A 144,179-nucleotide genomic window follows, 5' to 3' on the forward strand; every position below is an offset into this window, starting at 1 on the left:
AAATGTAAAAAAATAAAATAAATTGCAATCTACACACAATACCCCATAACGACAAAGTGATAACAAGTTGAGAAATGTTTGCAAATTTATTACAAATTAAAAACTGAAATACCCTATTGACATTAGTATTCAGACCCTTTGCTTTGAGGCTCGAAATTTAGCTCAGGTGCATCCTGTTTCCATTGATTCTTCAGATGTTTCTACAACTTGATTGGAGTCCAGCGGTGGTAAATTCAATGAATTGGACATGATACGGAAAGGCACACACCTGCCTATATAAGGTCCCACAGTTGACCGTGCATGTCAGAGCAAAAACCAAGCCATGAAGTTGAAAGAATTGTCCGTAGAGCTCCGAGACAGGACTGAATCAAGGTACAGATCTGGGGAAGGGTACCAAAACATTTCTGCAGCATTGAAGGTCACCAAGAACACAGTGGCCTCCATTATTCTAACATGGAAGAAGTTTGGAACCAGCAATGCTCTTTCTAGAGCTGGGCCCGGCCAAACTGAGCAATCTGGGGAGAAGGGCATTGGTCAGTGGGGTGACCACGAACCCAGTGGTCACTCTTACAGAGCGCCAGAGTTCCTCTATGGAGATGGGAGAACCTTCCAGAAGGACAACCATCTCTGCAGCACTCCACCAATCAGGCCTTTATGGTAGAGTGGCCAGACGGAAGCCACTCCTTAGTAAAAGGCACATGTCAGACTGCTTGTAGTTTGCCAAAAGGCACCTAAAGACTCTCAGACCATGAGAAACAAGATTATCTGGTCTGATGAAACCAAGATTGGACTTTTTCGCCTGAATGCCAAGCGTCAAGTCTGGAGGAAACCTGGCACCATCCCTACCGTGAAGCATGGGGGTGGCAGTATTATGCTGTTAGGATATTTTTAAATCGGCAGGGACTGGGAGACTAGTCAGGATGAAGGCAAAGATGAACGGAGAAAAGTACAGAGAGATCCTTGATGAAAACCTTCTCCAGAGAGCTCAGGACCTCAAACTGGGGCGAAGGTTCACCTTCCAACAGGACAACGACCCTAAGCACACAGCCAAGACATTGCGGGATTGGCTTCAGGACAAGTCTCTGAATGTCCTTGAGGTGCCCCGCCAGAGCCTGGATTTAAACCTAATCAAACATCTCTGGAGAGACCTGAAAATAGCTGTTCAGCAACGCTCCTCATCCAACCTGACAGAGCTTGAGAGGATCTGCATAGAAGAATGGGAGAAACTTCACAAATACAGGTGTGCCAAGCTTGTTGCGTCATACCCAAGAAGCCTCAATGCTGTAATCGCTGTCAAAAGGGCTTCAACAAAGTACAGATTAAATGGTCTGAACACTTATATAAATGTGATTTTAAAAAAATATATTTTTATGCATTTTCAAAAATTTCTAAAAACCTGTTATTGTTTTGTCATTATGTGTATTGTGTGTAGACTGATTTAGATGTTTTTTTGTCCATTTTAGAATCGGGCTGTAACGTAACAAAATTCTGAAAAAGTCAATGTCCTGAATACTTTCTGAAGGCACTGTATAGGCCTAACGCCGAGACAATAAGAAGACTCAGTGGCAGAATAAATTCAACCTTCATTTCATCACAAAACCAGAGACCAACTTCTGTCCGGTGAAGTCACAAAGCATATTGAATTAAACAAACAGTTACATGACCTACAGAATGGTCAAGCAAGTTAATGTTTCTGACATTTTCGAACTAATAAAAAATGATTGATTTAGAACCATGAAGAGTTACTGGAAGTCGCTAAGAAAACAGAGGCCAGTATTCCAGCACCATTTCAACATCATCAAATCACCCATGCCTAGTCTAATACATAGACAACTAAAAGATACCAAAAACGATTTAGTCCAATCAATGTAGGCTAAATATGATGTGGCTGTCCATGGTTCGGATTTATCAGTGTTTGAGTGTTCGTGCACGTAGAAAAAACATATTGACTCACCCTACTTGTAGAGAAATCCCAATGCCACCCTCCTTTCTTTCATGTTAACGAAACAGACTATGACTCTGTCATACAGTACCCCCTTTACTTTTTTGTTGTCCTAGGCTACATGGCTAAAATGCTTGCTTGCTAGTCTAACTTCCTTTCATGGCAACGTTAGTTAGCCTTTTACATCAAGCTATATATTGAACTTCCATACTCTCAGGCCAGGGGCACAATTTATGAATTTATGGTTGGATCAAAATAGCTATAATTGGCCCGATTGGAGAATGAAGTAAAACCACAAGTCCAACTCCTTATCTCCATTCATAGCCAATTTAGGAAACGGTCAACTTTCGCAAGCGTTGACCTCAACGCTGATAGGCTATTATTTAAAAAAAAAAATTTTATCAAGGGAGGCCAAATGCTTGCTGGCTTCCCTTGCAGTCATTGCTATGGGCGGCAACAATGTCATACTCCTTTTGACCAGACAGCATCAGATAGATGGCCTACACATAGAGAGGGGCGCTGTTTCACTCACTCAGATTCTTTCTGCGGTGAGACACATTGAGGGTCTTGTGAATTGAAGGAAAATTATGAAACGCAGAGAAATAAAATACTAATTATTTTGGGGGAAACCTGGCTTCCCTTAGCCTCCATGAATATAGAGTTGAAGTCGGAGCTTTACATACACTTAGATTGGAGTAATTAAAACTTGTTTTTCAACCACTCTACAAATTTCTGGTTAACAAACTATAATTTTGCCAAGTCGGTTAGGACATCTACTTTATCCATGACACAAGTCATTTTTCCAACAATTGTTTACAGACAGATTATTTAACTTATAATTCACTGTATCACAATTCCAGTGGGTCAGAAATGTACATACACTAAGTTGAATATGCCTATAAAGAGCTCGAAAATTTTCAGAAAAGTATGTCATGGCATTAGAAGCTTCTGATAGGTTAATTGACATAATTTGAGTCAATTGGAGGTGTATCTGTGGATGTATTTCAAGGCCTACCTTTAAACTCAGTGCCTCTTTGCTTGACATCATTGGAAAATCAAAAGAAATCAGCCAAGACCGAAAGAAATCAGCCATCCTTGGGAGAAACGCCTGAAGGTACCACGTTCATCTTTACGAACAATAGTATGCAAGTATAAACACCATGGGACCACACAGTCGTCATACAGTTCAGGAAGAATACACGTTCTGTCTCCTAGAGATGAATGTTCTTTGGTGTGAAAAGTGCAAATCAATCCCAGAACAACAGCAAAGGGCCCTGGGAAGATGCTGGAGGAAACAAGTATCTATATTCACAGTAAAACGAGTCCTACAGTGGGGCAAAAAAGTATTTAGTCAGCTACCAATTGTGCAAGTTCCCCCACTTAAAAAGATGAGAGAGGCCTGTAATTTTCATCATTTGTACACTTCAACTATGACAGACAAAATGAGGGGAAAAAATCCAGAAAATCACATTGTAGGATTTTTAATTTATTTATTTGCAAATTATGGTGTCAGGAAGCTTGGTCACAAATGGGTCTTCCAAATGGACAATGACCCCATGCATACTTCCAAAGTTGTGGCAAAATGGCTTTAGGACAACAAAGTCAAGGTATTGGAGTGGCCATCACAAAGCCCTGACCTCAATCCTATAGAAAATTTGTGGGCAGAACTGAAAAAGCGTGTGCGAGCAAGGAGGCCTACAAACCTGACTCAGTTACACCAGCTCTGTCAGGAGGAATGGGTCAAAATTCATCCAACTTATTGTGGGAAGCTTGTGGAAGGCTACCCGACACGTTTGACCCAAGTTAAACATTTTAAAGGCAATGCTACCAAATACTAATTGAGTGTATGTAAACTTCTGACCCATGGGGAATGTGATGAAATAAATACAAGCTAAAATAAATAATTCTCTCTAATATTATTCTGACATTTCACATTATTAAAATAAGTTGGTGATCCTAACTGACCTAAGACAGGGAATTTTTACTAGGATTAAATGTCAGGAAATGTGAAAAACTGAGTTTAAATGTATTGGCTAAGGTGCATGTAAACTTCCGACTTCAACTGTATGCCACTGCGTGTTTCCTGTCTTCCCTTGATTAACCTAGCTAGCTAGCATGTAGATTGTAGCTATAGCCAACCTAGGCTAGGTTTACTGCTCTCCCATCTCTCAAAACAAAGTAATCCCCAACAGAAAGTATGAATAAGTGAAATAAATAAGCTCATGACTGCCAATTTTGATGTCAGCTTTAATAATACCACAGACTGTATCATAATAAAAAATAACTAGCTAGGAGTAGGAGCAGGACAAACATCAGGGCACTACATTGGATCTCCTATGCAGAGGCAATCAAGATAATTGAGAAATAATGTGATGCTATCGTTGAACATATGGTCAAGGATGCATCACAGCCATTAATGAACATTTGTCAATCAAGAGAACCGGACACACTGTGTGTGATAAAAGGGGATATTGTGGCATTCATTGCAACTGTTATAAATGGTAAGGCTCAAGTGTTAAAGAAATCAAAGAAATTGGACATCATTGTGGCTGCGGCAGAAAAGTTTCTAGGCCTGAAAGTATTCACAGTGGAAGACCTAAGGGGTAAGGACGATGAAAGAAGAAACACCCTCCCAGACTCGTGAGACTGGATTAGGGTCAGATTTTACTTTGTGATTTTAATAGAAGACGCAGCGTTATTTTGTATATATTTTTTTGTTAGTATGAATATTTTCATCCAAAACATCTTTCGCTTTTTGAGGATATTTTTGTTGTCATCCTGCACAGTCGGTGGCAGTAATACACCTTTTCTTGGTTGTAGTCTACCAATAAATCCCAAAGAAGAAGAAGAAGGATCAGTCTCTGGGGCCTTTTCTCCATTAGATTTGTTCAACTCCATCCTCTCTCTTCCTGTTCCCTCTCTGGCCTCCTTTTGAAAAAGGTCAAAGGTAATCGAGGAGAGCCGGCGAGGAGAGGGAAAGTGGACGATAATACGCTTCTATGACAAGAGACTCTCCTTCTCTAATCACGCGTCATCAGGCAAATTATGTTTACATGGTGAAATCCCCAAATAAATGTATAAAGTGATACAAGTAATAATAATTGAGCTAATTGAGAAAGACATTTATAGATACAAAAAATAAGTAGCATATTGTTTTTTAAATGTTAGCATGCTTTTCTCCTTTGAGAAAACAATAGCTGATTCAAAGGGGGTGTGGCAGAATTAAAACCTCTTCTGTAAAAGACTCAGCAAGGATACACTTGTGCTTCCTCACCCAAAGGAGGCTGTCGGGGAGGGGAGAACCATCTTCTGTTAACCTTTCTGACGAATTGACACACACCTCAACCTTTTTCTCACGGCGGAAAGAGGACAGAGGAGAGAGGATGGAGGACAGACTTTTGCCCATATGAGAAAAGGCCTGGGACAAGTTTTGGTCCTTAATATCCGTGATCCTTAAAACAACATAGAGGTCGTCAGGTTGTATTCCTAAAAAACTGAAAATAGTTACCTCTGTTTATTATTGGGGGGGGGGAATAGTGTTTTGGGATAAATGCTCAAAATCAGGTCTCAGGTTAACACAAGCTTAGGAGATGTTATACGTTTTGTTCTATGAGATATGAGCCAGTTAACATGACCTTTGAATTATGAAGCATTTGTGGGCTTTATGTGCTTATTTTGATTACATAAACACTTCAAAATTCACAAAAATCTGGACCCTTTCTTTCTAAAATGATCTGCCGAAATTTTTGCAACCCCTATTACTAGCCTGTTCAACCTCTCTTTCGTGTCATCTGAAATTCCCAAAGATTGGAAAGCAGCTGCGGTCATCCCCCTCTTCAAAGGGGGGAACACTCTTGACCCAAACTGCTACAGACCTATATCTATCCTACCCTGCCTTTCTAAAGTCTTCGAAAGCCAAGTCAACAAACAGGTTACCGACCATTTTGAATCCCACCGCACCTTCTCCGCTATGCAATCTAGATTCAGAGCTGGTCATGGGTGCACCTCAGCCACGCTCAAGGTCCTTAACCATATCTTAACCGCCATCGATAAGAAACAATACTGTGCAGCCGTATTCATTGACCTGGCCAAGGCTTGAGACTGTCAATCACCACATGCTCATCGGCAGACTCGACAGCCTTGGTTTCTCAAATGATTGCCTCGCCTGGTTCACCAACTACTTTTCTGATAGAGTTCAGTGTGTCAAATCGGAGGGCCTGTTGTCCGGGCCTCTGGCAGTCTCTATGGGGGTGCCACAGGGTTCAACTCTTGGTCCGACTCTCTGCTCTGTATACATGATGTTGCTCTTGCTGCTGGTGAGTCTCTGATCCACCTAAACGCAGACGACACCATTCTGTATACTTCTGGCCCTTCTTTGGAAACTGTGTTAACAACCCCCCAGACGAACTTCAATGCTATTACAACTCTCCTTCCGTGGCCTCCTTCCGTGCTTTTAAATACAAGTAAAACTAAATGCATGCTCTTCAACCGATCGCTGCCTGCACCTGCCCGCCCGTCCAGCATCACTACTCTGGAAGGTTCTGACTTAGAATATGTGGACAACTACAAATATCTAGGTGTTAGACTGTAAACTCTCCTTCCAGACTCACATCAAACATATCCAATCCAAAGTTAAATCTAGAATTAGCTTCCAATTTCGCAAACAAAGCATCCTTCACTCATGCTGCCAAACATACCCTCGTAAAACATCCTACCGATCCTCAACTTCAGCGATGTCATTTACAAAATAGCCTCCAATACCCTACTCAATAAATTGGATGCAGTCTATCACAGTGCCATCCGCTTTGTCACCAAAGCCCCATATACTACCCACCACTGCGACCTGTACGCTCTCGTTGGCTGGCCCTCGCTTCATACTCGTCGCCAAACCCACTGGCTCCAGGTCATCTACAAGACCCTGCTAGGTAAAGTCCCCCCTTATCTCAGCTCGCTGGTCACTATAGCAGCACCCACCTGTAACGTGACGCTACATGCAGTGCAGAAAGCAACTCCACACAAACAGAGTCAAGATCCCACAAATACAATGGGGAAATGGCTACCTAAAGATGATCCCCAATCAGAGACAACGATAAACATCTGCTCTGATTGGGAACCATATCAGGCCAACATAGATATACAATTCCCCTAGATAACCCACCCTTAATTACACCCTGACCCAACCAACATAGAGAATAAACAGCTCTCTATGGTCAGGGCGTGACAAGTCCATACATTTTCATACTTTTCCCCCGTGGGTATCGAACCCACAAATCTAGCATTGTAAGTGCCATGCTCTACCAACTGAGCCACATCATCACATCAAACCACTTGATGTCTCAATGTACTCAATTACTGTAGTGTGCATTGTTTTTCTTCATGATGATGGAAAGTCTTCAATTACAAACCTACATGACCAGCCGTACAATTCATTAATGCACATTTACATTGTGGTTTGTAAGGATGGTAAATTAAACTGCACAAAAAGTGGATGTTTCTATGTTTCCAGAAGGCCTTTGACACTGTAGGCCATACGTTTTTTTTATACCCTCCACAAAATTTGGAGATTTCTTTATTAACTCAATCAGAACCTATACAATGGAAGTAATAGCTCTCTAAAACTTGTCAATGGCACATCACCTAAATTTGAAGTCAACAAAAGAGTGAGGCAAGGTTGGCCAATAGTCCATTCCTCTACCTCTTGATAGCTCCATTTTTACAGTTGAAGTTTACATACACCTTAGCCAAATGCAATTAAACTCAGTTTTTCACAATTCCTGACATTTAATCCTAGTAAAAATTCCCTGTCTTAGGTCAGTTAGGATTACCACTTAATTTTAAGAATGTGAAATGTCAGAATAATATTAGAGAGAATGATTTATTTCAGCTTTTATTTCTTTCATCACGTTCCCCATGGGTCAGAAGTTTACATAAACTCAATTAGTATTTGGTAGCATTGCCTTTAAATTGTTTAACTTGGGTCAAACGTGTTGGGTAGCCTTCCACAAGCTTCCCACAATAAGTTGGAAGAATTTTGGCCCATTCCTCCTGACAGAGCTGGTGTAACTGAGTCAGGCGTGTAGGCCTCCTTGCTCGCACACGCTTTTTCAGTTCTGCCCACAAATTTTCTATGGGATTGATGTCAGAGCTTTGTGATGGCCTCTCCAATACCTTGACTTTGTTGTCCTTAAGCCATTTTCCTACAACTTTGGAAGTATGCTTGGGGTCATTGTCCATGTTGCTTCAATATACCCACATTATTTTCCATCCTCATGATGCCATCTATTTTGTGAAGTGCACCAGTCCCTCCTGCAGCAAAGCACCCCCACAACATGATGCTGCCACCCCCGTGCTCACCGTTGGGATAGTGTTCTTCGGCTTGCAAGCATCCCCATTTTTCCTCCAAACATAATGATGGTCATTATGGCCAAACAGTTCTATTTTTGTTTCATTAGACCAGAGGACATTTCTCCAAAAAGTACAATCTTTGTCCCCATGTGCAGTTGCAAACCGTAGTCTGGCTTTTTTATGCCGGTTTTGGAGCAGTGGCTTCTACCTTGCTGAGGGACCTTTCAGGCTATGTCGATATAGGACTTGTTTTACTGTGGATATAGATACTTTAGTACCCGTTTCATCCAGCATCTTCACAAGGTCCTTTGCTGTTGTTCTGGGATGGATTTGCACTTTTCACACCAAAGTATGTTAATCTCTAGGAGACAGAATGCGTCTCCTTCCTGAGCGGTATGATGGCTGCGTGGTCCCATGGTGTTTATACTTGCGTTCTATTGTTTGTATAGATGAACGTGGTACTTTCAGGCGTTTGGAAATTGCTCCCAAGGATGAACCAGACTTGTGGAGGTCTACAAAAAAAAATCTGAGGTCTTGGTGGATTTCTTTTGATTTTCCCATGATGTCAAGCAAAGAGGCATTGAGTTTGAAAGTAGACCTTGAAATTCATCCACAGGTACACCTCCAATTGACTCAAAATATGTCAATTAGCCTATCAGAAGCTTCTAAAGCCATGACATCATTTTCTGGAATTTTCCAAGCTGTTTAAAGGCACAGTCAACTTAGTGTATGTGCACTTCTGACCCACTGGAATTGTGATACAGTGAATTATAAGTGAAATAATCTGTCTGTAAACAATTGTTGGAAAAATGACTTGTTTCATGCACAAAGTAGATGTCCTAACTGACTTGCCAAAACTATAGTTTGTTAACAAGAAATTTGTGGCGTGGTTGAGAAACTAGTTTTAATGACTCCAACCTAAGTGGATGTAAACTTTCGACTTCAACTGTACATCTACTGGTATCCCAGAATTAATTTACAGGTATTAAGATAGATAGATAGATAGATAGATAGATAGATAGATAGATAGATAGATAGATAGATAGATAGATAGATAGATAGATAGATAGATAGATAGATAGATAGATAGATAGATAGATAGATAGATAGATAGATAGATAGATAGATAGATAGATAGATAGATAGATAGATAGATAGATAGATAGATAGATAGATAGATAGATAGATAGATAGATAGATAGATAGATAGATAGATAGATGAAAGAGAAATTATGACATTCCAATTGGCAGATGATAACACAATTTTTTTTTAACCATTTGGAAGTTCCTCTAGTCCTTGATGTAATTATGACTTTTTCAAAGATCTCAGGTTTAAATCTGAATTTGAAAAAGTGTGACATTTTAGCATTGAAAGGTACTGATATCACTGAAGCTTGCAGTATTCCAATCAAAGACACAAACTCATTTAGGGATAAAAAAAATGACAAAAGAAAAGGAGAGAAGAACCTTCATCTTTGCCCAGTTGTCTCAGCTATAACAAATATGTTTAACTCATGGTTAGGCAGAGATTTGTCCATTCGAGGAAGAGTTTTGCTGACTAAGGCTTGTCTAGAGCCTCTTATGCATTCTCTTGTCCTGATAGTCCCAAATCTATTTGCTCCCAATTAGATGGAAAAAATAAACCTCACAAAGGGAGAAATATGTTCTTACAAACAGTGTGTGAGGGCGTAACATGTTGGATTTCACTACTTTTAACCAAGTCTTAAAAATGTATTGGATAAAGCATTACTTTAACGACCCAAACATATTTTGGTTTACAATACCAAATCTTATTTTCAATACATTTGGTGGTTTAAGTTTCCTTTTGCAGTGTCCTTATGCAGTTGAAAAACATCCTGTTAAACTGGCTGATTTCCACAAACAAATGCTTAATTGTTGGTCCCTTCTATACAAACATAATTTCCCCCCTCATAAGTATGTTATATGGAATAGTCTTGTCATAAAATATAAAAACAAGTCACTGTTTTTGGAACATTTGTTAAGGAAGGACATTTTACTTGTGGGCCAGCTGCTCAACTTTGATGGACATCTGTATATGTACAATCACTTTTTGAGAATGTATCAGCTCCCTGTCTCACCAAAGGAATATGAAATGGTGTGAAAAGCAATACCAGATGGTGATCTAACACTTGAAACAAACTAGGGTCAATACAGATACATCACTTGTAAATTCAACCATAGTAATTAACTGTTTCTCAATTATTGATAAAAATGTTGATAATTCATCATTGTTGAAGCTTTTTACGACAGTGATGTTCCAAAAGCAAAATGTTGGTGGAACTTGCAATGTGTTGTAAATTGGTCAAAATATCTCATATATATTACCCCTCCAATGAAATAATTTGTAAATATATTATAAATGTTGATGAGAAATGTCAATCTGGGACAGAATCACTTGGGCGTTTGTATTCCAATGTGTGTATGTGACTATGTTCTGGATGGATCTTCAGCTGGACTTGGTAGGGATGTCCATCTGCAAGTGATTGTCTTTTTTATTTTGATAGTCCAAGATTCTCCACTAGAAGTATGTGATGAATTTGATTATAATTCTTGCTAAATATTACATCCATAAAATGCATTTTTTAAAGAACAAAACATCCTAGATTAAATAATGACTTTGCCACATTGAATACTATGCTCTGTAAGAATAAGAAGGTAATGAAATAAATTGATACTCGTTTAAACTTTTCAAATTGATTTGTCTGTAAAAACCCTCTATTTGTTTCTGTTTTTGTGTTTATCTGTTTGTTTGTGATGTTTTCTGTTACCATTTTTAAGAAGGATGTATGGATTTTTGTAACACATTTGAATTTGTATCCTTGAAAATGTATGGAATTTCAAAAAAATTATAATAAAAAATACTGAGGTACTGTAAATCACTTGAAAAGAGTCTTTCCACAGAGTGCCATGAAAAGAGACTTTCCACAGAGTTTCTAAACCCAGAAGCGCAACATCGCGAGAGACTTCCGGGAACGCTTGCGAAACAGACCAGTCCAAGGTTTGGGGTTTGAGAAGTCATTGAGAGAAGTGCATTTTTTAAAATGTTCTCGAAATCTAAAGGCACAACTTACATTCGAGGCAATGTCCTAAGTAGTTGAACTTATTACTCCAAACTCATGAGAGTGACAAACTGATACGTTTTCATTTTGGTCAAAAACAACTTTATATACAAGGTAATATAAAAAAAGGTTGCTAGATCGAATTCCCGAGCTGAAAAGGTAAAAATCTGTCGTTCTGCCCCTGAACAAGCTAGTTGACCCACTGTTCATAGGCCGTCATTGTAAATAAGAATGTTCTTAACTGACTTGCCTAGTTAAATAAAGGTTAAATAAAAAATAAAAAATGATTACATGCCATTGATTTGACGGCTTGGACATGCGTAGTAGTATGGCGCGAGACGACCGTTAGACCCGATGACGTGTTTCTACGCATGAGCTTAGCTAACCAACTTCGCCATGACATCGCCTACAGGTGTGACCGGGAATTTCAGTGTTAGCCTATCTTCATACTGTACTATCTTTGGTGTTCGTCATAATAAGAACGTGACATCTTTGACCGGGTTCTGAAGCATCCGGTATGTATCATATGACCAGAGAGGAAGCTTAGAGGCAAATCTGTCTCCCTCCAGTAGGTGGCGTTTTTTTTTGCCCACCAATGAGTGTCGAATTTGGCCAACCTAAAAATGAATGGCTTAGTGGATCCATAAGGTTTATTTGACCGAATAGAAGTTTCGTAATGCTTAAGTTGTTACGAGTGTACTGATATAAGTAACATGACATCGCGGCAACTTTGAAAAATCACTTTATATAGGCGTTGTCTCGAAATAGCAATGTATATTCATAGCATGGCGAATCTAGTTTATGCCGCATTCAAACAACTGGGAACTCGGAAAATACGAGGTCAAATCATGACGTCAGTGATCTTCAGGTCGGAGCTCAAGAAAGCGGCCCGAGTTCAAATTCAGAGTTGGATGACCGTTTCCCAGTCGTAATTCGTTTTTAAAAATAAATTGCAAGTTATTTTGGACGCACGGAAGTCAGAGATTTACGAGTTCCCAGCTGTTTTGAAGGCGGCAGTTGCATATCTCTCCATTTAATACAGGCTTTTGACGTCAACTACAGTCATCGAATATTAAAAATATGATTACAATAATCACATGTATCTACCAATGCAAAGAAAATAGGCCGCTAAGACAGCCCACAGTGCCGCTTTATGGACATCGACTCAATCGTTAGGGCGGAGAGACCTGTATCTTCGTAGGTATATTTAGAATCTTTGATATGACTCACGGTGACGTTCCGAATTTTGTCGTCTCGTGACCTAGTAAATACTAGATAAAGTCATAAACCCCTAAAATTGTTATTTTAAAAATGTTACTTGAACCTTAACCACAATGCTAACCATGTAACTTTAAATTAAGACCAAAAACACATTTTTGTTTTCCTACATTTTTACGATATATTCATTACGACAATTCTGTTGCAAAATATTTCTTTAACGGAAGCAAACGGAACGAAACGGGGGAGGGACCTACCTTGATTTGTCCAATAGAAACTCTCGTTTTGCAACTGTTTGGCTAATGATTACACCCCTGTTGTGCACACAGTCATTGAATGTGCATGAGATAGAAGAATGCACATATAAAGTTTATTGGCGGAGGATGTTTATTTTCTGCCCGAGTTATGTATTATTGCCATTCGTTGTCTTGTTGGCTTGAAATGTAGCTTTCTGGTTTAATTACCCTGAAAAAGATTAACTGAACGCAGGTGCGTGTTGTTTACATCTTACTTTGACTTTGCAAGTGCTTGAAAACAATGTCTAGAGATGGTAAACGTAACTAGATAACCAGTTCAACGTTCATACTAAATCTAGTTACAGTGCACATTATGGTACTAGCTACAGTAACGTTAGACAGGAGAATGTGTCTAGACAGTGCTAGCTACTTACTGGTGTAGCTCAGTTAGGGCATGTTGTTTAGCTAGCTATCGTTAGGTAACTAACGTTAGCTAGCGTAGTTAACGTTATCTATTGAGTGCAATACATTTATGCCACATAGCAGCAGATATAAGGGCCTTAGCCAACTACTCAAGACTGCATCACTAGTGTGATGGCATGGAATAGTTATCAGTGCTAGCTAGCTAGCTATCTGCTTTCTCACAAGGTGTTCTGCATTTTTCCTGACGGCTGTCAGGAAGCTACAGTCAACTAGATTTGTATAAAAGCGGTATCTATGAAAGTGAAACATTATGTGATTGGTAGGACACAGTTTTGTGAATAATTTGATTTAGGATTTGCCATTACTGTATCTCCCAGGTTGTGATCTCCAGTATTGGTGCCCATCATGGCAGGAGGCATCACAGAGACCGGGGAGCTCTACTCCCCGTATGTGAGTATCACTATTAGACCCTGCAGTGTTATGCTCATTCTCCTAACTGTTTCATGTCAGGTATTTGGTGTGCATTACTTTTTATTTTACAACATTTTTGTAAAATGTCACTCCAAAAAAATGTCACTCCATATACGAACTTATACATACGAACAACAACTTCCAGACACACGCTAAAAACGACTACATCTCATCTGCCCAGACCCGCATGCTCACACCCCCATCCTTAGTGCCTGTGTTATTGTTTGCCATAGTGCCTGTATTATTGTTTGCCACTTGGCCTGAAATTGTATCAATTTGTTTTTCTCTGTTGCCCATACCTTTTCAACATTGACATAAATAATTAGATTTAAAAAAAAACATGTTAATGATTGGTGTATTGATTTGATTTCCAAGTCTTCAGAGAAAGTTTTTTGAAGCTGAATGATGAGAAGAGAATTGTCCAGCCCATTGGGTGTCTCACTACATCCCCCTATGTCATGTCTTGAAATATGCAGACAGAAGGATTAAAATAAAGTTTACATTGTAATACTTATGACAATCAACTTTCTAGCTCTGCCCACAACTTCCAGACTTTATATAATTCCCAGAAAGCATGGATTATTGAGTCATTATTAGTTTTACACTTAAGACATGACTCTGCCATTGTGCTGTAGAATTTGTGAATTTAGTATTGTGTGTATATAATACACTGCTCAAAAAAATAAAGGGAACACTTAAACAACACAATGTAACTCCAAGTCAATCACACTTCTCTGAAATCAAACTGTCCACTTAGGAACCAACACTGATTGACAAATTTCACATGCTGTTGTGCAAATGGAATAGACAACAGGTGGAAATTATAGGCAATTAGCAAGACACCCCCAATAAAGGAGTGGTTCTGAAGGTGATAACCACAGACCACTTCTCGGTTCCTATGCTTCCTGGCTGATGTTTTGGTCACTTTTGAATGCTGGCGGTGCTTTCACTCTAGTAGTAGCATGAGACAGAGTCTACAACCCATACAAGTGGCTAAGGTAGTGCAGCCCATCCAGGATGGCACATCAATGTGAGCTGTGGCAAGAAGGTTTGCTGTGTGTCAGCGTAGTGTCCAGAGCATGGAGGCGCTACCAGGAGACAGGCCAGTACATCAGGAGACGTGGAGGAGGCCGTAGGAGGGCAACAACCCAGCAGCAGGACCGCTACCTCTGCCTTTGTGCAAGGAGGAGCAGGAGGAGCACTGCCAGAGCCCTGCAAAATGACCTCCAGCAGGCCACAAAGGTGCATGTGTCTGCTCAAACGGTCAGAAACAGACTCCATGAGGGTGGTGTGAGGGCCCGACGTCCACTGGTGGGGGTTGTGCTTACAGCCCAACACCGTGCAGGACGTTTGGCATTTGCCAGAGAACACCAAGATTGGCAAATTCGCCACTGGCGCCCTGTGCTCTTCACAGATGAAAGCAGGTTCACACTGAGCACATGTGACAGAGTCTGGAGATGCCGTGGAGAACGTTCTGCTGCCTGAAACATCCTCCAGCATGACCGGTTTGGCGGTGGGTCATTCATGGTGTGGGGTGGCATTTCTTTGGGGGGCAGCCCTCCATGTGCTCGCCAGAGGTAGCCTGACTGCCATTAGGTACCGAGATGAGATCCTCAGACCCCTTGTGAGACCATATGCTGGTGCGGTTGGCCCTGGGTTCCTCCTAATGCAAGACAATGCTAGACCTCATGTGGCTGGAGTGTGTCAGCAGTTCCTGCAAGAGGAAGGCGTTGATGCTGTGGACTGGCCCGCCCGTTCCCCAGACCAGATCTGGGACATCATGTCTCGCTCCATCCACCAACGCCACGTTGCACCACAGACTGTCCAGGAGTTGGCGGATGCTTTAGTCCAGTTCTGGGAGGAGATCCCTCAGGAGACCATCCGCCACCTCATCAGGAGCATGCCCAGGCGTTGTAGGGAGGTCATACAGGCACGTGGAGGCCACACACACTACTGAGCCTCATTTGGACTTGTTTTAAGGACATTACATCAAAGTTGGATCAGCCTGTAGTGTTGTTTTCCACTTTCATTTTGAGTGTGACTCCAAATCCAGACCTCCATGGGTTGATAAATTTGATTTCCATTGATAATTTTTGTGTGATTTTGTTGTCAGCACATTCAACTATGTAAAGAAAAAGTATTTAATAAGAATATTTAATTCATTCAGATCTAGGATGTGTTATTTTAGTGTTCCCTTTATTTTTTTGAGCAGTGTATATTCTATATATTAGTTTAGACAGGATTAACTGTAAATGTTAGTTAATTGTAATGTCGTTAGTTATACTCCAACTTTCCCTCCATCTTGTTCCAACATCAGTTATTTTTTACATCTTTGTTCCAATTGTTTTTTTCCCGAAGAGATTGTCAGTTGGATGTGGTCTATGCCAGGTTTTTATATCTTCCCTATCATATGAACATCATTTTCTTATTCAAATAAGATTCCCTCAAGGTTGCTCTGATGTCAAATATTTCAAATCAAAATTTTGTGATGTCTAACTTTTAAGTGTGCTGTAAATTCTGAAGAGAGGTTGACAAATGTATAATGGATAGCAAATGCTGAAAAATGATCTAGGCTAAATTAGTTCAACTTACCTGCATGAATTCAAAGTCCACACAATATGTGACAAAATTATTTAAAATAGTGATGTGCACCTACTCTCGAATAGATTACATTTTGATCCCTAAAATGTTAATGAATTCTGCCGCTTGTACAATCGGACCCATAGCACTTTCAGATTACGCCTTTGTCCGCCTGCGCTTTGACCTCTATAAAAACATCCTGAGATCAAAAAGCTGGAAATTCAACACCTCCATGTTATCAAATGAAGCATTCCATACATTGGTCACTACATGGATAGACAACTACACACAAGACAAAGACTCTCCTGTTTCTCCGGCCAAATGTGAGACGCTGCCGAAGCCACCCTAAGAGGTCATCTGATTGTATATGGTTCCTCAGAGAAAAAAGCAGTGGAAGTACACAGGTTAGAGCTTGAGACTGAACTGGAAGTACATAAACAATCTCCAGACAGCGCCTCCTGGATTCAACTTAAAGCAGCTAAAGCAAAACCTAACTTGGACTATACTCTGAGAGATATTGCATACTAGAGGTCGACCGATTAATTGGCATGGCCGATTAATCAGAATGACCGATTAATTAGGGCCGATTTCAAGTTTTCGTAATAATCAGAAATCGGTATTTTTGGACACCGATTTTTCAGATAAAAAAAATAAATAATAATAGATTTATTTTTTACACCTTTTATTTAATCTTTATTTAACTAGGCAAGTCAGTTAAGAACACATTCTTATTTTCAATGACGTCCTAGGAACGGTGGGTTAACTGCCTCATTCAGGGGCAGAATGACAGAGTTTCACATTGTCAGCTCGGGGGATCCAATCTTACAACCGTACAGTTAACTAGTCTAACGCTATAACCACCTGCCTCTTGTTGCACTCCACAAGGAGACTGCCTGTTATGCGAATGCAGTAAGCCAAGGTAAGTTGCTAGCTAACATTAAACTTATCTCATAAAAAACAATCAATCAATCATAATCACTAGTTAACTACACATGGTTGACATTACTAGTTTATCCAGCGTGTCCTGTGTTGCATATAATCTGACTAAGTATACAAGTATCTGACTGAGCGGTGGTAGGCAGCAGCAGGCTCGTAAGCATTCATTCAAACAGCACTTTTGTGCGTTTTGCCAGCAGTTCTTCGTTGTGCGTCAAGCATTGCGCTGTTTATGACTTCAAGCCTATCAACTCCCGAGATGAGGCTGGTATAACCGATGTGAAATGGCTAGCTAGTTAGCGGGGTGTGCGCTAAAAGCGTTTCAAATGTCACTCGCTCTGAGACTTGGGAGTGGTTGTTCCCCTTGCTCTGCGTGGGTAATGCTGCTTCGAGGGTGGCTGTTGTCATTGTGTTCCTGGTTCGAGCCCAGGGAGGAGCGAGGAGAGGGATGGCAGCTATACTGTTACACTGGCAATACTAAAGTGCCTATAAGAACATCCAATAGTCAAAGGTTAATGAAATACAAATGGTATAGAGGGAAATAGTCCTATAATTCCTATAATAACTACAACCTAAAACTTCTTACCTGGGAATATTGAAGACTCATGTTAAAAGGAACCACCAGCTTTCATATGTTCTCATGTTCTGAGCAAGGAACTTAAACTTTAGCTTTCTTACATGGCACATATTGCACTTTTACTTTCTTCTCCAACACTTTGTTTTTGCATCATTTAAACCAAATTGAACATGTTTCAATATTTATTTGAGGCTAAATTGATTTTATTGATGTATTATATTAAGTTAGAATAAGTGTTCATTCAGTATTGTTGTAATTGTCATTATTACAAATGAATTTAAAAAAATCATCAGCCAATTAATTGGTATCAGCTTTTTTTATTATAGGTCCTCCAATAATCGGTATCGGCGTTGAAAAATCATAATCGGTCGGCCTCTATTGCATACCAATTAAAAAAGATCATACAATCATGGCCATCCAAACAGAAGATGACGGAGGTCACATATGATCCAAATAAGATACATTTAACTTTTCATAATTTTTACTGCAAATTTATATGCTTCTGAAAGAGCACATACAGATGCAGATCTCCATTCCTTCCTAGAGGGAATCTCGCTACCAAAACTATCAGAGACCAACCAAGAAGATCTCAACTCCCCTTTCACTCCCGAGGAGGTCTTAGCAGCAATTATCTCCATGCCACCTAACAAATCCCCAGGCCCAAACAGATTTCCCAGAGTTCCACAAAGTTTTTTGGCCACTACAAAATAATTACCATACTGCTCGACGAGACTAAACACTCTTCTTCCCAAAATAATAAAAGTGTACCAAAATGGACTTATTAGAGACAGGTACTCTTCTGATAACATTCGCCATTTTTTAAATATTATAGATCAAGTAAACGCACGGAAGATCCTTGTTCTGCTGGATTCACTGGATGCTGAGAAAGCATCCAGTGGGTGCTCGAGTGGCACAGTGGTCTAAGGCACTGCATCTAAGTGCTAGAAGCACCACTACAGACCCTGGTTAGATTCCAGGCTGTATCACAACCGGCCGTGATTGGGAGTCCCATAAGGCTGTGCACAATTGGTCCAGCATTGTCTGGGTTAGGGTTTGGCCGGGATAGGCCGCCATTGTAAATTAGAATTTGTTCTTAACTGACTTGCCTATTGAAAGAAAATGTAAAATAAAAATAAAAAACGTTTTACAGGATGGAGTGAAGCTTTCTGTTCTCAGTCTTAGAAAAGTTCAATATCGGCCCAAACTTTATCAAATGGATTAAGTCCCTATATTCTCATCCAAATGCCATGGTGTCTACTAATGGTCTAAACTCTGAGAGATTCTCTTTGGGATATGGCACAAGACAAGGATGCTCACTGTGTCCCCTCTCTCTAAGCGGATGATGTCTTACGCTACATATCCAACCCTGAGAAATTCCTCCCTTCCATTTCAGACAATTTCTCAGTACGGCAAGTTTTCAGGATATAAGATCAATTTGAATAAATCCAATTTTTGCCCTCTCAATCTTACCAGCTCTATGAAGACACTCAGCCCGTTACAATGGAAGACACGGGCTTTCAATACCTTGGAATCTTTGTAACACCAGATCTGAATTGCCTTTTCAACTACCACTCCTGGATCGAATCAAGAATGACCTCCGAACCTTGATCTCCCTCCCAATTAGCTTAGTTAGAAGAATCCATGTTATCCATATCAACATACTCCCTAGATTGAACTCTTTATTTCAGATGCTTCCATGCTATCTCCTAGTTTCATTTTCTGAAACAACCAACCAACGCATCACTATTGTTCAAAAGTTTGAAAGACAATCACTTTTTTGTCCATTAAAATAACATGAAATTGATCAGAAATACCGTGTAGACATTGTTAATGTTGTAAATGACTACTGTAGCTGGAAATTGCAGATTTTTAGTGGAATATCTACATAGGCGTACAGAGGCCTATTTATCAGCAACCATCACTCCTGTGTTCCAATGGCACGTTGTTAGCTAATCCAAGTTTATCATTTCAAAAGGCTAGTTAATCATTAGAAAACCATTTTACAATTATGTTAGCACAGCTGAAAACCGTTGTCCTGATTTAAAAAAGAAATAAAACTGGTCTTCTTTTGACTAGTTGAGTATCTGGAGCATCAGCATTTGTGGGTTTGATTCAATCTCAAAATGGCTCTAACCAGAATATAAAGAGGAGGGTGAGGCCCCGGTGCACAACTGAGCAAGCGGACAAGTACATTAGTGTGTCTAGTTTGAAAAACAGACGCCTCAACTGGCAGCTTCATTAAATGGTACCAACAAAACACCAGTCTCAACGTCAACAGTGAAGAGGCAACTCCGGGATGCTGGCCTTCTAGGCAGAAAAAAACAGATGCAGAGTAGATGTGCAGGAGTCTTATGGCTTCGGGGTAGAAGCTGTTTAGAAGCCTCTTGGACCTAGACTTGGCACTCCGGTACCACTTGCTGTGCGGTAGCAGAGAAAACAGTCTATGACTGGGGTGGCTGGAGTCTTTGACAATTTTTAGGGCCTTCCTCTGACACCACCTGGTATAGAGGTCCTAGATAGCAGGAAGCTTGGCCCCAGTGATGTACTGGGCCGTGAGCACTACCATCTGTAGTGCCTTGCAGTCGGAGGCCGAGCAGTTGCCATACCAGGCAGTGATGCAACCAGTCAGGATCCTCTCAATGGTGCAGCTGTAAAACTTTTTGAGGATCTGAGGACTCGTGCCAAATCTTTTCAGTCTCCTGAGGGTAGTGGTTTTGTCATGCCCTCTTCACGACTGTCTTGGTGTGCTTGGACCATGTTAGTTTGTTGGTGATGTGGATGCAAGGAACTTGAAGCTGTCAACCTGCTCCAATACAGCCCCGTTGATGAGAAGGTTGGTGTGCTCGGTCCTCCTTTTCCTGTAGTCCACAATCATCTCCTTTGTCTTGATTGAGGGAAGGTTGTTGTGTGCTCAGGTCTCTGACCTCCTTTTGTCTCATCTTTGCTGTCAGTCAATTAAGTCGTGCCTGGCTGTAGTCATTCTCACATAAGTGTTCCTTTTGTCCAGGTCCAGTTGAAAGGGCAGTGTGATGAGCTTTGAGGGCACTATGGTGTTGAACGCTGAGCTGTAGTCAATGAATGCATCATCTGTGCAATAGAGATTGCATCATCTGTCGGGGAGGTATGCAAATTGGAATGGGTCTAGGGTTTCTGGGATAATGGTGTTGATGTGAGCCATGACCAGCCTTTCAAAGCACTTCATGGCTGCAGACCTGAGGTGCTACGGGTTGGTAGTCATTTAGGCAGGTTACCTTGGTGTTCTTGGGCACAGGGACTATGGTAGTCTGCTTGAAACATGTTGGTATTACAGACTCAGACAGGGAGAGGTTGAAAATGTCAGTGAAGACACTTGCCAGCTGGTCAGCGCATGCTCGGAGTACACATCCTGGTAATCCGTATGGCCCTGCGGCCTTGTGAATGTTGACCTGTTTAAAGGTCTTTCTCGCATCGGCTGTGAAGAGCGTGATCACACAGTCATCCGGAACAGCTGATGCTCTCATGCACATTTCAGTGTTCCTTGCCTCGAAGTGAGCATAGAAGTAATTTAGCTCGTCTGGTAGGTTCATGTCACTGGGCAGCTCGGCTGTGCTTCCCATTTTAGTCTGTAATAGTTTGCAAGCCCTGCCACATCTGATAAGCGTCGGAGCCGGTGTAGTACGATTTGATCTTAGTCCTGTATTGATGCTTTGCCTGTTTGATGGTTCGTCGGGGGGCATAGTGGGATTTCTTATAAGCTTCCAGGTTAGAGTCCCGCTCCTTGAAAGCAGAAGCTCTACCCGTAGCTCAGTGCGGATGTTGCCTGTAATCCATGGCTTCTGATTGGGGTATGTACGTACAGTCACTGTGGGGACGATGTCATCGATGCACTTATTGATAAAGCCAGTGACTGATGTGGTGTACTCCTCAATCTCATCGGAAGAATCCCAGAACATATTCCAGTCTGTGCTAGCAAAACAGTCCTGTAGTTTAGCATGTACTTCATCTGACCACTTTTTTATAGACTGAGTCACTGGTGCTTCCTGCTTTTATTTTTGCTTGTAAGCAGGAATCAGGAGGATAGAATTATGGTCAGATTTGCCAAATGAAGGGCAAGGGAGAGCTTTGTACGTGTATCTGTGTGTGGATTAAAGGTGGTCTAGAGTTTTTCTTCTCTCTGGTTTCACATTTAACATGCTGGTAGAAATGAGGTAAAGCTGATTTAAGTTTATCTGCATTAATTTCCCCGGCTACTAGGAATGCCACCTCTGGGTGAGCATTTTCCTGTTTGCTTATTGCGGTATACAGCTCATTGAGTGCTGTCTTAGTGCCAGCATCGGTCTGTGGTGGTATGTAGACAGCTGCAAAAAAATATAGATAGTGTGGTCTACAGCTTATCATGAGATACTCTACCTCAGGCAATCAAAACCTAGAGACTTCCTTAGATATCCTGCACCAGCTTTTGTTTACAAATATACATAGACCGCCACCCCTTGTCTTACCAGAGGCTTCTGTTCTATCCTGCCGATACAGTGTATAACCCACCAGCTGAATGTTATTCATGTCGTCGTTCGTCCATGACTAGGTGAAACATAAGATATTCGTTTTTAATGTCCCGTTAGTAGGATATACGTGCTTTTAGTTCATCCAATTAATTATCCAGCAATTGTATGATGGCCAATAGGAGGCAGATTAGCCACTATTCGGCAGATCCTCACAAGGCACCCCGATCTCCTTCCGTGATACCTTTTCCGTCTCTTTCTCCTGCAAATGACGGGGATGAGGGCCTGTTCGGGTGTCTGTAGTAAATCCCTCTCGTCCGGCTCATTAAAGAAAAATTTGTCATCCAATTCAAGGTGAGTAATCACTGTTCTGATGTCCAGAAGCTCTTTTTTGATCATACGAGACAGTAGCAGCAACATGATGTACAATTGTACTACTGGTCTGCCCAAATCAGCAACATGTTAACATGATCACAAACCGACAAGACTCAATGTGGATTCAGATAGAGGCCCGATCCTGTGGTTAATTTCCGCTAAGCTCAATTATATTCATTAATGACTTTAGTGATGTGGGGAACATACCCAAAACCTTTGATTTACAGTACCTTGGCATTTCCTCTCAGATATGCTCTCACTTGCCTATAGTAAACAACCCAGACTCGCCAAAAGCCCAGAGTGATGCCAGCTTTCATCTTTGGCATACTCTCAGGATCAGGACCTATTCAGACCTGTTTCATCAGAACGCAACTACACTGAAATCCTTTCAAGAGCTCTGCAGGGAATTCGATGTGCACATTTTTTGTTGTTGATATCTTCAAATTAGACACGTCATTTCCTCATTCACTTCCAAGGGGAGGTTTAGAGCTCTTCTCAATTAAGTTGAGACCCTTCTTGCTACAGCACAATCCATCAAAGGCAAAATCTCCAATATCTATAAATTCCTATACGAGAGCGTGGGTTCCTCCTTACTCTTAAAACAATCTGGGAAAAGGACCTTTGTCTGATTATCAGTGATGAGTTGTGAGCGGAGGTTTGCGACAGGATATGCTGCTCCTCTACTAATACAAAAATGAAAGTATATAATTACACATTTTTGTTCAAATTGTATTACACCCCAGTGAGACTCCATAGAATGAATACAGACAGTTTTCCTTATTGTAAAATATGTACCTCTGAAAGTAGAACTTATATGCATGTATTTTGGAGTTGTAGAGAGATCTGGTCATCTATACATGTACAGTTTGATATGACCTCGTGTCTCTATCTTCTTAATGTTCAGCAGGACTTTGTTCTTGATCCAGACAGAGAGAATTTGTTTAAGACTCACATACTTTGCTATAAAATGTGTTCTCCTGCTGGGGGATTCTAATTCCTCCACCTGCATTTTAAAATGTGGCCTGACCAGATTGTTGACTTTCTTCCTCTTGAAAAGCTCACTTACGACCTCCGCAATTGATATTCCAGGTATGATAAACTCTGGTCTCCACTACTCAACTACATTTCAAACTGGACAGAGTGAATGGGGTGATTTAAGGAAATGTGTGTAAATACAGGAAGTGTAAGTTGCTCTAAAGCTAATTCTTTACTTGTTGTCTCCGCGAAAGGTGGAAATGTCTAACACGATTACTGATGGTGCTGCTGCAAATTTGTTTGTTATTTTATTTTATTCTATCATTTGTCTGCCACATCTGTGAATATGGAATGTGTTTTGTTTGTTGATTTGAAAAACAAGAACTTAAAACATCTTTAAATTATACAATTGTGATGTAGAGCAGAAATGTTGCGGGGAGCACGTGCGGTGGTTACTCATCTAGTCAGGACACTGAAAAGAGGAAGAAGGAATGCTTAGGCACTGAAAAAGGCTACCACTGATGAACTTTGATGACCCAAACCATAAATTCTGTTTAGAAAGCATTATTGTGAGGCCTGTCTAGGTATGGCACAAGTTTCTGCAGGGACTAATATCAGCATGGCTGTGTCTGCTTCAGCTGTTTTAAGGCTAGTTGTCTTGTGGTTAAAGTGCCCTTTCTAGATGAAATATTAACGGGCTGAAGGAAATGGATAGTGATCTGACCTTCTGTTCACTGGTCTACCTATAGGTCACGGTGTCAGCCCTACGTCTTTACTGCTAGATGGGACTGTAATAGTCCACAGCTGAGGACAGTGTTTGAATAAGATCAAGATAATGTCTTCAGTTGACCAGTGCGTTGCAACTTGTCAATGTGAGGTCCACATATTTTTCTTTACACCCGTGCTAAACTGTCGCATGATTTCCAGGGTTCAAACTTCACTCTTTTGACCAGAGTGTGGTCTTACGTTAAGTGAAGGGAGGATAATGTCCAGTAAACAGGAGCGTCCAGACGTACTGGCCTCTTGTGGACCCCCAGGACAACGACACCCTCTAATATTCTGTGTCTTTGCAGGTGGGCTTGGTGTACATGTTTAATCTGATCGTGGGCACGGGGGCACTGACGATGCCCAAGGCCTTTGCCCAAGCAGGTTGGGCGGTCAGCCTGGCGCTCATCTCCTTCCTGGCGTTTATGAGGCGAGTTCCTCGTAGGCTCACTGCCTTTCCATTAATTTCCACAACTGTTGCCTTACATCCACTTCCCCAGCTCTCAGTTTAGTTTAAGCACACCATAGCACAAGAGGAATTTACCATATTTAATCCTTATCGTCCACACCTAAGGTCCTCCCAGCCACCTAAGTGGAGAGTTATTGCCCTCCCTATCAAATGGGATGCCACTGATGAGGCGTGTCAGTAATCTAGCAGGGAACAACCAGAGCAGGAGGAGTTGCAGATGAGTTGATGCAGCGTGTCAGTAATCTAGCAGGGAACAACCAGAGCAGGAGGAGTTGCAGATGAGTTGATGCAGCGTGTCAGTAATCTAGCAGGGAACAACCAGAGCAGGAGGAGTTGCAGATGAGTTGATGCAGCGTGTCAGTCAGCAGGAGGAAGTTGATGATGCAGGATGTGTTTCATTAGGGTAGTATATGAGGAAAAAGGGGAGACAGTGGACACACAGAGATGCAGATCAGAGGCCAGTACTTTAGCTTTGTGATGTGGATTTAAACATACACTCTGCCTTTTAACAGTTTCATCTTTTTATATTGCTTTGTTTTTAGATAGTTGAGATCTAGAGATCCTATTTTGTCACCAAGGATAGTGTGCAGTTAGGCAAGGTCACAGACTACAACAAATACAACACAATGATATTCTTTGACAGTTGTTGACAATGGGTCATAAAATTCTACGTTTGTATAAAATTGTTATGCTCGGTATATAATATGTGTAGACTCTTCAGGGCTAGTTTTTGTCATCTGAATATATTTTTCTGAACCCACTTTGTTTCATTTTCATCAGTTACATGACCACTACGTTTGTGATCGAGGCCATGGCAGCGGCCAACGCTCAGCTGTGCTGGAAGAGGAGGGAGCAGGAAGAGGTGAGTTAGCACATATAAATAACCAACAGGTGGAAGTAATGGAGGAAGAGTGATAGTCGACACTCATACATACTGTCTTTTCCAGTGATCCCTACTCATCCAGTGAAGGCCCAGATTCGCTAGTTCACTACCCCTTAAACCTCATCACCTTTACGGGAAGAATAACCTCAAGGCGGTCAACCATTAAAGAATAATATGGGGAATGGAGCACTTGCCACTCCCACAAATGTGTGATTAAACAAGCCTTGTAGTGTCCTCTACTGACTCACTGGGGGGGGCAGTTTAGTTTTTAATCATTGTTACTTTAGTCATTTTAAATACTAAGAGAAAGTAATCTCGTGCAGAGATTGATGGAGCTGGTGGAGTTCATTTTCTTTTTTTACAGAAAAGCAGCAAGTCATTTTGCCTAATGCCCAAGGTTTCCGCTGGAGGGAGTTATGAGCGTAAGGACAATGGGTCTGGCTTTGACAGAGCCCCAAACCCCATGGCCTTGATTCATGGATCACTTAGTCTTCCTCCAACATTTCCTCTCACATAATGGGAGAAGGGAGGCACAGAGTGGGAATGTTTACCCTTGAACATTCTTTATTTCTTTCTGCTCGAATGAAGCACATAAAAAAAATTAAGCCGTTCCTTTAAAGTGATATACTGGCTGACATTTTCTGAGAAAGTCCCATAAAAGTGTATTAGTTTGAATTTGGGGGACTGACTCTGCATCTCTCGGATGTGACAGAGAAATAGGATAGATCTGCTCTTTTGACTCAGCCAAGGACACATCTGACACTTTGACGTTAGATGCTTTGTTTCTGTTGCTGGCATATTCTCTTCCAGTCAGCCACCCACTTCTTAGTCTCTCCCACACTCTGCCCAACCAGCTGTAGCTGCTCTTGTTAATTCAACTGATAATGACATCCTCAATGTCGATTGTAATTGAGCATTAATTAATATGAATATGTAGTGAATTTGGTAGATGAAGAGTTATGGGAGGGCATCAGATAGGCGCTCATATCTATTGTATATGAGGGGGACAGCTCCCTCATCCTCCCCAGCATATCCCAGCTGTTCCAGACAATTTCCAGATGCTGCTCCCCTCCACGTTACATGTCCAGCAAATAAAACACAGTGTTAATAGGTTGTAAACTGACTGTTGTTGGCACTGAGCATTAGGACTTGTAGATTAGGAGTGAAGTCAGTGTTGGGTGGAGGCAGGCTGGTTATCCTCTTTCCATCACCCACATCTTCAGGTCCAAGACAACGACTCCACTTCTGATTATTCGGATGATGATGTCCGGGGACGATCAGAGCCAGAGACGAGGCCCATTTTGTCAGTCCGTGAGTATAGTGTTCCCCTCATCCCTCCTGAAGATTAGACACACTGCTAAGGTCGTGTTAAGAATGTGTTGAAAATAAGGTACACTACATGGCCAAAAGTATGTGGACATCTGCTCGAACATCTCATTCCAAAATCATGGGCATTAATATGGGTTTGGTCCCCCCTTTGCTGCTATAATACCCTCCACTCTTTTGGGAAGGATTTACACTAGATGTTGGAACATTGTTACAGGGACTTGCTTCCATTCAGCCATGAGCATTAGTGAGGTCAGGCACGGATGTTGGGAGATTAGGCCTGACTCAGTCATTTCAATTAATCTCAAAGTTGTTTGATGGGGTTGAGGTCAGGGCTCTGTGCAGACCAGTCAAGTTCTAACACACCGATCTCGACAAACCATTTCTGTATGGACCTTGCTTTGTGCATTTGGGGGCATTGTCCTGCTGAAACAGGATTGGGCCTTCCCCAAACTGTTGCCGCAAAGTTGGAAGCACAGAATCGTCTAGCATTTTATTGTATGCTGTAGCGTCAATATTTCCCTTCACTGGAACTAAGGGGCCTAGACTATTGAACCATGAAAAACATCCCCAGACCATTATTTCTCCTCCACCAAACTTTACAGTTGGCACTATGCATTCGGGCAGGTAGCGTTCTCCTGGCATCCGCCAAATCCAGATTCGTCTGTTGGACTGCCAGATGGTGATGTGTGATTGATTCATCACTCCAGAGAACGAGCTTCCACTGCTCCAGAGTCCAATGCCGGCAAGCTTTACACCACTCCAGCCGACGCTTGGCATTGCACATGGTGATGTTAGGCTTGTGTGCGGCTGCTCGACCATAGAAACCCATTTCATGAAGCTCCCAACGAACAGTTCTTGTGCTGACGTTGCTTCCAGAAGCAGTTTGGAACTCCAAAGTGAGTGTTGCCACCAAGGACAGACTATTTTTACGTGCTATGACTATTTTTACGAGCTTCGTGGCTGAGCCGTTGTTGCTCCTAGACGTTTCCACTTCACAATAACAGCACTTGCAGTTGACCGGTGCAGCTCTAGAAAGGCAGAAATTTGACAAACTGACATGTTGGAAAGGTGGCATCCTATGACGGCGCCACGTTAAAATGGACACCCTTCAAATTAGTGGATTTGACACAAAGCTTGATTTTTAGAAGAGCTCAGTACGAGCCATTCTAGTGCCAATGTTTGTCTATGGCGATTGCATGAATATGTGCTCAATTTTAGACACCTGTTAGCATGGCTGAAATAGCCAAATCCGCTAATTTGATGGGTGTCCACATACGTCTGGCCATGTAGTTTATATGTGAAAACATTGAGTCTTGTGGAGAATTTGGAATTCTCTTTTTTGTCATCCCTCCTTTTTGAAGGTCTCAATTCTTAAGCATATGTTGATTATGACATAATCAGATCAATCATAAATTGTATGTATCCTCCATGTCATTGGTTAATGTCAATGTTTTATAGAAGGAAGGAATGACTCAGATTGGAATGACTCACCACTGCGTTCTCATGTCTATGCATTATCACAGAGCGAACAGGAGGAGGACACGTTGATCACTTTGACATTGTGGAGAGGGTAGAGATGGGTCAAATGGCCTCCATGTTCTTCAACAAAGGTAAGAGCCTATTCTCATTCAGTACTTTGAGGGGATAGGATGAGCCCACATTCCGCTATTGAATGAAGTGCTGCTGACGCCGCTATGTGCAGGGCATTGTAAAACCTGTCCTCCTTGTCTAACAACTATCTGGAGTCTTGAAGGTTGTGGGATAATTTGGGGAAAGTTTCTTAACCTTTAAATGGGAATCATTGTTAGATTCCAAATGTGAGGCTGTTAGCTCTCTAATGGGGTGTAATTGTACACTTGAGTGTACAAAACATTAAGAACACCTTCCTAATAGTGAGTTGCACCCCCTTTTGCCCTACAAGGTGTGGAAAGCATTCCACAGGGATGCTGGCCCATGTTGACTCCAATGCTTCCCACAGTTGTGTCCAGTTGGCTGGTAGTAGATCTCTACTAGTAGCATCGTTCCATCTCATCCCACAGATGCTGAATTGGATTGAGATCTGGTGACTGCAGTAAGCTGAATTCACTGTCATGTTCGCGGAACCATTCCTGGACAATCCTAACCTTGTGCCATTGGGTATTATCCTGATAATAAAAAATAAAATTGCAGATGGATACACTGCTGCCATGAAGGGATGCACCTGACTGGCAATAATGTTCAGATATCCTGTGGCATTCAAATGTTCCTCCATTTTTATCAAGGGGCCCAATGTATGCCATGAAAACACACCCCACACCATTATACTACCACAACCACCACCAGCTTGCAATGTTGACACACAGCATGATGGATGCATGTACTCGTGGTTTTCTCCATTCCCTAGTCCTCCCATCACCAAGAACCGGGGTTCTTCAGATCAGGCAATGTTTTTCCAATTTTCCAGTTTCCATTGTTTTTGCTCCTTAACCCACTGCAATCGCAGTTTCTTGTTTTTTGCTGAAAGAAGTGGAACTCTGTAAGGTGGTTGGCTGCCATACCCCATTTGTGTAAAGGTACGACTAGTTGTGCATTATTTTATGGGTCTTTGGGCAACAATGTTGTACTGGACTATCAGTTGACTTGACTGTAGCCCGTCTGTTGCGCTGCACAATTTGTCAGCCTCCTTTGTCCTCTTTCATCAATGATCCGTTTTCGACCACTGGCCTGCTATTGGCTGGATGTCGTTTGGGTGGTGGATCATTCTTGATTCACACAGGAATCTGTTGAGCGTGAAAAACCCAGCAGGGTTGCAGTTCTTGATACATACCTGCTGCGCCTGGCCCCTACTACCAAACCCCATTCAAAGGCACTTCAATATTTTGTCTTGCCCATTCACCCTCTGAATGGCACACATACACAATCCATGTCTCAAATGTCTCAAGGCTTAAAAATCTTTCTTTAACCTGTCTTCTCCCCTTCATCTACACTGGTTGAAGTGGATTTACAGGTGACATCAATAAGGGATCACAGCTTTCACCTGGTCAGTCTATGTCATGGAAACAGCAGGTGTTCCTTAATGTTTGGTACCCTCAGTATATATGGCTAAATGGTTGTATTTCCCAGGCCATCACACTGCTGCTGTTTTAGTCTCCCCAGCTGTGTGTGGGGGCCTCCTGCAGGCTGCACCAGCGGCGGTGAACATGTTAAAGCCTCTGCAGCCTGAGTGATGAGCTAATTGAAAGCAGAATCATGTTCACCTTGAACCAGAAACAGAACAACCTTGCTGATTTACATTACTCACCTACGTCAGAGTAGACACTCCTCGGTGTGCTGGACCCGCTCACTACCCCCTCCCCACCCTCTCCTCCTCTGCTGGCAGGTCGGCCTGTTTCTCAAGTAGTATTAACCAGGTAGGTGACTCAACAGTCTGCAGCATACGCACCTGCAGCGCCAATACTTCAACAGCATTGCTTTTGTCATCTCTGATAAAAATGTCAAACCGTTCTGCTTCAATCTGACAATGTCATCTGTGTGCAGATCTCTTCCTGTGTTGTGATCCAGCTCTGGCCACTAGGTGGTGCACTTGGCACACTCGCACACAAAATGATTCAGTGACTCACACAAAGCCAGGCAGGCATGCAACACGCTGTTAGAAAAGCAGCGTGTTGTTCCCTTGTGGAACACTCCGGCTGCAGTCTTTTCTTTCTCTCAGCCCTATTAAAGTTGATGTGTTAAAACACTCTTTGGTGATGACCTCTCCCTGTGTGTGTCTGGCGTGGTGTTGTCCTCGGCTGCAGGTAAGGGTGAGGCACCACGGGGAAGTATTGATCGGTGGCAGAGATAAGAGTCCCCTCTATCTCTCTGTGTGATGTGGGAGTGCTGCCCAGTGACTCTAATCAGAAATGAATTAGATGGGTGCTGGGCCCAGCGCGCATGAGAGAGGAGTGAGAGATGTAGCTCTTTGTCTCAGCTCAATGGCGCTCCAGCATAATGGAAGTCTCGTTTGTCTCTCTACCCAGATCTCCGCTGATATGAACTCTTTGTTTTAATTAGTGCTGGGAGGTAATATAAGATTAGTGGTATGTCTGATCAGGGAGTTTTACTGGTGTGGTAAAGCTGTCAGGCATTAAAACAAAATCTCTTGTTTTTTGTTGAGGGATTGGATAGTGGAGTGTTTTTGAATATGTTGTTGGAGTTAATGGACTGGCTGAGGCCTGCGGTGGGGAATGGCAGCTCACAGCCAATCAGCTGGCCTCTTGAATCCTTACTACCTCGGCCCGGGTTCTGGTTATTGATGGGACTGTTCGAACACACTGGGCACCACTGGCAGCAGAGCAAGCTTGGAATAAGGCCATAGGTATCGGCCCTGCCGGTACTGACAGGAATTTTGATGGGGGCTGTTTTATCAGCGGAGCAGCGAGGAGAGTGCCTGTAGTGTTACTGTAACTTTCCTCATCCACAATTTGCAAGTTGATTAGAAGACGACTTTGGCTAATATCACAAAGGGGGTGAACAACAGAGGCTGGTCTGTGTGCTCCTGCTCCCATCTCAGCCCGCCGTCCCTTTAGGTAGAAAAGGCAGTAGAAGTGATGTATGGGGATATGGATGGTGTGCAAACAGGGAGAAAGTACAGGCTCTATAACATGGACCACCCTATACCCTTGACTTATAGAGACCATGGAGAGGAATACTAATCCAGTCTCCTTTATTACAGACCCCAGCTTTAATGAGTACCTAACACCGACGCATACATTTTCTATACTTGAATGACTTTTCTTAAATGTCATACTTGTACGCTATGAGGGGCACTGACAAAAGGAAAATGGGGAGCAGCGCTGCCACTAAGAAGATAAATGGACATGTTTATGTCAGCCACCCCCCTCCCACCACCCCAATTACATAAGCCTCAACTAAAATAGTTTTCAAGTCTCTATTGTATATGAACATAAAGGATGCGCTTTCCTTTTCAGAGGGCCTGCTGCTGTTACTGCTCAACTCTATGATTACCCCGAGATCCAGATCAATAGCCCAAGTTTTAGCACAGAGAATACATCTCACTCAATGAAAGCCCATTGGGGTTTCAAAATCAAACCTCGGGAAAGTAATTTCTGTTGCATCCAACAAACCGCCTTTAGTTGTCAGGCTCTCACATTCACATTCCTGCCTGATGAAGCTCCACGATAGCAGAGTGGAGACCAGTACAGCTGTGGCTTCCAGCGTGGTTGGCATTCAACAAAATGGCTGTGGATGTTGGAAGGAAGCTACTTCCTAACGTACCTCTTCTGGGAACCACTCCTTCCTCCTCCAGACCCAGCTAGAGAGGCTATCAGAGCCTCTGTCAGTCTGCAACAGTGGGGTGATGGATAGTGACGTGTGTCCGTGCCGCTAGGGGACTGAGTGGAGCTCCTAGGTGAAGAGTCATTTGCAGCAGCAGCGTGTGAGCCTCTGGCCGTGGGTAATGGGGAGGTATTAGTGACAGAGCCTGGCAGGGCAGCATCCTCTTGGTCATGCTGGGTCCTTACCTAGCTATCGCTCACTGACAGGGGCAGCCCTGATTCCCCCTATCTGAGGCAAAAGCTCTAACAGGCTTCCTTTCCATAGGGCCAGATGGAGACATGCAGGAATGGTAGAGAGTACTGTACAGTGCTAACCTCTGAAAGTGGGGTTGACGGAGAGGAGGTGAAATGGAATGTGTAGAATTGATGCAGAGAGAATCGAGTCCCCCCACCAACCTGTGAGATACTTTCATACTGTAATCAGTGTGCAGATCAATACTGATAGGTACAGTATAGTGTAATCACACACACTGGCGTCTTCTTGAGTTATCAGTGATTATTTTCCCCAGCCTGTGTTTTATGACCTCAGTGCACCACTGCACAATGTTGTGATCAGATGGTCCTGTAAGAGAACAAACACAACTTGGCTACCAAAGTGCCCTTTGGTTCCCTCTCCCACAGTACTTTAGCACCACATTGTTCTCAATGGCGGTAAGATGGGTGGTGGTGCTAGCTAGGTAAATGTTTGCGGTCATCGCCCTTTCCCACAGAATATACCTGCTGTTAGACTCTCCATCTAACTCAAACAGGGCTGCAGACACTTAGTGTAGCAACTGTAATATAGCTTCATATCATAATGCAGTCTACTGTAAGTGTCCATCAATTCCTGCCATAAGACAGGTGATGACTGTTTTACAACTACATGGGCTTATCTGGCTGTTGGACCAGCTAGTCCTCTTCCATATCCCTTTTCTTGTTTCCCTCAGCTCGGCTGTGTGATGGGCAGCAGAAGGTTGCCATTCGTCCCTTTACTCTCAGATCAGATGAATCAATTTAGCCCTGTAAAACTATAAACCCCTCACTTTTTATTGATTTTTAATGGACTCCACACTCTAATTTCCCTGTCAGTAATGAATTGGCTGCCAGGACCAGTAGGACACAGGAGCCTCCCACACGAGAACTCCAGTGTATGATGGATGCCTGGCACAACATGGCTATCGGTCTCCCGTTGTTGAAAGCTCTCAATCTCCGCTCGTTGCGCCAGCTTGGATGGGCCAGTAGCGTGTGGGGGATGTAATGAGGAGAATTTTCATCATGAAGTGATTACTTTCTTAATTAGTGTGATTAATATTCTTCCGGAGGAGCGGAGAAATGTGCTGCTGCAGTTGTGGCTGCCATCCCGGAGGGAGAAGCAGGGGATTGATGGAGGAGTGGAGGTGTAGAGACGGAGGAGATTGCCTCTGATGGAGACTGCACGTTTAGCGGTTGAAGTTTGACACAAGTTGCATTGACCATGTTTCATAATCAGGCATCTGACGGCTGTTAGGCAGATTGTCTCGGAGATATGATGAATTGATAACACAGTCATATACACTAGAAATATATAATGTATGACATTGTATGTATAGATCCAGGTATAATCTGCTCATGTCTTAACCCTTTGGTTTTGTCTTTCAGTTGGTGTCAACATGTTCTACATCTGCATGGTAGTCTACCTGTACGGAGACCTGGCCATCTATGCTGCTGCTGTGCCCATATCACTAATGGAAGTAGCCTGGTAAGACCAGCCAGCCAGCTTGCTGCTGATTCATTACATTCATGGGTTTCTTATTTGGGGGTGTTATTTCAAGCAACTGTATGACTAATGTGGGTGCAGCTGACTTTTCCAAGTACTTGCAGCATTTACGTTTGGCAGGACAAAGCAGATCCCTTTCTCTCAGTTCTGTTTTTATCTCTGCACTTTGGCTGTTCCCTGACCTTCTGCCTCAGTAAAACTTTCTGATGAGGGGGCCTTTAGCCTTCCTGACCTCCCACCAGTGCTCTTGGCATTTACTTTTTGTTGACTGGCTCCCAGACAGGTTTTTATTGCAAGTTTCCTCCACTGGCCCGGTGGGCTGGGTGACATCACATATTCCATATGGTTCCAGTCTCAGACAGTATGACTTAGCCTGCAGATCTAAGGGAGGCTCTTCTCTAGAGCAACTATTGTTCTGGTGAGACCACCTTAACTGTCAGGATCACAATTCAATTTGGTGTAGCTTTATGACAGAAAGATGATTGACTTTCTCATGGTGTACCAAAAAGTACAATTTCAAAAAAGGACCCCCGCTCCAAAAACTAAAGCGCTCTCCCATTTTGCCCAAATGACGTTAGATTATCAGTGACTTTTTAAGGGTTCAGTGAGCCCTGGGAGTGCCATATAGGGGTATCTTATGAACATAATGTGGTGAGGATGAGATCTTTAAAAAATGTATAGAGATACTTAGTTTTTAAAGGTGAAGGTGAGTGATTACATTTCAATTCAAGATTACAATTGAACCACTTACCACATCAGAGGAAGTTCTATTAACAAATCAATCTAGTAGCATAAAAAATATAAGTTTGTCCCTCTGACTCAGCGGGGTCGAAAAGCCCCGTGGTAACATTCTTGCCAAAATGTGAGGCGGAACAGACACTTAAAAAGGAATTACCCTATGGCACAGACCGGAGCTCCCCGCTCGACTGGCTCTGCCACTGAGGAGAGCCAGGCGATTGAGATCGTAGAGCGGTATCTCTTTGTAAAGCCTTGCCGCAGCAGACTTCTTGGTGGCAGAGGCAGATTCTAATGATTATGTCCCATAATTGATGCTCAGTCTGCCGCACCTTGTTGGCAGCACTGAAAGGGTTTTGTGATTGCCTCAGAATGACAATGTGTAATTTTCCACCAGGAAGACTGGATCATCACTTCAACTCAGTAAAGTCTTGTGCAGTGATATAACTTTTACTGATACTTTTTTAAAACTGATAATCTAACCGCTCAGAGGTAGTAGGAACTGGCCTCACTGATAATCTAACCGCTCAGAGGTAGTAGGAACTGGCCTCACTGATAATCTAACCGCTCCGAGATAGTAGGAACTGGCCTCACTTATAATCTAACCGCTCAGAGGTAGAAGGAACTGACCTCCCTGATAATCTAACCGCTCCGAGCTAGAAGGAACTGACCTCCCTGATAATCTAACCGCTCTGAGCTAAAAGGAACTGACCTCCCTGATAATCTAACCGCTCCGAGCTAGAAGAAACTGGCCTCACTGATAATCTAACCGCTCAGAGGTAGTAGGAACTGGCCTCACTGATAATCTAACCGCTCAGAGGTAGTAGGAACTGGCCTCACTGATAATCTAACCGCTCCAAGATAGTAGGAACTGGCCTCACTGATAATCTAACCGCTCCGAGATAGTAGGAACTGGCCTCACTGATAATCTAACCTCTCCGAGGTAGAAGGAACTGACCTCCCTGATAATGTAACCGCTCCGAGCTAAAAGGAACTGACCTCCCTGATAATCTAACCGCTCCGAGGTAGAAGGAACTGACCTCCCTGATAATCTAACCGCTCCGAGGTAGAAGGAACTGACCTCCCTGATAATCTAACCGCTCTGACATAGTAGGAACTGGCCTCACTGATAATCTAACCGCTCCGAGGTAGAAGGAACTGACCTCCCTGATAATCTAACCGCTCCGAGTTAGAAGAAACTGGCCACACTGATAATCTAACCGCTCAGAGGTAGTAGGAACTGGCCTCCCTGATAATCTAACCGCTCCGAGGTAGAAGGGACTGACCTCCCTGATAATCTAACCGCTCAGAGGTAGTAGGAACTGACCTCCCTGATAATCTAACCGCTCCGAGGTAGAAGGAACTGACCTCCCTGATAATCTAACCGCTCCGAGGTGGAAGGAACTGACCTCCCTGATAATCTAACCGCTCAGAGCTGGTAGGAACTGACCTCCCTGATAATCTAACCGCTCCGAGGTAGAAGGAACTGACCTCCCTGATAATCTAACCGCTCAGAGGTAGTAGGAACTGACAAGTCTGCAAAGTTTTAGTAATTCTACCCTGTCATATTTAATCTTTTATCATTGTTTCATGTTCTTTTGCAACATTGTAAACTAGTCTTTCCTGTCATATGTTATTCTTGGACTGATTTGATCTGATCATGAAGGGACCTGTAATGATCACCAGTCTGTCTGTTCTCTCTGTAGTGGTAACCACTCATGCAGTGCTGGCAGTGTGAAATACGACGACACCGACTTGTGCTGGGGGCCTGTCACCAGGAAAGACGCCTACAAGGTGTTTCTGGTGAGTACATACTGCACCCCTGTTTCTCACCCCTGTCCTTCTACCCTCGTCCCAAAGGCCCCTGGAGGACACATGGTGTACCACACCTCTCTCTGTCAGCCCCTGCCATCGTGACTGAGCCCCAATGTGCCAACCCCTGTCTGTGTTAGTGTCAGCCTCAGCCCAGAGAGCCCCGTCCAGTTCGGTCTCCCTCTCACGCCTCCCCTCCCGCAGCCCTGAGCAAGTGTGTGTGCCCTTGAAGTCTTAAGAGAGCGAAACTCCTGCGATTTCCACTTTTGCTTTAACTTTGCCGGCCGACAGTGATAGATGTGCTGATCTCCTCCTGTATTATTTCCCCCCTCCACTGTTCTCCCTCCACCCTCACTCCTCTCTCCACCCTCACTCATTTTCAACACAACGAGCATACCCAAACAATTCTCCAATAAATGCATTGTTGTTTTTTATCTCGTCTGGATAAGCCTCTTACATCATGTCAACGAATTGAAATTATGCTGATTTTATAATCTCCTCCTGTATTTTTTGTTTACCTTGCAGTTTCACAAAGTTTCCTTTTAGGGAAAGAGACATTTCCACCTCTGTGTTAATTAATCTAACTTATTGCTTCTTATTATAGTAGATGTTGAGGAGATGCCTGCTTGGTAATATGTTTTAAGAAATTGACCATATTTGACACAAAGTCAACTGTTCTCTGGTGTTTCTTGAAGAAGTTGTCTCCTGTTATTAGTTTTGGTCTCTCCTGCGTACAGGCATTTGGACTTCTAGGGGCTTAGTTGTATTTTCTCCCATTTCCTTCTCCATGAAACCTTATTAGATTTCTTCCCATGGTGGACTCGTCCTTAAATAAATAATTGGGCTTTGATAAAACATTCATCAGCTTCTGTTAGCACACAGGGAGTGGAGTGTCTTCCTTCTCCTCAGCCCCCCTTTGTCTTTGACGTGCCTGGGTCAAACGCTCTGGCCCCTTAGCCACTGCCCACCACTCCCCATGATCACTTTAAATAATTGATTGACTATTCCTTTTAAGCCCAGCCGCTTTCCATACACCTCTCTGTCCTGCCCAATGGAAATACCTCTCCTCTCCCACCTACGCTATGCCTGCTTATGCCCTCTGACATGTCTCTGCCCCACCCCAAAGACCAAGGTGCCCACAACATCTAGAGTCTTTGCCATCTGGAGTCATTATGCAGCCCAGTATTTTCCCTTTTCTTTACAACGTCCATATCATTTCACTGGAAGGCTTCAAGCTCCAAACTAAGTGACCTGCTTTATCACCCAACTGCCAGTCTCTTTATGAACTGAGTGAGTCAGAGGGTGCTTTAGTATTGACTCCTATTATAATATGCTTAATCAGACTTTGGAAAACATTGGAACAGTTGTCAGAAAGGCTGACAATACGGCATTGGGAAATGCTTAATTATTTTGTGGTATTTTTTGGTTTAGCTAAAGAATTCAAATGAGCCTATTCATTTATTATGCCGTCCCATTCTTTGTGTTTGAAAAAGGCATTACAAAAAGAACCATAATTACAATTCCTAATTACTTTTTTTGTTTTGGTTATGCAATTAGTTTGGCTTAGTTTTGAGCCTCTAAGAGGGTGTTGGCATTAGCAAACACACTGTGTTCAATATGTTAGTTGCTGCTAAGTTGTTGTATACCAATGGAATTGCTCAAAGCTGGTCTTTGAACTATGTTCAGGAGGTTCTCTGTATTTCAGTCGTCATTACATTCTATCTGTTAATGGCCCTTCTCTCCTGTCCTCATCAACCACATTTATCTCCTCACCATCACATCTTCTCAACCTCAAAATCTTGTAGTCTTTCCTGGCAACAGATTGTCAGTTAATCCTCCATGTGTACCTTGACCAGGCATTTGTAGCTCCCAGTTCTATAGGTGTCATTGATAAAGGGCTTTAATCCCTTGAATGGTATTATCTGTTTCCTTAAGGGATTTTACTGTGGTAACTGCTCTGTGTACCATACTTATTCATCTTAAATAATCAATAGTGTATGTAATGTGTATGTTGTGGTTTTGTGCTAAGCACTACACAACCTGAACTTCCTCAGTTGGGTGCGTATTTGGTCTGCCTGGGCTGCTGTACTGCGTAGGGCACCACTGGCTGCCACAGGGGGATTGGGATTGATGTCGGACACATTAGTCCAGCCACAGCGTTATTAGGGTTTAGAAAAGGAAGCAAGGAAAGATTAAAGGGCAGCCCGATTACAGCATAACGGTGCACAGCTGTAATCCCTGTGTGGGTGGCTGTTTGACAGAGAAGGAAAGAGAGACTGATAGAGTGAAAGAGAAGGAGAGAGCATGATGTAGAGAACTCAGGCTGTCACAGACAGAAGTAGGGTTGATGGAGTGGTTCCTCCAGGGGGCTTTCTACCCTCTGCACCCTCAAGAATGGACTGTTGTCAATACAGACAGGCTTAAGAGCTTTTTTTCACCTGCCCTGTACTGTCACAACCCTGGGCGTTGCGTGTTTCAGACCACCGGCCTCATCATCAGACCAGGTTTTTATACATGCCACCCACATATCAGTGGTCTGCCCGGCCAGACCGTTCTAATTGTCATCAACTGAGCCACAAGCTAGTCTTATTCTAAATCTCGTTGGTCGATTTGAATGTCCTAGTCCCTTTATCAGAACAAGATACAAGACACATTTCAGTTGAAGGCATTCAGTTTTACAACTGACTAGGTATCCCCCTTTCCCTTACATTACCAAAACTGTGGACACCTGCTCGTCGAACATCTCATTCCAAAATCATGGTCTGCGCACTTCTGCGGTCCCATTCTGTGAGCTTGTGTGACCTACCACTTTGCGGCTGAGTCATTGTTGCTCCTAGACGTTTCCACTTCACAATAATATAACTTACAGTTGATCAGGGCAGCACTAACAGGGCAGAATTTTGACGTACTGATTTGTTGGAAAGGTGACATCCAATGACGGTGCCACGTTGAAAGTCACTGAACTCTTCAGTACGGGCCATTTTACTGCCAATGTTTGTCCATGGGTGTTGCATGGTTGTGTGCTCGATTTTATACACCTGTCAGCAACAGGTGTGGTTGAAATAGCCGAATCGACTCATTTGAAGGGGTGTCCACACACTTGTGTGTGTGTCTGTGTGTATATATAGTGTACCTCACATTATGCTTGTAGATCTCTCATTTCATTTGTCATTTTTCTTCAGACAGTTGCCCCACGGTGGTTGCAGCAGTGTTTGTTGTGCTTGGACAACAGATTGTAGGTTATATTTAGTATGTGAGAGAACAGCTGTCCCAGTTCAGAAAAGTAGTTCTGCTCTAATAGCAGACCCACAAGGCTCTGGGGATCAGAACAGAGAAGGGGAGAGAGGTGAGAAAAACACTGACCAAATCAAGGATCCTTTATTATATAGGAGGGACTATTTTGATAACCGCTGTCAATAGATTTCTTCAGCTTATCTGAACAATTGTGAAGAAGCTACCGTCGTCACAGACTGTCTAGGGCTGGGAATTTCCACGGACCTCAAGATGTTATCACGATACTTAGGTGCCAATATGATATGTATTGTGATTCTATGTGTATTTAAATTCGATATTGCTGCAGAGAGACGAGAGCATGAGAAAATTAGTTTTGATCAGTCATGGAAATAAGTGCTGAAAACATTTTGGCTCACTATTTAAAAAGATGGAGAACAAGCTGTAGGATGGAAAATGCCGGAGTTTGGACTTGGGTACAGCCGACTTGCTATTATATATATATGTCACACACAGTTGAAGTCGGAAGTTTACATACACCGTAGCCAAATACATTTAAACTTTTTCATAATTCCTGACATTTAATCTTTGTAAAAATTCCCTGTCTTAGGTCAGTTAGGATCACCACTTTATTTTAAGAATGTGAAATGTCAGAATAATATTAGAGTGATTTATTTCAGCTTTTATTTCTTTCATCACATTCCCAGTGGGTCAGAAGTTTGCATACACTCAGTTACTATTTGATAGCATTGCCTTTAAACTTGGGTCAAATGTGTCGGGTAGCCTTCCACAAGCTTCCCACGATAAGTTGGAAGAATTTTGGCCCATTTCTCCTGACAGAACTGAGTCAGGTTTGTAGGTCTCCTTGCTCGCACACGCTTTTTCAGTTTTGCCCACAAATTATCTATGGGATTGAGGTCAGGGCTTTGTGATGGCCACTCCAATACCTTGACTTTGTTTGTTTGTCCTTAAGCCACTTTGCCACATCTTTGGAAGTATGGTTGTGGTCATTGTCCATTTGGAAGACCCATTTGCGACCAAGCTTTAACTTCCCGACTGATGTCTTGAGATGTTGCTTCACTATATCCACCTCATTTCCTATCCTCATGATGCCATCTATTTTGTGAAGTGCACCAGTCCCTCCTGCAGCAAAGCACCGCCACAACATGATGCTGCCACCCCTGTGCTTCACGGTTGGGATGGTGTGCTTGGGCTTGCAAGCCTCCCTCTTTTTCCTCCAAACGTAACGATGGTCATTATGGCCAAACAGTTCTGTTTTTGTTTCATCAGACCAGAGGACATTTCTCCAAAAAGTACGATCTTGTCGATATAGGACTCATTTTACTGTGGATATAGATACTTTTGTACCTGTTTCCTCCATCTTCACAAGATCCTTTGCTGTTGTTCTGGGATGGATTTGCACTTTTCGCACCAAAGTATGTTCATCTCTAGGAGACAGAACGCGTCTCCTTCCTGAGCGTTACTGCGTCCTGAGCGTTATTTCCAACCAAAGAGAGGTGTCACAAAAAGCATAAATACAGATAAAATGAATCACTAACCTTTGACGATCTTCATCAGATGACACTCCCAGGACTCAATGTTACACAATACATGTATGTTTTGTTCGATCAAGTTCATATTTATATCCAAAAACCTCAGTTTACATTGGCGCCATGTTCAGAAATGCCTCCAAAACATCCGGAGAAATTGCAGAGAGCCACATCAAATAACAGAAATACTCATCATAAACTTTGATGAAAGATACATGTTTTACATAGAATTAAAGATGAACTTGTTCTTATTGCAACCGCTGTGTCAGATTTCAAAAAAGCTTTACGGCAAAAGCACTATTCAATCATCTGAGAACAGGTTCAGCCACAAAAGCAAGCCATACAGTTACCCGCCAAATTGTGGAGTCAACAAAGTCATAAATAGCATTATAAATCTTCACTTACCTTTGCTGATCTTCGTCGGAATGCACTGCCAGGACTCCCACTTCCACAAGACATGTTTGTTTTGTTTGATTACATCCATATTTATGTCCAAAAACCTCCGTTTTGTATGCGCGTTTAGTTCACTATTCCAGTTGTAGAAACATGTCAAACGATGTTTACAATCAATCCTTAGGGTCTTTTTATAACACATCTTCAATAATATTCCAACCGGACAATAGCGTATTCATTACAGAGGAAAAAGAAGGAACGGCGTGACCGCGCAGTAAACAACTGATTGGCCTCAGCCTAGTCCACTTGTTGAAAGAGCTCTTATTCGACACCCTTCCACAATAGAAGCCGTAAACAATTTTCTAAAGACTGTTGACATCTGCTGGAAGCCTTGGGAAGTGCAATCGGGCCCCATAGACACAGCATATTGGATAGGCAATCACTTAAATGAAACTACAAACCTCAGATTTCCCACTTCCTGGTTGGATTTGTCTCAGGTTTTCGCCTGCCATGTGAGTTCTGTTATACTCACAGACATCATTCAAACAGTTTTAGAAACTTCAGAGTGTTTTCTATCCAATACTACTAATAATATGCATATATTTGCATCTGGGACAGAGTAGCAGGCAGTTTACTCTGGGCACCTTATTCATCCAAGCTACTCAATACTACCCCCCTGTCACCAAGAAGTTAAAGCCATGACATTTTCTGTAATTTTCCAAGCTGTTTAAAGGCACAGTCAACTTAGTGTATGTAAACCTCTGACCCACTGGAATTGTGATACAGTGAATTATAAGTGAAATAATCTGTCTGTAAACAATTGTTGGAAAAATGACTTGTGTCATGCACAAAGTAGATGTCCGACTTGCCAAAACTATAGTTTGTTAACCAGAAATTTGTGGAGTCGTTGAAAAAATAGTTTTAATGAGTCCAACATAAGTGTCTGTGAACTTCTGACTTAAACTGTATGTGTATGTATATTTATGTATACATATTTTATTTTTATTGTTTACAAATCGATACTTGAAGTCAAAGTATCAATATAATATTGTCCAAAAATAATGTCCCGATATGTAACTGTATCGATTCCCACGTCACTAATCCTGCCTGTCTCTAGGATTGAGAGGTAGTGCCTACACATAGTATGAACGTTGCACCTCATACATACATAAATGCAGAGGACATGAGTGAAACTCAATAACAATATTCACTGGATGGAATTCACAATTCGGAATGGAATTCACAATTCTGGAGGTTAACCTCACACCTTACCCTGACGTGTCTAGACTATTTGTCAGGTTGATTTATCATCAATGGCCAGCTCTGCAAGTTCTTTTGAAACTAAAAGTCATATCAGTTCATTCAGTGACTTTGTGATATAGAAATGTGAAGTGCACATTTGTACTCAATTGTATGACATATTACATAACAAACGTCATCTTCTAAAATATATAATCCTCTTAATTTGAATGGGTGTGTGTGTTTGTAAGTAACTGCAACTACTTGTCACACTCAAGTTCAGAACAGCGGTCAGTCAAACCCTTACAGTGACGTGAAGCGCAGAGCTCTGACGTCATGTATAGCATGTTACTATTCAGCCACTGCGTTCTAATTTAGGCATTTATCCGTGCCCAAATCTGCCATTTTCAACCTGTACACGGTACGAGTGTAAAGGGATACGAAGATGAGTTGGGTTAGATTTGATCTGCTGCTGATTGATTCTCGTGTCCGGTACCCAGGCTGTTTTCACTCTCCCTTAAAACTAATATACATTATCTTTAGACAATAAGAGAAATCTTACATCTTACCAGCTCACTTAGATTGGGCTTTTCCTCAGTCGTGCATATCCAAGCGTAGGGTTGTATGTCATTGTGTGCTTGACCACTCCTAGCCGTTGACCTGCCCTTTACATTGGACCACAGTTTTATTTGTAAGGATTATGTTTCGGCTTGAAAGTGTAACAATGGGGTCTTTCTGGGGACTGGCTTAACCCCAGCAGAGAGATTTCCTGAGACCTCAATTAAATCTCTTTGTCCGTTGTTGCTCCCTGGCGAGGCTTACCTTTTCATTTTCAATTGCAATTAGCAACACCATTGGGAATTTACTACATAAAAAAGGCCCTAGCTGTCCACTGGTTCCATAATGCATACATATACTGTTGGATAACCTAACTGTGATTTAAATGGCTGATTTTATATTGAGAATCTTTTTCTTGTGGTTGAGAAAATGATGGAAATCAATACTGTAAATCAGCTCAAAATTAGGCTTTGCTGACACTGCATTCTTTCCCTGTTTGTCTTTTTGTCTTTCCCTGTTTGTCTTTGCATATGAGCGTATTAAAGGCTGTGTCTATTAGACAACTCAAAGTGAGTGGATGCCCAGTGAATTGAAATATTCTCTCAGCGGGCGCCACCCACCATGAAACGAGGCCACCTTTGTGTCAACCATCTGTTTAGATCCACTCCATTGAACGAGTCAGATTCACTCACACACTCGGGGACCCACAGAGAGAACAGACGCAGATAAGCCCAGATAATACACACAGATACTGTATTTTACCCCAGGGTTTCTTTTCTTGCCTGTCTGTATGGTGAAAAGCGAGTGATACTTTCTTCAGATGTTTGTGTGTTTCACTTTGGAGGAGAGGGAGTGAGGGTGCTGTAGTGTAGCTGCAGCTCTGTTGTGGTGGAGCCATCCCAGAGCTGCAGGGAGATGACAGTGCAGATGGTTTAATAGAGATTACCTCAGCAGGGGGAAGTGTTTTGAGTTGGGAACCACACAAGGGGAGTCCACTCCGCACCACCACGAGGCAGAACCCAATCAGAGCTGCAGATCAGGACACTGCAGAGGAACACAGCCATACTTGGAGAGGACTGGCGGGACTGTTGGCAAGGGGGGCTTAGAGGTAATGCAGGAGAGAGGATACAGGCTCTCTAAGTCGCAGAACAATAATGTAGGCTGAGGATCCAACTGATCATCCAGTCAAAGACTTTTGAAAGACTAGAACCTATACTTACCCTGTTTAGGAAGAGTTTGTCCCATCTGTGTTTGCTAACTACAGCATATTGCTTCCACTCCAGCAGATTGAGCAGTTGTTAACCCTTTTTTTGTGTGAGTTGTGCTGGTGCTGCCATCACATTACCATAAAGAGTGGCAGTTAGCCACACGAGACAAATTGCTAACGCCATCAAATGTGCTTTAAGGATCTTTTTGGCAGCTGTCACTACAGAACTCAATGTGGCTTGTGTGCCTGTGATTTGTAACCAAGGTAATACATGGTTTAATTATTGCCTTCAGCCTGTCCATTTAACTCAGTTTTTCCTCTGTCTTTCTGCTTATAGACTCTGCAGACGATCATCATTTGAGAAGTTATTTCACTCATTGGTTTTGAGAAAACAAAACAAGGGAGTAGTGTAGCCCATTGCTTTCTATTACTTTTAATGTCATTGTCTGTGTCAATTGTTTATTCTTTCCTTTTCTCAGGGGAGTAAGATCAAATAGACGTATTTGGCCTGTCTAACACATTGTTAAAGTCCGTGCCTCGTGTTTAAGGAGAAAATCTACATGCTGAGTACAATATTGTTTTCTGTTTTGAAAAGCTGGTTATCTGGTACAAGGACATTGCAGAATGATGTAAGGGTCTTGCTCGGTGGGTGGCTGAAAGCTAACAAACGTGATTCTCATGAAATTAATCTGACGCTTAAACGGAACACAGGCTCCCATTTTTTAAAACGGACAGGTTTCAAGAGACTTACATTCTGTCGTGTCTTTACTATCATTAAATTGAAGACTTCGTTTTCAAATCAAATCAAATTTTATTTGTCACATACACATGGTTAGCAGATGTTAATGCGAGTGTAGCGAAATGCTTGTGCTTCTAGTTCCGACAATGCAGTAATAACGAACAAGTAATCTAACTAACAATTCCAAAAAACTACTGTCTTATACACAGTGTAAGGGGATAAAGAATATGTACATAAGGATATATGAATGAGTGATGGTACAGAGCAGCATAGGCAAGATACAGTAGATGATATCGAGTACAGTATATACATATGAGATGAGTATGTAAACCAAGTGGCATAGTTAAAGTGGCTAGTGATACATGTATTACATAAGGATGCAGTCGATGATATAGAGTACAGTATCTACGTATGCATATGAGATGAATAATGTAGGGTAAGTAGCATTATATAAGGTAGCATTGTTTAAAGTGGCTAGTGATATATTTACATCATTTCCCATCAATTCCCATTATTAAAGTGGCTGGAGTAGAGTCAGTGTCATTGACAATGTGTTGGCAGTAGCCACTCAATGTTAGTGGTGGCTGTTTAACAGTCTGATGGCCTTGAGATAGAAGCTGTTTTTCAGTCTCTCGGTCCCAGCTTTGATGCACCTGTACTGACCTCGCCTTCTGGATGACAGCGGGGTGAACAGGCAGTGGCTCAGGTGGTTGATGTCCTTGATGATCTTTATGGCCTCCCTGTAGCATCGGGTGGTGTAGGTGTCCTGGAGGGCAGGTAGTTTGCCCCCGGTGATGCGTTGTGCAGACCTCACTACCCTCTGGAGAGCCTTACGGTTGAGGGCGGTGCAGTTGCCATACCAGGCGGTGATACAGCCCGCCAGGATGCTCTCGATTGTGCATCTGTAGAAGTTTGTGAGTGCTTTTGGTGACAAGCCGAATTTCTTCAGCCTCCTGAGGTTGAAGAGGCGCTGCTGCGCCTTCCTCACGATGCTGTCTGTGTGAGTGGACCAATTCAGTTTGTCTGTGATGTGTATGCCGAGGAACTTAAAACTTGCTACCCTCTCCACTACTGTTCCATCGATGTGGATGGGGGGGGTGTTCCCTCTGCTGTTTCCTGATGATTGTGGACTTCAGGAAACAGCAGAGGGAACACCCCCCCCATCCACATCGATGGAACATCTTTTATCAAAGATTCTCTGTAATTAGTATTACGCGATTAGACTGATTAATCATGTAACCGTAATTAACTAGGAAGTCGGGGCACCAAGGAAAATATTCCGATTACAAGGTTATAATTTCCCAATATAACCTTTCAGATATTTTTATATCTGATCCATTGTCTTCTGATTAATGAATGATTTACTTTACCTCACGTTAGTCTCATTTCAAACGTCGTAACTTGTTGGTTATCTGCACGAACCCAGTCTTCACTTATTTATTACTAACTAAGTAATTCACAGAAATGCATACACAAAGTAAATATGGTTACAAGAAATGATAGGAAATGTGCCATAGTGGGCTAAACCGGCATCGCGGCTTGGTGGACAAAATGGGGAGTGGGGGTCAGCTGAGAAGTCACTACAGAGTTGATAATTATAACAATTGAAATGCTAATCCTTTACACATGAACGCTCACTCATTCGGGAACAATTGCAATCTATATATATTTACGCTCAGTGTGTCGTCTTGATCGCTGGTGAAAAGTCTTTCTTTTGTAGAATTGTCCGTCTCTCTCCCTCTCTCTCTCGGTTATGGTTAGAGTGGATTGTTCAGAGTGACATTCCTTCATTCGTTGGATGTTTGGATGTGGATGGATGTTTCGGCGGATGTCATTCTTCGCGTTCAATGATACCGAATTCCTAGCTGCAGACTAGTAATTAATATCAAAGACTTGTTCTTATTCTGTCGGTATCGATAGTCTAAATATTTAACCACGTGGTATGGTTAAAAGATTCAGCAATGGTCTACAACCTTTGTACTCCTGTGATTGAGAGAAACATGGTCTCAATCACAGTCTGAAACATGGTCTGGTGATAATCTCAAGTTGGGTTTTATTCGGAATTGCAGAAAAGGGGTTGTCCCAGGATACCTGACCCTAACTGTGCTCAGGGGCGGTCCTCTGATTTATTTCGAATCAAAAGGGAATTGGATTTTCCTTCATTAAAGTCATATTACACAATTTTACAAACAGTATCATACTCACTCATTCATCGTATACATCGTATACAACAATTAGATGTAAACCTCATATCTGAGGCTATTATATAAACAGCATTATGGTAATGTGGCCACACCGTCTCCCATGAGCTTCCCCAAGTTGTAACAAACGGACCAATTCGTAGCTGGATTCTTCACCCATCTTTTATACTTTCTCCGGAACATGAAATTGTTTCATACCTCAAGTTCTGTGAGGTGGAAGAAATTCCTTTGTTCTCTATGAAATTTTACTCTGCCTTTTATACTGTGTGCCCATGAGGCAGGGTCTTCTCCTTAGGAATTTACGACCTCTCTCTGACCACAGCAGCCTAGTTGAAGGAGGCAAGGGGGAGGCAGGGAGAGGGAGCTGGGGCTTGCTATACCTAAAGAGGGCAACATCATGACAATTCAGACCCTGTGACCTTGGGCTGATTGCTTGTATGGCTGTGTGTTGGTGTAGTTGTCTGGGCCTGCTGGTTAGGCTGACCAGACCAAGCCTCCTATTGAAAGAATGACCCAACCGTTTGCACCCTTCTCCAAAGCCAGGAAATAAAAATGGACCGTTTCCTTCCTCATATAGAGCTTTTTCAATTACACCGTGACATGGAGCATATTCATGACAAGGCCCCTTAGTTGATGTATTATTTAATTTATTCTTCATAGGGTCCATCGTCATAATTTAATGAAACCTTGTTCTCTGTGCGATATGGCACCCCCTTCTCCCCATCCCCCACATCCCCTACTAAAAGTTATAACGATCGGGAGAGTGAAATAGCCGAGGTCCTATTACACCACAGGCAAATTATCGTTTAGAATTTCCTTCCAGATATGTCCCTTGCCTGTCATAAATCTTCCCTATGCGGTGTTGCTCGTTATTTTTACCTAGGTGTATAATGGTATCTTTTGAGGAGCCAGAGATTTTAATTAGACAAAGCAACTGGAAGGCAACTGCACCCCAGGTCCCCATATGAAGTCATAATGGTTCAGTGTAGCAAATGAATGCTATGCTCATCATTGTTTACTTTCCCTATTTACTGTGGCTACCCAAATAGAGGCTGCTGGCACAAATGTATCAGCAACAGTTTTTCGGGAGGTCTGGTTAAGCCAAACCCATACTTCTGGGAAGTTGTGAATGATAAAGTAGGGAATAGTTTTAAATGTTGGCTAAGAGTTTAGCTCATGTCTTATCCTTGGTATCCTCTCATCTCTCCAGAGAGAAGTGAATTTGGAGATCCAGTGTAAAGGCACAGCTTTAGATCAGCCCCTCAATTGCTCTGTTGAACTAAGAATGACCTTTACAGGTCACACCCACGTTCAGTATTTGTTTACGCTGATGTTATGTCTGTTCAGTGATTGTTGTATGCCATAACATTCTCTGATAAACTTCAAAGGCTTGAAACTCTGAACATTAGAGGGGTTTTGAAGCTAGGATAAATTGAGTAATCCAGTCTTATATGTACAGTATAGAGTTGATCATCCTCATCATTTCCTCTCCTCATTGCTTCACAGTCTCTTTCTGTTTCAGTAATGGCTTGGGGATATCCCTGAAGTTACCGACTCATATCTATTAAATCAAACTTTATTTGTCATGCGCTGAATACAAGTGTAGAACTTACCGTGAAATGCTTACTTACAAACCCCTAACCAACAGTGCAGTTCAAGAAGAGTTAAGAAAATAATTACCAAATAAACTAAAGTTTAAAAAAGTTTATAAAAAATCAATCAAAAGTTACACAATAACGTAACAGTAACGAGGCTATATACAAGGAGTACCGGTACCGATTAATTGTTCAGCAGTCTTATGGCTTGGGGGTAGAAGCTGTAAAGGAGCCTTTTGGTCCTAGACTTGTTCCGGTACCGCTTGCTGTGCGGTAGCAGAGAGAACAGTCTATGATTTGGATGACTGGAGTCTCTGACACTGCCTATTATATAGGTCCTGGATGGCAGGCAGCTTGGCCCCAGTGATGTACTGGGCCGTACGCACTACCTTCTGTAGCGCCTTGTGGTCAGATACTGAGCCGTTGCCATACCAGGCAGTGATGGAACTGGTCAGGATGATCTCAATGATGCAGCTGTAGAACTTTTTGAGGATCTGGGGACCCATGCCAAATATGTTCAGTCTCCTTAGAGGGAAAAGCTTTTGTTGTGCCCTCTTCACGACTGTCTTGGTGTGTTTGGACCATGATAAGTTCCTTGGTGTCCACATCACCAACGAACTAACTCTTGACCCGCTCCACTACAGCTCTTTTGATGTTAATAGGGGCCTGTTCGGCCCGCCTTTTCCTGTAGTCCACAATCAGCTCCATTGTCTTGCTCACATTGAGGGAGAGGTTGTTGTCCTGGCACCACACTGCCAGTTCTCTGACCTCCTCCCTCTAGGCTGTCATCGTTGTCGGTGATCAGGGCTACCACTGCTGTGTCGTCAGCAAACTTAATGATAGTGTTGGAGTCGTTTGGCCACGCAGTCGTGGGTGAAAAGGTAGTACAGAAGGGGACTAAGTACACACCCCTGAGGGGCCCCAGTGTTGAGGATCAGTGTGGCAGACGTGTTGGTGCCTACCCTTACCACCTGGGATGGCCCGTCAGGAACTCCAGGATCCAGTTGCAGTGGTTCTAGGGTATCCTGGAGGATGCTGTTGATGTGAGCCATGACCAGCCTTTCAAAGCACTATGTGGCTACCGACGTAAGTGCTATAATCATTTAGGCAGGTTACCTTCTCTTCCTTGGGCACAGGGACTATGGTGGTCTGCTTGAAGCATGTAGGTATTACAGACTCAGTCAGGGAGAGGTTGAACATGTCAGTGAAGGCACTTGCCAGTTGATTCAATCTTAATCCTGTATTGACAATAATCCTGTATTGGCTTGTTTGATGGTTTCGCTAAGGGCATAGCGGGATATTTTATAAGTGTCCGGATTAGTGTTCCACTAGCAGCTCTAGCCTTTAACTTGATACGGATGTTGCCTGTAATCCATGACTTCTGGTTGGGATATGTACGCACTGTCACTGTGGGGATGACGGGGTCGATGCATTTATTGATGAAGCCGATGACTGAGGTGGTATACTCCTTAATGCCATTAGATGAATCCCGGAACATATTCCAGTCTGTGCTAGCAAAACAGTCCTGTAACATAGCATCCGCGTCATCTGACCACTTCCATATTGAGCGAGTAACTGGTACTTCCAGCTTTAGTTTTTGCTTGTAAGCAGGAATCAGGAGGATATAATTATGGTAAGATTTGCCAAATGTAGGGCGGGAGAGAGCTTTGTATGCATTTCTGTGTGTGGAGTAAAGGTGGTCTAGAGTTTTTAATTTATTTTTTCCTTTGGTTGCAAATGTGACATGCTGGTTAAAATTTGGTAAAACTGATTTACGTTTGCCTGCAGTAAAGTCCCTAGGCCACTAGGAGCGCCATTTCTGGATGTGCATTTTCTTGTTTGCTTATGGCCTTATAGAGTTGGTTGAGTGCGGTCATAGTGCCAGCATCGGTCTGTGGTGGTAAATAGATGGCTACGAATAATATAGATATGAACTCACTTGGTAGATAGTGTGGTCTACAGCTTATCAAAAGGTACTCTACCTCAGGCGAGCAATACCTCAAGACTTCTTTAATTGGTCCAGCTCCTTTTGGAGGATAAAGTGCCATTAGTAATCTTCCTCTTGATTTCTAATGTTTAAAGTTGGTCCACTGTAAATGCGACACAGAAAAAAATTGCACAATAATGCTTTTTAGCCTATTAATTGATGGAAATACCAGTTGATGGAAATACATTTGACTGGTCATGCTTATCGGTCAATAGGTTCTTTTGCATAATTTAGTGGAATTAATTTGGCTCGTGTATTCGTTATGTATCTTATCATATATATACAGCATACAGATACAGAGCCTTTGAGTGAAAGATCTGTCAGACAGCACAAGAGCTCCCGAGTGGCGTAGCGGTCTAAGGCACTGCATCTCAGTGCTAGAGACGTCACTGCAGACACCCTGGTTCGATTCCAGACAGTATCACAACCGTCCGTGATTGGGAGTCCCATAGGGTGGTGCACAATTGGTCCAGCGTCGTCCGGGTTTGGCCGGTGTAGGCCGTCATTGTAAATAAGAATTTGTTCTTAACTGACTTGTCTAGTTAAATAAAGGTTAAATAAAAACAAGAAAATAATAATAATAAACAGAAACAGTTTCTATCTCCTTTTACTTCACTATACTCATTCAGAGGAGTGAACACTTTCATATTTGCTGTACTGTCACAATGTACACAGTGGCCACACTTGTTATTGCCATTGGGTGGGCCTGGTAGCCAAGTGTCATGCTTCTTAGGTAGCTTCATGCTGTGGGTCATGGAATCGGCTATATTCTGGTATGGCCCCTTAAAAATGTGAGGGGGTAATATGGTGGACACTCGTAGATTGGGATTACTTTTGTTCCAGTGTTTTAATACATTGGATTTGACGCAACCGGCACATGTGCTGTACTCCGTGGAAAAACACAAACATGGGGGAGTTTTGTCTTTTTATTTATTTTTTATTTCACCTTTATTTAACCAGGTAGACCAGTTGAGAACAAGTTCTCATTTACAACTGCAACCTGGCCAAGATAAAGCAAAGCAGTGTGACACAAACAACAACACAGAGTTAGACATGGGATAAACAAGGGTACAGTCAATAACACAATAGAAAAGTCTATGTGTGCAAATGAGGTAAGATTAGGGAGGTAAGGCAATAAATAGGCCGTAGTGGCAAAATAATTACAATTTAGCAATTAAACACTGGAGTGATAGATGTGCAGAAGATGCATGTGCAAGTAGAGATACTGGGGTGCACAGGAGCAAAAAATAAATAACAGTATGGGGATGCGGTATCTGGATGTGCTATTTACAGATGGGCTATGTACAGGTGCAATGATCTGCTCTGATAGCTGATGCTTAAAGTTAGTTTTTATTTTATTTTATTTATTTCACCTTTATTTAACCAGGTAGGCAAGTTGAGAACAAGTTCTCATTTACAATTGCGACCTGGCCAAGATAAAGCAAAGCAGTTCGACACATACAACGACAAAGAGTTACACATGGAGTAAAACAAACATACAGTCAATAATACAGTATAAACAAGTCTATATACGATGTGAGCAAATGAGGTGAGATAAGGGAGGTAAAGGCAAAAAAAGGCCATGGTGGCAAAGTAAATACAATATAGCAAGTGAGGGAGATATGAGTCTCCAGCTTCAGTGATTTTTGCAATTCGTTCTAGTCATTAGCAGCAGAGAACTGGAAGGAAAGGCGGCCAAAAGAGGAATTGGCTTTGGGGGTGACCAGTGAAATATACCTGCTGGAGCGTGTGCTACAGGTGGGTGCTGCTATGGTCACCAGTGAGCTGAGATAGGCGGGGCTTTACCTAGCAGAGACTTGTGGATGACTTGGAGCCAGTGAGTTTGGCGACGAATATGAAGCGAGGGCCAGCCAACGAGAGCATACAGGTCACAGTGGTGGGTAGGATATGAGGCTTTGGTGACAAAATGGATGGCGCTGTGATAGACTGCATTCAATTTGCTGAGTAGTGTTGGAGGCTATTTTGTAAATGACATCGCTGAAGTCAAGGATCGGTAGGATAGTCAAGTTTGGAAGCGTGAGTGAAGGATGCTTTGTTGCGAAGTAGGAAGCCGATTCTAGATTTAATTTTGGATTGGAGATGCTTAATATGAGTCTGGTGCAGGTGTGGGCAGCGATCGGTTGAAGAGCATGCATTTAGTTTTACTTGCATTTAAGGGCAGTTGGAGGCCAGGGAAGGAGAAATGTATTGCATTGAACCTCGTCTGGAGGTTTGTTAACACAGTGTCCAAAGAAGGGCCAGAAGTATACAGAATGGTATTGTCTGTGTAGAGGTGGATCAGAGAATCACCACTATTAGTGCCAGTGAGTAGGCTTTGACGTTCAGTCTCTCTAGCACGGGTATAGGTCTGTTCAATAACTCCCTTATCATACCCACATTGCAGGAACCTAGTGTGCATACGATTAGCTTTGCGCTCAAATCTTTGTCTGTGCTACAGTTACTTCGGAGTCTTAGGAATTGAGCTACCAGTATGTTCCCGCTTATGGTGTACGGGGTGGTTACTGTCTGTGCGGCTTGCAGAAGATAGTAGACTCCAAGTCTGTTTTCTTCTCTTCTCTCTGTTGTGAATTTGAGATTGGGTTCAGATAAATTATAAGAAATGAACTCTGAGAGGAGACCTTCAGTACCGTTCCATACCAGTAGGATGTTGTCTATGTATCTTTTCCAAAGGGTGATATTCTGGAAATATGTTTTTTTCTGGACATCATAAATGAAGGTTTCCTCCCAGTGTCCCATGAATACATTTCCATAGTTAGGAACGAAGTCAGTTCCCATTGAGGTACTCTGAATCTGTTGGTAGAAACTGCCCGCATATTGGAAGTCATTTGATGTGAGGGCTTTTTTAGTGAGAGACAGAATGAAGTTAGACGGGGGTAAGAGACCCTCGGGTCTAGTGTTGGGATAGCGTGAGAGCGCTTGTAGGCTTGCGTCATGCGGGCTATTAGTGTAGAGAGACTGAACGTCAAGTGTAACCAAGATGCTTTCACTGTCGCGTTTATAGTTATTGATGATCTTAAGCACATCGTGGTATCCTAAAAGGGCTGGCAATGCTGGCACAAATGTTAAGATGAATAAATCATCATATTGAGATAGGTGTTCAACAGGGCTACTGACACTATGGGATGTAAAGGAGGTTCATCCATACAATTATGTATTTTCGGTAAGCCATCATAAACTGGACAGGCTGGATTAAAGTGAGCAATAAGAAATCAATCTCTGCCTTTTTTGTTGTTGAGTGCCCTAACTTAATTTGACCTCAAATGAGTCCTTTTGGAAGTTTTTCTTGGTAAGCCCTTCTTATAGTTATTGTAACATGTTCAAAGTGCACATCAGAAGTCTGTAAGAAGGACCATATATCGTTGCATCCTCGACATGCATGTTCTTCTGAATGCGATTACTCGGAGCACGGTGTGTGGATGCCCTAATCAGGTTACGCACCCAATGCATACATACGGGTCCGGTAAATTTAAAATGTTGCTGGTCAAATGTCCGGCACAACCATTTCCTAATGGTAACCCTCATGTGACATCGTTATTCAAACAAAGCGGCAGTGTGTGAGGGTATACATTTGAGACCTCAGTGCTCCTCACCATTTAGTCTCAAATAGACTCACACAAGTGGAACACTGTAATCACTTGCTTAATCATGCTGTAAATGGTTCTTAATAGTTGAGCATTTGCCTTTTAAAAAGTTTAGGCCTACACATGGATTCTCTGTCAGACTGTCTTGAGACCGTATGCTGACCTAGGAATGCTGGTGGATTGTGAAACTCTTGGCCTAACAAATACTAGTTGGCAATGACAAGCCCAGCCAGTGTGATTTATTAGTACTGCAGTGAAATAAATAAAGATGCATCTATATGCGTGCTTTCGTCTTCATGTGGGCTAGCCCTACAGAGGTGTGTACATTTGAAATACCACAGGTCAAACTCCTTTGATTTTACTGACATCTGCTACAACTTCCTTCATTAGTGTTCTGTCATCTCCTACTGAGACAGAGTGAAGATTACTGTAGTGTTGAGCAATTCTGATGTGTTAAATAGTCACAGGCAGGTGGCAAAATATCCCATCTACACTTACCTCCTCCATGTCCTGTCCTGTCCTGTCCCATCCCATCTACACTTACCCCCCACCCCCTCACCTACACTTACCTCCGCCATGTCCTGTCCCATCCCATCTACACTTACCTACACTTACCCCCCCCCACCTACACTCACCTACACTTACATCCTCCATGTCTTGTCCCAGGGGCAGCAGGGTAGCCTAGTGGTTAGAGCGTTGGACTAGTAACCGGAAGGTTGCAAGTTCAAATCCCCGAGCTGACAAGGTACAAATCTGTCGTTCTGCCCCTGAACAGGCAGTTAACCCACTGTTCCTAGGCCGTCATTGAAAATAAGAATTTGTTCTTAACTGACCTGCCTAGTTAAATAAAGGTAATATATATCAAGGTAATATATATATATATACTTACATCCTCCATGTCCTGTCCCATCCCATCTACACTTACCTCCTCCATGTCCTGTCCCATCCCATCTACACTTACCCCCTACCTCCTCCATGTCCTGTCCCGTCCCATCTACACTTACCCTCCCTCACCTACACTTACCTCCACCATGTCCTGTCCCATCCCATCTACACTTACCCCCTCACCTACACTTACCTCCTCCATGTCCTGTCCCATCCCATCTACACTTACCCCCTCACCTACACTTACCTCCTCCATGTCCTGTCCCATCCCATCTACACTTACCCCTCACCTACACTTACCTCCTCCATGTCCTGTCCCATCCCATCTACACTTACCCCTCACCTACACTTACCTCCTCCATGTCCTGTCCCATCCCATCTACACTTACCCCCCTCACCTACACTTACCTCCTCCATGTCCCATCCCATCTACACTTACCCCCCCCTCACCTACACTTACCTCCTCCATGTCCTGTCCCATCCCATCTACACTTACCCCCCTCACCTACACTTACCTCCTCCATGTCCTGTCCCATCCCATCTACACTTACCCCCCTCACCTACACTTACCTCCTCCATGTCCTGTCCCATCCCATCTACACTTACCCCCCCCCCACCTACACTTACCTCCTCCATGTCCTGTCCCATCCCATCTACACTGTCCTGTCCCCCCCCCCCACCCCCACCCACCTACACTTACCTCCTCCATGTCCTGTCCCATCCCATCCTCTGGCTGCTGTCATCCTTCCTCTCATTACAGTCATCTTTAATTGCGTAGAGACTAGATGGTTGTCTCCTAGGTCATCTACTTAATTAACAGTAAAAGTGTCTGTGTTGAGTATATCCCACTTCCACTGAGAGCGAGCTGTGTATGAGAAAGATGAGTGTTGAGGTGGTTTTTATTATTTTCACACATCTCACAGTGATGGTAGCCATGAGCTAACCATTAGGCTCATACATCTGGACATCAGCTTGACCTTGGTGAGTGTGAAGCTAATGGAATCAAGATAAAATGTGTTCCTTGTAGCCTTGTCAAAGTTGCAATTTTCTAATTTAGCATTGTACGGTCATATTTTAGACAGTTATTGAAGCAAGCTCAGTTTTGGGTAGCGTCTGTGTGTACTGGGTGTGTCATTGAGTGTTTGTGGGACAGCTGTAACACGTGGAGGTCCAGTGGGAACCCTGTATGTCAGGCTACTTGGGTCCACACACACCTCTGTATAAAGATCCTGTCAGAGACACTGACCCATTCTATCTGACAGGTTTCCAACCCGTCCATAGTCTCAGCCTGGCTCACTGGCTTCCGGAAGCCTCCTCCATAGGTGGACTTTCACACACAAGCCATGTTCACGTAGAGAGACAGTGTTATTTATTCATCTCTGGTGGTTTTATATCCCTGTTTTATTTTGGAAGTGTTCAGTTTCCGCTTGCCTGATAGTGACCTCTGGGCCTGCAGGGCCGGTGATGCATCCACAGTTGATGCAGAGGAAATCTGACATTGATGAGTCTATGGCTGTTCGTCACACAGGGGGATGGCAAGGCTGCTGCTACCACAAGATAAGCTCTCCTTTATACCCAATAAAGCCTCTGTCTCTGTGTGTCTCTCCTACACTCACTGAGGGGAAAATAATGAATGACCCCAGGCCTAACATCCCTTCTAGTCATTTATGTATTTTGTGTTTGTACAGCAGAATTGCTTTTTGGGGGGGATCAAAACAAGTTGTTCGATGCAGTTCTAGTAATGTAATTCTTCTGAAGACTGCAGGAGTTGGGGCTCACACACATCGCACCGAATGTAGATCTAGCATTCGTCTGCAGATCATTCAGCACGCTGTGTTTTAGGGACCTCCGCTGTAGATGTCGGACTGCCTACATTTTTCATGCGATTCTATTTATAATATCTTCAACGTATCTCAATCATTGTCATGTGGTTTATTAAAATTCTATCTCAATGAAAATGATACAACCATAAAAAAGTCACTTCTATTGCCATTTCTAACTATGCAAAAATTGCCTTTATAAAGCCACAAATAAAAACATTGCCGCCTGCAGGTAGAAATATCCAGATAAAAAAAATATATATTTATATCCTTTAAATCACATTGGCTACACATGGCCTGTCTGCAACAAACTTTAAACATGGTATCAACTATTAACTTGGTTCTGGCCCAAAGCTTGCGCTAGTGAACTTGCAACATTGTATAAAATATTCTGGGCCCTCAGTTTGCTGCACCAGTGAGCTCGGTACAGACACAGCTGTAGGCTAAGAAGCAGTGCTCGACTTGGGCTGGAGCTGAGAGCTGTTCCTCTTATAGAATATTAGCTCAAAATGATTGTGGAGCTCCTGCACCTAAATATAAACCATACCGGAACATAAGTCCAGCACTGATAAGAAGCCTATTTTATGACTTTTTCACAGGATTAGGGCATGACATTTTTCCCCACGCTGAGTGGTTATCGAAAGGGAGAGAGCTGGAAAGATTTTTCAAATGCATCGAGGAACTATTGTAATTATCAATGGATGTAAAAACAGGCTTTGTTTGCTTGCTGTTTGAGGTGAAGAAAACATCACTTTGAGAAGCTCCACAGGTCATTCATTCGTGGTGGTGTGTTAAGCCAATCAGGAATACTAGCAGATCCCCAAATTGGCATATTTATATGCCTACATTTGTGCAAAGGCCAGGTAGCCAATAAGCCTACTTCTATGCGTATGCATCCTTACTCAACATTGACAGGAGCGCTCCAAACAAAATACAATGACTAAATTGACAGAACCCGTAAATGGAATTAAACAAACCAAGAGTAGCATAGGTTGTGCACTCTGCAAGCAATGTGTTCACTTCGACAATGAGAACAGGAAGACTGGAATAATATTGAATGCATGAAATTAAATGACCGCAACCAAAGTAACAAACATTGTAGATGAAAAATGATAGGAATTTACCTTAAATGTACTATTGGTAATATACAGTTAATTCAGAAACTATTCAGACCCCTTCCCCCTTTCCACATTTTATTACGTTACAGCCTTATTCTGTGGTAAATTAAATTGTTTGGACATGATTTGGAAAGGCACACACCTGTCTATACAAGGTCCCACAGTTGACAGTGCATGGCAAAGCAAAAACTAAGCTATGAGGTTGAAGGAATTGGACGTAGAGCTCCGAGACAGGATTGTGTTGAGGTACAGATCTGGGGAAGGGTACCAAAACATTTCTGCAGCATTGAAGGTCCCCAAGAACACAGTGGCCTCCGTCATTCTTAAATGGAAGAAGTTTGGAACCACCAAGAAGCCACTCCTCAGTAAAAGGCACATGACAGCCCGCTTGGAGTTTGCCAAAAGGCACATAAAGGACTCTGACCATGAGAAACAAGATTCTCTGGTCTGATGAAACCAAGATTGAACTCTTTGGCCTGAATGCCAAGCTTCACGTCTGGAGGAAACCTAGCACCATCCCTACGGTGAAGCATGGTGGTGGCAGCATCATACTGTGGGGATGTTTTTCAGTGGCAGGGACTGGGGGACTAGTCAGGATTGAGGGAAAGATGAACGGAGCAAAGTACAGAGAGATCCTTTCATGAAAACCTCCTCAAGAGGACTCAGGACCTCACTGGGGCGAATGTTCACCTTCCAACAGGACAATGACCCTAAGCACACAGCCAAGACAATGCAGGAGTGGCTTCGGGACAAGATTCTGAATGTCCTGGAGTGGCCCAGCCAGAGCCCAGACTTGAACCCGATCTAACATCTCTGGAGAGACCTGAAAATAGCTGTGCAGCGACGCTCCCCATCCAACCTGACAGAGCTTGAGAGGAACTGCAGAGAGGAATGGGAGAAACTTCCCAAATACAGGTGTGCCAAGCTTGTAGCGTCATACCCATGAACACTCAAGGCTGTAATTGCTGCCAAAGGTGCTTCAACAAAGTACTGAGTAAAGGGTCTGAATACTTATGTAACTGATATTTCAGGTTTTTATTTTTAATAAATTTGCCAAAAATGCTAAAATTATTTTTGCTTTGTCATTATGGGGTATTGTGTGTAGATTGATGAGGGTGAAAAAACGATTTAATCCACTTTAGAATTAGGCTGTAACGTAACAAAGTGGGAAAAGTCTAGGGGTCTGAATACTTTCTGAATGTACTGTATGTAATGGGGAATTGATGTACACTAACAATCAAACATAAACAATTTGCACAAAATTCTGAATCAATTAATGTGCACAAATTGGCAAGAGAGAGAGCGCATTCTGGAGAGGGAAGTGCATTGTGCATCTGGGCGCATGATCAATCAGTCGTCAGCGTTGGCCATGAAGCATTAACGGTGATATGGTCTCAGCAGAAGTCAGGGAATTCATACTTCTTGCCCTTCACGGAGCAGTGCAGAGCTGTTGTCAAGGAAGTGAGTTTGTTTTTATATAGGATGTACCGCCCCCACCTACCATCAACCAATCATGTCAATGCGGAGCTGTACAGAGCCCTCTGCATTGTTAAACAATTTGGGAGGCGCATTGTGAAGGAGTACAGAGCTCGATTTGGCCTCTGCATGCCTCTGGAGGTTCCGCTGTTGCTTCACACACTCCATATGGAACCTCCAACCACATTTTTGAATCAAGCATACATTGGCTTTTAGTCTAGGCCTCCGCAATCGATTAGTTCACTGAGATGGGCGCAAATATTTAAATATATATTTATTTGTTACTTCTCTACTAAAGCAATCTCTGTCGAGCAACAGCTTAACGACCAAACAATCGATTAATATTGGTCGTTCCTAAAAATAGGTGCGCACTCAGTTCGCAAATTAAGTTCAGAGGTGCTAAACACTCTCGGCCAGCAAAAGCTATTGACGTGTCTGAGCCCTTAGTTTCAGTTTTGAAGATCGTCTGTATGCAGTTTTACGGTGACGCCAATGGGAAGCGTGCTTCTGATTAGAAAACTTTAGGCCTATTTGAATTCAACTCTGTTGTAACTGAATATCTCCAACATAAAAACAACTATTTTTGCTCGTCAAGAATGCAGGTATGAACTGTCATTTTCTAATTAGAAAAAAAAATAATGTTCATGTTGTGAAAAAACTGTACTTGATACATTTGAATTAGAACATTCCCCCTCGCTGCAAATAAAGAATGGTGTTTATGATTTATGCCTCTGAACACTGAATTGAGCCCCCTTGGTCCATGCAGTAGAAACATCCCAATCATCCTACACTGTGTTAGTACCCTACTACCCTTGTTGAATAAGTGATCATGGATGAGCTTGATACACTTTCGTGACAGTCTGTAGTGTTCCTCTGCACACAGATTAAAATGGAGAGGCCTAATGTTTGTATCCCTAAATCAGTTAATTCAATTTGTCTCAATAAATTGACTGAGGCAAAATATAGCCTTGTTTCTTAATTGCTTTCATTTTTTTCATTAGAGCAAGGACTGGGTGTTGGTTGTTTAGGAAATTCGGCAAGGCAATCTTTTCTATTTAAGCATCAATTTATTTGATAATTTATTTAGTTTTTTAATTATGGCTGCTTGATAATAATGCATTTTGGTGATTAATGATGCAGAAGGTAGTCTCTCTTTCATCCTGACATACGCAAAGCTTCAGAACGTTTCAGAGTACATGGTGCTACTGCCCCGTAGGCCCTCCTCTTTCCTTCTCATATGTGTTGCCCCTCCTTTTAATCTCACTCTCTTCTGCTTTCTCCTCTCATTTCTCTCCTTGTTCCCCTTGCTCTCACCATGTTCAATGAATCAATTGACTTGTTATCACCATCAGTTTGGGTTTATACATCCCTCATGGGCTTTTATGGCCTATTGTATGTACAGTTGAAGTCGGAAGTTTACATACCTTAGCCAACTGCATTTCAACTCAGTTTTTCACAATTCCTGACATTTAATCCCGGTAAAAATTCCCCTGTTTTAGGTCAGTTAGGATCACCACTTTATTTTAAGAATGTGAAATGGCAGAATAATAGTAGAGAGTGATTTATTTCAGCTTTTATCACATTCCCAGTGGGTAAGAAGTTTACATACACTCAATTAGTATCTGGTAGCATTGCCTTTAAATTGTTTCACTTGGATCAAACATTTCAGGTAGCCTCCCACAAGCTTCCCACAATAAGTTGGGTGAATTTTGGCCCAATCCTCCTGACAGAGCTGGTGTAACTCAGTCAGGTTTGTAGGCCTCCTTGCTCGCACACGATTTTTCAGTTCCACCCACAACTTTTCTATACGATTGAGGTCGGGGCTTTGTGATGGCCACTCCAATACCTTGACTTTGTTGTCCTTAAAGCCATTTTGCCACAACTTTGGAAGTATGCTTGGGGTCATTGTCCATTTGGAAGACCCATTTGCGACCAAGCTTCAACTTCCTGACTGATGTCTTGAGATGTTGCTTCAATATATCCACATAATTGTCCATCCTCATGATGCCATCTATTTTGTGAAGTGCACTAGTCCCTCCTGCAGCAAAGCACCCCCACAACATGACGCTGCCACTCCCGTGATTCACGGTTGGTATGGTGTTCTTCGGCTTGCAAGCCTCCCCCTTTTTCCTCCAAACATAACGATGGTCATTATGGCCAAACAGTTCTATTTTTGTTTCATCTGACCAGAGGACATTTCTCCCAAAAGTACAATCTTTGTCCTCATGTGCAGTTGCAAACCCCAATCTGTCTTTTTTATGGAGCAGTGGCTTCTTCCTTGCTGAGCGGCCTTTCAGGTTATGTCGATATATGACTCGTTTTACTATGGATATAGATACTTTAGTACCTGTTTCCTCCAGCATCTTCACAAGGTCCTTTGCTGTTGTTCTGGGATGGATTTGCACTTTTTGCACCAAAGTATGTTCATCTTTCGGAGACAGAACGCGTCTCCTTCCTGAGCGGTATGACGGCTGCGTGGTGCCATGGTGTTTATACTTGCGTACTTTTGTTTGTACAGATGAACTTGGTACCTGCAGGTGTTTGGAAATTGCTCCCAAGTATGACTTGTGGAGGTCTACAATTTTTTTTCTGAGGTCTTGGCTGATTTCTTTTGATTTTCCCATGATGTCAAGCAAAGAGGCACTGAGTTTGAAGGTAGGCCTTGATATACATCCACAGGTACACCTCCAATTGACTCAAATGATGTCAATTAGCCTATCAGAAGCTTCTAAAGCCATTACATACTTTTTGGGAATTTTCTAAGCTGTTTAAAGGCACAGTCAACTTAGTGTATGTAAACTTCTGACCCACTGGAATTGTGATACAGTGAAATAATCTGTTTGTAAACAATTGTTGGAAAACGACTTGTGACTTGTGTCATGCACAAAGTAGATGTCCTAACCGACTTGCCAAAACTGTAGTTTGTTAACAAGAAATTTGTGTAGTGTTTTGAAAAACGGGTTTTAATTACTCCAACCTAAGTGTATGTAAACTTCCGACTTCAACTGTGTACAATTCATAGGCTATCCACCAAAACCCTCATTGTACCAGCCAAACCATTGTCCATGTTTTGGGCCTGTTTTGTGCTCAGTCCCTGCCCATGTCTGGCTGTATCGAATTCCTCTGTTCTCCATTCCTCAGCTAATGTCATTGAGCATTAATGTGAGGAACTCCAGATTGTGTCTGATCCGCACCGCAGACGATCAATAGATGCATTTTTGGCCTTATCTCATTTTGAGTCAAATACAATTGTATTTTATTTGTCACATGCACCGAATACAACAGTGAAATGCTTACTTACAAGCCCTTAACCAACAATGCAGTTTTAAGAAAATACCCCTCAAAAAGTAAGAGTTAAGAGTAACAAATGATTAATGAGCAGCAGTAAATGACAATAGCGAGGCTATATACAGGGGGTCCCGGTACACAGAGTCAATGTGCTGGGGCACCGGTGTCGAGGTAATTGAGGTAATACAGTGGGGCAAAAAAGTATTTAGTCAGCCACCAATTGTGCAAGTTCTCCCACTTAAAAAGATGAGAGAGGCCTGTAATTTTCATCATAGGTACACTTCAACTATGACAGACAAAATGAGAAAAAAAATCCAGAAAATCACATTGTAGGATTTTTAATGAATTTATTTGCAAATGATGGTGGAAAATAAGTATTTGGTCAAAAACAAAAGTTTATCTTAGTACTTTGTTATATACCCTTTGTTGGCAATGACAGAGGTCAAACGTTTTCTGTAAGTCTTCACAAGGTTTTCACACACTGTTGCTGGTATTTTGGCCCATTCCTCCATGCAGATATCCTCTAGAGCAGTGATGTTTTGGGGATGTTGCTGGGCAATACGGACTTTCAATTCCCTCCAAAGATTTTCTATGGGGTTGAGATCTGGAGACTGGCTAGGCCACTCCAGGACCTTGAAATTCTTCTTACAAAGCCACTCCTTCGTTGCCCGGGCGGTGTGTTTGGGATCATTGTTATTCTGAAAGACCCAGCCACGTTTCATCTTCAATCCCCTTGCTGATGGAATGAGGTTTTCACTCAAAATCTCACGATACATGGCCCCATTCATTCTTTCCTTTACACGGATCAGTCATCCTGGTCCCTTTGCAGAAAAACAGCCCCAAAGCATGATGTTTCCACCCCCATGCTTCACAGTAGGTATGGTGTTCTTTGGATGCAACTCAGCATTCTTTGTCCTCCAAACACGACGAGTTGAGTTTTCATCTGACCATGTGACATTCTCCCAATCTTCTTCTGGATCATCCAAATGCTCTCTAGCAAACTTCAGACGGGCCTGGACATGTACTGGCTTAAGCAGGGGGACACGTTTGGCACTGCAGGATTTGAGTCCCTGGCGGCGTAGTGTGTTACTGATGGTAGGCTTTGTTACTTTGGTCCCAGCTCTCTGCAGGTCACTCGCTAGGTTCCCCCGTGTGGTTCTGGGATTTTTGCTCACCTTTCTTTTGATCATTTGGACCCCATGGGGTGAGATCTTGCGTGGAGCCCCAGATCGAGGGAGATTATCAGTGGTCTTGTATGTCCTACATTTCCTAATAATTGCTCCCACAGTTGATTTCTTCAAACCAAGCTGCTTACCTACTGCAGATTCAGTCTTCCCAGCCTGGTGCAGGTCTACAATTTTGTTTCTGGTGTCCTTTGACAGCTCTTTGGTCTTGGCCAAAGTGGAGTTTGGAGTGTGACTGTTTGAGGTTGTGGACAGGGGTCTTTTATACTGATAACAAGTTCAAACAGGTGCCATTAATACAGGTAACGAGTGGAGGACAGAGGAGCCTCTTAAAGAAGAAGTTACAGGTCTGTGAGAGCCAGAAACATTGCTTGTAGGTGACCAAATACTTATTTTCCACCATAATTTGCAAATAAAATCATTAAAAATCCTACAATGTGATTTTCTGGATTTTTTTCCTAATTTTGTCTGTCATAGTTGAAGTGTACCTATGATGAAAATTACAGGCCTCTCTCATCTTTTTAAGTGGGAGAACTTGCACAATTGGTGGCTGACTAAATACTTTTTTGCCCCACTGTATGTACATGTAGGTGGAGTTATTAAAGTGACCATGCATAGATAATGACAGAGAGTAGCGGCAGGGGGGGGTGTTGATTAGATGTTCAGGAGTCTTATGGCTTGGGGTAGAAGCTATTTAGGAACCTCTTGGACCTAGACATGGCACTCCGGTACTGCGTGCAGTAGCAGAGAGAGCAGTTTATGACTAGGGTGGCTGGAATCTTTGTCAATTTTTAAGGTCTTCCTCTGACACGGCCTGGTATAGAGGTCCTGGATGGCAGGAAGCTTGGCCCTAGTGATGTACTGGGCCATACGCACTACCCTCTGTAGTGCCTTGCTGATCACGTTGATTGAGAGGTTGTTGTCCTTGCACAACACAGCCAGGTCCCTGACCTCTTCCCTATAGGCTGTCTTATCGTTGTCGGTGATCAGGCTTACTGCTGTTGTCATCAGCAAACTTAATGTTGTTGGAGTCGTGCCTGGCCGTGCAGTCATGAGTGAACAGGGATCACTGGAGGGGACTGAACACGCACCCCTGAGGGGGCCCCGTGTTGAGGATCAGTGTGGTGGATGTGATTTTACCCACCCTTACCACCTGGGGGTGGCCCGTCAGGAAGTCCAGGATCCAGTTGCAAAGGAAGGTGTTTAGTCCCAGAGTCCTTAGCTTAGTGATGAGCTTTGAGGGCACTATGGTGTTGAACACTGAGCTGTAGTCAATGAATAGTATTCTCACATAAGTGTTCCTTTTGTCCAGGTGTGAAAGGGCAGTGTGGAGTGCAATAGAGATTGCATCATCTGTGGATCTGTTGGTGCGTTATGCAAATTGGAGTGGGTCCAGGGTGTCTGGGATGATGGTGTTGTGAGCCATGACCAGCCTGTCAAAGCATTTCATGGCTACAGACGTGAGTGCTATGGGTCAGTAGTCATTTAGGCAGCTTACCTTAGGTTTCTTGGGCACAGGGACTATGGTGGTCTGCTTGAAACATGTTAGCATTACAGACTCAGACAGAGAAAGGTTGAAAATGTCGGTGAAGACACTTGCCAGTTGGTCAGCGCATGCTCGGAGTTGGGAATAACCCTGTTTTTTTGTTCTCACATTCTCAGTACATCCTATTGAGGCTCATCATCAGTGTCACTTATGAGTATGAGGGAAAGCAACAGCCCAGCGATGAACAGCCTTGGCAGAGCCCACTTAGATCTCTGAGATCAGTGGGCCCGTGCTGTCAGTAGTGGATCATAGTTTATGTGTTCGCCACCATACCGTCACACTCCTCCTGTTGCTGTATAACATCCCTCCACTGAGTGCCAGTGGCCAGCTGGGAGAGACACTGTCGCTTCAGTGTTCATCACACGTTGACCCAATCTCCCAGCTCACACCCATCAGTCACTACAGGGCCGCAACCACAGACCTGCTCTCACTGGCCTCTGAATAATGGTTCCAGTCGTACAGTCACTCCGAACGGACAAACCCTTTCCCTCTCTGAATCACAGATTAAAATATGTGAATGTTTGGTTTGTAGCAGTCATCCATCTTGTTAGCCTATCCATTCGCTTGTGCACATGCTGATTTTTCCTTTCGAGATGCCAATATCCTGTCAAGCAGTCTTCCATAAATGAATAAACACATTCTAAAAGATGGTATCACGCTCCTCTGTACCTGTATAAATCAGTAGAGCCGCATCCACCCAACCTCTCTTGTTTTCCCTTTTCTTTCGAAGGAAGTTGAAAGGAAACCGGTGACCTCAGTTGAATTGTTATTTCATGTATTTTATCATTTATCCTCATTAGTCAGAAATGAGCCGGAATGGAATCCTATCTCCCCAATCCCCACCCATGTAGGTTTTTCCATGTGAAATCTGTCCGGAATGAAGATTAACATCTGAAACAAATGGTTGGGGATCTTGGGACTGTGGGGATTGGGAATAGTAATCCTTGTTCTGCTGTTTTGATGGTGGGTGGATTACAGTGTTCCAGGCTGCATGACCACATGGCATTCTCATGACCATGACCGTAGAGAATTCACCATGAGTGGTCTCTGGCTTCCGGGTTTTCATCCATTAACCCCCTCCGCCTCCACCCAAACACCAGAAATAACACTACTAGTATATTTCATGATCACACACCATCTCTCAGCTCTATAACCAAACTGAGAGGGCACTTTCAACAAAAGCACCAAACCCAGAAAGTCTTCTTCTCCAGCACTTTGGTGACTCTAGTCCCATGGTGATTGAACTGACAGGTGAGTCATTCCCAGCACTCCAGTGAATGAGCTCTCCTCCCCACCATGCACAGGAGGTGGCCTGCTCGGCTGGGGAGCTCATTACTGTAGCCACATGGCTGTCTGGAGTGGGATGGCCTGCTGGAGATACCTACTGTGTGAAGAGGAAGAGAGAGAGAGATGGAAAAGAGAGATGGAGAATGTGAAAGAGGAGGCGGCAGGAGATCTCCAGGCCCTCTGGTCCTGACATTGGGACATGATGAGAAACGGATGGTGTCCTTTGAGCCTTCTCTTTTTCTGGGTCACCATCAATGTTCCATAATTTCTTTCGGCACTGAGCAAATTCTTAGGTCTGCTGAGTACAAACATGAACCTTGTAGAAATTCTGTGCAACTTCCGGCGCTTTTACTGTAAACACTGGCTCTACCCGCTTTTTAAGTTACGTGGCAAAGTAGACGACTGTGGCTATTTGATCATAATGCAGGCCCTACAAGAGTGGCCTACCATCAAAAACAATGGAGAAATGCATCCCATAACATTTGAACATGGAAATAGCTATTGAAAGCTGTTCTATGATACAGCCTACAGTAGCAGCCATTGCGGTGTTCATTGTAAGCCTGACATTAACCTGTTTAGCCACTTGTCCTTCAGACATTGAGGTAACTGAAAATGTAGTTGTATTGTGCTTAATGCAAGAAACCACTTTACAAAATAAAATGTATTATTATCCCCATACATTATTATAACGAATAATCAGATAAAACTGTATGCTACCCTCACTATTGGCTTCTTAGCTTGTACAAGCCTGTCTTAAAATACAACACTGCCCCTTCAAGACATAAACAGCTCTTTACCTGACTCGCTTTTCTAAATGGCCAGAAATGTACACGTTTGGGGCAAACAAACTAGTAAAGATGAGTGAAGTTCACCTTTGTGCGTCTCTGTGCAGGCTGGCAATTGTGGGCGGCAGCCCTGGGGAGCTGCGTGTAGGAACATTGGTCACAATCTAAATTAAGGGTCTGTGTGTAGTGTCAGAATTGTGGTTAAAACACTATTTTACTGTGTATCCACCTGGCAACAAACCACATATTGACTAATTATTATGGCAAAAACAGAACTACTACACGTTCTCCTGTCATTGTTATCAGATAGGATATTGTCCCTAGGGGTCTGTTTGCTTGTTTCTTCCTTCCAGAAGTGCTCTAATGGTCTGTGGAGAGAGTGTGTACTCTTTCAGCCGGGGTAATAGAATAAGTCAGTGTTTGTATCCGTCGTCAGCCTGGTCACTTTTGCAGTTTTCATCTCTGACTTATTGTTTATTGCATTTCACTCAAGTGTGTGATTGTGGCAGATTTGGTGTTGCTCACCGTTGTCTGATATTGAGGCAAGAAATGGCTGATGCTAAAGAATGTCATTGTCGTCAAAAATGAAACACTCCTAGTCATGATTGAGGGTGTCACTCTGCCGGAACAAAATCATCAGCACACCGCGAAGAGAGGGAAGGAAAATAATGTTTTCTCCATGACAGGGTTTGTTCTCACTATGGATACTTTTATTGCATAAGTTTGAAACGTAAGCACTCTGGGTCAGGAAAGAACATGCATAGACAAAAATCTATTTCAGTGCAGCGCAGGGAAGAGTGAGATTAACAAATCAGTAGAGCGTCTTGAACGTAGAATTAAATGCATCGAAACCAAGTGCCAGTCAATCTTCCTAAGACATTGAACTCTACCTATATTGTCTATGTTTTTCCCTCTTGCATACTTGGCAGGGAGTGCTTTGCTTCCTGTGTCTCCTTGACAGTCCTAAATAAGTCCACCTGAGTGCTTGGCTGGCCCGTGGGCACTGACTCCGTCTGCACCAAACCTTATTAATAGCAGAACCGCCTTTCAAATGAAAGATCACTGAACACAGATGGCGCTGAGGGCTAGGGATTTGAAAGGACATGTTTTCACTGTCATTGGTTCTGAGGATGATAATAGCTGGCCCAAAATGGACTTGAATTGAATCACAATCCCAACCGCTTTATTAGAGATGTTGTCCTCAAGTCTCAGTCAGAAGCCATGAATGAGCCAGCCTTTGATTAGTGAAGTCTGATATTATCCCCATGCCTTTATAATTTTTCCTGTCACAACAATTACTGTGTGTGTGTGTGTGTGTGTGTGTGTGTGTGTGTGTGTGTGTGTGTGTGTGTGTACACACACACAGTTGAAGTCGCAAGTTTACATACACCTTCGCCACATGCATTTAAACTCAGTTTTTCACAATTCCTGACATTTAATCCTAGTAAAAATGTCCTGTCTTAGGTCAGTTAGGATCACCACTTTATTTTAAGCATGAGAAATGTCAGAATAATAGTAGAGAATGGTTTATTTCAGCTTTTATTTCTTTCATCACATTCCCAGTGGGTCAGACATTTACATACACTCAATTAGTATTTGGTAGCATTGCCTTTAAATTGTTTAACTTTCCACAAGCTTGCCACAATAAGTTGGGTGAATCTTGGCCCATTCCTCTTGACAGAGCTGGTGTAACTGAGTCAGGTTTGTAGGCCTCCTTGCTCTAAAAACGTCAGTCTACGGCTCTGAATTTGCAGCTTTTATTTTAATGAGGTTTCTTTTGGCCTTTTCACTTGTCCCTGTCTCTAGGCTCCTTCTCCGTCCTATAGTAAGATGGTGCAGAGTGTGTAGTTATAGGTTCTGAAGAGAGTGACTGGGAAAGTGTTATCTCTTGCAGCAGTGCCTCTTGTCGCTCTGTTCCTCTGTCTGTCTCTCTCTCTCTCTCTCTGCGCCCCCCCTGTGCCCTCCTGCTCCTAAGGCCCTGCCAACACTGGGTCTGAGTCACCCTACAGCACATGGCACCTGATGCCCTCTCCCCTTGCCCACACTCCCTCTGTTCCTCTCCTCCCCATACTGTACACAAGCCATGCCTCTCTTGCCTCCAGCCCTGCCCCTCTGCCAGCCTTCCCTTCCGGTCCTGGCTTTGGCATTGCTTGCCAGTGTGATGCCATCCCATTCCCCATCCTATTTGTCATTACCATCACAAAACCTTGTTGGCAAAATGGTTTCTTTCTTCTCTGCTCTCTCTGTCAGAGATGAAAGGCTCTCTCCAACTTTCTGTAAGTCAATGCTGGCCTTCACCGACAAAGCCTTATCAAGATACAGCACAGAGCTGTTTTTGCTGTTCGTATTCTTTATCCATTTGAATTGTTTTGTGTTTTTGTGTTGCTTCCTCTGGCTGTTGTGCTGTGGTTAAGTGTAGTCCAGTGTCCTGAGGCCTTATTGTCTGGCTGTGGTGGTGGGAGGTTGTAATTGGTTAGAGGAGGGGTCTTGATTCATGTGTGGTGCTGACTGCACAAGAAGGGTGAAATTCATCAGCCACCCCACAGACACTATGCCTCCCCACTCGTATTATTATTTTTTTATAAACAAGATCCGTTTTAAAATTATAACTTTGTTTCTTTTCTCTTTCATGAGATAGACAGAAGTTTGCATCATCTTTTGTTTTCTTACTTTTTAGTTTGCTTTAAAAAATATATTTCTTTCATAGCAGACCCACTCAGCTCTCCCCTCCAGCCACATGCGCACTACTGCCTTAATACCAGGCCATCACCAGAGTCTCATCCACAGAACTATCTCCTCTTCTGTAGAGACCATATGTTGCCTCCAGCTATGGCAGTGTAAAGGTCCCGTTCTAACATGCTCTTCACGTTCATGGAGAATCTCTGTTTATATGGGTCTTTGTCCGGTCCAGTAGACTCTCTCTCTCTCTCTCCAATGTAAAGCCTTGAGGGCCCTTTTTATTTTACCTTTATTTAACTCGGCAAGTCAGGTAACACTTTTATTTACAATGACGGCCTAGGAACAGTGGGTTAACTGCCTTGTTCAGGGGCAGAACGGCAGATTTTTACCTTGTCAGCTCAGGGATTCGATCTTGCATCCTTTCGGTTACTAGTCCAACGCTCTTACCACTAGGCTACCTGTCTCCCTATTCTTGAAAAGCACATATTCCCCACCTCTGAGATGGCATATACCATGTCTTCTCAGGCCAAGAGTGGTAGCAGTCCATCACTTGGTGGCAGATGGATGGGAGGTATCATCAGGCCTGTGATGGACTGTTGTCTGGCTGGAGGATGAAGTATGGCACGTTAGACTGTCTCATACCACAGGTACAGAGACAGACCCAGACACCACTGACCATTCAGCGCTGAAATATGTCTCACTGTCACTCAACCGTTAACGACTTAACCTTCTTTAGGACACTCCACACTTTCCATAATACCTCCTCCATTACACATTAATGACTATTGCAAATTTATGTCCATCGCTCCAAGATGTAGTACATTTTCTGGAATTCTGCACTGATTTGTAGTAGTCACCCGTAGCTGGTATTAAGTGCTATTCAGCACTTTCATCTCCTGACACCTGGGATTCACAATTCTCCTCCATAATTCTGGAAATAATAAAGTTTTAAATGAGTCTGGTCCCACCTATCCCACCCTTCCCTGTCAGCTGGTCCTTGGTATTAGCATTCAGCCAGCACTGTACCCTTCCCTGTCCCCAGTGGATGGCCTCCTTGTGCAGGTAGACGCTGTCTACATTCTCTGTCCTGTCTCACACTTATTTCACCAACACTGACCTCTGTGTCCTGCCCTCACAACCCATGGGCCCACCCTGTAAATACAGCACAGAGTGAGGGTGGAATTAGGGAGGTTCATGGAAGGGGTCAGAGGTCCTGGAGATGGAGAGTGACTGGAGCAGATCGGTTTTCTGAGTGGAACATTTCTCCATCTATCTTTCTGTCTTTCTGTCCCCACTTTGGTGTCCTGATTGAGCTCTCACCCCCAGGCCCTGTTAGAGATTATTGTGTCTGACTGTGTGAGTTCTACCCTGCAGGCTCCTCTTCAGATGACATGCCACTGAAGTGACTGGCCTTGAGATCACACGTCACTCAACCTCCGTTATCAGACATGGGATTGTCAGAGAGAATGGGATAGATGGGGAATAGAGAGAGGGGGCTGAAGCCACTGATGATTGCAACTCTCGATAAGACCCATCTTTGTTATGAGGCAATCGGTACTATGATGGCTTCATAGGATTTCAACTTAAACATTTTTATTTTGGGGTTTGAGGTATATTGGGTGGAAAGGGAATAAATAGCCTCATGTTCTCATGAAAACAGAGTTTTATCTCTTTTCATCTTGGAAAAATCCAATTGTACCATTGGTCATTTATTTCCCATGCTGTGGACCTAGAAAAGCATAAATGTGGAAGTATAAACACAACCCAAACACACACTGGTTTGTGAATATGTTGTATAAAGTGATTTCCAATGTGTTTTAAGATGATCTCTCCCTCTCTACAGAGCATCTTCACCTTGATGTTGGGCCCTTTCGTCTTCTTCGATGCTCAGAAGACTAAATACCTCCAGATCCTCACCTCACTCATGCGCTGGATCGGTAAGAGTAACCTATCTTACCTTAAGGTATACAAACACCATAGGCTGATAAAGGTTGCTCTGGACAGACTCAAGGCATGCATCTTCAAATAATCACATTAAATGTGATCCTCAATTTATTTTGTAGGTAGAGCAATTCAAGCTGTGAAATTCGCAGGAACTTTATCGAAACGGTAAATCTGTCATGGGTATTTATTTAGGAAGTGCTTTAATGTGCATTATCTCCAAGTTTGTTTGCATGATGGAGGGTGTGTCATTCCTTCGATTAAATATCACACTCCATTATCCCCGGGTCACGGTCTCACGCCTTCTCCCAGATTGCTCTTTGTCACTGTTGCAAATGTTTAGGAAAAAAACACTTTATTCTACCTGGCTGACGTTCTGAACCTTGGTGGGAGCAGTCCTCTTCTTCATCTTCCTCTTTCATTCCTCTCCCCTCTCCTCTCCGTGGCTCCTGTGCCTGGGTCCGTCGATCATACGGCAGTCCCGCTCCGTGTCCTGATTCCCATCTCCTCTCATCCCTCAGCCTGACAGGCCTGACAGCCCATCCCAGGCCTGATTGGACCGTCACTCACAGGGTGACGGACGAAAATAAACCGCCCGTCCTGGACCTGCTGTTAAAATCACAACACTACTGAATCATGGCTCTGCCGCCACCCTCGTGTGGGCATACTACTGGCACCGACAACAACACACAGGGCAGACACACACACAGGCGCACATGCGCACACACACACATACACACACACACACAGTTGCGTGCACATAAACAACACACACTGTCCATTATCTGGCTATCGACAAAGCACCCTGGGATTCTGGCTACAACCCTCCCACTCCCTTTTATATTCCCGCCCTCCCCTGGCTCTACCTTTGATTGATTGGCTGTGTCACCTCTGCAGGATTCTCTACAGCACCAGCTAACGATTCAAAATGGCCGCAGTGGCAGCTCTTTCTTTCCTTACTGCACCGGTGCCACAGAGCATGGGGATAGATGGCCTGCCTTCAAAGTATAGGGCACTGAAAGCTGAGGTGTTTATGCAGCCATCAAACACAGGGTTGGAGACCGTTTTAAATCCTATAAGAAAAACATTATGGGCCCGACGTTTAGGAGGTACAGACGGCTGAAGAAAAATGAATGGGCTAGACAGCATGCTTGAGTCCTAAATCTCTAGTGTCAACAATTTTTATTTATTTTTTAGTTTAGGTACATTTCTAATGTTTAGCTCATCTCAGAGGAATTAACAGGAGACCTAAACTAATTGATCAATTTAATAACCTCTTAGAGCTACCCCCCTACTTTTTTCAATTTCCCGCCTGAAGACATACCCAAATCTAACTGCCTGTAGCGCTGGCCCAGAAGCAAGGATATGCATATTATTGGTACCATTTGAAAGAAAACACTCTGAAGTTTGTGTAAATGTGAATTGAATGTAGGAGAATATAACACAATAGATCTGGTTTAGATAATACAATGAAAAAAAACACACTTTTTTTTTTATTGTTGTATCATCATCTTTAAAATTTAAAACAAACATTCAGATAGGATGATTGGGACAATTTCAGTGAAAAATATAAGAGGGCAACAGTACTTGTGCAAAGTTTCAGAATGATAACTTCCATAATGAGTGTGCTACATGACATTTATCATGAAGTCACCCAGGTGTCCCACACAAGTAACCCAAAAGTACCCAAGTGGCCAAATTGGTGAAGGTATACATTTTGAAACAAATAACTATATACAAAATGCCAAAATGGTATTCTAACACACCCCCCCAAACAATGGAGAGAAAAAATATGAATAAAAAAATATATACATTTACAAAATAACATGGGTAACTATTTACACTTTCAATATTTGGAAGACCCTCAGTCCTCTATCAAATCAAATGTATTTATATAGCCCTTCATACATCAGCCAATATCTCAAAGTGCTGTACAGAAACCCAGCCTAAAACCCCAAACAGCAAGCAATGCAGGTGTAGAAGCACGGTGGCTAGGAAAAACTCCCTAGAAAGGCCAAAACCTAGGAAGAAACCTAGAGAGGAACCAGGCTATGAGGGGTGGCCAGTCCTCTTCTGGCTGTGCCGGGTGGAGATTATAACAGAACATGGCCGAGATTTTTAAACGTTCATAGATGACCAGCAGGTCAAATAATAATAATCACAGTAGTTGTAGAGGATGCAACAGGACAGCACCTCAAGTGTAAACAGCAGCAAGGCCAGGTGGACTGGGGACAGCAAGGCGTTATCATGCCAGGTAGTCCTGACGCATGGTCCTAGGGCTCAGGTCCTCCGAGAGAGAGAATTAGAGAGAACATACTTAAATTCACAGGACACCGGATAAGACAGAAGAAGTACTCCAGATATAACAAACTGACCCTAGCCCCCCGACACAAACTACTGCAGCATAAATACTGGAGGCTGAGACAGGAGGGGTCAGGAGACACTGTGGCCCCATCCGATGAGACCCCCGGACAGGGCCAAACAAGAAGGATATAGCATCACCCACTTTGCCAAAGCTCTACACAATATTGTTCTGCTGAGGTATAATAAACAGATATACAGTGGGGCAAAAAAGTATTTAGTCAGCCACCAATTGTGCAAGTTCTCCCACTTAAAAATATGAGAGAGGCCTGTAATTTCCATCATAGGTACACTTCAACTATGACAGACAAAATGAGGAGAAAAAAATCCAGAAAATCACATTGTAGGATTTTTAATGAATTTATTTGCAACTTATGGTGGAAAATAAGTATTTGGTCACCTACAAACAAGCAAGATTTCTGGCTCTCACAGACCTGTAACTTCTTCTTTAAGAGGCTCCTCTGTCCTCCACTCGTTACCTGTATTAATGGCACCTGTTTGAACTTGTTATCAGTATAAAAGACCCCTGTCCACAACCTTAAACAGTCACACTCCATACTCCACTATGGCCAAGACCAAAGAGCTGTCAAAGGACACCAGAAACAAAATTGTAGACCTGCACCAGGCTGGGAAGACTGAATCTGCAGTAGGTAAGCAGCTTGGTTTGAAGAAATCAACTGTGGGAGCAATTATTAGGAAATGGAAGACATACAAGACCACTGATAATCTCCCTCGATCTGGGGCTCCACGCATGATCTCACCCCGTGGGGTCAAAATGATCACAAGAACGGTGAGCAAAAATCCCAAAACCACACGGGGGGACCTAGTGAATGACCTGCAGAGAACTGGGACCAAAGTAACAAAGCCTACCATCAGTAACACACTACGCCGCCAGGGACTCAAATCCTGCAGTGCCAGATGTGTCCACCTGCTTAAGCCAGTACATGTCCAGGCCCGTCTGAAGTTTGCTAGTGAGCATTTGGATGATCCAGAAGAAGATTGGGAGAATGTCATATGGTCAGATGAAACCAAAATATAACTTTTTGGTAAAAACTCAACTCGTCGTGTTTGGAGGACAAAGAATACTGAGTTGCATCCAAAGAACGCCATACCTACTGTGAAGCATTGGGGTGGAAACATCATGCTTTGGGGCTGTTTTTCTGCATAAAGGAAATAATGAATGGCACCATGTATCGTGAGATTTTGAGTGAAAACCTCCTTCCATCAGCAAGGGCATTGAAGATGAAACGTGGCTGGGTCTTTCAGCATGACAATGATCCCAAACACACCGCCCGGGCAACGAAGGAGTGGCTTCGTAAAAAGAATTTCAAGGTCCTGGAGTGGCCTAGCCAGTCTCCAGATCTCAACCCCATAGAAAATCTTTGGAGGGAGTTGAAAGTCCTTGAAAGACTTACAGAAAATGTTTGACCTCTGTCATTGCCAACAAAGGGTATCTAACAAAGTATTGAGAAACTTTTGTTATTGACCAAATACTTATTTTCCACCATAATTTGCAAATAAATTCATAAAAAATCCTACAATGTGATTTTCTGGAATTTTTTTTCTCATTTTGTCTGTCATAGTTGAAGTGTACCTATGATGAAAATTACAGGCCTCTAACATCTTTTTAAGTGGGAGAACTTGCTCAATTGGTGGCTGACTCAATACTTTTTTGCCCCACTGTTTATATAGAGTACAGGGAACATAAGGTTGAATATATTATTATAGATCTACTGTCTCTTTTATATTATGACATTTCAGCTAGATCTACTGTCTCATATTATGACAGACCAGCTAGATCTACTGTCTTTATTATATTACAACAGACCAGCTGTATCTACTGTCTCCATTTCACTTTGGCCATTGTTGTGGGCCTGCCCTCCCCTCAACAGCCTCAAATAGGCTATTTCATGTGGGTTGGGGTGGGGCGGCAGACACTTTTCATTACATGTCATTACATCATTTCATCACATTACATTTTTATATATTGCTTCTAAAATGTAAAAAAAATCACAAATAATATTTTATATAATTAATTTCAAACAAGGTCATTAGCATGAAAATAATTTACCAGTCTAAAACGGTGACATTGTTCCTCTTCTGCAGGCACGTTACAGATTATACACAGTGGCTACAACGGTGTCCTCTCCGTTCAAAAAATATTCCTCCACTTGGGAATCGCTAAATGAATCGTCCTACAACAATCTCTGTCTCACTTTTCCGATCAATTTATTCTAAAATTGTGTGTACATCTGTATATCTAGACTTAGATTTAGCTTTCCCTGACTTAGTCGCCATACGGATTGATATATAAACAGCTGAATCTGCGCGTTTACCAAAATAACGCTGTGCGTAAAATGCGTAGCTCCTTCCGAAATAAAACTTCAATAGCGAATGACACTCTTTACACCGGAGTTTACGACATAGGTTGGTCTTCCAACACGCAACCATTGCAAATTGCCATTTACCTCAGCTCATTGGCTATCTACCCAGCTAGATTTCAAGACGATCAGTGGTCATTGGGTTAAAAATACAGTCAATCAACGAAACCGTGGTCATATCATTGGTGCACAGTGATGTCATTACTTGTTGTCTTCAAATCGGTTTCTTTCAGTCAATACGTCCCGCGAAATGGCCCATCAGGTATGGTTGTGTTACAAACTAACCAGTTGATTGCAATGAAACCAAACATGACTGGAAAAGTCACGTTTTGTGTGGGTTATTTACCTGTAATGTGTCATCGAAAATTAAATGAGACGGAATTCATGACCCAAGCGGTTCACAAAATGTTTCGTGTTAGGCTATAAAAACGGATTTTATCAAACAAAAGATCATTCATTGTGTAACAATGAGCATTGGGATTGCAAACAGACGAAGATCGTCAAAGGTAAACAATTTATTTTAATGCAGTTTGTGAACGTTATGCCTGTGCTGGTTGAAATTGTTGTTTTTTATGGGGCTCTATGCTCAAATAATCGCATCGTATTCTTTCGCAGTAAATCCTTTTTTAAATCTGACAATGCAGTTGGATTAGCAAGATTCTAGGCTTTCGATACATGTGAGATACTTGTATTTTCATGAATGTTTAATATGACTATGTAGCGATCACCGTATGTTGTGGAATTTCAGCCTGCTACTGCTTTTATTTCTATTTTTTTTCATGAAAGGCAAGTGGCTGTCTAAAGACGTATTCAACTGATTTTGCCCTCTGAAATTAGTGTTGAAGAATTTTCTGGCAATTTATGTGGTGCCGTTATCAGGACTGGGGCAGCATAGCCTGTCTGACCTCTCCACCCTGTCTCTACAGTTTTTCTAGTCTCATTTTGACACAGAAACAGCATCTGTCTGTACTAGATTTGCTGCTAAACTGTTAGGGCTTGTTTGTCTGGCTATACCAGCCTATCCAACTCTGAAAGAGAGAGCTCACTGACAATGGTCTCAAGAGTAATTGGATGCGCAATAAAAAATAGAACCTGCAAATGGATAAATGATACTCCATTCAGTAACGCATAAATACACTGAACAAAAATATAAATGCATCATGCAACAATTTCAAAGATTTCACTTAGTTACAGTTTAAGGAAATGAGTCAATTGATATCAATTCATTAGGCCCTAATCTATGGACTTCACATGACACGGACTACAGCTGTGCATTTGTTGGTCACAGATACCTTTTTAAAAAAGGTAGTGGAGTTGTCAGAAAACCAGTCAGTATCTGGTGTGACCACCATTTGCCTCATGCAGCACGACACATCTTTTTTGCATAGAGTTGATCAGATTGTTGATTGTGGCCTGTGGAATGTTGTTCCGCTGTGTGAAGTTGCTGGATATTGGCGGGAACTGGAACATGCTGTCGTTCACGTCGTATCCAGAGCATCCCAAACGTGTTCAATGGGTGTCATGTCTGGTGAGTATGCAGGCCATGGAAGAACTGGTACATTTTCAGCTTCCAGGAATTGTGTACAAATCCTTGTGACATGGGGCTGTGCATTATGCTGAAACATGAGGTGATGGTGGCAGATGAATGGCATGACAAAGGGCATCAGGATCTCATCACGCTATCTCAGTGCATTCAAAATGTGATTGTCTTTGTTGTCTGTAGCTTATGCCTGCTCCTACCATAACCCCACCGCCACCATGGGGCACTCTGTTCACAATGTTGACATCAGCAAACCGCTCGCCCACACATCTGCCCCGGTACAGTTAAAATCGTGTTTCATCCGGTCTCAGAAGATCTGCAGGTGAAGAAGCCAGCTGTGGAGGTCCTGGGCTAGCATGGTTACAGGCCAGTTGGACGTACTGTCAAATTCTCTACACTGATGGCTTATGGTAGAGAAATTAACATTCAATTAATCTGGCAACAGATCTGGAGGATTTACTGTGGTCAGCATGCCAATTCATGCTCCCTCAACTTAAGACATCTGTGGCATTGTGACAAAACTGCACATTTTAGTGGCCTTTTATTGTCCCCAGGGATGTAAACAAATTTGTACGCAACATGTTACCGAAATACGCTCTTTGTGTATATGGGACATTTTTGGGATCTTTTATTTCTGCTCATGAAACATGGGAAGCACGTTACATGTTGCATATATATTTTTGTTCAGTGTATATATTCGTTTTTTATGGCATGATGCTCTGGCCATAAACTTAAAGCGAGCGAGTGGGTTCAGCACAAAGGGTACCACTTCAAGGCAAATAATTGATTACCGAGCCAATGCATCATCAGCCAGAATGTATTCTGGGTCTTTTTCTCCATGACTGTTAAGTCATTTATACAATCTTTAGCTGTCCTTCTCTCAAAGTTACAGCCTCTGGCACCAGTTCAATGTTTCCGAGGTAACCTATGTTTTCCAATTCCTCAAACGTTTCCCATTTAAAAGCGATTTTGATTATGTATGTGGTCATTTCGAGGGCCTTGTGGTTAAAGAGGATGTGTTATGCTCTCAAGGCATTGATTGTCTGTCCTGTTAAAGATACTGTGCTTAATCGTTGCCCTGCAGCAAGAAAATGGGACTCGGGAGTGATTCATTTCACCTGTTATCCATTTTATCACGTGTCCTCTGACTCCTCTCCTCACTCTGATTTAGCTCCACTCTTTTCACCCACTGAAGCTGCTGAATTGGACACGTTGTTGGACTTGAATACATACGCGTGTACTGTAACAAAGCTTTGGTCTCAAGGGAGGAATTTAATACCAACTTAACGATATAATGAAAGTTATAGTAAACCTCTTATTTCTGTCACGATGATGGGATTCATGATTGTTTTAAGAATGTCATTAGTATGCACTGTGAATATGTCTCTGGATTAGGCCCATGGTTTTACACCTTCATGTACCAGGTATCTTCGAGTCATCCTGTGACTCTTTCTCCGCACCTTAAAGCCCCCAAATAAGCATGAACAACAGATCCTCATTAATGTTAATGAAGAGTTACTAACAAAACAAAACCCTCAAGTATAAGAATATTTCTTTTTTTATGAGACAGCTTATGAGGAGACTGAGAATGTCTTAAGACATGTTTGAAACTCGTAACAAGTCCTCCAGGTTTTTTTGTTTTCAGTCAAATGATTTTCATAATGACACTGATGTTGTACAGTATGATACGTTTTTAGACAGCAATTATATTAATGTTCTTGTCACTCTGAAACCATATCACAACATCGAACCACATTATTCACAGGATTCTCACCTATTGACAACTCATATTTTAATAAGCAATTAGTACTACTGAGTTTTTCCTTTTTTTGCCAACCAGTATGCAGTTATCCTTAAAATATAACTGCATTATAGCAAACTGTCTTACAAAACTGACAGTGCATGTTAGTCACCTTTTTTCTTCATTTTTACATTAACCTGCATTTGCTGGATTTATTTACTTTCCACCACTATTTGTCTTCCCCATTTGCTGGATTTAATGACTTTCTACCACTATTTGTCTTCCCCATTTGCTGGATTTAATGACTTTCCACCACTATTTGTCTTCCCCATTTGCTGGATTTAATGACTTTCCACCACTATTTGTTTTCCCCATTTGCTGGATTGAATGACTTTCCACCACTTTTGTCTTCCCCCACTGAGGACATGACTTACATAGTAGTCCATATGTGTAGTCCTCTTGTAACTCCATCTCCTGTCCCGGTTGTGATCCCATCACTCAGCTTGTAGCTGCTTCTGTCCATGGTCCCACTTCGCTGGAGCCATTAGAAACTATTTGTGTAGCCCTGTTTCCAGACCCATTTGCGTTTCCCGTTTGTGTTCCTGTTTATTATTCCTCCTACTCTATACTCGGTTCCCCTAACCCATCTTTTAATGTCACAGTTCTGTTGCCTGATGACCTCATTGGTTCTTAGTTGAATGACTATATCGCTCACATACTGCACCCAGTCTCTATGAACTCCCATAGGTGCTCACACGCTCGTTTGTTGAAACCCATCTCCATTGGGTGAGTTATGTGAATAGATAAAGCTTGCTGCCTTGTTACCTTGTCCCCATCCTCTCTAGCAGCACACTGTGAAGAGAAAGAGGGGAATCATTATCTGCATTCGACAGCAGACCGGGAGAAGGGTTAAGAGCCGGCACTAATTGATATTGAGTGGAGAGGAAGAGATGGAAAGGCACCTAGCTCGGTAAACGAGCATTCATCACCCCTCTTCTGTCTCCACAGGGATGGATGGATGGATAGGTGAAGAACCTCCGAGGCGCTATTTATTACCCTTACAGCCATGGCATATAGATCCTACTGTATGGGAATGGGGAAATCATGCATTCTGAGAACACTGTCCTCCCACTGTCACATTTGTTTTTCTAGACATGGTGAGCTACACCACCCCAGCCAAGCTTTGTGTGGAGTAACCTCTGGCTCAATAGGAAAAGAGGCTGTGAAATGAACTAGGGCTGTTACTCTCTCTGGAGAAATGAATAGCTGAAACCACAGGCCCCAGCCCACAGTGATCTGTGGATCCCTATCCAGTCCATCCCACTGTCTTGGTTTAGGGAGTAACCAGGGAGCGTGACAGCTATCTATTGCCATTTCAAGCAGAGAAAGAGGGTAGTATTTGTTTTTGAAGGTCAGGGAGGGACCTCTACTAGTGGCTGATTGAGCGGAACCTAAGAGAAACCCAGCCATTAAACCCCAAACAGCAACCAATGCAGATGTAGAAGTCTTAGTTTGACACTTCTCTTTCAGAAACAAAACATAAACAGATCCTAGGTCCGCTTTACTCACATCTCTGGTGACTTTTGATATATAGAGAAATACATGTGGGCAGCGTTTTTCCCTATTTGTTTTTGGGCACCTCTCCTTGATCCTGTTTAGCATTGGTGTTTGGTGTTTCATTTTGTAATGAGAACTTAGTTTTGATAGTGAACACAATTTCTAGGAGGTGATTAGGGGAAAACTTGTAGGATGTCTTCTGCTGTGGTGTTGCCTGGGGTCAGTTGTAGCTCAATACCCTGACAACTAAGCCCTTAATCATGACTGTTGACTTCCGTCCCCCGCTCACCTCACCGTGTTGTCGTCGTCGCCTCCATTTCCTTGTCTGAGAGCGAGGTGAGGGAGGACTGAGAATGTAAGACACAGTGCTTCTAGAATGTAGTTTTAACCGCAGTCTGGTGTTGTAGTTTATGCTCTTTCTCAGGGTTTCGTCATTAATCTGCAGGAATACTAGAGGTCAAATGCACAACTTGCTTTGAACATTTTACGTTTGTCTCATTTGACAAAAATTGTCAGGTCTGAACAGGATTTGATATTGAAGACAGAAGCAGACGAGAATTTGCTTTATTCTCATCTTGTCTGCCTTGTACGTCCATTGCATCATGAACCAAGCTTTCTATGCTCAATAAATTATTTGATATGGTCAGAAGAAAAAATACATTTATATTCTGCACTCACCTAATGTTTAATTATTGTTGGATGTGTGTTTTAGCTAACCTTGTGCAACCACCCACTGAATTTACATAAACATTTGACTTCTATTAGTTTGTTATGCATTTTTTTTTTAAATGTCATCAGTAGCACAGAAGAGGTTGTTGGTTTTAAATGTTTGTGGTTGAAGGGGGAAAGAAAAAAACTGACCTCAAGGCAGCCTCAAGCGGATGTGTTTTTGAGATCCCAGTGTTTGGAGCGTGGCTTAGCTCAGCCTTATGGTAAAGAAGGTAGGTGCATTTTGTTTCTTATCTTTGGCCTAATGTGCAATTTGCAGCGGCATGGCTGAGTGATTGGACTAATTGATGTTTTTGTGAACATTGTAGATAACGTCATGGAGTTGAACTCTGCTCTGCCCGGTGGAGTTGAGCTGCTGTATGGGGTGTTAAATGGCAGCCCTGCTGCGGTACTGCACACCCTGATCGCGGGGCTTGTCTCGAAGTAGCCAGGCTAGCAGGCCATTATCACCAGCTATCACACACGCCGTGGCTGTCCTCTCCCCCTGTTTCTGATAACCAAGACTATGCCATTATAGGACATCACCAAAAAAACATTTGCAGTAAAAGATTCTGCAAACCTAGAAGTCGGGCAAACTGCCAGAGCTGCTCATTACCACTGAGACTCAACCAAGTGGTCTCATCATGGAGCACCTCGTTTAAAGGGCAACTCCACCACTTTTCATTTTCATTATCTCCAGCACAATACGAGTGTCTACATATGTGAAAACTGTGCATTTCTATGTTTTATACAAATAAAGAACATTAAAATGTTTTAAACACTATGAGATCCGTGGTGACGTGGGGAGCAAGAAAATACCCTCACTCTGGCTAGACACTTGTTGCAGGTTTTGAAAATCAGTTTTAAAATATTTTTACTTTTAATCCTATCCTGTGATGAGAGAATGTCCTTTCTTGTTGTTTTAACCTGTCTAGGACTGGCGGAACCCCCCGCAACAGCCGGTGAAAGTGCAGGGCGCCAAATTCAAAACAACAAAATCTCATAGTTAAAATTCCTCAAGCATACAAGTATTTTACACCATTTTAAAGATACAATTCTCATTAATCCAGCCACAGTGTCTGATTTCAAAAAGGATTTACAGCGAAAGCACCACAAACGATTATGTTAGGTCACCACCAAGCCACAGAAAAACACAGCCATTTTTCCAGCCAAAGAGAGGAGTCACAAAAAGCTGAAATAGAGATAAAATTAATCACTAACCTTTGATGATCTTCATCAGATGACACTCATAGGACTTCATGTTACACAATACATGTATGTTTTGTTTGATAAAGTTCATATTTATATTTAAAAAATCTGAGTTTACATTGGCACGTTACGTTCAGTAGTTACAAAACATGCTGTGATTGTGCAGAGAGCCACATCAATTTACAGAAATACTCATAATAAACATTGATAAAGATACGACTATTACACATGGAACTTTAGATAAACCTCTCCTTAATGCAACCGCTGTGTCAGATTTCAAAAAAACTTTACGGAGAAAGCAAACCATGCAATAATCTGAGTACAGCCTTTATACAACAAAGCAGCCAAAAAGATACCCGCCATATTGGGTAGTCAACATTACTCAGAAATAGCATTTGAAATATTCCCTTACCTTTTGATGATCTTCATCAGAATGCACTCCCAGGAATCCCAGTTCCACCATAAATGTTTGATTTGTTCGATAATGTCCATCAGTTATGTCCAAATATATTCTTTTGTTAGGGCGATGGGTAAACAAATCCAAAAGCGATATCAGGTCGCACCGAACGTGGGACGAAAAGTTCAAAAAGTTCATAAACATGCCACACACAGTATGGAATCAATCTTTAGGATGTTTTTTTAACATAAAACGTCATTAATGTTCCAACCGGACAATTCATTTGTTTGTACAAATGAAGTGGAACGTAGCTACCTTTCACGTGAGCGCGCCAGACCGAGGCTGTGGCACTCTGCCAGACCACTCACTCAAAGAGCCCTTATGAGCCCGTCCTTTAGAGTAGAATCCTCAAAACAGGTTCTAAATAATTTTGACATCTAGTGGAAGCCTTGGGAAGTGAAACATAACTAATATCACCCTGTATCTTCAATGTGGGCTGAGTTGAAAAACTACAAACCTCAGATTTCGCACTTCCTGGTTGGATTTCTTCTCAGGTTGTTGCCTGCCATATGAGTTCTGTTATACTCACAAACATCATTCAAACCGTGTTAGACACTTCAGAGTGTTTTCTATCCAATACTAATAATAATATGCATATATTAGCATCTGGGACAGAGTAGGAGGCAGTTCACTCTGGGCACGCTATTCATTGAAAAGTGAAAATGCTGCCCCCTATCCCAAAAAGGCTAACCACAGATCATAGAAATACTGTTTTCACAAATTATGTAAATACTGGTTTGGTGCTGGAGGTAATGAATGGGAGGTTGAAAAGAGGTGGAATTGCCCTTTAATTAATGATGGGATGATTGCTGCAAAGGAGTGCTGCTGGAGTTGGACTTGGATTTTAATCTATTAAGCAATGGAAGTAGCAAGAAGCCAGTTTGTATACCAGTAGAGATTAATGTTCCTATCTACTGTCAAAGCCTTTGCTAGAATAATATCCCATATGTATTTTAATGTCAGAAAGATGAAAGTACATGAAAAGCCCTTGACCTGTCAACTGTTATTATAGACTCTTCTTACCACATCAAGCGCAAAAGCATTGCTACAGAGAGTGTACTACTCACAAAATCAGAACAGTGGTGTGCTTCAAAGCTCCTCACCTGAAGTCATCTTGTGCTCCTTAATGAAGTCAAGGAAACCCGTCCCAGGGCAGCGGCTGAAGAGGAGTCCCTCTTCCACAGATACTGTATTCTACAGTTCCTTGGGGGATTGAGAGTGCCGGCCAACCTTGGCTTAACCGCAAACGCTTTGTTTGCTACCACTCGAGATACAACTGTAAGTGCCTTCTCTGGGGTGTGTTTAAGTTGAAACATTCCCCACAAGGTCATTGCCATCCCCATTGAAGTGCTATATATCACCGATAGCAGTTACGTGGATGTGATATGTGACTGTTTGACACCTACACAATGCACTCAGTCCCTCCCCGATTCCGTGTGACGAGTGTAACCTGCAGACAGGCGTGAAGAGCAGAGAGTGTTAATGTAAAAGTCCAGGTAATCACCATATCATCAGAGATGTCTCTGCAAAGAAAATGTCTCATCCCATCTGAATTAATTTGTTTTTCACCTGAGTGTCCATCGATGGAGAGGCAAGAAGGAGTTTCCATTGTTAATTGAGGATTACCAGGAGGATGAAACGAGTGCTTCAGATTAGACTCCCATCAGGAAGTCAATGACACTGCCCTTTAGAGAGAGGAGAGCAATATGGCCGCAATAAGGAATGTATATATTTTTTGATGCAACAACTTATTTAATACTGGCTCTATGCTATCACCAATGGCTGGTAATCTTGTAATCTGACTAACTGCGTTGGATTTTCTCTCCAGACATACTGTCCCCGTGCCTCTAAAGCCCTCCTAGTGATCAAAGATTTCCTCCTATTCTTTGCTGTTAGACAGATAAAACCAGTGAGATTCATAGCTAAGGCTGCACCAAGTACTATAAAACCCACACATGGTTGCCCTAACTCGTGTAGCATGATCCAATTGCAAAGGAATGATGAATGAGTACATTATCAAAATGTACTTTGTTCTACTTAGTGTTCAGTTCTTTCATCTGATCGACTTTCAATCTCTTTCAAAGATAAGAGGAGTTAGTTCAGGGCCTTAAGTAAGACAAATGAGGCCTTGTCTTTAATGAGCACTAAAGCATGATAGTTGGGATCAGAGCCATAGAGAAATTCTCTGTCACTCCAACTTTTCTGCCATAGGAGAGAAATTCTGTCACTCCAACTTTAGGGGACAGAACTACAGTAGAAGGGTTGACTATGCTTTTTTACAGAACACTGTTTACCTTTGAACCTCACTTGTTCTCTATCACAGATGTGTGTTTGTCAAGCAGCTGCCAAAGTAATTATTTAAGTTGTGACCTGGCTATGGCTTCCCGATCTATAACCCAGAAGGTAGCACCAGTTATTTGGGTGGGTTCCATTCAGCCGCTCCAGTATACCTGCTCAAAATGGAGCCGTGTCAAAGATTGCTACCAATGTCATTCCATTCTAATACCATGTGATGCATCCTGACCTGAAAGTCATGGTTAAAAAAAGATCTTTCCCCCAAACTCTCCCTGCCCTTCACACTGTCTGATCAGCCTGTGTAGATACCCGCGGAGCCGCTATGCCTTTTTGCCATTCACTATCAATTTGAGGCGTGATGCCGAGCCTCCTTGTCCCAACCTTAGCCTGTGCCGCCGTATGGTGGGAAAAGAGCAAAGTTCTCTATCAGCTTTTTAAAGCGTGGCCCTTCCCTCATAAAAGAGCCAGTCACTGACCGTGTCACCAGGGGTTTTACAGTTCAAACCCTGCCGACAGGAGCGCGCTGGGCTCCGGCATCAGAGACGGATACATCAAGATGAAGAAGACTGTAACATAAATACCAGTGCCATTTTCCTCCAGGCTTCCATGGGCCTCACCGAGGGGACACGAGGGGAGTGTGATAAATCACTGTGCTTGTTGCACCACGACAACCTAACATTTCAGCCTTGCTGGCAGAGAAAAGATGTGTTGCTCTGGTGAAGGTTAAGCATCTGTACACTAGCCATGCGTGGCGTCCCGTCCTATAAGACTCTTAATTAAACGCCCTCCGCCCATGTTCCTTCCTGTATAGCCTGTTACCGTTAATGTCAGGGAATAGAGGAGAAGCGTCTCCCGCTGGCCGTCCTCTGTCATGACCAGCGGGACGGCTCCTTTTGATGGCTGTTTCACACACAGCGGATGTACATTACTTCTCGGGTGGAGAGAGGGAGAGTACAGCAGGCAGACTGTCATACAGCACATTGTGTTCCATGCCTGAAGTGAGAGGGACAGCTGATGACTATCCCCACCTACAGTCTCTCATGTCCAGTCAGATGAAGATACAAAGACAACGTCACTACAATACATAGTGTATTCTCAGAGTCCCAATGTGTCTCATGTTGGCACATTGAGTGTTGACCTCATCTGCATAGTTTTTCCATATGTTTTGACGTGATGTCTTTGGGGATTATACTTGTTGTGAAGGTGTTATTTGCTCTTATTTGCCGATGTCCTTGAGTGCTGGTCCACTGCCCACTGTCCCATTCTCTACAGAGACTGTGTTAAAACAGGATTCTGCTCTGGCTGCTTCTCCGGTCCTGAGCCAATGTTGACAATGGATGAAGGCCAGGTATCCATTAAATCTTGACTATCTGAGCTTTAATCCTCAACAGGTCTGGGGCTTTGGCCACTGCTGGGCATCTTTATCTCAGTGTCCAAACTAAGTCCACACAAAGCACAAGGGAAAGCTTGTTTTTAAGATTATCTTGTCCTGTTTTAAGATGAGTAAGAAATCACATTAGTCAAATTAAGATGTTTGCATTTAGCCTGTTAGTTAACAACTCTTGTCTTATTTCTGCTTGTTCTCTCCAAAGGCATAATCCCACTACTTGTTAGCTATCCTACTACCTCTGTCATTGGTTGTTTTTCCCCCATCCCCTCCTCGGAACATTTTGTCCTTGTAATTGGAGTGAATCATTTCATCCCCCTGACATACATTAAAGTGCCACGGCAGAAGTACACAGTACCTGATTAATAGGGGCAGATTAAAACTCCACGTTCCCAGCCCCTTTCCCCCTTGCTAGCTCTGGAATATTTCACCTGTGCCCTGAAGAGTGTAAAAAACCCTAACAGTGGAGGATTGGATCAGAGGACCACTCCTGTCCCGACCTCACCTGATGCTAGTGAGAGACCTTGAAGGAGGATGAGGCCCTCTCCCACGTCTCCTCCCTATACCCCCTCCCACCGCCCCAGTTGCTGCAGATGAATTGGTAATCCGCTGGCCCCTCACTCAGGCCCTATCTAAAGAGCCAATCCATCCTCCCCCCTGACACTGATGGGTTGCCTCTCCTGGCAATTGGGCCCAGATGGATGTTGAGATATTGCTGGCAAGTACAAGAGCTGTTTGGCTCTACTCTAACCTGCATAGCTACACAGGGCTGTGTGGGTGTGTTTCGAAGTGGGATCCTAGTGGTATGGTGTAGTGGTAGTGGTCCTAGTGGTATGGTGTAGTGGTAGTGGTCCTAGTGGTATGGTGTAGTGGGGTGAGTAGTGAAGCAATGTGCGTTCTGAACGTCACCCCGTGTGAGTGTGATGAAAGCTGAGGAGTGTGTCTGTGACTGATTCCCAGTTTAAATGCCTGATTGGGTTTGGGAAGGTGAGGAGATTGCAGGCAGGACTCTTGAGCCTTTAACAAGACTGGCATCCATGCTTAAAGCTCTGATTTAGTAACGCCCAGCCCAACAGCCACAGAGGCAGTCGCACCAATCAATTTGGGGATGGCCTTTGCACAAACAGTATGAGGTGGAGACGCTGACGCCTTTTGTACCACCCAGCTTTCAACCTCTGCTGACTTTGGGTTGGATGAACTGAGAGTCAGAGAGCCTTCACATACTGTATATAATCCATAGCATTCCTATAGGCTGTAGTCTTTGCCTGCGGGATAGTCTCTGGATCAGGCAGCTAGAAGGCAATATCTTACTAAGTGGTTTCAGTATTATCCTCATGAGGCATAAAGCTTCCTGCCCTTTGATGGGGGAGTTTAGTTCATAACTAGATGGACTGCATATTGTTTCTGCAGTCAGCTGACGGATGCTGGCTTGTGTTTCTACCTGGATGGCCATGCTCAGGCATTAGCAGCATGGAGGACAGAGGAGGAAGCTGAGTTATGTGTCCGTCCTGGCCAGCTCAGCACTCTCCCACAGCCCATTAGGGCCTAAACAATCTTGCCTTGTCAACATTAATCGCTTTCAGATTAGCAATGGTAAAAGGCTTGCCCTTAAAAAGGTATTTTTAAAAACAGTGGTGCTATAATGAAAGGTAGGGGTGGATTAGGGGAGGGCTACATAAAGGGATCATTCCAGAGGTTTGGCCCTAATCTGACCTCTGGGATGTTGCAATATCTGGACCCATCAAAAGCATTCAGGGATTAAGCAGCTTTGCCTAGTGTGTAGCTTTGCCTAGTTGGCATGCACCGGATCACAATTTGGCATCAGAAATATACAATAATGTAAACCGGGTGACCCGAAGTCGAATGTCATAAAAATGTATATTTATTATCGGTATCCTTAAATGCCTCGATGTCATTTCTTTACTTGGCCAATCATATTACTGTTGTCATGAGATGATGTAGGTGTATCACTTTTTACATTAAATATTATACTTTACTCTTGAGGATTTTTGTGTTTTAGTTTGCATGCAACCAAGTAAAATATGGGTTTGGTTTGGTCTAAATTGTCAAATGAAAGGAAATTTGAGATTTATTTTAACAGCTTCCCTTTCAACTCTCCTAGTAGATAGCATCAAGGGAGCCTTGATTTAAACTGCATGAGGCTATAACAGTCCCTCTGTGGGAACTGATGTTACCTTTTGAAATGTCATACACACACACACTACTTGTTTGTTTTGGTGTTGTCACATCCTTTAACTCCAGTACCCGCTGTTTTTCTGTGTGTCTTTCAGCGTTCACCATGATGATTATCCTGGCTCTGATCCGTATTGGTAAAGGCCGGGGCGAAGGCCACCCCCGTATGGCCCAGATCTCTGGGGTGCCAAACCTGTTTGGAGTGTGTGTCTACTCCTTCATGTGCCAGCACTCCCTGCCCTCCCTGGTGACGCCCATCTCTGATAAGAGGAGTGTGGGTACCCTGGTGGTGTGTGACTATGTCCTCATCCTTGGCTTCTACGGCCTGCTCTCCTTCACAGCCATCTTCTGCTTCGACAGCTCGCTGCTACACGACATGTACACCCTCAACTTCACTGACAACTGTGACGTCCTGGACATCCCCGCTTTGCGTTATTTCCTGGGCCTCTTCCCCGTCTTCACCATCAGCACCAACTTCCCCATCATCGCAGTCACGCTGCGCAACAACTGGAAGACCCTCTTCCACCGCGACGGGGGCACCTACCCCTGGGTGGTTGACCGCATCGTCTTCCCCCTCATCACCCTGGTGCCGCCCATCATCGTGGCCTTCTGTACCCACAACCTGGAGTCCCTGGTGGGCATCACGGGCGCCTACGCTGGCACGGGCATCCAGTACGTCATCCCCGCCCTGCTGGTGTACTTTGGCCGGCGCCACCTGGTGCCTTTGCTGGGCACGGACGAGGTCAACAAGCACCAGTCCCCGTTCCGCCACACCTTTTGGGTGTGGTTTGTAGTGGTGTGGGCTACCTTCTGCCTCATGTTTGTCACAGCCAACATCATCCTGGAGGACACCAAGAAATGAGGACACGGACTGGTTGTGAAAGACCGGTTTCTCTGTGTGGGTGTCTTGTATTTCTACATTCTCTCTACCTGAGGCCTTCCAGAACATGGTACAGGTCGAACGGTGTGCCTTTTTATGCTGCTCTTGTAGCATTTGAACCCTTTTAATTACAGCGGTAATCAGCAGTTGAAACCATTATAAAGTGTCCTCCCCACCCCTGTTTCAGTACAAAGGATGGGACTGGAGAAATGTAACCATTATAAAGTGTCCTCCCCACCCCTGTGTCAGTACAAAGGATGGGACTGGAGAAATGTAACCATTATAAAGTGTCCTCCCCACCCCTGTGTCAGTAAAAAGGATGGGACTGGAGAAATGTAACCATTTATAAAGTGTCCTCCCCACCCCTGTGTCAGTTGGGACTATAACCAACCCATGTCAGTAAAAGGATGGGACTGGAGAAATGTAACCATTTATCAAATTCATGGACTAGCCATCCATGATATCAAAAGGATAGTTTTAACAATGTTTTAAAGCGATATAGTGTTTATTTACATTTACTTTGTTTATAAACAGTCCCTGTTTTGGTAAAAAGCTTGAGGTTGGGGCTGGAGATGTAAATCATTATCAAATTCATAGATCAAGCTATGCATGCAAGGACTAACCTTCCATGATTTTTAGAGTGTTTATTTACATTTACTTTGATTACAACATTGGAGTACAACAAGCTTATATTATAGGTACCGATCAGTTGTGAGAGTTGAACTAAGCGGTTGAGGCATTTACAAGTTATATTCTTCAATAATCAATGGGCACATACATTTATGAATTATATCAACTGCAGATCACCCATTTTAAGAGTAATCTATACCATTTGTGGAAAGGGACCAAATATCTCGTGATTGTATGAAAGCAGGGCGGCAGTGTAGCCTAGTGGTTAGAGCATTGGACTAGTAACCGAAAGGTTGCAAGTTCAAATCCCCGAGCTGACAAGGTACAAAATCTGTCGTTCTGCCCTTGAACAGGCAGTTAACCCACTGTTCCTAGGCCGTCATTGAAAATAAGAATTTGTTCTTAACTGACTTGCCTAGTAAAATAAAGGTTAAAAAAATAAATACATAAAGGTATGTAGGAACACAGGGAAGAGGACCTTGGTCACTCTGTTCCAGTGTCCCTCTGTAGAAAAATACAAGCTGAACAATCAGACTGTATTAGCAAGGCATTGCACTACACAACAGCACTATTTTTAAGTATATACAAAGAGCTGGTCAACTTGTTTCCAAATGCCTCATTTCAAAATAACTGAAGGAAGGATAGAGCAGGGAGGTGTCAGTGTTCCTCTGGACCTTCAGAAACAGTGTTGCGGCTAAAGACAGAATATGCTGAATCTATGGATAGAGCTCAGTGGAGGAAAAATAGAACCTGACAACTAACTCAATACTCCTGTTCCTAATGGCAATGCAGAGAGACTTTAATGTGGCTTTAAAATGTACTTGGGATGGTGAAGAAAGCAAGCTAAATGAATCTGTTATAATCAGTTTATTATGGCTGGCATTTCTCCATTCCTCACTGGTGTCTCTGCCTCAATTCTCCTCGTCTTCCCTGTGAACAATGAACCTTTGTCCATGACAGATCTCTGACTGATGGGCCTGATGACAGAGCTCCGTCTCTGGTCATCAGGAGACCGATCTTGAGTTCAAACTCTGTATACAAACCACCCTCATGTTTTACTGTTCACCACCAAATCATCAGCCCTTCATCAACTCCATGTCAGCACCCGACTGCTCTCTGTTGAACTTTGACCCCAGAAAGTTATCAATGGACACAGGAAGGTTTACGTTGGCTACATCACCAGGAGCCAGCTGGTACAGTGCCTACTGTGCCACACAAAGATGCCTCTACAGTAGTCCCAGTATATCTCTTTTCGCAATCACTGGTTTTCTCATACCATGAACTGCACTGTTGGTTAAAGGTCTTGTAAGTAAGCATTTCATGGTAAAGTCTACACTTGTTGTATTCGGCGCATGTGGCAAATAAAGTTTGATTTGATTTTAACCATCTGTCTCGTGCTCGCTCGTAACGAGAATTTCTCAGCTTTCTGATTTGTTGACAGCTCTTTACTTGAGGTTTTAATACAGTTTCCTGGTAGCTCAGTTTGATCGACTAATTAGATTTTACTTCCAGACTTGGGAACATCCTCTTTGCCCTGAGCTCTGCTCATGCTAATGTCCACGTTATACGCTTCTGTCTCCTCATTGTCATATCCTCTGGTTCTATATATCTATTTATATCTCTGCTCTAGAATATATATTATGTCCCATTATTGTCATCAAGTTTGGAGCCCAACTACAGGAGTCATACCTTTGTGAAACAGTATTGTTGTTGGGGAATGTAAATCATGTTTTGTGGTGTAGGGTTCCATATTACATTGTCACATTTAGAATAGTGGTTTTCTTTTACTATGTAAGTGCTAAAGTAATAGCTCAAATGTATCGTTAGCTGCCTGTCATGAGCACACTCCTGGTCAAAAAGGGAAATACTTATTACCATTCATGGTTTGCACCTGCAACACTGCACAAGTTTGCACATAGTTGCCTTGGGTTTGACCTTTTGTGTGTTTTACATAGACTTTTGCAAATGGTTTGAAGATGTTGTAAGGGTTGATAACTATGGTATTTATCTAACAGTCTTCAATGGGGTTCTTAACCCATCAACATATACAGCTTGACACTATTTAAAATCATTAGACTAATAGTCATGCATTGTAGCATATTGATGGCAGTACAGTATTGTTGGTGACTATTGAGTGAGAGACCTCTGCATGTTGTTGGTATTGTGTGTGTTAGGACAGGAAAAAGAGTACTGACTATTTCTGTAACACTGCTTCTCTCAATCTTGGGTTCCTTCTCTTCAATCTTGGGTTCCTTCTGGTAATTATTGTCAACATTACATTTCTGCATGCAGCTCCTTTCAAAATTCAGTAGTCAGTTGTTCCTTTAAGCCTCCAGATTGTGATGGATAGTTACTCCTCTTCTTATTTTTCCTCATCTTCTTTTCAATACAAATGTGCAATATGTTTTGAACTGGGTTGGGGAAGTAAGATTTCAAGCAAATTATAACTGTTTCTGAGGGTGTTTGTCTGTGTGTGTATTCTTCTGTGTCAGTGTATGTGTCACTTTGAAAATATTTTAAATGCGTATGTCTGACTCTTATTTGGAGTTGTGAAATGTGCCTTTTTCCCGGGGTTATTGTTTCCAATCATTTGTTGACTGTTGTATTTCCTGGCACATCTTTGTTTTAAACAGCCTGTCAGATAAGATCTGCATGTAAGCCAGATAAATTAACTGACAACCAATGTCTCCTCCAAAATAAACTGGGAAATCCTAGTCTTCTAAAGTGTGGGTTCGCCTCGTCTTTGTGACTTTGAGACAGTTTTGTGAGTATTAAAGAGATATATGTAATATTAACATTGTAATTTCGGAACCTTTCCTTAATATATCAACGTTTTAATGGGGGAATGATAGTTTTTCACAATGTTTTTTCCAAAATGTTTTTATTGTGCCCACACAAAATGTGCATTCTAATGGTGCAACGTTATTGGCCAACAAAAGATGGGCTGGCTCTTGTCAAATTAGTGTTTTTATTTTATTTTTGGGGTTGGTTAGGTTTTGCACATTTTTAAAACAAATGCACTATGCATTATGTGGGTTGAATGCTTTAACACAGAATAAACAATGAATTAAAGTCCCATGATGGTAGACTGCCCCTTACTACATATAATCTTTTAACCATCATTTATTCACATTACTTTAATAAAATATTTCCATTGTGTATATTACATTAGCTCTATTTGATGACTTTATTTCATTCCAAGTCATCTCATCTATATAGAGCTGCTGTCTGACATAATCACTTTTTTTGTGATTCTTCAAAGTAAATAAGGTACTTTTAGGGCTCCCGAGTGGCGCAGAGGTCTAAGGCACTGCAGCTCAGTGCTGGAGGCGTCATTACAGACCCTGGTTCAATTTCAGCCTGTATCACAACCGGCCTTGATTGGGAGTCCCATAGGGCGGCGCACAATTGGCACAGCGTTGTTAGGGTTTGCCCGGGGTAGGCTGTCATTGTAAATAAGAATTTGTTCTTAACTGACTTGCCTAGTTAAATACATTTTATGATTGCTGATACCAATACAAATTTTGTCATGTGCCGAATACAACCGGTGTAGACCTTACAGTGAAATGCTTACTCACAAGGCCATAACCAACCAGTTTTAAGAAAAATACCTAAAAAAATAAAAGAAATAAAAGTAACAAATAATTAAAGAGCAGCAGTAAAACAACAATTACAAAGCTATATACAGGGGATGCCATTTAGTCGAGGTAATTGAGGTAATATATTCATGTGGGTAGAGTTATTAAAGTGACATGCATAATAACATAGAGTAGCAGCTTCACTTAGATCATGTATTTTCAGGTAGAGATACCTCACGCAACTGCTCTATCACGCGTTTTTCTGTCTCTTCTCTTCTCTCCCTCTGTGTATGGCCCAAACAGACCAGACAAGTAGGCATGCAATGGATTATGGTCATTGTAGTTAATTACCACGTTTTCTGCACTAAACGATATAGAATATTGGCCTGTTTGAAACTACAACTTCCTACTGAGCTCACAGAAAAAAACTAAATGGAATTCAAATAATTGAACCAAGGTCAGCCAATAAGTTGTTTAAAAACTGAAAGATAACTGAAATGTTGGCTAATTGACTGAGGCAAGCAAATCTCTTGTCAATTCAACCACAGACCAGTCAATTTGACAATAAGATTAGCTGTCTCCAGTCAATTTGACAATAAGATTTGCTGTCTCCAGTCAATTTGACAATAAGATTTGCAGCCTCCAGTCAATTTGACAATAAGATTTGCAGCCTCCAGTCAATTTGACAATAAGATTTGCAGCCTCCAGTCAATTTGACAATAAGATTTGCCTTCTCCAGTCAATTTGACAATAAGATTTGCTGTCTCCAGTCAATTTGACAATAAGATTTGCAGCCTCCAGTCAATTTGACAATAAGATTTGCTGTCTCCAGTCAATTTGACAATAAGATTTGCTGTCTCCAGTCAATTTGACAATAAGATTTGCTGTCTCCAGTCAATTTGACAATAAGATTTGCTGTCTCCAGTCAATTTGACAATAAGATTTGCTGTCTCCAGTCAATTTGACAACGAGATTTGCTGTCTCCAGTCAATTTGACAATAAGATTTGCTGTCTCCAGTCAATTTGACAACGAGATTTGCTGTCTCCAGTCAATTTGACAATAAGATTTGCTGTCTCCAGTCAATTTGACAACGAGATTTGCTGGCCCCAGTCAATTTGACAATAAGATTTGCTGTCTCCAGTCAATTTGACAATAAGATTTGCTGTCTCCAGTCAATTTGACACGAGATTTGCTGGCCCCAGTCAATTTGACAATAAGATTTGCTGTCTCCAGTCAATTTGACAACGTTGTTGAGTTGTTACATGTAAGTTTTAATTCACTGTGTTGCATAAGTTCAACTGTTGTTCTTTTTACAATGGTTTTCAATGATTTTGCCTGTATGTGAATTCAATCAATGCTCATTCTAAATGTTTCAATTGTATGATTCCTATGTTTGTGTTTTGAAAAGGAAATAAAAACATTTTTTTGTCTGGACCTTTTGAACCTTAATTAAAGAACAGATGTTTGAAATTAACTCTATGGTGAAGTTCTGTTCTCATTTAACATTCACTTGTACTTACATTTCACTTCCTGTTTCAAAAGACCAATAATGTTCCGTTAGAAACCCTTTGATGATGAGGGTTTGAAACATTTCCAATTGGAATGGCCTGGTTTGGACAAAATACAACTGTCAAACTATCCCTCACAATACTATTAAGCACCTTATCCGTTTACTTTTTCATATTCAGATGACTGTTTAGAATGCATGAATCACTAGTTAAATGTTAATTTTCTGTAACTTGTGTCATTTTTATCGCTGTCATCTATCTCCTGTCATCATGTGGCGGAGTTTGGGAAGAAAGTCTCATTGGAGGGTGTGTGTGGTCTCCTGGCATCACTTCATGTTTTTCCACTCTCTGTGTCACATGGAGATCCTTCATAGGCTTTTGTCAGTGACAACAGATCCCTATTTTTATGGGCATAATAAACCTTCCTGCTGAATTTCAATCTTGACAGGGCTGCGACACAGTCATTTAATTCACCCTCTGGCCTTTCATGTACAAAACCTTCAGAAAGTATTCACACCCCTTGACTTCTTCCACATATTGTTGTGTTACAAGCGGAATTTAAAATGGATTACATTGAGATGTTTTGTCACTGGTCTACACACAATACCACATAATGTAAAAATTATGTTAATTTTTATAAATGAAAGCTCAAATGTCTTGAGTCAGTATTCAACCCCTTTGTTATGGCAAGCCTAAATAACTTCAGGAGGAAATATTGCTTAACAAGTCACATTAGTTGCAAAAATTGTGTTTAGTAGTGTTTAATATGATTTTTGAATGACTACCTCATCTCTGTACCCCACGCGCAATTGTCTGTAAGGTCCCTCAGTCGAGCGGTGAATTTCAAACGCGGATTCAACCACAAAGACCATGGAGCTTTTCCAATGCCTCACATTAAAGAAGCAGACATTTATTATACCTTTGAACGTAGTGAAGTTATTAATTACACTTTGGATGGTGTCTCAATACACCCAGTCAATACAAAGATACAGACGTCCTTCTTAACTCAGAAAAACGCTCAGGGATTTCACCATGAGGCCAATGGTGACTTTAAAACAGTTTAATGGCTGTGATAGGAGAAAACTGAGGATGGATCAACAACATTGTAGTTACACTGCTATACTAACCTAATTGACAGAGTGAAAAGAAGGAAGCCTATAACAGAATAAAAATATTCCAAAACAAGGCACTAAAGTAATACTGAAAAACATGTTTTTGTCCTAAATATAAAGCTTTATGTTTGGAGCAAATACAATACAACCCGTTACTGAGTACCTCTCTCCGTATTTTCAAGCATAATGGTGGCTGCATAATGTGGGTATGCTTGTAAAATCCTAGAGGAAAACCTGGTTCAGTCTGCTTTCCACCAAACACTGGGTGATGAATTCACCTTTCAGCAGGAGAAAAACCTAAAACACAAGGCCAAATCTACACTGGAGTTGCTTACCAAGAAGACAGTGAATGTTTGTCTAGCAATGGTTGTCTAGCAATGATCAACAACCAATTTGACATTTTGAAAAGAACATAATCCAGGTGTGGAAAGCTCTTAAAGACTTACCCAGAAAGAAACGCTGTAATTGCTGCCAAAGGTGATTGTAGCATGTATTGACTCAGGGGTCAAATTCTTATCTAATGAAGATATATTTGTCTTTTATTTTTCATATATTTTTTTTTTTTACAAATGTAAGAATCTTCCACTTGGACATTACAGAGTATTTTGTGTAGATATTTGAAAGAAAATACAATTATATCCATTTTAATCCCACTTTGTAACACAACAACATGTAGAAAAAGTCAAGGGGTGTGAATACTTTCTGAAGGCACTGTATGTGGGTGTGTGTGTTTGAGGGTAGAGCTGTAATTGGAAATTAAAACTTTGCTTGGCTTAATTTATTCACAGCTTATTTAATGTCTTTATGATTTATACCATGTTTGGATGGAGAGGGGAAGAGGGGAAGGAAGAGGGTATGGGGTGTTACTGAAATTGACTGCACTGCTTTAATTGGATCAAATGAGGATTTTTCTCTGACCTGGTTGGCCTCATCAGTACTCCCCCAGCACAGGGCCAGTGACACGTGGTTAGTTAGAAAGTAGACCATTCCCAATGCTGGCTCAGTTAACAATATAATGACTCATCCTCAGACACATGCAATAGGCCTGCAGAAGAGTTGTCTGTATTTGCTACTACTCATTATGTGATCTGCATTAATGATTGGCTCAAACTGATCCCCTGATCCATGATGATCGACCATGTCTATTCCGCTGTGCTGACCATACCAGCCTTTGCTGTGTACTGATTCCACCGTGTTTTCACCCACAACACAATCTTCACCACTGAACTTCATTTTGTGGGGTAGTCTTTGATCATGATGTTATTGATGTGGGAGAGGAGCCTATTGATCATGTATCTGCTGTCTTAACCAGCATTGATAGAGAGCAGCAGGCAGGTGCATGATTCTGGGTGCCAGGTAGGTAGCACAGGGAAGCATGAGGCAGGGCTCTCTGCTACTGGAACTGCTGCAGCCCTGAGTCACAGAGGGTACCACCTGCTCCTTATCAGTGGACACCTTCTGTCTGTTCTCTCTCCTCCACACCCTGGGGGAAGAGAGGATGTGATCAACCTGGCAATGCCAGGCTAGAGAGGCTTATATTCTAGGTGTTGTATTAGGAGAGGTGCCCAAACCGACATAGCAGAGGAAGTCATTAAAAGGGGTAAAAATTCAAACAAAAAACAAACAAAAAAGAAGACGATCCCCTTATTCTAACAAGAGGGTGCTGGAGGCTAGAATATCCGCTTATTCTAACAAGAGGGTGCTGGAGGCTAGAATATCCGCTTATTCTAACAAGAGGGAGCTGGAGGCTAGAATATCCGCTTATTCTAACAAGAGGGTGCTGGAGGCTAGCAGATCCCCTTATTCTAACAAGAGGATGCTGGAGGCTAGAATATCCGCTTATTCTAACAAGAGGGTGCTGGAGGCTAGAATATCCGCTTATTCTAACAAGAGGGTGCTGGAGGCTAGAATATCCGCTTATTCTAACAAGAGGGTGCTGGAGGCTAGAATATCCGCTTATTCTAACAAGAGGGTGCTGGAGGCTAGCAGATCCCCTTATTCGAACAAGAGGGTGCTGGAGGCTAGCAGATCCCCTTATTCTAACAAGAGGGTGCTGGAGGCTAGCAGATCCGCTTATTCTAACAAGAGGGTGCTGGAGGCTAGCAGATCCCCTTATTCTAACAAGAGGGTGCTGGAGGCTAGAATATCCGCTTATTCTAACAAGAGGGTGCTGGAGGCTAGAAGATCCCCTTATTCTAACAAGAGGGTGCTGAAGGTATTTGTGGGCTATACTCAGCCTTTTCTCAGGGTAGTAAGTTGGTGATTTGAAGATTTCCCTCTAGTCGTGTGGGGGCTGTGCTTTGGAAAAGTGGGTGGGGTTATATATATTATTATATATATATATATATATTATTTTCAATGACGGCCTAGGAACAGTGGGTTAACTGCCTGCTAAAACTTCTTACCTGGGAATATTGAAGACTCATGTTAAAAGGAACCACCAGCTTTCATATGTTCTCATGTTCTGAGCAAGGAACTTAAACTTTAGCTTTCTTACATGGCACATATTGCACTTTTACTTTCTTCTCCAATACTTTGTTTTTGCATTATTTAAACCAAATTGAACATGTTTCATTATTTATTTGAGGCTAAATTGATTTTATTGATGTATTATATTAAGTTAAAATAAGTGTTCATTTAGTATTGTTGTAATTGTCATGATTACAAATAAATCAACAAAAAAATCGGCCGATTAATCGGTTTTGGCCTTTTTGGTCCTCCAATAATCAGTATCGGTACTGTCGTTGAAAAATCATAATCGGTCGACCTCTAGTCCAGATTGTCTAGCCCGGCTGATTTGTAGGGGTCCAGATTTTGCAGCTCTTTCAGAACATCAGCTGACTGGATTTGGGAGAAGGAGAAATGGGGAAGGCTTGGGCGAGTTGCTGTGGGGGGTGCAGTGCTGTTGACCGAGGGAAGGGTAGCCAGGTGGAAAGCATGGCCAGCCATAGAAAAATGCTTATTGAAATTCTCAATTATAGTGGATTTATCGGTGGTGAGTTTCCTATCCTCAGTGCAGTGGGCAGTTGGGAGGAGGTGCTCTTATTCTCCATGGACTTTACAGTGTCCCAGAACTTTTTGAGTTTGTGTTGCAGGAAGCAAATTTCTGCTTGAAAAAGCTAGCCTTGGCTTTTTAACTGCCTGTGTATATTGGTTTCTAACTTCCCTGAAGAGTTGCATATCACGGGGCTGTTCGATGCTAATGCAGTACGCCACGTTTTTGTGTTTTTGTGTTGGTTAAGGGCAGTCAGGTCTGGAGAGAACCAAGGGCTATATCTGTTCCTGGTTCTACATTTCTTGAATGGGGCATGCTTATTTAAGTGAGGAAGGCAATTAAAAAATATATATATAATATATATATATATATATATATATATATATACTATATGATAGTCCAGTTTTGAATACAGACAGTTTAATTGCTAAAGTGGATATTTATTAGTAGAGTACTATATTTTCCACAGCATGCAGTATGTATCATGTATTTTAGCCTACTTAGCAGTCGGTGGGTTTAATGGAAGTTTAATGGGAGAGATTCAGGTCACATTGGAAGAAGTGTTTTAGGGACCATGGCCAAGCCCTACGTGTTGAAAAACCTCTTAGCGTCTTATTGGCTAGCATCGGGAAGGGAATAGACAGGCATCGATAGTAGGGATAATAGGTTCCAACTAAATTACCCCTCCTCTCCAGTTACCTGTCTTAAATTGTTTTTAAATTGCTCTCCCTTTTTCTCTCTCCATCGATAGGTAGGAAGCCAGCACTGGTTGAATATTCTAGAGGAGCCACTGTCTGGAAAACATCTCAGTGGTTGATTTATGACCATTACAGGACTCACAGTGGAACACAAATACAATTGACTTAAGTTTATATTGTTTACGTTTTAGGGATGTTAAGGAGTCTGTGTGATCTGCCTTTCCCTTCAGCTGTTCATCATCAATCAACTTTATCAGCCTACTGTCACAATACTCAATATTCATTCGGTCTGCACTGGTTCCTCAAAAGTAGCATCGTAACAGACTATAGATGGAATACCAAAATGTGTGAATAGCTTATCTCATGCTGGGCTGTAGAGAGTTTCAAATTGATGTTTAATCCATGCCTCGAATACTGCATATACATGTAGAGGAATATCTGATGTTTGGAAAAGGTGATAGTAGAAAGCGTGTTCTGTATAAGTGACAGACAGACCACATGATGGTATCTTTATGTACCATTACAGCTGTTCAGGATTCAGGACACAGGTGGCTAGAACTGTTTAATCCTATCTGCTGTTTCCTATCTCACTGCTGTCTACGGGGAGGACTTGACACCTGTCTGGTTAACACAATCTCAATGGCATGAAATTAGCACTAGGAAAGGTCCCAGTCCAGGATGCAGACATGCACTCATACTGTAGGCCTGCTACACGGAGCCTTACTCTCTGTCTTGTTGCGTGTTTGCATAGCTCCATGACAGTATGGCAGCCCAGCCTCAGAGCGGACCGGGCTCTCAAACTGTATTTACCCAGGATTCACAAGGGTTTCTCGCTGAGGATCACAGTGAGTGAGCAAACACCATGGGCGGGGTTGTCTCGCTGGCTGGCTGCTGTTTACTCTCGCTACAGTGTCAGGAGTGTCCTTGGGACAGTGTGCAAACAGTCAGTTACCAATCCGCAGACGCTGGCAAACCCATATTATTTCAACATAATTCTCTCATGTCCCGGATTTACCCTAATGTGTGTTTTTGATGTTTTTAAAATGTTTTTAAATCGGTTTATCTTGGCGAGCCCATGTGACAACGTAATGCTTAGTCAAGATGATTTATACGGGAGTCTTAGTTACTGTCTGATTGCATCAATATTTTCTTTAGAATAAAGGTTTATCTTAAACCCCTATTCCCTCACTCTTAAGCCATTGCTGACCACAAACTGCTGTGGTTTTGGTTTAGACATTTGACCAATCGACTGGCTCCTTTGGAGTGCGGTCCTCTCCCTCTCCAAAAAAACTGATAATAGATTTTAGATGATAGGAGGGGAGGAGGAGGGGGTGCTGGTAAGAGGGGGTGGAGGTGTGTGAATTTGATCTGGGCGATAAGGCTCTCTCTCTCTCTATCAGTGCCCAGAGCTGTTTGAGCCCTGCCTCGCCATCCATCACTGGCCTGGGGAGCCGCCACCGCCACAATCGCACCGCCACAATCGCAATGTGTGCTGCATAGCAGATGGGGCAGAGTGCAGCAGTCCCCCCCCCCACCCACCCACCCACACACCCACCCACACACACACACACACACACACACACACACACACACACACACACACACACACACACACACACACACACACACACACACACACACACACACACACACACACACACACACACACACAGCCCAGACACATTGCAGCATAGGTCCTGAGCCTGGTTTCTTATGTTTCTCAAATGTCATGTTAGTTACAGTCCCTATACACGTTTTGGCTCAACATCAGCGCAGCACAGGGACTGGAACATTCACTGCCTCTGACACACCTGTAGGCAAACCCTTGGCAAGGTTAATAGTGTTAATTACGACAGTACTACACAGTCTCTTTGAGGATGACAGTGGCAGTTGCTAATCATGCATTCTCTCAATACCTTACTCTCTCATTATTTATAAGCTACCTTTCCCATGTAGGTAATCAGTATGGGGGAAGGTATAGGGATATTTCACACTGGGCCTGAACATTTAAATGGGCCATCACTCAACTTCTGGACAGCACTGAGTCTATGTGATCACATTCCCCGATATTCAGAAGGTCATGGGTGGTAATATGACAGGCATGCTACATCTGTGTGTGTGCTAGGTGGGTAATTGGCATGAATGAGTGATCTGAGACTAGCAGTCCCAAGCTTCTCAGATGCAGTCCATGGACTTCCCCTGGGCTAGCTAGCTCGTCTGACAAAAACAGTGAGAGTTTCAACTCTGTGTGTTTGTGTGATTGTGTAAGTATGTGAGTGTGTGGATGTGATTGAGTAAGTGTGTGTACCCACCCGTCGACCATCCCGCCCCCTTCCCCAAGGGCTCTGACCGCCGGCAGGAGGAAGGAGGCAGGCTAGCGTGCGCCTGGCAGGAGAGGATTAAGAGACAAAGTTTGGATTGATGCGGTCCAACAGTGTCAGACAGTCAGCTCCACGCCTCTCATTAGGATACGCCGGCGGAATGTAAAATGTCTGCCGCTGATGGCAGCTTAAGCCCCGTAGAGTGATGATGCTGAAACAGCCGCAGAGGGACTTGAGAGAGACGCGGCAGCCAGGCAGCAGCTTTGGTCACTGTCACCTCTCCTGTCCCTGTCAGTGTCAATGTCCTCATACTGTCTATGTCCCTGTTTCTGTCTCTGTCCCCCTCCCTGTCCCCATCCATCTCTGTCCCTGTCTCTGTCCCTGTCCCTGTCACTTTGAGACGGACAATTTATCGCTTTGTCAACTAGAGTGTGTATCAACTAGAGTGTTTCAACTAGTGGGAATCAACTAGAGTGTATTTCAACTAGAGTGTGTATCAACTAGAGTGTGTGTCAACTGGAGTGTGTATCAACTAGAATGTGTTTCAACTGGAGTGTGTATCAACTAGAATGTGTATCAACTGGAGTGTGTTTCATCCAGAGTGTGTTTCAACTAGTGTGTGTATCAACTAGAATGTGGTTCAACTGGAGTGTGTATCAACTAGAATGTGTATCAACTAGAGTGTGTATCAACTAGTGTGTATCAACTAGAGTGTGTATCAACTAGTGTGTATCAACTAGTGTGTGTAGCAACTAGAATGTGTTTCAACTGGAATGAGTATCAACTAGAATGTGTATCAACTAGAGTGTGTATCAACTAGTGTGTATCGACTAGAGTGTGTATCAACTAGAGTGTGTATCAAGTAGAATGTGTTTCAACTAGAGTGTGTATCTCATCTAAAATGTGTATCAACTAGTGTGTATCAACTAGAGTGTGTTTCAACCAGAGTGTTTCAACTAGAGTGAGTATCAACTAGAATGTATCAACTAGAGTGTATCAACTGGAATGTGTATCAACTAGAGTGTGTTTCAACCAGTGTTTCAACTAGAGTGAGTATCAACTAGAATGTATCAACTAGAGTGTATCAACTAGTATGTATCAACTAGAGTGTGTTTCAACTAGAATGTGTATCAACTAGGGTGTATCAACTAGCATGTGTATCAACTAGTGTGTTTCAACTAGAAAGTGTATCAACTGGAATGTGTATCAACTAGAGTATGTATCAACTAGTATGTGTATCAACTAGAGTGTATCAACTAGAGTGTGTTTCAAATAGAGTGTATCAAGTAGAATGTTTCAACTAGAATGTTTCAACTAGTGTGTATCAACTAGAGTGTGTATCAACTAGAATGTGTTTCAACTAGTGTGTGTATCAACTAGAGTGTGTTTCAAATAGAACGTGTATCAACTGGAATGTGTATCAACTAGAGTGTATCAACTAGAGTGTGTATCAACTAGTATGTGTATCAACTAGTGTGTATCAACTAGTATGTGTATCAACTAGAGTGTATAAACTGGAATGTGTATCAACTAGAGTGTGTTTCAAATAGAGTGTATCAACTAGAATGTTTCAACTAGTGTGTATCAACTAGAGTGTATTTCAACTGGAGTGTTTAAACTAGAGTGTGTATTAACTAGTGTTTCAACTAGTGTGTATCAACTAGTGTGTATCAACAAGAGTTTATCAACTAGAGTGTATCAACTAGAGTGTTTAAACTAGTGTGTTTCAACTATAATTTTGTTTCAACTAGAGTGTGTTTAAACTAGAGTGAGTATCAACTAGAATGTATCAACTAGAGTGTTTCAACTAGAGTATGTTTTAACTTATGTGTGTATCAACTAGATTGTATCAACTAGAGCGTTTCAACTAGAATGTGTATCAACTAGAGTGTATCAACTAGGCTGTGTTTCAACTGGAGTGTGTTTCAACTAGAGTGTATAAACTAGAGTGTATCAACTAGTATTTGTATCAACAAGTGAGTATCAACTATAATTTGTTTCAACTAGAGTGTGTTTCAACTAGAGTGTGTATCAACTAGAGTGAGTATCAACTAGTGTGTATCAACTAGAATTTGTTTCAACTAGAGTGTGTTTAAACTAGTGTGTATCAACTAGTGAGTATCAACTAGAATTTGTTTAAACTAGAGTGTGTTTAAACTACAGTGTGTATCAACTAGTGAGTATCAACTAGAATTTGTTTAAACTAGAGTGTGTTTAAACTACAGTGTGTATCAACTAGTGAGTATCAACTAGAATTTGTTTAAACTAGAGTGTGTTTAAACTAAAGTGTATCAACTAGTGTGTATCAACTAGTATGTCTATCACCTAGTGTGTATCAACTAGTGAGTATCAAATAGAATTTGTTTAAACTAGAGTGTGTATCAACTAGAGAGTATCAACTAGAATGTGTTTCAACTAGAGTGTTTCAACTAGTGTATATCAACTAGAGTGTGTATCAACTAGAGTGTGTGTCTACTACAGTGTGTATGTGTTTCAAGTAGAGTGTATCAACTAGAGTGTATCAACTAGTATGTGTATCAACTGGAATGTGTATCAACTAGAATGTGTATCAACTAGAGTGTATCAACTAGAGTGTGTATCAACTAGTATGTGTATCAACTAGAGTGTATCAACTAGAACGTGTATCAACTAGTATGTGTATCAACTAGAGTGTGTATCAACTAGAGTGTATCAACTAGAGTGTGTATCAACTAGTATGTGTATCAACTAGAGTGTATCAACTAGAGTGTGTATCAACTAGAGTGTGTTTCAAATAGAGTGTATCAACTAGAATGTTTCAACTAGTGTGTATCAACTAGAGTGTATCAATTGGAGTGTGTATCAACTAGAGTGTGTATCAACTAGTATGTGTATCAACTAGAGTGTATCAACTGGAATGTGTATCAACTAGAGTGTGTTTCAAATAGAGTGTATCAACTAGAATGTGTATCAACTAGAGTGTGTATCAACTAGAATGTGTATCAACTAGAGTGTGTATCAACTAGTGTGTATCAACTAGAGTGTGTATCAACTAGTGTGTATCAACTAGAGTGTGTATCAACTAGTGTGTATCAACTAGAGTGTGTATCAACTAGTGTGTATCAACTAGAGTGTGTATCAACTAGAATGTGTTTCAACTAGAATGTGTATCAACTAGAATGTTTCAACTAGAATGTTTCAACTAGTGTGTATCAACTAGAGTGTATTTCAACTGGAGTGTTTAAACTAGAGTGTGTATCAACTAGTGTTTCAACTAGTGTGTATCAACTAGTGTGTATCAACAAGACTTTATCAACTAGAGTGTATCAACTAGAGTGTTTAAACTAGTGTGTTTCAACTAGAATTTGTTTCAACTAGAGTGTGTTCCATCTAGAATGTGAATCAACTAGAGTGTTTCAACCAGAGTGTTTATACTAGAGTGAGTATCAACTAGAATGTATCAACTAGAGTGTATCAACTAGTATGTATCAACTAGAGTGTATCAACTGGAGTGTGTATCAACTAGAATGTGTATCAACTAGAGTGTGTATCAACTAGTGTGTATCAACTAGAGTGTGTATCAACTAGTGTGTATCAACTAGAGTGTGTTCCATCTAGAATGTGAATCAACTAGAGTGTTTCAACCAGAGTGTTTATACTAGAGTGAGTATCAACTAGAATGTATCAACTAGAGTGTATCAACTAGTATGTGTTCCATCTAGAATGTGAATCAACTAGAGTGTTTCAACCAGAGTGTTTATACTAGAGTGAGTATCAACTAGAATGTATCAACTAGTGTGTATCAACTAGAATGTGTTCCATCTAGAATGTGAATCAACTAGAGTGTTTCAACCAGAGTGTTTATACTAGAGTGAGTATCAACTAGAATGTATCAACTAGAGTGTATCAACTAGTATGTATCAACTAGAGTGTATCAACTGGAGTGTGTATCAACTAGAATGTGTATCAACTAGAGTGTGTATCAACTAGTGTGTATCAACTAGAGTGTGTATCAACTAGTGTGTATCAACTAGAGTGTGTATCAACTAGTGTGTATCAACTAGAGTGTGTATCAACTAGTGTGTATCAACTAGAGTGTGTATCAACTAGAATGTGTTTCAACTAGAATGTGTATCAACTAGAGTGTATCAACTAGAGTGTGTATCAACTAGTATGTGTATCAACTAGAGTGTGTATCAACTAGAGTTTGTTTCAAATAGAACGTGTATCAACTGGAATGTGTATCAACTAGAATGTGTATCAAGTAGAGTTTATCAACTAGAGTGTATCAACTAGAGTGTGTTTCAAATAGAACGTGTATCAACTGGAATGTGTGTCAACTAGAATGTGTATCAAGTAGAGTTTATCAACTAGAGTGTATCAACTAGAGTGTGTTTCAAATAGAACGTGTATCAACTAGAGTGTATCAACTAGAGTGTGTTTCAAATAGAACGTGTATCAACTAGAGTGTATCAACTAGAGTGTATAAACTGGAATGTGTATCAACTAGAGTGTGTTTCAAATAGAGTGTATCAACTAGAATGTTTCAACTAGTGTGTATCAACTAGAGTGTATTTCAACTGGAGTGTTTAAACTAGAGTGTGTATCAACTAGTGTTTCAACTAGTGTGTATCAACTAGTGTGTATCAACAAGAGTTTATCAACTAGAGTGTATCAACTAGAGTGTTTAAACTAGTGTGTTTCAACTAGAATTTGTTTAAACTAGAGTGAGTTTAAACTAGAGTGTGTTTCAACTATAATTTTGTTTCAACTAGAGTGTGTATAAACTAGAGTGAGTATCAACTAGAATGTATCAACTAGAGTGTTTCAACTAGAGTATGTTTTAACTTGTGTGTATCAACTAGATTGTATCAACTAGAGCGTTTCAACTAGAATGTGTATCAACTAGAGTGTATCAACTAGTATTTGTATCAACAAGTGAGTATCAACTATAATTTGTTTCAACTAGAGTGTGTTTCAACTAGAGTGTGTATCAACTAGAGTGAGTATCAACTAGTGTGTATCAACTAGAATTTGTTTCAACTAGAGTGTGTTTAAACTAGAATGTGAATGTGTATCAACTAGCATGTGTTTCAACTAGTGTATCAACTAGAATGTGTATCAACTAGAATGTGTATCAACTAGAGTGTGTGTCTACTAGAGCGTATATCAACTAGAATGTGTATCAACTAGAATGTGTATCAACTAGAATGTGTTTCAACTAGTGTGTGTCTACTAGAGTGTATATCAACTAGAGTGTATATCAACTAGAGTGTATATCAACTAGAGTGTGTGTCTACTAGAGTGTATATCAACTAGAGTGTATATCAACTAGAGTGTGTGTCTACTACAGTGTGTATGTGTTTCAAGTAGAGTGTATCAACTAGTGTGTCAACTAGAGTGTGTATCATCTAGAGTTTTTCAACTAGAGTGTATCAACTAGAGTTAATCAACTAGAGTTTGTATCAACTAGTGTGTATCAACTAGAGTGTATCAACTACAGTGTGTTTCAACTAGTGTGTTTCAACTAGAGTGTATCAGCTAGAGTGTGTTTCATCTTGAGTGTGTTTCAACTAGAATGTGTTTCAACTAGAGTGTGTATCAATTAGTGTGTATCAACTAGAGTGAATATCAACTAGAGTGTTGTAACGGTTTTCATATAGTGAAGGAGAGTCGGACCAAACTGCAGCGTGTCGATTGCAATTCATGTTTAATCAACTAAAGAAACACGACTAAACACGAACACTACAAACAATAAACGAAACGAAAACCGAAAACAGCCTATACTTGTGTCAACTAACATCAAACAAGGACATCAAGACACTCAGGACACCTAAGTATGATTCTCAATCAGAGACAACTAATGACACCTGCCTCTGATTGAGAACCATACTAGGCCGAAACATAGAAAACCCCAAATCATAGAAAATCAAACATAGACTGCCCACCCAACTCACGCCCTGACCATACTAACTAAATACAAAACACAGGAAATAAAGGTCAGAACGTGACAGTACCCCCCCCCAAAGGTGCGGACTCCGGCCGCAAAACCTTGACCTATAGGGGAGGGTCTGGGTGGGCGTCTGTCCGCGGTGGCGGCTCTGGCGCAGGACGCGGACCCCACTTCACCATTGTCTTAGTCCGCCTTATTGTCCGCCTCCGTGGCTTTCTCACCATGGCCACCCCTCTCAATGACCCCACTGGACAGAGGGGCAGAAGCTCTGGACAGAGGGGCAGAAGCTCTGGACAGAGGGGCAGAAGCTCTGGACAGAGGGGCAGAAGCTCTGGACAGAGGGGCAGAAGCTCTGGACAGAGGGGCAGAAGCTCTGGGCTGACGGGCTCTGGCGCCTCTGGGCTGACGGGCTCTGGCGCCGGACAGGCGGGAGGCTCCGGCAGCAGCGCCGGACAGGCGGGAGACTCCGGCCGCAGCGCCGGATAGGCGGGAGGCTCCGGACAGGCGGGAGGCTCCGGCAGCGGCGCCGGACAGGCGGGAGGCTCCGGACAGGCGGGAGGCTCCGGCAGCGGCGCCCGACAGGCGGGAGGCTCCGGCAGCGGCGCCGGACAGGCGGGAGGCTCCGGCAGCGGCGCCGGACAGGCGGGAGGCTCCAGCAGTGGCGCCGGACAGGCGGGAGGCTCCGGCAGCGGCGCCGGACAGGCGGGAGGCTCTGGCAGTGGCGCCGGACAGGCGGGAGGCTCCGGCAGCGGCGCCGGACAGGCGGGACCACCTGCAGGGAGGAGACGGAGAGACAGCCTGGTGCGTGGGGCTGCCACAGGAACCACCAGGCTGGGGAGACCTTCAGGAGGCTTGGTGTTAGGAGGAGGCACCTGAAGGACCGGGCTGTGGGGGAGCACTGGAGCTCTGGTGCGCAACCTTGGCACCACTTCCCCAGGCTGGACAACTACTCTAGCCCGGACCCTCCAGAGTGCAGGCACAGGTTGAACCGGGCTGTGGATAAGCACGGGAGATCTAGTGCTCACTACACGCATCTCTCCCCTAGGCTCCACTCCCACATTTGCCCGGCACGAGCGGAGCGCAGGCAGAGGACGCACTGCACCCTCCCAGCGCCCCGGAGACACAGCACGCAGAGCCGGCGCAGGATAACCTGGACCAAAACTGCGTACCGGCGACCAGACCCGCTGAGCAGGCACCATACGCCCTGGCTCAATGCCCACACTCGCATGGCACTTTCGGGGGGCTGCCCTATAGCGCACCGGGCTATGGACACGCACTGGCGACACCGTGCGCTTAACCGCATAACACGGTGCCTGACCAGTAATGCGCTGCTTATCATAAGCACGAGGAGTGAGCTCAGGTCTGCTACCTGGCTTAGTACCACACCTCGTCTGCCCCCCCCAAAAATTTTTTTGGGGCTGCCTCTCGTACCTGTCGCACTGCCGTGCTGGCTTCGCCAACCTCATCCTCCTGTAACCCTCCTTGCACTGCTCCATTGAATCCCAGGCGGGCTCCGGCACTCTCCCTGGGTCGACCGCCCACCTGTCTATCTCCTCCCAAGTTGTGTAGTCCTGTGATGCTGGCAGCTGTTGTTGCTGCTGCTGCTGCTGTCGTTGCTGCTGTTTACCACGCCGCTTGGTCCGAGTTGGGTGGGTGATTCTGTAACGGTTTTCATATAGTGAAGGAGAGTCGGACCAAACTGCAGCGTGTCGATTGCAATTCATGTTTAATCAACTAAAGAAACACGACTAAACACGAACACTACAAACAATAAACGAAACGAAAACCGAAAACAGCCTATACTTGTGTCAACTAACATCAAACAAGGACATCAAGACACTCAGGACACCTAAGTATGATTCTCAATCAGAGACAACTAATGACACCTGCCTCTGATTGAGAACCATACTAGGCCGAAACATAGAAAACCCCAAATCATAGAAAATCAAACATAGACTGCCCACCCAACTCACGCCCTGACCATACTAACTAAATACAAAACACAGGAAATAAAGGTCAGAACGTGACAAGTGTGTATCAACTAGCGAGTATCAACTAGAATTTGTTTAAACTAGAGTGTGTTTCAACTAGAATTAGTTTCAACCAGAGTGTGTTTAAACTAGAGTGTCTTTCAACTAGAGTGAGTATCAGCTAGAATGTGTTTCAGCTAGAGTGTATCAACTATAGTGTTTCAACTAGTGTGTTTCAACTAGAGTGTTTCAACTAGAATGTGTTTCAACTAGAGTGTATCAACTAGTGTTTCATCTAGAGTGTGTATCAACTAGAATGTGTATCAAATAGAGTGAGTATCAACTAGAGTGTGTTTCATCGAGTGTGTGTATCAGCTAGAATGTGTTTCATCTAGTGTGTTTCAACCAGAGTGAGTATCAACTAGAGTGTGTTTCAACTAGAATGTGTATCAACTAGAATGAGTATCAACTAGAGTGTGTTTCAACTAGAATGTGTATCAACTAGAGTGAGTATCAACTAGAGTGTGTTTCAACTAGAATGTGTTTCAACTAGAGTGTGTATCAATTAGTGTGTATCAACTAGAGTGAATATCAACTAGAGTGTGTATCAACTAGCGAGTATCAACTAGAATTTGTTTAAACTAGAGTGTGTTTCAACTAGAATTAGTTTCAACCAGAGTGTGTTTAAACTAGAGTGTCTTTCAACTAGAGTGAGTATCAGCTAGAATGTGTTTCAACTAGAGTGTATCAACTAGAGTGTTTCATCTAGAGTGTGTATCAACTAGAGAGTGTATCAACTAGAGTGTGTATCAACTAGAGTGTGTATCAACTAGAGTGTGAATCAACTAGAGTGTGTTTCAACAAGAGTGTGTTTTAACGAGAGTGTGTTTTAACGAGAGTGTGTTATATCTAGAGTGGGTATCAACTAGAGTGTGTTTCATCTAGAGTGTGTATCAACTCGAGTTTGTTTCAACTAGAGTGAGTATCAACTAGAGTGTGTTTCATCGAGTGTGTGTATCAACTAGAATGTGTTTCATCTTGAGTGTTTCAACTAGAGTGAGTATCAACTAGAGTGTGTTTCAACTAGAATGTGTATCAACTAGAGTGTATCAACTAGAATGTGAATGTGTATCAACTAGCGTGTGTTTCAACTAGTGTATCAACTAGAATGTGTTTCATCTAGAGTGTTTCAACTACTGTGTATCAACTAGAGTGTATTTCAACTAGAATGTGGTTGTATGTGTGTCTACTAGATTGTGTCTACTAGAATGTGTATCAACTAGAGTGTGTATAAACTAGAGTTTGTTTCAACTAGAGTTGTTTCAACAAGACCCAAAACAACAGGTGTAAAAGGTGAACAAAAAATTTAAAAATAAATGGTTTCGCTATGATTACCAGAGACAGTGAGGGTTAAAGGTAGCGTTTCACGCTGAATCCCGGGGAGAGGACTCCCATCCAGAGCGAACAAGGCCGTGGGCTCCTTTAACTGTCTGAGAGGAATGTCATGTTCCCGAGCCCAGGTCTCGTCCATAAAGCAGCCCTCCGCCCCAGAGTCTATCAAGGCGCTGCAGGAAGCTGACGAACCGGTCCAGCGTAGATGGGCCGACAAGGTAGTGCAGGATCTTGAAGGAGAGACCAGAGTAGTAGCGCTCACCAGTAGCCCTCCTCTTACTGATGAGCTCTGGCTTTTACTGGACATGAAGTGACAAAATGACCAGCGGAACCGCAATAGAGACAGAGGCGGTTGGTGATTCTCCGTTCCCTCTCCTTAGTCGAGATGCGGATACCCCCAGCTGCATAGGCTCAGCACCCGAGCCGACGGAGGAAGATGGTAGTGATGCGGAGAGGGGGCAACGGAGAACGCGAGCTCCTTTCCCCGAGCTCGGTGACGAAGATCAACCCGTCGCTCTATGCGAATAGCGAGTTCAATCAAGGAATCCACGCTGGAGGGAACCTCCCGGGAGAGAATCTCATCCTTTACCTCAGCGGAGACCCTCCAGAAAACGAGCGAGCAAAGCTGGCTCGTTCCAGTCACTGGAGGCAGCAAGAGTGCGAAACTCAATAGAGTAATCTGTTATGGATCGATTACCTTGACATAGGGAAGCCAGGACCCTGGAAGCTTCCTCCCCAAAAACAGAACGATCAAAAACCTGTATCATCTCCTCCTTAAAGTCCTGATACTGGTTAGTACACTCAGCCCTCGCCTCCCAGATAGCCGTGCCCCACTCACGAGCCCGTCCAGTAAGGAGAGATATGACGTAGGCGATACGAGCTGTGCTCCTGGAGTAAGTGTTGGGCTGGAGAGAAAACACAATATCACACTGGGTGAGGAACGAGCGGCATTCAGTGGCCTCCCCAGAGTAACACGGCGGGTTATTGATTCTGGGCTCCGGAGATTCGGAATCCCTGGAAGTGGCCGGTGGATCGAGGCGGAGATGGTGAACCTGTCTTGTGAGGTCGGAGACATGGGCGGTCAGGGTCTCAACGGCATGTCGAGCAACAGACAATTCCTGCTCGTGTCTGCCTAGCATCGCTCCCTGGATCTCGACGGCTGAGTGGAAAGGATCCGAAATCGCTGGGTCCATTCTTGGTCAGATTCTTCTGTTGTGAACTTGAGTGAGGACCCAAAAGCGGTTTAACAAAAACAGAGTCCTTTAATGTAAAAACACAGGGAAGACATAGATCCTCTTCAGATGTAGAAAATGGCAAAATAGACAACCCTCAGAGAGGGCGACAAATGAAACAGAAAGTCCTTCTGATATTTACAAAAGAGTCCCCTTCTTAGCAGCAGAGGAGAATAGCTGGGTTGCGGCGACAGACTGCTGGTCTCTCTGGGTAGGTGCGGGTCGTAGCGGACAGAGGTACCTGATCACACGTAGCATCAGAAGAACAGGCAGATTCCGACAGGATGGGACAAGGGTGAAGCAAACAAGACGATAGTTTGGTTCTGGCATGAGAAACTCAAACGAGAATCTGACAAAGAAAGAAGCAGGAACAGAGAGAGAAATAGAGACCTAATCAGAGGGAAAAAGGGAACAGGTGGGAAAAGAGTGAACGAGGTAGTTAGAGAAGATGAGGAACAGCTGGGGGAAGGAGAGGAAGAGAAGGTAACCTAATACGACCAGCAGAGGGAAACGGAGTGAAGAGAAAGAACAGGAACAAGACATAATATGACAATACATGACACACATAGGTATTCCTCTTGTCCAGATGGGTTAGGGCAGTATGCAGTGTGGTTGAGATTGCATCGTCTGTGGACCTATTTGGGCGGTAAGCAAATTGGAGTGGGTCTAGGGTGTCAGGTAGGGTGGAGGTGATATGGTCCTTGACTAGTCTCTCAAAGCACTTCATGATGACGGAAGTGAGTGCTACGGGGCAGTAGTCGTTTAGCTCAGTTACCATAGCTTTCTTGGGAACAGGAACAATGGTGGCCCTCTTGAAGGATGTGGGAACAGCAGACTGGTATAGGGATTGATTGAATATGTCCGTGAACACACCGGCTAGCTGGTCTGCGCATGCTCTGAGGGCGCGGCTGGGGATGCCGTCTGGGCCTGCAGCCTTGCGAGGGTTAACACGTTTAAATGTTTTAATCACCTCGGCTGCAGTGAAGGAGAGTCCGCATGTTTTCGTTGCAGGCCGTGTCAGTGGCACTGTATTGTCCTCAAAGCGGGCAAAAAAGTTATTTAGTCTGCCTGGGAGCAAGACATCCTGGTCCGTGACTGGGCTAGAGTGTGTTTCATCTAGAGTGTATCAACTAGAGTGTGTATCAACTAGAATGTGTTTCATCTAGTGTGTGTCTACTAGATTGTATATCAACTAATGTGTGTGTCTCCTAGAGTGTGTATCAAATAGAGTTTGTATCAACTAGAGTGTGTATCAACTAGAATGTATATCAACTACAGTGTGTATCAACTAGAGTGTGTATCAACTAGAATGTGTCAACTAGAATGTGTATCAACTAGAGTGTGTATCAACTAGAGTGTGTTTCATCTAGTGTGTATCAACTAGAGTGTGTATCAACTAGAATGTGTCAACTAGAGTGTGTATCAACTAGTGTGTGTCTACTAGAGTGTATATCAACTAAAGTGTGTGTCTCCTAGAGTGTGTTTCAAATAGAGTTTGTATCAACTAGAGTGTGTATCAACTAGAATGTGTATCAACTACAGTGTGTATCAACTAGAGTGTGTTTCATCTGGAGTGTATCAACTAGAGTGTGTATCAACTAGAGTGTGTATCAACTACAGTGTGTATCAACTAGAGTGTGTTTCATCTGGAGTGTATCAATTAGAGTGTGTATCAACTAGAATGTGTTTCATCTAGTGTGTATCAACTAGAGTGTGTATCAACTAGAATGTGTCAACTAGAGTGTGTATCAACTAGTGTGTGTCTACTAGAGTGTATATCAACTAAAGTGTGTGTCTCCTAGAGTGTGTTTCAAATAGAGTTTGTATCAACTAGAGTGTGTATCAACTAGAATGTGTATCAACTACAGTGTGTATCAACTAGAGTGTGTATCAACTAGAATGTGTCAACTAGAATGTGTATCAACTAGTGTGTATCAACTAAGTGTGTGTCTACTAGAGTGTATATCAACTAGAGTGTGTGTCTCCTAGAGTGTGCGTCAACTAGAGTGTATAAACTAGTGTGTATCAACTAGAGTGTGTATCAACTAGAATGTGTTTCAACTAGAGTGTTTCAACTGCTGTGTATCAACTAGAGTGTATTTCAACTAAAATGTGTTTGTATGTGTGTCTACTAGATTGTGTCTACTAGAATGTGTATCAACTAGAGTTTGTATCAACTAGTGTGTGTCTACTAGAGTGTATATCAACTAGAGTGTGTGTCTCCTAGAGTGTGTCAACTAGAGTGTATCAACTAGTGTGTATCAACTAGAATGTGTTTCAACTAGAGTGTTTCAACTAGTGTGTATCAACTAGAGTGTATTTCAACTAGAATGTGTTTGTATGTGTGTCTACTAGATTGTGTCTACTAGAATGTGTATCAACTAGAGTGTGTGTCAACTAGAGTGTGTGTCAACTAGAGTGTGTGTCTACTATATTGTGTCTACTAGAATGTGTCTACTAGAATGTGTATCAACTAGAGTTTGTATCAACTAGTGTGTGTCTACTAGAGTGTATATCAACTAGAGTGTGTGTCTCCTAGAGTGTGTCAACTAGAGTGTATCAACTAGTGTGTATCAACTAGAATGTGTTTCAACTAGAGTGTTTCAACTAGTGTGTATCAACTAGAGTGTATTTCAACTAGAATGTGTTTGTATGTGTGTCTACTAGATTGTGTCTACTAGAATGTGTATCAACTAGAGTGTGTGTTTACTAGATTGTGTCTACTATAATGTGTATCAACTAGAGTGTGTGTCAACTAGAGTGTGTGTCAACTAGAGTGTGTCTACTATATTGTGTCTACTAGAATGTGTATTAACTAGAGTGTGTGTCAACTATAGTGTGTGTCTACTATAGTGTGTGTCTACTAGAGTGTGTATCAACTAGAGTGTATATCAACTAGAGTGTGTGTATACTAGACTGTGTCAACTAGAGTGTATGTATATCAACTGTATTTATGTTTAGGGACAGAGATAAAACACTTTGTTTCAGCATTTGTGAACATGTTCATGTTGTATGAATGTGAGATGTGTTGTGCACTACATGTGTGTCAAAGTGTGACATTGATCGTGTGTGTCTTCATGTTTACTGTAGGGGTGTGATAAAGAACAGGGAGGTCATTTAGCTCATCTGTCTCACAGCGCAGTTTGACTTTCCTACAGTCCTCTATGCATCCATCTTGTGAATAGTCCTCTGTGTCTGGGACCCGGGCCCTGCCTGCATGTGCTGAATGGGCTAGTATTGATTCACAAGATCTCTATCACATTCGTGACAAGGACACCTGCATTTAGACAACCTTTATTTTACACAGTTGTTAATTACGTTGATTTTTGTTGAAAGTGTCTTTAATTTACAATATAGTGCTGAGCGATTAGTGCTTTTTGAGGTTGGTTCGGTTTTGCTTTGATTTATAAAATATAAATCACGATTCTTATCATTTTTTAAAATGTTAAATGCATTATGAATTCTGTAACAAAACCAAATAAAACAATTAATAAGAGCCCCATGATGCTAGTAAATATCCATTACTGCTTATCACTTATTAACCATAATGTATTCACATTACTTATTTTATGATTATCAGCTACTGTATCTTGCCTATGCTGCTCTGTACCATCACTCATTCATATATCCTTATGTACATGTTCTTTATCCCCTTACACTGTGTATAAGACAGTAGTTTTGGAATTGTTAGTTAGATTACTTGTTGGTTATTACTGCATTGTCGGAACTAGAAGCACAAGCATTTCGCTACACTCGCATTAACATCTGCTAACCATGTGTATGTGACAAATAAAATTTGATTTGATTTGATTTGATTATTTTTCCTTGAAGTCATCATCAAATCTCTGCTCAGGTAGTATCAGCCAGCCAGCCATTGTGCTCCCCATTGAATGAGTCATCCTATTTAGCTAAGCTAGTAGTCGTACCTAGTTGGCTTACAAAATAATTTCACTAGTTCATACTGTCAAGACTGCTTATTACCAACTAACCCCAACTGTCAATCAAGTAGAGCTACCTCACAAACTGTCTCTATCTGCGGCATGTAGCCTAGCGGATAAGAGCGTTGGGCTAATATAAGAAATCCCCCAATGCCCTCCGACGAACCATCAAACAAGCAAAGCCCAATACCGGCTCCGACGCTCGTCAGATGTGGCAGGGCTTGCAAACTATTACAGACTACAAAGGGAAGCCGCAAGCAGCCCAGTGACACGAGCCTACCAGACGAGCTGAATGACTTCTATGCTCACTTCGAGGCAAGCAACACTGAAGCATACATGAGAGCATCAGATGTTCCAGACAACGGTATGATCACTCTCTCCATAGCCGATGTGAGTAAGACCTTTAAACAGGTCAACATTCACAAGGCCACAGGGCCTGACGGATTATTAGGACGTGTGTTCTGAGCATGCGCTGACCAACTGGCAAGTGTCTTCACTGACATTTTCAACATGTCCCTGACCGAGTCTGTAATACCAACATGTTTCAAGCAGACCACCATAGTCCCTATGTCCAAGAACACCAAGATGTCTAAATGACTACCAACCCTGTCACCTGTCTAAATGACTACCAACCCGTAGCACTCAGGTCTGTAGCCATGAAGTGCTTTGAAAGGCTGGTCATGGCTCACGTCAACACCATTATCCCAGAAACCCTAGACCCACTCCAATTTGCATACCGCCCCAACAGATCCACAGATGATGCAATCTCTATTGCACTCCACACTGCCCTTTCCCACCTCGACAAAAGGAACACCTACGAGGTATGCATCCTCAAAAAGTTCTACCAGCTGCAACATCAAGAGCATCCTGACTGGTTGCATCACCGCCTGGTATGGCAAGTGCTCGACCTCTGACCGCAAGGCACTACAGACGCTAGTGTGTACGGCCCAGTACAGACAGATTACCGACCATACCTACTCTGCTATGCAATCTGGTTTCAGAGCTGGTCATGGGTGCACCTCAGCCACGCTCAAGGTCCTAAAAGATATCTTAACCGCCATCGATAAGAAACATTACTGTGCAGCCGTATTCATTGATCTGGCCAAGGCTTTCGACTCTGTCAATCACCACATCCTCATCGGCAGACTCGACAGCCTTGGTTTCTCAAATGATTGCCTACCTAACACCAGAAAAGTCGCTAGACTTGTCGCTAGTCGCTTTTTTGAAAATGTGTCGCTAGAGGGGTCTGAATACTCGGTAAATATAGCGACAAAGTCGCTAAGTTGGCAACACTGGATACGCCTCTGTCCGTGGCTGGAAGGAACAGGTGCAATAGATTATTGTCATTGTGGTTAATTACCATGTTTCTGCACTGAACTAGGTTGAATATTTGCCGAATAAAAACTACAACTTCCAATTAGCCCAGCGTCCCACATAGTTCTTGACTTAATTTCTCAAGTGAACGATTTGATTTCTTTCTAGAGAAACGGTGTGTTGAGCTCACAAAAAACCCTAACTAAATCGAATTCAAGTCATTGAACCGACCGTCAGTCAATTAGTTCTTCGATATCGGTGTCCCTACCACGGGATGGTTGAGCTAACGTAGGCTAATGAGATTAGCATGAGGTTGTAAGTAACAAGAACATTTCCAAGGAAATATCAGATATTTTCAGAAAGCTTAAATTCTTGTTAATTTAACTGCACTGTCCAATTTACAGTAGCTATTACAGTGAAAGAAAACCATGCTATTGTTTGAGGAGAGTGCACAGTTTTGAACATGAAAAGTTATTAATAACCCCCCAAAATTAAACTGACATTTTGGTGAATCGTTCATTACTATTATGTTATCTCAGCCCTATATGATTAAATTAGGTAAGATTTGTACCTCCCAATTAAACCCTAATTTCAGGATTTCCATACACGTTCAGGGTTCAATCTGTTCCTTTGCCTTTGAAATTTTATGGAGGCACCAGTTGGGATTTGGGTTCCATTGCAAATGAATTGACGGCATACTGTACTGCTGCCCATTCCTCTGAAGCCATCTGTCCCGTATCGGCCCTGTCCCTCCTCCTCTTCCTCCTCCTCCTTCTCGACTACCAAGCTGGAGGTATGGCCAGCTGGGCAGATGTGCAGTGACACTATCACGCAGCAGTCTGCAGTCACACAGTGTTCTGCAGCCAGGGCGGTGCAGGGCAAAAAGCTCACAAAGAATTCCTCGCTCGCCACTTCATCCCCCTGTCATTAAGCCAGAGAGAGAGAAGAGGCAGAGAGGGGGAAGAGAGATAGAGAGCAGAGTGGGGAGTGGGGTACGGGTCAAGGTCATTCTTCATCTTTATCCTCTTATCGAGGAGGCAACAACAGCCCTCATTGAAATACACTTCACAGAACATATAGAAAATGTTTTAAAGGTCTAATCTTTTCTCCAAAAAGCGGTTTTATACACCGAAAATGGGCATTCAAATGTTAGGATTTACTACTGAATGTTGGGGTTTATTAGTCAATATAGTGAGACAGGCACAGTGAAATACCATCCACATACCATCCACATTGCTGTCTTACTACCTTCTTTACAGGGAGGAGAGGTGTGGGTTAAGGAGGAGGGGATTCAGTGATGAGAGGGTCTTAATTGCATTCCACTGGGGACATCGCCTTCCCATTGTTAGGCAGAGTAAATGGCTGAAAGTCTAAATTCATTGTGAGGCTGTCGCCACAGTGATATCTGCCTGTGACCAATTGCAGGAACCCTCTTCATTTACATTCCCCCAAAGCACTTCCCTGTGATGTCCTGTTGAAATGTGAGAGCATTGATGACGCGGAGGCCCCATAAAACAGGCCAGGGTTCAATTTATGTCAACCCACTACATTATATAATGGCCAGCCTTAATTGCATTCAGCAAGGTGTTGTTAAAGGAGAAGTTTGCTTTTTTCAACCAAATCTCTATTTTTGATGGGATTTTGCTTGTTTTTGAAAAACTTACCCCAACCATCAATTCACTTCCTCATCCTCGTTGTGCAGTACGTTGTGCAGTACTCTGGAAAAGCATGAGCATACGCTCCAAAAACACCCAAATACATCCTTTTAGAATCTGAAACTCCTTCAGTATAGTGATGTAGGTCTTTAGATGTTGTCGTTAAACTATCATTAAACTAAAGACTTCGTTTTTATCAAAGATTCTCTGAAATTAGTTACTCAATTAAACTGAATAATCATGTAACTGTAATTAACTAGGAAGTTGGGGCACCAAGGAAAGTATTCAGATTACAAAGTTATAATTTCCCAATATAACCTTTCAGATCTTTTCATATCTGATCAAATAGTCTTCTGATTAATGATTTATTTATTTTACCTCACGTTAGTCTCATTCCAACCATCGTAAATTGTTGGTTATCTGCACAAACCCAGTCTTCACTATGAGTCATCCATACATCAATTGTCTTAAGTACTTTATTTATTACTAACTAAGTAATTCACAGAAATGCATAAATAAAGAGTAAATATGGTTACATGAAATGATAAAATGTGCCCTAGTGGGCTGAACCGGCATGGCGGCTTGTTTGACAAAAGGGGAGTGGGGGTCGACTAAGAAGTCACTACAGAGTTAATAATTCTAACAATTGAAATGCTAATCCTTTACACATGAATGCTCACCCATCCGGGAACAATTGCAATCAATATATATATTTACGCTCAGTGTGTCGTCTTGATCGCTGGTGAAAAGTCATTATTTTGTAGAATTGTCCGTTTCTCTCCCGCTCTCTCTCTGTCTTGGTTAAAGGGGATAGACATTCGTTATAGAAAGGATGTTTCGGCGGTTGTCGTTCTTCACGTTCAATGCTACCGAATTACTAACTACGGACTAGTAATTAGTATCAAAGACTTGTTCTTATTCTGTCGGTATCGATAGTCTAAGAGTTTAACCACGTGGTATGGTTAAAAGATTCTACAACCTTCAGCCATCTCATAATTGAGGTAAGCTTGGTCTGACGATAAGTTCTCAAAGTTGGGTTTTATTCGGAATGGCAGAAAAGGGCTGTCCCAGGATGTCTGACCCTAACTGGGCTCAGGGGCGGTCCTCTGATTTAGTTCAAATCCAATTGGGAATTGTATTTTTCCTCATTAAACAGTCCACAATCATATTACACCATTATACAAACAGTATCATACTCACTCATTCATCTAATACAACAATTAGATGTAAACCTCATATCTGTGGCTATTATATAAACAACGTTATGGTAATGTGGCCACACTGTCTCTCTTGAGCTTCCCAAGTTGTGACAAACGGACCAGTTTGTAGCTGGATGCTTCACTGATCTTTTACACTTTCTCTGGAACATGAAATTTGTTTGTACCTCAAGTTCTGTGAGGTGGAAGGATTTCCTTTGTCCTCTGTGAAAGTTTACCCTATCTCTATTACTGTGTGGCCATGAGGCAGGGTCTTCTGAGGAATTTACGACCTCTGACCACAGCAGTCTGGTTGTAGAAGCAGAGAGCGGGGGATGGTGCTCGCTGTATTCAAAGAGGGCAACGTCATGACAATGTTGTACACATTAAATTGTGTCATCCCAAACTTTATTTGCAATGTTATATTCCATTTTGTGCACTCAAGCTGTTTCCCTTATCCAGCTGTTCCATTCTCAGTGTAGCCTGTTGCTAGAATGGATGGAGAGGTATTACTTGAGTCGCAACCAAATGGAATATAACTCATCTTGAAAAAATGTATACTAAAAACTTGGATATCAATCCGCCATCATTAATACAATGGGAAAATCGAATGATTTATTATGTAAATATTGAAATAGCATGGGCGACCGAGAAAAACAAATTGATACAATTTCAGGCAAACAATAATGCAGACACTAGGAATGGGGTTGTGAGTATGCAGGTCTGGGCAGATAAAAGTAGTCATTGTTTGTGTGCATCTGTAAATTGTTTTTCTTATGTATAAATGTGTATCTGGTGTGGGGGAAAAAATGGAAGAAAATGAAAATGTTGCGGATAAAGTTCCAAATGACAGAATTTCATGTGTACAACTTCTAAAGACCTGCGTCACTATACTGAGAGCTTAGTTGGTGTTTTTGGAGCCATTGTTCTTGTTATTCCAGAGCCCCGTACTGCACAAAGAGGATGAGGAAATGAATCGCTGCTTGGGGTACGTTTTTCAAAATCAAGTGAAATCGCAAAAGAAAACTGTCTGGACCCTTCCATTACATGCCATTTACATCAAAAATAGAGATTTTTGTTGTAAAAAAGGAAAATTCTCCATTAAGGCCTACTCTGTCTAAGTCATCCTTGACTTACTGTACTTATCTCTTTCAAGCATACAGTAATAGAGGGTCAATGTCAACAAGGTGTATGTTTTTTTTCTCCTACCTTGCCCTTCCTATAGGTCAGTCTGTGTGTGGTGTGTGGGGTATAAATTGATAGCAGGCTTTGGATGTCACATCTAATTAGTCTCAGTGTGCCCCCCCACCCCATCCTCTCCCCCACCCTATCCTCTCTCCCCCACCCCATCCTCTCCCCATCCTCTCTCCCCTCACCCCATCCTCTCTCCCCACAACCCATCCTCTCTTCCCCACACCCCATCCTCTCTCCCCCACCCCATCCTCTCTCCCCACACCACATCCTCTCTCTCCCTCCACCTCATCCTCTCTCCCCACACCTTATTCTCTCCCCCACCTCATCCTTTCTCCTCACACCTCATCCTTTCTCCCCACACCTCATCCTCTCTCTCCCCACACCCCATCCTCTCTCTCCCCACACCCCATCCTCTCTCCCATCACACCATAATTCTCTCTCTCCCCCACCTCATCCTCTCTCTCCCACACCCCATCCTCTATCTCCCCACACCCCATCCCCTCTCTTCCCACACCTCATCATCTCTCTCCCCACACCCCATCCTCTCTCTCCCCACACCCCATCCCCTCTCTTCCCACACCTCATCCTCTCTCTCCCCACACCCCATCCTCTCTCCCCACACCCCATCCCCTCTTTCCCCACACCCCATCCTCTCTCTCCCCACACCCCATCCTCTCTCTCCCCACACCCCATCCTCTCTCTTCCCACACCTCATCCTCTCTCTCTGTCACCCCACCCTTACTCTTTCTCCATGACTTTGCTTTATTAATGTCAGCCTGAAACTCCAATTTGTTTTCACCCAAATTACTTGTCAATAGGCCTGCTTAAGCATGCCCCATTTGGCCGCCAAGTATAAGGAATCAGCCAATCGGTCACATCTGCAGTTTCTGGAGTTCGTCCACTCACGACTCTGCCGACTGAAGGCGAGGAGCTTTGGAGAGAAGCTTCAGTGTCATTTTCAGACTTAATTCAGCAGAAGTTTTATTCATCGATTTAACGATTGAAGTCACGGTCTGGTGACCCCTGCCTCTCCATCTTTCTCTCTCCCTTCTTTTGTCTCTGCAGCTGTCAACTTCATGAAAGCTTCAAATGGAAGTGTAACGATCTTCTTCATCTGATGAGGAGTATGAAAGATCGGACCAAAACGCAGCATGGTAAGTGTCCATTTTAATGAAATATTAAAGGTGCGGACTCCGGCCGCAAAACCTAAACCCATAGGGAGGTTCTGGGTGGGCATCTGTCCACGATGGCGGCTCTGGCGCGGGACGTGGACCCCACTCCACCTTAGTCTTTGCTCACTTAGGTGCGCCTTAGGAGCAGCGACCCTCGCCGCCGACCTTGGACTGGGGACCCTTGCAGTGGGCCCCGAATAGACGAGAGACTCCGGCAGCACCGGAAAGGCGGGAGTGAAGGGCGACTCTGGCAACGCCGGACTGATGGGCGGCTCTGGCAGCACCGGAGTGAAGGGCGACTCTGGCAGCGCCAGAGTGGGAGTGAAGGGCGATTCTGGCAGCTCCTGACTGATGGGCGGCTCTGGCAGCACCGGAGTGAAGGGCGACTCTGGCTGCGCCGGAGTGAAGGGCGGCTCTGATGGGCGGCTCTGGCAGCTCCTGACTGACGGGTGGCTCTGACAGCTCCTGACTGACGGGCGGCTCTGGCTCCGGAGAGACAGCTTGGTGTTTGGCGCTGCCACAGGGCCCACCAGGCCTCCTGTAGGTCTCCCCAGCCTGGTGGGCCCTGTGGCTTGTTCACCCTCCTGTCTGGAGCTGCCACTTTAGCCCGGACCCTCCAGAGTGCAGGCACAGGTTGAACCGGGCTGTGGGTGAGCACTGGAGATCTGGTGCATACCACTCGCACCTCTCCCTTAGGCTCAATGCCCACATTCGGCATAGGGCGCACTGCACCCTCCCGGTGCCCTGGAGACACAGCATGCAGCGCCGGCGCAGGATACCCTGGGCCGAAACGGCAAACTGGAGACCAAACACGCTGAGCCGGCACAATACGCCCTGGCTGGATGCCCACTCTCGCATGGCACTCTGGGCTATGAGCGCATACTGCCGACACCGTGCGCTTGACCGCATAACACGGTGCCTGACCAGTACTGCGCTTCTTCCGGTAAGCACGGGGAGTTGGCTCAGGTCTATCTCCTGACTCCGCCAATCTCCCCGTGTGCCCCTCCCATTTTGGGGCTGCCTCTCGTGCCTGTTGCGCTGCCTTACCTCATATCGCCGCCGCTCAGCTTTAGCTGCCTCCAGTTCTTCTTTGGTGCGGCGATATTCCCCAGCCTGTGCCCAGGGTCCCTTGCCGTCCAATATCTCCTCCCAAGTCCAGGAGTCCAGAACCCTCTGCTCCTGGTTACCACGCTGCTTGGTCCATTTGTGGTGGAGTAGGAAAGATCGGACCAAAACGCAGCGTGGTAAGTGTCCATTTTAATGAAATATAACAGAACACTGAATACAAAATAACCAAAGTGAAGCAATGAAAATCAAATCAGTTCTGTATGGTGAAACACAGACACAGAAAACAACTACCAACAAATCATAGTGGGAAAACAGACTGCCTAAGTATGGTTCTCAATCAGAGACAATGATAAACAGCTGCCTCTGATTGGGAACCATACCAGGCCAAACACAGAAATACAAAAAACAACAAAGAAATACATAGAACAACACATAGAATGCCCACCCCAACTCACCAAACTAAAACTAAACTAAAATAGGGACATAAAAAAGGAACTAAGGTAAGGACGTGACAGGAAGACAATATAACACCTTCATAAATGTCCTTTACAAGCTCCTAGTTAGCTCTATATCGCCTTCTAACAGACAGCAGCACTTACCTTTAAAAGGGCTTGTTTTATAAGAGGATGGCAGTGGACTTATAACACACACATTCTGGAAAAAGAATAGGTTCAATGACTCTGCAAAGTTGTAAATATCAGTATGGGTTACATATTGTTGTCATTTCCTACCTTGCTTTCAATTGCCTCATGTGGTAAACACACCAGAGATCCAAGTTGATACACATGGACACATGGTGCCCTTGTTGCCTCAGTATTCTGGGTTGATTTGCTGAGAGCTCTTGGAGGTCCTGTTTTTACAGTTACTATTTATGGTGCTGATGTGTAATGTTTGTCTGCTTCTTTGCTGCTTTTCCCCCCGAAATGCTGTGGAGATTTACACTAGTCCTTCTCACTGCCTTCCTCCTCACCCTCTCTTTTCCCAGGAGCCCCAGCACTCTGTTTCCCTCCCCAGGGACACAGTGCACACCACAGCTAAATCACTACTAATGTGCCTTGGCACGTGCCAGACACAGGCCGTTTTGTGGACCTGGGAATGGTACTATTTCACCCAGCAGGGCTTTGGTTTAGGCGTCCTTCTACTGCCTGTGAGCCTCCCTAAAGCCTCTGGTCCTCATTGTCTCTTAATTGGTGTTAGATTCCCACCACCTTTGTTCCACTTAGAATTTAGAAGCAGCCAATTAGAATGGGAGACAGCAGAGTAAATCTGGGTGGCTGGAGGTTTGTGGGAAGGTTTCCCAGTAGTATCAAACAGTGTTTGCTTCACATCTAATGTCTATCAACAGAATGTGACTGAGTTTACATTGCTGAAGAGAAAGGGCTTAGTTGGTGAAATGGCAGCAACATGATTAAAATTAAATGTTGACGCGTCTTTTCTTTTCACCCCCTTTTTCATCATATCCAATTGGTAGTTCCAGTCTTGGCCCATCGCTGTAACTCCCGTACAGACTCAGGAGAGGCGAAGGTCGAGAGCCGTGCGTCCTCCAAAACACAACCCCGCCAAGCCGCACTGCTTCTTGACACAATACACGCTTAACCAGCCGCACCAATGTGTCGGAGGAAACACCGTACACCTGGCGACCGTGTCAGCATGTATACGCCCGGCCCGCCACAGGAGTCGCTAGAGAGTCCCCTAACATGGACAACGCTGGGCCAATTGTGCGTCACCTCATGGTCGCGACCGGCTGTGACACAGCCCGGTATCGAACCAGGATCTGTAGTAACGCAGCTAGCACTGCGATGCAGTGCCTTAGACCGCTGCGCCACTCGGGATGTGTCTTTCTCCCAAATCCCCTCCCCCCTTTCCTCTGACCCCCTCCTTCCATCCCTGAATCCCTCCTGCCCCTGCTCTTTCCATCCCTACCTGTGGATAATGTTAATCCATAACATTATCCATAACATGTCTTTTACAGCAACTCTGACACACACACCGACACCCATAAATCCACAGGCTTGTTCCTGTAGTAGCTTGGGGAAGCAAGTCGTTAGGGCACAGTGCAATGGCTCATCACTTTGCTAAGTGACCAAAGTCATTTGAAAATCGAACTATTTCCCCATTTACGTTTTCTTAAATCCCAACTGAGAAAACCTCCCAATGGGTTGTATATACCTCAAACTATTACTTTCTGAAAATGACTTTTAAAGCACTTTCAAGGTCTGCTTATGGCCAGTAGTTTGTCGTTGTGGTTCTGTGGAACTAGGAATATAAAGAATTTGCCACATCCACAGCCCCTAAATTGGTTCATGGTAATTGCTGATGTACAAGAAAGCATAGCTTTTGCATCATATGGGGACAGATGTGTTAATTCACAACTAAACTAATCACTCTCATGCAAACTAGCCAGTCAAGCTAAATGGGCTTTATTATGCCAGGGATTTGTCGGCTCAGGTGGTTCAACCAGGTGCATTGTGCTGTAATGATCAATGCTAATGTATCTGTGGACTCTAATGTGTTCTGTAATTATGGGATATTCGCCCAGCAAGTTATGGATGAGCACATTATTGCTCCTCTTACCAGTGTTTCCCCCATTCAATCTCAATCCTGTATGCATTAACTCAGGGTTAGACCAATGACCTCAGCACTTGGGTTACGGCTTAAGAGACAACTATAGCACTGTCAGAAGCGCACATATCCCTCCAACAAGCTGTTCAGCTTCAAACAAATCCCAAACAAATTGAACATGACATTGAATCAGGAGCAACGTTGATGTCAGCGTGTCTGTCTCTCTACAAGTTGCACAAATTAGAATGCTGATTTAGCCACGTAGTTTGCATAGACACAGTCGAGTAGACGCTGGGGTACTGAAGGATCACCTGAGGCTCTGCTACTGATTAGTGGAGCAATCTGAACAGTGCTGCTCCACATATCAGGGAGACCTCTCTGTGGACCGATGCCCTCTGAAGGTCGCTCCCGGTGAAGGTCGCTCTCTTCCTCACGCTGATCCGACGTCAGCCATTAGCTTCTCATTCCACTCCCTCCGAGTCCAAAGCCTGACACAATTAAGATGAATTCACGTGAACACAACCTAGATGTCTCTCAGACAGCCTAGAGAGCAAAGTAGAGAGAGAGAGAGAGGAGGGAGATTGAGTTTATTGGAAAGTTTCAAATGGAGAGAAAGCAATAAAAACACACCACACTGTGACTTTCAGCCTGGAGGGTAAGCTTGTTAGAGTGTATTGCTACTTTATAGGGTGGAAAATTGCACTGTGACATCCTGACACAGGTCAGGTGGCAGCAGCAGGCAGTGAGTATGAGGAGTACTGGACATTAGGGTGGGAGGACGGCCTGAGTGGAGAAACAAACGGGTCCAGTTGATTCCAGCTGAAATGCATAATGGACTTTATAGAAATATTGACCGCTGCATCCTAATTCTCCTTCAAAACAGTAAATACGTTAGGTTTTAAAATCTTTGTAGCTCTGTATAATAGCATCCTGTCCGGTGACCTCCTTTCCATTGCCACAACACATACCTGTTGTATATTACCAATCATTCCCTCCAGTTGCCGACAGTCAACCAGCAGAGCGTACCTGAATCTTCTAATAGCTTTTCTAATGCGTCCAAAATATCCAGTTACCACAGCTGCTAATAACAGTCCACACTGTCTGTAATACCAGAGCCTGATGTTCATTGAGACATGCTCTATGTGGTCTTAGAGAGCCTGGATCCTGGTAACCATGGCACTCGCATCACCCCTTCTGCAATGTTCATTTAAAACCAAACACACACGCACGCACACACACACACACACACACACACACACACACACACACACACACACACACACACACACACACACACACACACACACACACACACACACACACACACACACACACACACACACACTGTGCAGGGGTTTAATTTCTAAGTGGGATATATAATAACCCATCCCTTTTAATCATTTAATACAAGTTAAGTGTTATTTTGTAATTCATTTAGTGTTAAGAAATTACCCTACATCTCTTTGGGCTGTCAAGGTAAAAACAAAAAAGTGATCATACATTTGAGTTATGACAGGGATATTGCATATTTAAAAAAAAAAGGGATGTCCTTCCAAGCTTCACTGTGCTATGTTAGAGTTATTGAATGTTTTTGATTTGGGATTTTTGGCACCTAAATATTCACATTCTTTACTCACAACGGTCCACAATGTTGGTAGAAACAAGTGACTAGAAGCAACCTTCCATAACACAATATATTGTGCTGATCTGAAGGGACTGGGAGACTGAGTGGAGAAGGGGCAGAAGGCAGCTCTGTGCTGGTCTGGTTGGGCAACTCCAGGGACTTTGGCACTAATTGACTGAGGGAAGAGGATGGGTTTTGGCTAAAGGAAGGATCTGTTTGTTAACCCATCGACCCTCATGATTTCAGACAGGGAATTTATCCATTCATTGTCTGCCAGTTGATTGTTGTTGTTCTAAGTCCCTGGAGGCTATACAGTGGTTCTATGCATCTCAAAATGACTATCGGCTTAAAATTAAGCTCACTTTAAAAACATTATTTTAGTCTTTGTCATTGCTAAAAAATTCATGACTCCTGTACAAACAGGTGTTAGCCTATTGGGAGGTGGGAGATGAGAAATAACTCTTATTCGCTGACAGTAAATGTATTCAGTGACTGAGTTAGTGTTTTGTTGTGAATGAGAACAACATTAATCAGTGTCAAGTATACAGTAGTTGCTGCCATGATATTTAAATGGTTGCCAAGTGCACCTGTATCAAATCTTGAACAAAAGATTGCCTCATTGAAAAACCCCTAACAACTATGGAAATGGATGACAAACAACATCAATGTAATGTGCCCTAGTGAAATTAAAATAGGAAATAACCTCTCAAGAAAATAAATGATTGACTGCATGCGTCCCGTTCAAACGTGTTTCTCTCTACGGTGGGAATAGGTTCATGCGTTTTTGGATAGCAAATGCAATGTTTAATTGGACAGAAATGACTTTCAATGTATGAGATTTCATCACTGTTAGCTTGATAAATAGTGTTTGAGATAGATGACTCCTTCTATGATAGAGAGGAGCCTATTGGAAACAGCACCAAGATGAGTCCTAAAACTTGGCCTCAGTTCTGCCACGTTCCTATCATGTCCATCAAGTTCACAGGCAATAGTGTGGGATGATTATTCAGACCAACTTATCACACTTTTGGTATTAAGCCATGGCCTGAGGTATAAGTCAGGGTAATTCAACAAATGAAGGTCTTTTTTAAAATTTAACCCGGTAAGTTGACTGAGAATACATTCTCATTTACAGCAACAACCTGGGGAATAGTTACAGGGGAGAGGAAGGGGGATGAATGAGCCAATTGTAAGCTGTTGATGATTAGTTGACCATCATGGTACGAAGGCTAGATTGGGAATTTAGCCAGGACACCAGGGTTAACACCCCTACTCTTTCAATAAGTGCCATGGGATCTATAGTGACCACAGAGAGTCAGGACACCTGTTTAACATTCCTGCCGAAAGACAACACCCTACACAGGGCAATGTCCCCAATCACTGCTCTGTGGCGTTGGGATATTTTTTTAGAAACCAGAGGAAAGGGTGCCTCCTACTGGCCCTCCTATCCAGGGACTGACCAGGACCAACCCTGCTTAGCTTCAGAAGCAAGCTAGCAGTGGGATACAGGGTGGTATTCTCCTGCCCATATTTAATATAGATAGATGTTAGGAAGGATGATGAAACAAACTGGCCTAACCCTGAGCCTGAGCCTGACCCTGACCCTGACCCTGGCACTGGCCCTGGCCCTGACACTGACCCTGACCCTAACCCTGACATGCAGTCACCAGCACTAGACTCCCAGACCCCACCCAGTAACACCTCCTCGCCCGCCCAGTATCACCTCTGTCTTAGTGTCCAGCCATCTCCTGGTAAATCGTGAAGGACCCCATAGGAGAGAGGCCTGCTGGAATTGGAATCTGAAGAAGTGTGTAAATCCGATCTATAGGGCAAGTTGAGTCCACTGTGAATGACAAACGTGCTGCCACAGGTCTGTGAGGACGGCAGTAGCAGGCGTATCAGGAGCAGAAGTGACGGGAGTCTTTTAAGGTGAGAGACTCATTTCCGACTGATGAAATAGCCATTGCCTCCTTTTCCCATTTCAGCTGTCCTATTTATTGCATCACCTAAAATGCTGGAAAAATGTATTACGGAAAGCAAGAGGAAAGTCTCATTTTTATAGGCTGTCACATCATTTTCCTCCAGACAGTCGGAGGTAGAGAGGTACATTCTCCTTCACCTAACCCCTCCCTCCCTCCCTCCCTCCCTCCCTCCCTCCCTCCCTCCCTCCCTCCCTCCCTCCCTCCCTCCCTCCCTCCCTCCCTCCCTCCCTCCCTCCCTCCCTGCCTCCCTCCCTCCCTCCCTCCCTCCCTCCCTCCCTCCCTCCCTGCCTCCCTCCCTCCCTCCCTCCATCCCTCCCTCCCACCCACCCTCCCTCCCTTCCCCCTCCCTCCCTCCATCCCTTTGCTCAAAGTTGTTCTAGGAATTACATTGGATCAATATAATGTTATTTGTCTGTCCATGTTCCTCAAGGTGTGAAATGAAACCTTTCAGTAAGCAGGTTTCGATCCAGTCATTTCAGGCGAATGAATTACTTGATGCATAAAAAATATATTATTCTTATATTAATATTCTTATATTAATATACAAGTGTTTTTTTTATGTGCACTACATTATCATTCACAGCCTTTTATAACAAGTCAGTTTGATGGAAACACCCCTCTGGTGGTAATGTGCATATTGTTTTTAATGCAGATTTTAGAATGTTCGCATGAAAATCTGTCGCCAATTGTATGGAAACCTAGTTACTCCTGCCTTTTACACAACAGGAAGACAGCTGTCTCTGTTTGGACTTTAATGGCTTCATTTAAGTCAATAATATGAGCCCAGTACCCATGCATTATTTCCACGTTATTTACGATAGAGGAGTTCCTTTGAAAAGAGACATAGTAAATACAACACATTCATCAAACAATCAGTTTGTAATTGCTATGGCACACGCAACAATGTATGTAATCCCAGTGGTGTTTGTATGTACTGTAGAATAGGTAACATTGGATGTGTTTCTAAAGTGGTTGATTCCTTATACGACTTGAAGGTAATATTGTCTTCTTTAATAGCAATGCATCCCTACACTTTACCGTACATTTATATCTCATGTGGTACAATACAGCAATTGCATGTTTCAATGTGCTCCAAACTCTTCTCAACCTGTGACTTATCTTCATTGTGTTTCATACATTAATGCTTCTCTCAGACAAACCACTTTTTCATAACGACACACACACACACACACACACACACACACACACACACACACACACACACACACACACACACACACACACACACACACACACAAATGATTCCCATAATTGCGTCCTTAATCATATCCATGTTTTATTATTCTTCATATAAGGAACTATTATCTGAATACCCAGCCTGTAATGAATCCGTAGCACAGTGCATTGATAATGTAATTCAGGATAGAAAATATCAATATTTATTCATCACCGTAATTACACTATGAGGAGCATTTAGTGCCCAAAAATTGTGTAATTGATTGATGCAGTACATTGAGTTTCTATCTCCAGAAACGTAATGTAGCACTCCATTTCCATTCTTAATTGGATCAACATACACTGCATGCACAATTATTAGGCAAATTGTATTCCTCAGGATTAATTGTATTGTTGAACAAACACAATGCTTTCAGTCAATCCAAAATGTTATTGAACCTCAACCACTACAAATTTCTGGTTAACAAACTATAGTTTTGGCAAGTCGGTTAGGACATCTACTTTGTGCATGACACAAGTCACTTTTCCAACAATTGTTTACAGACAGATAATTGAACTTATAATTCACTGTATCACAATTCCAGTGGGTCAGAAGTTTACATAGACTAAGTTGACTGTGCCTTTACAGCTTGGAAAATTCCAGAAAATTATGTCATGGCTTTAGAAGCTTCTGATAGGCTATTTGACATCATTTGAGTCAATTGGAAGTGTACCTGTGGATGTAGCTGAAGGCCTACCTTCAAACTCAGTGCCTCTTTGCTTGACATGGGAAAATCAAAAGAAATCAGCCGTGACCTCAGAAATAAATGGTAGACCACAAGTCTAGTTCTTCCTTGGGAGCAATTTCCAAACACCTGAAGGTACCACGTTCATCTGTACAAACAATAGTATGCAAGTATAAACACCCTGGGACCACGCAGCCGTCATACCGCTCAGGAAGGAGACGTGTTCTGTCTCCTAGAGATGAACGTACTTTGGTGCGAAAAGTGCAAATCAATCCCAGAATAACAGCAAAGGACCTTGTGAAGATGCTGGAGGAAACAGGTACAAAAAGTTCTATATCCACAGTAAAACGAGTCCTATATTGATATAACCTGAAAGGCTGCTCTTCAAGGAAGAAGCCACTGCTCCAAAACCTCCATAAAAAAGCCAGACTACGGTTTGCAGCTGCACATGGGGACAAAGATCGTACTTTTTGGAGAAATGTCCTCTTGTCTGATGAAACAAAAATAGAACTGTTTGGCCATAATGACCATCGTTATGTTTGGAGGAAAAAAGATGAGGCTTTAAGCCAAAGAACACCATCCCAAACGTGAAGCACGGCATCGTGTTGTGGTGGTGCTTTGCTGCAGGAGGGACTGGTGCGCTTCACAAAAAGATGGCATCATGAGGCAGGAAAATTATGTGGATATATTGAAGCAACATCTCAAAACATCAGTCAGGAAGTTAAAGCTTGGTCGCAAATGGGTCTTCCAAATTGACAATGGCCCCAAGCATACTTCCAAAGTTGTTGCAAAATGGCTTAAGTACAACAAAGACCAGGTATTGGAGTGGCCATCACGAAGTTCTGACCTCAATCCTATAGAAAATATGTGGGCAGAACTGAAAAAGCATGTGCGAGCAAGGAGACCTACAAACCTGATTCAATTACACCAGCTCTGGGGGGCAGAGCTAGCATGTTGGAGTGAACGGCTGTGCGTGAGAGGCTCCTGCAACTTTTTTGCGAAATAATCGAATTTAACCTACTTTATGGCACTTTTTACAACAAACGTTTCTTTCTAATACAAGATTGTAACTTTTTATATGAAAATGCAGAGTAATAAGCAACCAAAGGACAATAAATATACAGCGGAGGCCTACTCCCCACTAAACAACGAGACAGACATGGCGGGAGGCACCTGCAACAACGTGACACTTACAGAACTTACCCGGGCTTTGGGAGAGCTACGTGTTGCTATAGCTGAGGATCTTAAGGCCACTATTGCTGAACTGGACACCAAAATCGAGAGCATCATTCGAACGGTCGCTTCGCATGGCCAGAGTATTGTGGACCTTGAGAAAGCTTCTGAATTCAACGCTGGTAGGATCGACGAGTTAGAGAAGCTATGCACGTCATTGCAGGATAGTGTGCAGAGGCTTTCTGTGAAAGTGGTGGACCTGGAGGGCCGATCCAGACGTAATAACCTTCGCATTGTTGGTCTGGCAGAGGGGGTAGAGGCGGGCTCTCGCCCCACCGACTTCTTCGCCAAGCTATTGAAGGATGCAATGGGATCGGATGTTTTGGATTCGGATCCCCAGCTGGACCGTGCACATCGCTCCCTTGTCCCAGTGCCTGGACCGGGCCAACGTACTCACCCAGTAATCATCTGTTGTCACAGTTTCAAGACCAAGGATCTTATCCTGCGTGAAGCTCGAATGAGGGGCAACCTGTCACATAATGGGCATCCATTCTGTGTATGAGGATTATGCGCCCGATGTGGCAAAGCATCGCGCCGACTACAGAGATGTCATGACCAAACTCTACAAACTCCATCTTCGCCCAGCCTTACTCTTCCCTGCAAGACTAAGAATTACCCCACTTTCCGGTGAGAAGATTTGGCTCTCCTCGGTTCTGGACGCAGAGAAGTTTATCCGGGGATATACACCAATCCCCCGTACAGGTTAGAGTGCCTTGTCATTGTGTGTTAGGGCCTGCTCATGGACTCGAATCCATACTATACCATATTGGGTGAAACCGTATTAAACGGGCTCAACAAGGGCTACCGAACATGTAAGACGCTGAGCCGACCAATGGATGGCGGTCAGAGCTCTCATTTAACGTTAAATTCACTTTCATCCCGGCTGTGCTGGATGGATATACTTATATTCCCCCACTTTTGTTTTGTTTCGTTATTTATTTTACAATCCTTACATTATTCTTACTACCATACCATTTATTTATTGCTTGCAGGGGACTGGGGGTGATGGTTGGGAAGGGGCAGATGCAGACACCTGGTTAGCAAGTTGATGTTTGGTGCCGTTCTGCCTTTGGCTAGCCGTGGGCCGCTCTCCCGACTAGAGTCTCGCCAGCCCTCTTTAGTGCTTATATGACTGTGTAGGTGTACGTACATATAATTACTATTTGTACTTTATTACTATTTTCTCTTAGCATTTTAGTATTATGTATGTGTATATTTTAAATCAGTGTAGATTGTTATACTGGGGTATGAATGTTTGTATGTGTATATGTGCATATGGATGTATACACATATTCTTTAAATATATAATTTTATATACGATTTTTTTGTGTGGGTATGTATGTATGTATGTATGTATGTATGTATGTATGTATGTATGTATGTATGTATGTATGTATGTATGTGTGTGTGTGTGTGTGTGTGTGTGTGTGTGTGTGTGTGTGTGTGTGTGTGTGTGTGTGTGTATGTATGTGTGTATGTGTATGTATATATATATATATATTTATTTAATTTTTATAAAAAAAATAAATTAATGGGGGGAATGTTTAATTTAGCAAATCCTTGTTCCGATCTCCTGACCCACAGTATGTAAAGGTACGGCTGACTATGTCGGTTGCGGATGGTTTATTTTTTGACCGGCAGTGCTCAAGCAATATAATCTTGAGGCTATATCTTGCTTATCTCTGGGATTGACCCAGGATGACGCTTAAATGCGCAATATGTTTAAGTTGCAACTTATTCTGTTTAGGTTTATTAGATGCCAACTGAACACTTTATTCACGGGAGCCTCCTCAGTTCATATGTTAGTAGAAGTTCTAGGATAGTGAGAGGTGAACGTATAGCTGGGATTTTATTTTTGTTTTACCTCTTGTTCGAGGTCGCGCCGTGCTTTTTTGGCATCGGCCAGACAATGTGTTTATTTGATTTTTTTTCCTTTATTTTTTTTCCTGTTTGTGCATGCCTGTTAAATATGGGTTGATGGGGGGGGGTAAGTGTTGGGGAAATTAGGGGAACAGGGTGGGAAGTAAAGGTGCTTGCAGGGTGGGAGGGGTGGGTTGGATACTGCTCGGGTATAGGTGCTACATATGCTGATCGTGATGGTTTGGTGCGCTTTCTTAACTTTTTTATCAAGTTACATGGTATGCAGGCCACCATAGGAACTACAAACGAGAGGAGGGCGGGGCTTACATTCACTTCCTGGAATGTCAAGGGTTTAAACAAACCAATTAAGAGGGGCAAAGTCCTAGCCCACCTGAAAGCACTCTCGTCTGATATTATATTTTTGCAAGAAACCCATCTGAAGAATAACTCTCATAGCAGACTTCAGTGTAGGTGGGTGGGGCAAGTGTATCACTCTAACTTCTCTGCTAAAACGAGAGGCACAGCGATTCTGGTACGGAAAGGAATTCCCTTTCTACATAAAACCACCCTTGCGGATAAAGAGGGTCGGTATGTGATCGTAATAGGAGAAATCCACTCTACCTCAGTAACTCTACTAAATATCTATGGGCCAAACATTGATAACCCCTCTTTTTTCAAAATAGTCCTTGCCCTGATTCCAGATATCTCCCATACTAACCTGGTCATTGGAGGGGACCTTATCTGTGTGCTAGACCAGTATTTGGATAGATCCTCTACCCGGCGAACCCCTACCTCCTATTCAAGCGAATTCTTGAATACCTACATAAAAAATTCGAACTTATTTGACATATGGAGGATCGCTAACCCTACGGGTAGGGAATACTCCTTTTACTCTCATGTTCACAATGTTTACACTCGAATTGACTACTTTTTGTTGGATGCTAGACTACTCCCCTATACCTGTAATGTGAGGTTGAATCCTCAGCTCCTCACAGAACCAACATTCTGTGAATATCTTAAAGACCAAATTACATTTTTCTTTGACACCAACGACAACACAGAGACCTCCCCAGCATTATTGTGGGAAACACTGAAGGCTTATCTGAGAGGCTGTATCATCTCCTTTCAGGCTGCCAGGAGTAGGCGAAACAGAGGAAAACTGGAAGAACTGGAGGGACAAATTCACTTACTGGATAGGGAGAATGCTAGCCACCCATCTATGGAGAAACATAAAAAAAATTACCTCTTTAAAATTTGAATGTAATCAGATTCTCTAAGCTAAAATTGCTAAATCTTTCCTCTATGCCAAGCAAAATTATTTTGAGTTTGGTGACAAACCACACAAATTACTCGCCAGACAACTTCGAAGAAATGTGAGTGACCGAATGATTCACAAAGTTAAATCTGCATCTGGGGAATTACTCTCTTCCCCCAAAGACATCAATGACAGATTCCGGCAGTTTTATGAGACTCTATATACATCTAAAGCGGATCCTAACCCCTTAATTATGCAAACATTTTTGGAGGACTGTAATCTTCCTGCCCTGAACCAGGAAGATTCTAACTTCCCGAATAAGGAAATATCTCTTGATGAAATTCGAGAAACAATTAAATCTCTAAAGAGTGGCAAGACCCCGGGCCCAGATGGATACCCTGGTGAATTCTATAAAACATTCAGCAACATGCTCTCTCCCTACCTGCACAAAATGTTGGTTCAGGTCAATGAGGATGGAGCTCTCCCTTCTACTTTGGACGAAGCGTTCATTACAGTTATACATAAGAAGGGTAAAGATCCAGAAGAGGTAGGGTCATACAGACCAATATCTCTCCTTAATACAGACCAAAAGATTTTAGCAAAAACTCTGGCTAACAGGCTTAGCACATTAATTGGCAAATTGGTCCATTCGGATCAGACCGGCTTTATCCCTAACAGAAACTCATTCTTCAATCTCAGGCGCCTTCAATATTATGTATTCTCAGAGGTTACCCAACGTGGACCTTGCCGTCATATCTCTTGACGCCGAAAAGGCCTTTGACCAAGTTGAGTGGCCCTATCTATTCAAGGTCCTACAGAAATGTAATATTGGAGATGAGTTCATAAATTGGATCCAGCTTTTATATAGGAACCCCTGTGCCAGAATACTCACTAACCAATCATTGTCGCCCCGATTTAACCTTAACAGGGGGACAAGGCAGGGTTGTGCGCTATCGCCTATGCTCTTCGCCCTAATTATCGAACCCCTCGCTCAGACGATTAGATCTCATGCAGCAATACACGGCTATAATACTAAAGATACTATAAATAAGATTTCCCTATACGCAGATGACATCCTCCTCTATGTAACAGAACCCCAGGCTAGTATCCCAGCTATTCTTGATGTGATCAATTTGTTTGGTACCTTCTCGGGAGATAGAATAAATTGGAACAAGAGTGAATTAATGCCCATACGGTCGCAAAACACCTCCTGGCTAGAACATCTTCCATTTAAGTTATCTTCAGAAAAATTTACCTACCTAGGAATTGTAGTTACAAACAATACTCCTTACTATTTAAAGAGAATTTCCCCTCTCTGATACAAAAACTCAAAGCAAACATACTATTTTGGAGAACTCTCCCAATTTCTCTGCTCGGAAGAATTAATGCCATTAAAATGGTCTTCCTCCCACAACTGCTCTACCTATATCAGAACATCCCAGTATTCATACCTAAATCCTTTCATAAACAACTGGACTCAATTATCAATCCTTTCATCTGGGATTATAAAACACACAGGATAGGTCAAAAGCACCTTTGTAAATCCAAGATGGAAGGAGGTTTGTCTCTCCCAAATTTTATATTTTATTACTGGGCCGCTAACCTCCGCGTTGTTACGTTTCTGCTGGATAACGCACTTCCGGCATCCAGCTGGCTTAGTATGGAGCGTGAGGAGTGTCACCCCTTCTCTATTGGCCCTGTGATTTTGTCACCTGTCAATCTGGAGATTTCACTTTATTGTAACAATCCTATTATTCATAGCACAGTCCGAATCTGGAAGCAAATTAAAGTTCACTTTGAGCTTAGACCAATGTCATTCATGCTCCCCGTCGCCAGGAATCCATCCTTTGCCCCTTCTAACCTTGATAACACCTTTGAGCGATGGGGAGAGCTGGGGATAAGTACCATAGGGGATTTATACATAGAAGGGACCTTTGCTTCCTTTGAGTTGCTGAGGGAAACTTATAATCTTCCCAGAAGTATTTTTTTCAGATACCTACAAATTAGAGACTATGTTAGAAAACACCTCCCATCATTTGGGAATGCTAAACCTTCCATGTTTGACGGATGCATAAAAATATGCCCCACCTCAGATAAACTGATATCGTGTCCATATGATGCTTTTCAACCTGTTAGCACACCTTCTACAGATGCCATCAAGGCAAAATGGGAGGAAGAACTAGGGACTGACATTTCTGTGGCAGACTGGGAAGAGAGCTTGGAGTATATCCACACATGCTCCATTAATTCCAGACATCGTCTCATACAATTCAAGGTATTACACAGATTACACTATTCCAAAACTAAACTGCATAGGATATTTCCTGATACATCCCCTATGTGTGATAAATGTCAGGCTGCGCAGGGTACACTACTCCACTGCTTTTCCCTATGCTCTAGCATGCATGGGTATTGGAGTGGAATTTTTGGGATCCTCTCTGAAGTTTTGGAGACTTCAATAGATCCAGACCCGCTTCTGATAATCCTGGGAGTATCTGAGTCCCTAAACGGATTGACCAACCCCCAAAAACAACTAATCTTGTACGGTCTCATTTCGGCAAAAAAACTCATCTTGTTGTTTTGGAAAAGGAGGGAAGCGCCCTCTACCAAATTATGGCTCAGTGAATTGGCAAACACTGTACACTTAGAAAGAATTAGATATATTCTGAACAATAAATTATCAACATTTGATCAAATCTGGCAGCCTTTCCTCTCCTACTTGGACGAGTCGGCGCTGTGAATTTGTACTTATTAACGCACTCTCAATTGTAATATTTTAATCTACCTTTGGGCAGCATGTGCTGGACCTGCCACCCGAGCAGTTGGGGGGGAATAAGGGGGGAATAAGGGGGTGGAATAAGGGGGGTTGGGGGAATAAGGGGGCGGGGGGTAGGGGGACATCTTCCCTCTTTCTTTCTACGTGTCCTTGTTTTGTATGTCGTGTTTTATATTATTTGTTTTGCACCCAGGGCTCTGGGTCTTGTTGTTCCTGAATGCTCTTTTATGTTTAGATAAGAATTGTATACCTGTCTTGTATACCTATACACCATTCTTGTGTGTGTTTAATAAAAAATATTTGAAACAAATTACACCAGCTCTGTCAGGAGGAATGGGCCAAAATTCACCCAACTTATTGTGGGAAGCTTGTGGAAGGCTACCCGAAACGTTTGACCCCAGTTAAACAATTTAAAGGCAATGCTACCAAATACTAATTGAGTGTATGTAAACGTCTGACCCACTGGGAATGTGTTGAAAGAAATAAAATATGAAATAAATCATTCTCTCTACTATTATTCTGACATTTCACATTCTTAAAATAAAGTGGTGATCCTAACTGACCTAAGACAGGGTTTTTTTACTAGGATTAAATGTCAGGAATTGTGAAAAACTGAGTTTAAATGTATTTGGCTAAGGTGTATGTAAACTTCCGACTTCAACTGTAAGTGTGCACAATTATTAGGCAACTATTAGTGTGCAGAATTATTAGGAAACAACATGACAAATAACATTTCTCCCGACTTACTTTCTTATTCTCAATGTTTTGTGTAAGTGTAACAATTAAGTTACACAAAATGACAATTAAATAACATTTTTGGCCTCTATTCAGTGACCAATACAGCCCTCTTCTTTTCAAATACTGCCATGAGCCTTCCATCCATGGAGTCTGTCAGTTTCTTGATCTGTTCACGATCAACTTTCGCTGAAGCAGCAACCACAGCCTCCCAAATGCTGTTCAAAGAGGTGTATTGTCTTCCTTCACTGTAAATCCTTTGAGAAGGGCCGACAAGATTTAAGTCAGGTGAGGAAGAGGGCCAGGTCATTATTCTGGCATTTTTGAGGCCCTTGCTGGCTAGCCAAGCAGTGGAGTACTTGGATACACGTGATGGAGCATTGTCCTGCATAAAGATCATGTCCTTCTTGAATGCTGAGGACTCCTTCCTGTACCACTGCTTGAAGAATGTATCTTCCATTTTTAGTCCATCTTCAACCTGAAAAGGTCCAACTACCTCATCCTTAATGATAGCAGCCCATACCAGTACCCCTCCTCCCCCTTGCTGGCACCTGAATCGAGGTGGTGCCGTGTCCATTACTGATCCAGCCACGGGCCCATCCATCTGTTCCATGAAGAGTCACTCTCATTTCATCTGTCCATAAAACCATCGAAAAATCTGTCTTCAGCTATTTCTTTGCCCAATCTTGACGCTTCAACTTGTGAATCTTATTCAGTGGTGGTGGTGTTTCAGCCTTCTTGACCTTGGCCATGTCTCTGAGCACTTGACACCTTGTACTTCTGGACTCTCCAGGTAGGTAGCAGCTCTGGAATATGGTGGCACTGGAGAATAATGGGTTCCTGGTAGCTTGACGTTTAATTCTTCTCAAGTCTGGAATATGGTGGCACTGGAGGATAATGGGTTCCTGGTAGCTTGACGTTTAATTCTTCTCAAGTCTGGAATATGGTGGCACTGGAGGATAATGGGTTCCTGGTAGCTTGACGTTTAATTCTTCTCAAGTCTGGAATATGGTAGCACTGGAGGATAATGGGTTCCTGGTAGCTTGATGTTTAATTCTTCTCAAGTCTGGAATATGGTGGCACTGGAGGATAATGGGTTCCTGGTAGCTTGATGTTTAATTCTTCTCAAGTCTGGAATATGGTGGCACCGGAGGATAATGGGTTCCTGGTAGCTTAATGTTTAATTATTTTCAGCTCTGGAATATGGTGGCACTGGAGGATAATGGGTTCCTGGTAGCTTAATGTTTAATTATTCTCAGCTCTGGAATATGGTGACACTGGAGGATAATGGGCTCCTGGTAGCTTGACGTTTAATTCTTCTCAGCTCTGGAATATGGTGGCACTGGAGGATAATGGGTTCCTGGTAGCTTGATGTTTAATTCTTCTCAGCTCTGGAATATGGTGGCACTGGAGGATAATGGGTTCCTGGTAGCTTGATGTTTAATTCTTTTCAGCTCTGGAATATGGTGGCACTGGAGGATAATGGGTTCCTGGTAGCTTGATGTTTAATTCTTCTCAGCTCTGGAATATGGTGGCACTGGAGGATAATGGGTTCCTGGTAGCTTGATGTTTAATTCTTCTCAAGTCTGGAATATGGTGTTACTGGAGAATAATGGGTTCCTGGT

The 144,179-nt window shown here is 42.8% G+C and overlaps 1 protein-coding gene across 2 annotated transcripts; it reads left to right on the plus strand.

Moving 5' to 3' along the window:
• Positions 1–12,880: 12,880 nt before the first annotated feature.
• Positions 12,881–92,074, plus strand: LOC112258884 (transmembrane protein 104-like). 2 transcript variants are annotated; one of them, XM_024433526.2, is made up of 10 exons: positions 12,881–13,074; positions 13,622–13,694; positions 24,710–24,831; positions 25,651–25,732; positions 26,977–27,064; positions 28,606–28,692; positions 34,015–34,114; positions 36,574–36,670; positions 72,893–72,986; positions 90,918–92,074. In XM_024433526.2, the coding sequence occupies exons 2-10, from the start codon at positions 13,650–13,652 to the stop codon at positions 91,679–91,681; spliced, it is 1,479 nt and encodes a 492-aa protein (XP_024289294.2). In that variant the 5' UTR covers positions 12,881–13,074; positions 13,622–13,649; the 3' UTR covers positions 91,682–92,074. The 2 variants fall into 2 exon arrangements, with proteins under 2 accessions (XP_024289294.2, XP_024289295.2); XM_024433527.2 differs by lacking the exons at positions 12,881–13,074; positions 24,710–24,831.
• The last annotated feature ends 52,105 nt before the right edge of the window (positions 92,075–144,179 follow it).

This window comes from Oncorhynchus tshawytscha, linkage group LG09 (genome assembly GCF_018296145.1).
Source record: "Oncorhynchus tshawytscha isolate Ot180627B linkage group LG09, Otsh_v2.0, whole genome shotgun sequence".
Lineage (NCBI taxonomy): Eukaryota > Metazoa > Chordata > Actinopteri > Salmoniformes > Salmonidae > Oncorhynchus > Oncorhynchus tshawytscha.

Excerpts from the sequence above, each read along its gene's own strand:
- LOC112258884 (XM_024433526.2), top strand. The coding sequence starts at position 13,650 with ATGGCAGGAGGCATCACAGAGACCGGGGAGCTCTACTCCCCGTAT. Across the intron at positions 24,832-25,650 it reads TCCTTCCTGGCGTTTATGAG|TTACATGACCACTACGTTTG; the intron begins GCGAGTTCCTCG and ends CATTTTCATCAG. Across the intron at positions 25,733-26,976 it reads AGAGGAGGGAGCAGGAAGAG|GTCCAAGACAACGACTCCAC; the intron begins GTGAGTTAGCAC and ends CCACATCTTCAG.